The 144,179-nt window shown below is 37.2% G+C and overlaps 2 protein-coding genes and 1 long non-coding RNA gene across 8 annotated transcripts in view; 2 read left to right on the top strand and 1 right to left on the bottom strand.

Annotated features, from left to right (window-relative positions):
- The window catches only part of LOC308310340 (glutaminase kidney isoform, mitochondrial), a 36,722-nt gene extending 31,572 nt beyond the window's left edge, over positions 1-5,150 (bottom strand). For all 3 annotated transcript variants that reach the window (XR_013963487.1, XM_080756656.1, XM_080756657.1), the window contains exon 1: positions 4,637-5,150. Coding sequence is in view for 2 of the 3 variants with exons in the window: in XM_080756656.1 (XP_080612782.1) it covers positions 4,637-4,890 (254 nt within the window). In the remaining variant the exon portion in view is untranslated. The remainder of the gene's footprint in view (positions 1-4,636) is intronic.
- Positions 5,151-32,087: 26,937 nt separating this feature from the next.
- LOC308309441 (uncharacterized protein) lies at positions 32,088-82,685 on the top strand. Of its 4 annotated transcripts, XM_080755283.1 has the most exons (6): positions 32,088-32,207; positions 34,617-34,842; positions 35,622-35,713; positions 36,284-36,435; positions 43,690-43,822; positions 82,415-82,685. In XM_080755283.1, exons 2-4 carry the CDS (start codon positions 34,620-34,622, stop codon positions 36,290-36,292), a joined length of 324 nt encoding a protein of 107 aa, XP_080611409.1. In that variant the 5' UTR covers positions 32,088-32,207; positions 34,617-34,619; the 3' UTR covers positions 36,293-36,435; positions 43,690-43,822; positions 82,415-82,685. The 4 variants fall into 4 exon arrangements, with proteins under 4 accessions (XP_080611409.1, XP_080611410.1, XP_080611408.1 ...); XM_080755284.1 differs by lacking the exons at positions 43,690-43,822; positions 82,415-82,685 and adding an exon at positions 37,617-37,729; XM_080755282.1 differs by lacking the exons at positions 43,690-43,822; positions 82,415-82,685 and adding an exon at positions 37,614-37,726.
- Positions 54,425-54,990, top strand: LOC308309484. Its single transcript, XR_013963412.1, has 2 exons — positions 54,425-54,607; positions 54,777-54,990. It is a non-coding gene; the product is annotated as an uncharacterized lncRNA (long non-coding RNA).
- Positions 82,686-144,179: the final 61,494 nt, after the last annotated feature.

The following is a 144,179-nucleotide window of genomic DNA, read 5'->3' as shown; positions in this document are numbered from 1 at the left end:
TTCCCATTGCAGTCAGAACTACAGACTCACTCCCAATCTAAACTATATGGAATGAACTTCCCATTGCAGTCAGAACTACAGACTCACTCCCAATCTTCCGCCGTAGTCTGAAAACCCACCTTTTCAGACTCCATCATGGCCGTAGCACTTGCCCTAGCCCCTTATCTAGCACTTTATGTGGACTTATAGCATGTTACGACAGCACTAGAATTGCTTTGTACTTCATAGTACTTAATTATGTATAGTATAGTATAATATAATATGTATAATTTATATGTATAGTTTCATTATATAGATATTCCACTGTTACGTTCTTAGTTTACACGATAACTACTTTTTATACGTGATGTATTGACATGCTTTTTGTTCTTGCTTAATGTAAATCACTCTGGATTAAGAGCGTCTGATAAATGAATACATTGTAAATTGTAAGTGTGTGCACAGTGCACACACTCACACACTCACACACTCACACACTCACACTCACACACACACACACACACACAGACACACAGACACACAGACACACAGACACAGACACAGACACAGACACAGACACAGACACAGACACAGACACACACACACACACACACACACACACACACACACACAGACACAGACACAGACACACACACACACACACACACACACACACACACACACACACACACACACACACACACACACACACACACACACACACACACACTCACACACACACACACACACAGAGACACACACACACACACACACACACACACACAGACACAGACACAGACACACACACACACACACACACACACACACACACACACACACACACAACCCTTTACAGAAAGAAGAACGAGGCCAGAGTTTGCTTGTAATGGAGCAGACATGGCAACGGTGAGACGGGGTCACTCCGGGTCAGACAGGCTGGAATGACATTAGCCACGCCCCCTGGGAGCCTGACGGATTAATAAAATCAACATCACAGCGTAGAGACTTAACCCTCTATTCACAACCTGGAGCGTCTGGGACGTGTGGAGCGTTGTCCAGGGTGTTCTAGAGAAGGGAGAAGAGTCTGGGACGTGTGGAGCGTTGTCCAGGGTGTTTTAGAGAAGGGAGAAGAGTCTGGGACGTGTGGAGTGTTGTCCAGGGTGTTTTAGAGGAGGGAGAAGAGTCTGGGACGTGTGGAGCGTTGTCCAGGGTGTTTTAGAGAAGGGAGAAGAGTCTGGGACGTATGGAGCGTTGTCCAGGGTGTTTTAGAGAAGGGAGAAGAGTCTGGGACGTGTGGAGTGTTGTCCAGGGTGTTTTAGAGAAGGGAGAAGAGTCTGGGACGTGTGGAGCGTTGTCCAGGGTGTTTTAGAGAAGGGAGAAGAGTCTGGGACGTGTGGAGCGTTGTCCAGGGTGTTTTAGAGAAGGGAGAAGAGTCTGGGACGTGTGGAGCGTTGTCCAGGGTGTTTTAGAGAAGGGAGAAGAGTCTGGGACGTGTGGAGCGTTGTCTAGGGTGTTTTAGAGAAGGGAGAAGAGTCTGGGTCGTGTGGAGCATTGTCCAGGGTGTTTTAGAGAAGGGAGAAGAGTCTGGGACGTGTGGAGCGTTATTAGACTAGTTAGTTACACTAATAACTAATTAGGTTCAAAGTTCACTCAATCATTGTCCTCAGTTAACCTCTGAGCTTCATGACCGCACATTCTATTTCATTACTAGTCCTTATATGAACACCACGCACACACACACACACACACACACACACACGCACGCACACGTGCACTGCAACACAACCACGCATGCACATGCAGTAAGGGTGTAATTGTGGGGAAATGCAAATAAACAGCGTTCAGTTTGTTAATTTGACAACAGGGCTCTGTGAATTGTGATGCCCTGCATAACAGGATGGGACACAGAGACATTTCTATTGTTAGATTGTATTATTATTATTATTATTATTGTTGTTCTTCTTCTTCTTACTAAGAATTATTTTAAATTTGATGATGTATTTTACCTTCAGAAACAAGGCGTCTCTATTAGGCTATATGGCAGTCCCATTCTCTCCAAACTATGCAAATCTGTTCATGGAAAAATTTGAGGAAGACTTTGTATTATAATAATAATCCTTTGGCTTACATAAAATGTTGGTTTATATTATTTGTAAACGTTAAGCGTCATGACTTTGACCCATTTTGACCTGAGATCAGATTCTAAAAATGTCGTCTACATCCTGACAGTTTTCTGAAAAGGCTATGTTTCTATGTCAGTCGTTCTTCGATTTAAAAAAAATAACAGACCTACAAGCTCGTAGCTTGTAGATCTGCTATAGCTAAAGCATAACATAATGCTAACACCAAAAGAGGTTCCCGCCCAAAATGGGTTAAAAGACTGAATCTGAACCCGGCAGCAACACACAGTGGTTCTCACAGGGTTAAAACCTCATGTTTCTATGTCAGTGGTTCTCACAGGGTTAAAACCTCATGTTTCTATATCAGTGGTTCTCACAGGGTTAAAACCTCATGTTTCTATATCAGTGGTTCTCACAGGGTTAAAACCTCGTGTTTCTATATCAGTGGTTCTCACAGGGTTAAAACCTCGTGTTTCTATATCAGTGGTTCTCACAGGGTTAAAACCTCGTGTTTCTATATCAGTGGTTCTCACAGGGTTAAAACCTCATGTTTCTATATCAGTGGTTCTCAAACATTTTCATGTCAAGGACCCCAAAAAATATGTACTAAATTTGACTGAGGGACTGCCATTGGATTTTCGATTTTCTTTTTTTCATGTCATGTGAAAGCAGGGAATCATATCTTCAAATTGACATATTGGTTGTTCAGTTTGACCCACCAGTTTTGGAGATATGGCTTATAGAGTAATGTCTGGCAGAGAAACAGCGAGTTGAGAAAACAGGCTTCAAAGGTTCACTTCTGTGGACTCTAACATTACACCTAGCTACATGTTTAAGCATTTAGTTAATATTTACATGTCTTCTGTGGTCTCTAACATTACACCTATAGCTACATGTTTAAGCATTTATTTAATATTTACATGTCTTCTGTGGTCTCTAACGTTACACCTATAGCTACATGTTTAAGCATTTATTTCATATTTACATGAATTTACTGCCCCTAAAGATAGAACCTTAGTTGATTTAAACTAAGACTGGTTGCCCTGACAAAGAAAGAGCCTTAGTTGATTTAAACTAAGACTGGTTGCCCTGACAGAGAAAGAGCCTTAGTTGCATGCTTATTTATGCCTTTTATCCAACTGTGTTGCATATTTACATTGATACTTATTCAATAAATGCCCGAGTAGCAAAACTTGCTGTCTCCTGCTATCCACAACACACACACACACACACACACACACACACACACACACACACACACCTTTACATAGATTGTGCATTACATTCACCCACCGATGGTGGAGGAAACCATGCAAGGCACCAACCTGCACATCAGGAGCAATCAGGGGTTCAGAGTCTTGCTCAAGGACACTTCCACACTGACTCTGGGGGAGCCCACAGGGATCGAACCGGGAACCTTGCGGTTACCATCCGGCCACTCTAACGCTGAACCACTGCCCCCCCCCCCCCCCTTAGATCTCCATATATGGAGCTGACCTGTTCTGACATTCCATAATTATGTTGATCTGACTTCATCAAACCCTGTACTGTACATGCTCCTTATATGGCCAGTATACAGAATTAATTCCATGTTGATCTGACCCCCAATTTACGCTCTTAATCCAGAGCGATTTACAGTAAGCGAGAACAAAAGCATGGTGATAAATCATTATACATGAAGACTATAGTTATGGATGGCGGTGGATCAGCGGTAGAGTGGCCGGATGGTAACCGCAAGGTTCCCGGTTCGATCCCTGTGGGCTCCCCCAGAGTCGGTGTGGAAGTGTCCTTGAGCAAGACTCTGAACCCCTGATTGGTCCTGATGTGCAGGTTGGTGCAAGGCACATGAATGTGTGTGTGAACTGTGAATGTGTGTGTGAACTGTGAATGGGTGAATGTGTGTGTGAACTGTGAATGGGTGAATGTGTGTGTGAACTGTGAATGTGTGTGAACTGTGAATGTGTGAATGTGTGGGAACTAGTCTAGTTCCAAACCATTATAAAATCTACTGTATGACATGCATACATATTACCAGTAAGACGCGGGAAGCGAACGCAGCTGAGACCCTGCAGATCATGTCTGTCTGTCTGTGTGTCTGTCCCGCTGTTACTGTATATGTGGACCTGGCCCCTTTTGTGCCCATATATGGAGCTGAGTGATTTGTTTGTGATTGATGCAACACACTCCATATTTGGACGTACACTCCATATTTGGACGTATAGCGGGACAGACAGACAGACAGACACACACACACACACACACACACACACACACACACACACACACACACACACACACACACACACACACACATGATCTGCTAGGTCTCATAGTAAGTGCTCATTGCATTCGCAATGACACACACACACACACACACACACACACACACACACAGTCAGCCTGTTCGTGACTCAGAGTTGCTATACGTCACTCACAACCAAACCACGATAAGCCGATTAATCCACATCCTCATTAACAATAATAATAATAACAATAATAATAATAATAATAACAAAAACAATAACAACAATAATTACTTATCGCTACTGGCGTCGGTGGGGGCGGGGCTGGGGGTCGCGGCAGCATCAGAGTCTGTTTTAGTGCAATAAGAAGCAAAGGGGGTCCAAGCGGGGGCCCGCGGACCCCCCGGGGTCCACGCAGAGGCCCGCGGACCCCCCGGCAGCCTCCTGGCGACACATCCACATGGCGTTCTGCTGCTGCTGCTGTTGTGAGATCTGCTGTTATTAGAGCTGTAGACCCATCTGGCTGCTCTCAGCCTGAGGTGGAACATTGTTTACAGATCCAATGTCAGAGCTGTAGATCCTCCAGTTTGCTGTAGAATCCAAATCCAACCCGTTTGGTTTAAGATACGTTGAATTAAATGACACGAAATGAGATTAAATGTTTCCGGTGGGAAGTAACCCGAGCCTTATAAGGAGCTTGTGTCTCTAACAGAGGAAACAGCGTCTGGTTGGAAATGAGTTTAAATTTAACTCAATGCTTTTCATTTCCCTCAGAGTCAAACCTTCAACAACACAGTCTGGCAACCGGCGGCGCTGTTGCCACATACTGAGACGGAAACAAGCGACCAGGTCTATGAAATGAAAACAAGCCACTCCACAATGTGAATACCGGTATTCATAATAGCAGAAATTACAGAAATAAGAACACAGCTCTGGTTTGGGGGTCCCTGGTATCTCTATGTTTCAGATGGGGGTCCCTGGTATCTCTATGTTTCAGATGGAAAAGAAGAAACAAGACCAAATAAACAACTACACTTTAGAAACAAGACCAAATAAACAACTACACTTTAGAAACAAGACCAAATAAACAACTACACTTTAGAAACAAGACCAAAAGACCTCAACCACAGATGCGACTTCACAGAAAAAACAAGCCCAAAGTCGCTTATAACGAGCAGACATGGCAACCCAGACCGGCGTCCCAACTATAAATACCACAGCCTCAGAGGCCCCGCCCACTGGTCGACGCACATTGGTCGATACGCCTTGGCTCCGCCCCCCCTCGGGGGTTCAGAGGGTTGACGAGAACAGCGCAGATCTACAAGCTCAGTGCGCGTCGCATGCACGACGCTCCTTGAGCTTGTATATCTACGCTGTACGGCGCAATGGAAACATGACGCTCAGTGACGTCATGACGACTATCTATTGGACGCCGCGTGTGTCCGTCAAATGACGCACGACTTCCATAAATAGAAGGAGAGAAGATATGAAACTATTATTATTATTATTATTATTATTATTAATGTGAACTGACTGACAGGTCCTTCTAAAAAAATAGAATAGTGTTCATTTTATTCTGTAATATTAATCAAAAAGTGAAACTTTTATATTGTAGATTATTGTGCATAAAGTGAACTATTTAAAATGTTTCATGAAAATAAAAAATAAAACCCTCCCAAAATATTAGATTTTTTAACGAGACCAAAAATGATTGTTTTAATCCAGAAATATCAAACATCTGAAAAGTATAATTCATGTATGAAGTCAATAAGACTTCTACTTTTTAACAAATAATGTCATGGAGTTGATCAGCCTTTATGTCACTGTTGAGGTATGGGCAGCGGTGGCCCTGGTTTGCGGAGCGGTCTTGATATCGGAAGGTCGCTAGTTCGTATCCCCGGACCGGCACGTTAAAATTACCACCGCTGAAGTGCCCTTGGACAAGGCATTGAACCCCTACCATGAAATGTTCTTTGAGCAGGGCCTGGCTGTAAACAAGTTATTGAGCTTAGTCCCCTGGGTAAACATATAGGCCTACCTTTCCTTTCCAGGTGTTCTGGAAGCCCAGGTTTGCTTTGATAACAGCCATAAATTAATTTGTCTTATGTCTCACACCTTCCTCTGGACAATACAACCTGATTCTCTGTGGGGTTCAGATCAGGTCAGTTGGCTGGTCAGTTAAGCACAGTACCATGGTCAGTACACCAGTTACTAGTAGTTTTAATACCATGGTCAGTACACCAGTTACTAGTAGTTTTAACACAGTAATACCATGGTCAGTACACCAGTTACTAGTAGTTTTAACACAGTAATACCATGGTCAGTACACCAGTTACTAGTAGTTTTAACACAGTAATACCATGGTCAGTACACCAGTTTAGTAGTTTTAACACAGTAATACCATGGTCAGTAGTAAATGTCTGTGTGTTTTTTATTAGTAATTGAATATTAGGACCACAATGGGAACACTGTTATCCTTTAGACCAAAGTCTCACTTTAAATCTGTGCTATATATATTTTTCATCTAATAAACTAACTAAAATAGCGAAATAACTATCTAATTTAAAATAATCCATTCATTAACATAATTTAATAATATTTACTTTCGCCCGGTACATTTATGAACCGTCGTATAACGGTGCAGAGCGCCGAAAATAGATCTACGAGCCCACAGGGCGTCGAGGACGCAACGCAACAATAACACTGCTTTAAATTGGGCTGTGATGCAAAATGTATTGAAAGTGGGTATTAACGCCATCTGGCGGTAACTTTAGTAATGTGCTGGAACATGGCTCCGTCTAATCGGCAAATTTAGAAAATTCCGGTTTGAGAGGGCTCCGTCTTATGAGCAAATTTAAAAGTTCCTGTTTGAGAGCTAGCAAATTTAAAACATCCGGTTGCTTTCAGAATAAAATTATGTTTGGCTCCGTCTTATCGGCAAATTTAGGACTTCCGGTTTGAGAGGGCTCCGTCTAATGAGCAAATTTAAAATTTCCTGTTTGAGAGCTAGCAAATTTAAGACATCCGGTTGCCTTCAGAATAAAATTATGTTTGGCTCCGTCTAATCGGCAAATTTAGGACTTCCGGTTTGAGAGGACTCCGTCTAATGAGCAAATTTAAAATTTCCTGTTTGAGAGCTAGCAAATTTAAGACATCCGGTTGCCTTCAGAATAAAATTATGTTTGGCTCCGTCTAATCGGCAAATTTAGGACTTCCGGTTTGAGAGGGCTCCGTCTAATTAGCAAATTTAAAATTTCCTGTTTGAGAGCTAGCAAATTTAAGACATCCGGTTGCCTTCAGAATAAAGTTAGGGTTATTTAATTAGACAGGGCCTAGCTACGCGCTAGCCGCTAGCTAACCAGCTAGCTGTGTGTCTTCATGACCTAAAAACGACACTTTATTTGTTGTAAAACTTTCTTTTTTTGAATCGACAGTTTGTGTTAAATAATCTTCAATTTTTTAGAACAACAATGAAACACTTAAACACGTATTAATATAATATCCATGAAGATAGCATAAAGCTAACGATAGCTAAAGCTAACTTAAGCTTTAGTTGATCTTTTAAATGTCCTCCTTAGTATAAATATAATATTAATAATTAATATATACTCTAAGATGTCGTCACTGTTTTGTTGTTCTATTCTTAGAGTATAAAAGTAATATTATTTATCGTAATTATTAATGTCCTCACTATATTATTTACTGCTATTATTTTAATGTTTAATTCCTGCTTTCTTTTCTTCATTAATTTCTCTGTAAAGCACTTTGAGCTGCATTTCATTTCATGAAAGGTGCTACAAATAAATAAATAGTTTTATTATTATTATTTTATTAACGCACACTGCGCATGCTCAGTTCCGCTCGCACGACAACAGCCGAGTGACGTAGTTCGGAACTTCGGCTGTTCCCGGCGGTCTGTTGGACACTGTTGGACGGAGAAGTATAACTGTAGCTCTGTCAGAAACACTGTTGGACGGAGAAGTATAATTGTAGCTGTCAGTATAATTCAACCTATGAATTCAACCGCCAGATGGCGCTTTTACCCACTTTTCACTGCATTTTGCATCACAGTGCAGCTCAAAGCTCAGAGTGTGAAGGTCATGATGAACCACGGGCCGGCGAAACTGAGCCGTTATAGCAGATCTAAAAGCCCACAACAAGTCTCACCCACGGCGCCTTGTGGGCTTGTAGATCTGCTGTTTCTGAACGCGACGACACCGTCACGACGGCGCATAAATGTACCTGTAGAAAGTTCAACTAGCTATTATTAAATGTAACGTTTTACTTCATATTAATGAGCATGTTGTGTTAGTTATAATTAATACTACTAGTAATAGTACTACTACTAGTAATAATACTACTAATAATAATAGATAGATCTTTATTCTTCAATGAAACAACGAAATTCAGTTTAGAGCTTCACCTTCACCACTGGCATCAAATAAATATCCATACTGTAATAATAATAATAATAATAATACTACTAGTAATACTAGTAATACTACTACTACTACTGTTGTCCTGTATTGTTTGTATGTTTAAACCACTACTTTTGCTGTAACCTATAATTGCCCTTCTGAGACATTAAAATACCTTGAACCTTGAATTACTACTACTACTACTTCTAATAATAATAATAATAATTAATAATAAAGTCTGTGGTGATGTGAGGCGATAGTGGTTCTCAACCAGTGGTCCGGGGACCACCAGCGGTCCTTGAAGTGATTCCAGGTGGTCTTGATGGTGGTCTTGATGGTGGTCGCTAAATGATGGAGTTATAGCTGGTAACCAAATTGACCCTTATTATTTATATTACACTCTTCGGAGCTTCGGTTTCATGTTACAAACATCTGCATTACTTAATTTACAAGAATTCCAACTCAATAATTAGAGAATGTAGAAGATATACATGTTTGTTGGGGCTAAATTAAGCAAATGGTGAATGAATAAATAAATACAGGTGAAGTAAACATTGAAGATGCGTTGCTACAAGCAGAATCTGCTGGAGCTGACCTTTGACCAGGTCAAAGGTCAGCGACTGGCATCATAATATCAATATGGTAATAATCACACCTGTGTGAAGTGAGGGGCGCTCTTATCATCCTACATCGAGGAGGGAATCCGGTACAGCTACGATTAGGTGATGCAATGATGATGTTGTAAACGGTGACAAAACAAATACTGTTAAACACCCACAATAAAACTAGGAATAAGCATGCCGACTATACAAAATCTATATACTATAATAACTATACTATACTATAATAAAACTAGGAATAAGCATGCAGACTATACTAAATCTATATACTATAATAACTATACTATAATAAAACTAGGAATAAGCATGCCGACTATACTAAATATATATACTATAATAACTATACTATACTATAATAAAACTAGGAATAAGCATGCCGACTATACTAAATCTATATACTATAATAACTATACTATAATAAAACTATGAATAAGCATGCCGACTATACTAAATATATATACTATAATAACTATACTATACTATAATAAAACTAGGAATAAGCATGCAGACTATACTAAATCTATATACTATAATAACTATACTATAATAAAACTATGAATAAGCATGCCGACTATACTAAATCTATATACTATAATAACTATACTATACTATAATAAAACTAGGAATAAGCATGCCGACTATACTAAATATATATACTATAATAACTATACTATACTATAATAAAACTAGGAATAAGCATGCAGACTATACTAAATCTATATACTATAATAACTATACTATACTATAATAAAACTAGGAATAAGCATGCAGACTATACTAAATCCAATAAAACTAGGAATAAGCATGCCGACTATACTAAATCTATATACTATAATAACTATACTATACTAAATCCAATAAAACTAGGAATAAGCATGCCGACTATACTAAATCCCAAACACAGCCTACCACCCGTGACCATCCCACCTGCTATAATGGCACAGCTGGGCCAAATGTACACCGTTATGAGGAACTACTATTACCGGTAAGTTAAATCATTAAAACAGCTGATTTGCACAAACAATAAACAAAACAAATAACCAAAATAATAGGGACAAAAACAGCAGAGGTAAAGAGCTCCTCCTAATAAAACAAAAGGACAATATTAATAACCAATACTTATTACAATTTAAAACATACAAATACAATAGGCAGCTCTTTACCTCAAATTAAGAGGGCCACACTAGGCCATGACGTCATGCTCTGGTCCATAAACGCCACATGACACCGAACCGGAGCCGAAGGGCGCCACATGCAGTCGGCATACGAGGCCATGACTCGAGGCGCCATGCCACTGAACCATCAGCAGCTAATGGCAGACAAGGCCTTAAGCCTACGACATGTGGGGGGGAGAAGCAGCCTATCCCAGACAAGGCCTTAAGCCTACGACATGTGGGGGGGAGAAGCAGCCTATCCCAGACAAGGCCTTAAGCCTACGACATGTGGGGGGGAGAAGCAGCCTATCCCAGACAAGGCCTTAAGCCTACGACATGTGGGGGGGGGAGAAGCAGCCTATCCCAGACAAGGCCTTAAGCCTACGACATGTGGGGGGGAGAAGCAGCCTATCCCAGACAAGGCCTTAAGCCTACGACATGTGGGGGGGAAGAAGCAGCCTATCCCAGGGAGTCTGGGATTCCCACTGTCAATGCCTGCCCTGCAAGGTTAAGGAACATTCATATTTTGCTCAAAACATACATTTATCAAAACACATGAAACCGTGCATACTGCATACCATCAATGAGTCTCTTGTTGCACCTAGACCCAACACACCACCAGGCAACCACAACAAGCCAGCCAGCTACTCTGATGGCCAGGTGTGGTTTATTCAGTTAGCAGCAGGGTGGCACAGCTGTCCTGAAAATGGGTGATTGGGGACTCACATCACATGTCTAGGAAAGCTCAACTCACTACATAAGCAGTATGTTATATGTTGGAGCTATTCACTATTTTGTATTTCACATTTATTTGTTGGATTTGTTTGGTAGAATTATTATATGCATTATTATTCCAGTTTATTTGTGTTCCAGTTAAAGGCTTTTGTTTTGAAGGTATTGGGCAATTGGATGTGCACAGGTGAATTGATTTAACTGTCATCAGACAGGCACTCATTTAGATTTCAGTTTGGCACTGGGAAGGTGCACAAGTTTTTACCAGGGTGACAGGGTCAAAGCAAACTAGCAAAGCAGTTATTTCCATCATGTTTGCCATACTTGTCTGTGAAGGAAATGGAATATAATATCACCAACCTGCAAGAGCTGTTTCGACATAGACTCATTTATCCCTGCGTAAGATCCACTATACCCGGTGCCTCAGTGGCCCTTTGAGTTTTATTGTTGTTGACAAATAGCCACTACATAAAGTAAAAACTTGCCCTTATTGAAGTGGACATTTTATTGTTTGGATTTTGCACTGGATTTTAAAGACACGTCAGAGAATGGAGGAGCAGCGACTTAATGGACGCACAAAACTACCCAGAAACATTGGTATGTGAAAATAATATACACTCAGTCGGCTTTATTGGAAAAAAGCTTAACTATTTGAGTGGCTGAGTTTGTTGTTTCACTACCGCAGAGCAGATCGTGAGTTGGATTTTGATGCATGTTTGATTGTGCAATTAGAGACATTCATTCATAAATCTCCGATCTTAAAGGTTGTGTGAAGTTCAGACTACAGTAAACCAGACAATATAGTGTGTTGAGAAAAAGAAACAATGTCACAGATACATTTAAAAGACAATGTTGAGACTCGAAGTGTGGTTTCTGATGATATCAGGCCAGAGGACAGTGTTTCAAACATTTCATGTCCAAAGGAGAATCAAACCAGAACACACTCTTGTGTATCCAAAGCATGCAAGGATAAAGGCAGAGGCTGATAAAGCAGCACTCTTAAGAGCGCATTCATGCGTTAAAAAGGAAACATCAGTTGGAAGCAAAGGAGGAGGAATTAAGAAAGGAAAAGGAACAGTTTGCTCTAGAGACTGAGCTAGCTGCAACCAATGCTAAAATCAATGTTCTGGAACTCTATTCAAGATGTGGATCCAAAAGAGCGGATGGAATGAACTCATAGTAAAAAATAATCCAACTTGCGTAATTTTTTAACCAACCACTTCATAAATAGTGGACCAACACTGTAGTAGTTAATTTCTACCCAACTAGATGTGTCGTTTATTTTAACCCAACCATATAATTAAACATTTAATCCAAATATTGGGTCAAATTAATTAAAGCCCTGGGTGAATTCTACCCTATGAATTGTGTAAAATACTATGCACATATTGGGTAAAATCAATTACAGCCCTGGGTGAAATCTACCCTATGAATTGTGTAAAATACTATGCACATTTAATCCACATATTGGGTCAAATTAATTAAAGCCCTGGGTGAATTCTACCCTATGAATTGTGTAAAATACCATGTAAATGTACATTATATTTTAACCCAAATGCTGGGTAAATCATATATTATCAATATTCAGATTCAGTTACAGTTGTTTAAGATTACACCCTTTAAAATGCATCCTATATTTGGTCATGCAAAAAAATAACACTTAAAACAATGCTGGAAATGTAGGAAAAAATATTTCTTTTAGTATCAATAAGGTGCTTCAGTAATAGGTAGCTTTTTCAATATGCTTCAAGCATAACAGTGTCTAAACAGTGCAAAAACCTCACCTTCAGCATAATTTGCTCATTCCAAATATACAGTGCAATCTGTTTGAACAACACTGTATTTTGCGTGTCTTAAGTACCAGGTCTTATTCCCTAGGCGTGGTCAATGCCATTTGGCTATTCTGAGTGGCCAAAGAGCATTGACCACGCCTCCAGGTCTTTAGTTTACTCAAGTTAGGGAATAAGACCTGGTACTTAAGACACGCAAAATACAGCCCTTAAAGTGCTATAACATGATGTATAAAATGAACACTTAGAACAGTGCAATAATGTCACCTTCAGCACAAATACACACCCAACTCACCAGATCCTCCACATCAACAGCTTCCCCTGCCCATCCACCTGGGCAGCGAGAGAGGACATCCAAAACATTACATCGCTCAATTAGACATTACATAAACGTCCAAGTCTATTTGTTGAGCGATGAACGCAAAAAAGTCACGGGTTTGGATTCCTGTCCTGCTATTCCATAGACAGCATTTTGAAGGAATTCCCAAACAGGGAAACAGTGTTTTGTTCCAACGCCTCCCCAGCCAGAATGACGAACGCCTGGGATGACTTTCGAACGTCGTTACCCAGCGACAGGACATAGGGGTACTCTGTTGATGCCCTTGCTTGCTGGACGTACTCCACCGTGTTTGTTCCAACCTGAGCAAGAAATAAACAAAAGGCATATATACATCAACCAAAGTAAGATTGTCGACATACAAAGATGTTGATAAATTCATTTTCGGAATAATTCTATAACAAGCAGCCAGGCTCTGCACCACCGTTTTCCCATCTAGACCAAAAATATCTGATCTACCAGCTCACAATGTCAGAAATGTCCCAGTTTGATCCCGGGCTAGCCAAACGGTTGGGTCGAAGTGTCCCTGAGCAAGACTCTGAACCAACCCCTAATTACTCCCGATGAGCAGGTAGGTGCCTTGCATGGCTTCCTCCTAGCAGATGTGCTATTGTTGGTCAATGCGCCCCCCCCCCCCCCCCCCCCAGAATATGGCTGCTGGGTTCAAGTGGTTAAATGAGTAACATTTCCTTTAGAAATGCAGAGGGACTTACAGGCTGATGGTCTATAAACGCCAACTTGGACTCCTGGTTGGTGTGCCGAATGGTTTTCTTGTTATGTTTATAGACGGTTGGTGGAAGCAGTGCTGGTAACTGGGACAGGGCACGTTCCCCAAAACATCTGTAGGAACACAATTTTATATGCATCAATATGTGGAATGGCACATGAATGATTGTCATTTAGTAGCAAAAACAAACACCTGCTAAATGTAAATTTGCATTGTCTGCTGTATAATATAACGATATAGTACCAGGTGTTAATCCATCCAACATGTAGAGGAGCTTCCCTTCTCTTCTGGCCAGGTCCAAGATTTTCTCTGCATAAACAGGCAGCCAGGTCTCAAAAAGTTTGGGTGCAGCCTCTCCATGCAGGATCTCAAAGTCCTGTGCAAAGAGATGAGGCACATTTTAATTTTGACAGTGGCCAGAAGACGTGGCCGGAACAGGGTTTTTCTGTACATTGGGCATATAAAGTCGTCCAGTACTCTTGTGTCCAAATAACTTTAGCATCAATCCCTTTACAAAATGTGAATTACTCACAAAGCCACTTCTTGAGTCATCTTTCAAGCAGGGAAATGCCTGAATCAAATTACTGGCCATTGCCTGTTTGGTCTCGGAGGCAAGGCTGTAAACACAGGAGAAAGAAAAACTAAATTACCAGCAGAGTCAAACTAGATAGTACTGCTAAAACATGTCACGCACTCCAGTATAATGGCTGTAGCATTTTCTGGAGCTAATAGGGATCATAACAAAAAACACTAAACATGGGACTGAGATGTAGTGGAGTATAAACTGTATAAAGTATCTTGTAATTAAGTACAGTAATGTAAAACTCAGTAATATTTGCATCCTTACTGACGTGCAGACAACAGAGCATGTTACTCCATAGAGACATGAGTAATATTATTATATAGTAGTATTATTATTATTATTATTATTATAATATAGTATTATATCCTTACTGACGTGCAGACAACAGAGCATGTTACTCCATAGAGACATGAGTAATATTATTATTATTATATAGTAGTATTATTATTATTATATAGTATTATATCCTTACTGACCTGCAGACAACAGAGCATGTTACTCCATAGAGACATGAGTATTATTATTATTATTATTATTATTATATCCTTACTGACCTGCAGACAACAGAGCATGTTACTCCATAGAGACATGAGTATTATTATTATTATATAGTATTATATTCTTACTGACCTGCAGACAACAGAGCATGTTACTCCATAGAGACATGAGTATTATTATTATTATTATATAGCATTAGATCCTTACTGACCTGCAGACAACAGAGCATGTTACTCCATAGAGACATGAGTATTATTATTATTAATATTATTATTATTATATAGCATTAGATCCTTACTGACCTGCAGACAACAGAGCATGTCTGGCCATGTTGTGATTCCTTGTTTCACTGACTGGACAGAGCTTAAGAGTATGAATATTATACTCTAAGGGACAAACAGAGAAATCACTGTAATTCTTATTATTCTCACGTCTCAAACTCACTGAGTAACAAAGTTAACAGACTACACTACTAACTCACTGAGTAAAAAACATCCGCAGATGTCGTACAGATATCTATAATTTAACTATAGCAACAAACACTAAACTAGTAAAACATTGGGCTGTGATTTTTGTGGAGGACGCCATGATTGTATAGTCCGTTTCAGAATTAAGTCCGGCTGGAAACAAGTTACGATGGTTGTTACAATACAACGTTCCGGATGTTGCGGTCTATGGGTTAGGCCTACTAAGTCTACTAATACTAGTAGACTCGCTGGGCTTCAAGGGGTTGATTTCATAGAAAGAACCATGTTTGTAAAAAAAAAATAATGACTGTATGAAACTTCACCACTCACTGCCTTAAAACTATAAAAATGAATCACACATTCCTGTTATATGAATAGAGTTGTGCTTTTGTGTTTTTGTCGTGAATGCTTGCATTTTCACAGATGGCGCACACACACATGGCTTGTAATTAGATTTGTAAAGGGAGTGTATTGAATATATAAATATAATTAGATTTGTAAAGGGAGTGTATTAAATATATAAATATAATTCATTTGTAAAGGGAGTGTATTGAATATATAAATATAATTATATTTGTAAAGTGAGTGTATTAAATATATAAATATAATTAGATCTGTAAAGGGAGTGTATTAAATATATAAATATAATTATATTTGTTCTGCCCTAGCCGCAATTTGCAACTCTAGATTTTTTTACAATTGGCTGAATCTAGAGTTGCAATAACCTCCATCGACTTCCTATGCATGGTTTTGGTTTTGCATTGGTTTGTGACCTCCTGGTCTTAAATTACGTTAAACTCACCAACATTGCAGCTGTAGTCCAAGCTTGAATTATCCTCTTTCGATCTGGTGTCGCTTGTTTATCATAAAAGTCCCCGTAAAAAAAGTTATGAGCTACTTTCTGTCCAAAATATTCCACAACTATTATTCCGAGCCGCCATCTTGGATTTTTTCAACGTGCCATAAAACAAGACGTGAGGGGGAGCGCTTGTTTAATAGAATCTTACCTGCGCAGGTAAGACACCCAAAGAAGAGGCCGACACCCTAGGGAGGGAGGGACACTATTAAACAAGCGCTCCCCCTCACGTCTTGTTTTATGGCACGTTGAAAAAATCCAAGATGGCGGCTCGGAATAATAGTTGTGGAATATTTTGGACAGAAAGTAGCTCATAACTTTTTTTACGGGGACTTTTATGATAAACAAGCGACACCAGATCGAAAGAGGATAATTCAAGCTTGGACTACAGCTGCAATGTTGGTGAGTTTAACGTAATTTAAGACCAGGAGGTCACAAACCAATGCAAAACCAAAACCATGCATAGGAAGTCGATGGAGGTTATTGCAACTCTAGATTCAGCCAATTGTAAAAAAATCTAGAGTTGCAAATTGCGGCTAGTTCTGCCCTAGCAATTGCGTCCTAGCAAGGCTTAGACAGACAGATAACAAAATGAAGGTCCAGTCAACCGTTTTCCTCAAAGTATGGCTTTACTGGGAGGTTCTTCATAAAATTGTAAAACTGTAACACATAAACAGAAAATATACATATATCACTGAACAGCGTAAGGCAGGATAATTTTACCATAATAAAATATAGTGTGAAGTGGGAATAATGTAAATACTGTAAATACATTATATTTCCAAGAGTCCAGAAGGACATCCATATAGGTAATCATTACCAGCAGCAATGATAAAATAAAGAGTAACTGTGAGATATGGCAACATAACAACAAGAAATCTCTTCAGTAAAACTAATATTTTACACTCTGAAACAATCCACATTTGCACTGTGTATCACACTCACGAATAAATCTGCTCCAAGGTTGGGACGCAGAAAACAACTCTGGGACCTTGTACACACTGCTTACATTCAACGTGACTCAGAAATAATGGCGGACAGACAGGAAGAGAACGCAACTCTCTAGTACAGCGTCTGTGAGGTATAGTGACAGACGAGACTGCCATCTATTGACAGGATTTGGTACCGCAGTTAAAACGTCAATGTATTCAATAATGCTTGAACGCCTCCACAAAGATTGTTACAACAAAACACCAAGATCATTTAAAACATAATACATATATTGGCTTTTCTCCTTTTTTGGAGACAGAACACTCCCCGCTTGGTATAATTAATATTATACCACTATTAGTTATTCTATCCATTTGAAGTTGCAGAGACTGTAGGCCAAACGTGTGCTTGATCTGCGAGGGAGGACGTTCCTGCTCTGTCTATAACATGTGTCTGTGAGATGTGAGGGGATCGGCTGTTCTGATGGCGATGGCCTGGAGGGCCGGATGGAGTAGATGGAATCCATTGCTGACCCAGTGACTGGACCATTAGATAGCTGGAGTGTGGATGGCGTCGCTGGTGAGATGATGAAACTTGTGTAGGCTTGGGTTGGAGAGGAGCTGTGTTTGGTTGTGGATGGTCTTGTTGTACGTTGGCATTCAGGACCATGGGGCCAACGGACGAGTGATGGGTCTTCAGGAGGGTAGGCAGAAATGTGGTCTGGATAAGGTGTGGCTGAGTGAAATGTCCTGAAGGCGTGTTAAAGTGTTTTGGGAGTGTTTGCTGTAGGGTGACCTCCAGGCTGTCTGAATCAGTGCCGGAGATTCTTAAGCTCTCTGTATGACTGGAGACAGGCACATACTGCTGGGATGGTGCACTGAGTTGCTCTTTAACGGGAACACTGGTAGTGCATGGAGCGAGGATTGGATCACGGTCACTGGGAAGCACACTGGTCTTGTATACGTTAATGTCAGTTTGCTGGTGGGCTCTGTCGAAACAAATCTCTCCCACGATTACCCAGCCCAAGTCTAGGCGCTGGGCATATGGTGTATTGTCAGGCCCATTGTATTGATCTCGCACCTTGTGCACACTAAGAATATCCCTTCCAAGGAGGAGTAGGATTGGAGCACTGGGATCTGCAGGTGGAATCTTGTTGGTTACTGGAGCGAGATGAGGATAGTGCTGTGTAATATCTGGTGTGGGAATCTCGGATCGATCATCTGGCATGGTGTTACACTCTATTAGAGTGGGGAGGGCTACCCTTCTTTTCCTATCAAGTGATTCCACTATGAAGTTGCTTGCCTTTCTCCCAGTTGCCTCTACTGTGCCGGAGCATGTCCTCAGAGTGTAGGGAGATTGGTTGCCACGGATACCAAACAGTTCAAAGAACTGTGACTTTGCTAGTGACCTGTTGCTTTGTTCATCAAGCACTGCATAAACTTTCTTTGCCCTATCTGGATGGCTTGCAGGATAAACCCTCACAAGGCAGACCTTAGCACATGATCTGGGCTTGGGAGCATCACCACATATTTGTGTGCATCTGGATGTGATGTCAGGAGATGACAGGCTTTCTGACTCCCCGCTGTGAACTTGCTCAGTCACAGAAGTTTCAGCTAACCATGGGGAAGGTCCTGGGTGTAATGCAGCGATATGAGTAGTACTATCACACTCCCTGCATTTAAGAGTAACATTACAATACTTAGCGATGTGACTGTATGATGCACAGCAGCGGAAACAGATGTTGTTTTCTCTCAGGTAGGCCTTCCTATCATCTATGTGTTTGTCTCTGAAAGCACGGCACTTTGACAAGGGGTGTGGCAGGTTGTGAATGGGGCATTGTTTATCCGGTTCTGGAATGTCAGGCTGTGTTGGTGTGGAGGCTTCCACCTCTGTTCTTCTTACAGCGATGGTTTCCCTGTTGTGTAAATGGACAGTCTTCTCCATTTTCTCATAGCTCATGCTGAATGCAAAGCTGGGGTCGTTTCTCATCTTTGCTTGTGTGCAGACAAAGGTCACAAAGAAGCTGAAGGGTGGGAATGACACACGGTGGTTTGCCTTGTACTGGTAGCCTTGTGTGATCCACCTTTCCTGCAGGCTATAAGGGAGCTTTTGAACTATGGGTTTAATTCCACGTGCCGTGTCCAGGTATGCCAGCCCATTTAAATATCCACCTGACTTTGCTGACTCCACTTCCATGAGTAAATCTCCTAACTCTCTCAGCTTACGGGCATCTTTGTTGGAGATTTGGGGAAAGTCTTCCAGACCTTTTAAAAGAGCATCCTCAATGACTTCAGGGCTCCCATAGGAATCTTCTAGGCGCTGCCATATCATGTTCACACCTGCTGTTTGGTTGTGTATGTGAACTGACCTGATGCGTTTTGCCTGTGCAGACGATTCTGGGCCAAGCCATTTTGTAAGTAGGTCGAGTTCTTCACTGGCCGTCAAGTCAACATCCCTTGTAATATTTTTGAAGGACGTTTTCCACGACCAGTAATTCTCTGGGCGGTCGTCGAATTTTGAGAGGCCGGAACTCACCATCTCCTTACGGACCAAGTATCTGGCTAAGTCAGATGTTTGTGATGCCACAGGAGCATGATAACCCTCAAAGGCATTCTGAGAGATGGGGGGAGAGGGTGTATGTGGATTCTCTGGGTTACTCAGGGGGTCTGATGTCTCTTCCTTGATGTACACCGGCTCCCCCCTGGTATTTGTAGTATTGTGAAGAAGGGGTTGGCTTGAGGTTTGACGGGTGTTTCCTTGAACTGGAGATGGCTCCTGAATGCGAAGTTCTGCAAATTGTTGCTCTTGTCTTGTGTTTGCATGCATGTAGGATGGAGAGTTGGATGCTGCCTCCTGTGGTGGTGGGTTTGCGAATTGATGTTGATCATACAGATGTAATGAATGTTTTTTCACATACTCACTGGTGCGTTGAGCTCTATTTTCAGTTAGCATCATCAGTGCCTGTGCCAACTCCTCATGACTTCCTCCTTCCTGTGCAGCTGCTGCTTCATATATTTCTGCCTCTGTAGAAGCTGCTGCAGCCTCCTTCTGCTGGTTCAACATGTAGAGGTCGGCTTCCAACACTGCAGTACGACGAGCAGTTTCTGCATTTATCAAGGCCTGCTGTTTCATCATGGCGGCTTCTTCTGCTACATACAAACATTTTACTCTGGCCGCCTCTGCTTTAGCCCTCGCTCTCACGGCAACACTGCCAGCTGAGGATGTTGTTGAGGACCTGTCTGATTTAGCTGATGATCTAATGCTGCCAGTCTCTATTGCTTCCATGTCCATGATCTTGTATGTATGAAGTAGTGTACAGAAGCCCAAACTTCTTTTCTCTGTCTTCACCCGCTGTGCAAGTATTCTTTTACTGTTCTGCCCTAGCAATTGCGTCCTAGCAAGGCTTAGACAGACAGATAACAAAATGAAGGTCCAGTCAACCGTTTTCCTCAAAGTATGGCTTTACTGGGAGGTTCTTCATAAAATTGTAAAACTGTAACGCATAAACAGAAAATATACATATATCACTGAACAGCGTAAGGCAGGATAATTTTACCATAATAAAATATAGTGTGAAGTGGGAATAATGTAAATACTGTAAATACATTATATTTCCAAGAGTCCAGAAGGACATCCATATAGGTAATCATTACCAGCAGCAATGATAAAATAAAGAGTAACTGTGAGATATGGCAACATAACAACAAGAAATCTCTTCAGTAAAACTAATATTTTACACTCTGAAACAATCCACATTTGCACTGTGTATCACACTCACGAATAAATCTGCTCCAAGGTTGGGACGCAGAAAACAACTCTGGGACCTTGTACACACTGCTTACATTCAACGTGACTCAGAAATAATGGCGGACAGACAGGAAGAGAACGCAACTCTCTAGTACAGCGTCTGTGAGGTATAGTGACAGACGAGACTGCCATCTATTGACAGGATTTGGTACCGCAGTTAAAACGTCAATGTATTCAATAATGCTTGAACGCCTCCACAAAGATTGTTACAACAAAACACCAAGATCATTTAAAACATAATACATATATTGGCTTTTCTCCTTTTTTGGAGACAGAACAATATTTGTAAAGGGAGTGTATTAAATATATAAATATAATTATATTTGTAAAGGGAGTGTATTGAATATATAAATATAATTATATTTGTAAAGGGAGTGTATTAAATATATAAATATAATTAGATCTGTAAAGGGAGTGTATTAAATATATAAATATAATTATATTTGTAAAGGGAGTGTATTAAATATATAAATATAATTAGATCTGTAAAGGGAGTGTATTAAATATATAAATATAATTATATTTGTAAAGGGAGTGTATTAAATATATAAATATAATTATATTTGTAAAGGGAGTGTATTGAATATATAAATATAATTATATTTGTAAAGGGAGTGTATTAAATATATAAATATAATTAGATCTGTAAAGGGAGTGTATTAAATATATAAATATAATTATATTTGTAAAGGGAGTGTATTAAATATATAAATATAATTAGATCTGTAAAGGGAGTGTATTAAATATATAAATATAATTCATTTGTAAAGGGAGTGTATTAAATATATAAATATAATTCATTTGTAAAGGGAGTGCATTAAGCTATTTACGCCATGAAGTGTGGCTGGGCTTTTGAATTTGGATTGCTTGTGCATAAACGAATGAGAGTTTTGACCACTCAATGTTACTGGTTGCCTACTGATGAATGCGTGCAGGCTGGAGCTGATGAGAAGGACGGTAGGTCAGTGTGGTTCACAATCTCTTTCATGTCAAGGACCCCCAAATTGACACTAATTAGCCCCGCGGACCCCCATTTGAAAAGACATGCCAGGGACCCCCATAATAAAAAATATTTCTTCGGCTCCTGCAATGGTTCTCAACCCGTTTAATTTCAAGGACCCCCAGTTTTAGTCTACGGACGCCCGTTTAATGACATTTCTATCTCTGGGACCCCCGATTTAATGATCTTCTTTGATTTTGTAAAATCAATGTTAATTTAACTCTGTGTACAAATGAACCATTTGGTTCCATTTGTACGCTCTCAGAGTTACAGACCCATAAGGTCCATTTGGTTCCATTCCTTCCTTTCACCTTGCTTCCTTCCTTCCTTCCTTGCTTCCTTGCTTCCTTCCTTCCTCCCTCCCCTCTCCTACCTCCTCTCCTCTCTTTCTCCCTCCCCTCACCTATCTGCTCTCCTCTCTTTCTCCCTCCCCTCACCTATCTGCTCTCCTCTCTTTCTCCCTCCCCTCACCTATCTGCTCTCCTCTCTCCCTCCCTCCCCTCTCCTGCTCTCCTCTCTTTCTCCCTCCCCTCACCTATCTGCTCTCCTCTCTTTCTCCCTCCCCTCACCTATCTGCTCTCCTCTCTCCCTCCCTCCCCTCTCCTACCTGCTCTCCTCTCTTTATCCCTCCCCTCACCTATCTGCTCTCCTCTCTTTATCCCTCCCCTCACCTATCTGCTCTCCTCTCTCCCTCCCTCCCCTCTCCTACCTGCTCTCCTCTCTTTCTCCCTCCCCTCACCTATCTGCTCTCCTCTCTTTATCCCTCCCCTCTCCTACCTGCTCTCCTCTCTTTCTCCCTCCCCTCACCTATCTGCTCTCCTCTCTTTCTCCCTCCCCTCACCTATCTGCTCTCCTCTCTTTCTCCCTCCCCTTTCCTACCTGCTCTCCTCTCTTTCTCCCTCCTTCCTTGCTTCCTTCATTCCTTCCTTACACACACACACACACACACACACACACACACACACACACACACACACACACACACACACACACACACACACACACACACACACACACACACACACTGTATTGCACATGTAAATAGAGCTGCTAAACAAATCGGAGGTGTTTTTGTAGCTATTTAAATAATATTGAGGAAAAAATACTGCTATTTCCTCCAACAAATTTGTCTCAAAACAGCTACTTATACCGATGTAATCTCTGACTCTGTACCAACAGAGTCTCTGTCCAACAGTATGTTACCCAGAGTTTATTTTCTCAAGGCAATAAATCTCCTTTGAATTGAATGGGGTACACGTGTGTGTGTGTGTGTGTGTGTGTGTGTGTGTGTGTGTGTGTGTGTGTGTGTGTGTGTGTGTGTGTGTGTGTGTGTGTGTGTGTGTGTGTGTGTGTGTGTGTGTGTGTGTGTGTGTGCGTGTGCGTGCGTGTGCGTGCGTGTGTGTTGTGTACACGCAGGTCTGTTGTAATGCACTGGGATGTAACTAATTATTTTAAGTATTTTAAAAATCACTAATTACTAGGGATGCACCGAAAGGGACTTTCTTGGCCGAAACCGATTACCGAATATAAGAAACAGTTGGCCGAAAACCGAATACCGAATAACCGAAAAGATTTAATATTGTATATATTTTTGCCTACCATTGCCGTCATTGCCGTACCTTAAAGCTACCTGATTTATGGTTATGGCAAAACTTAACTTCAATAATAATCACTGTTATGGGTCCATAAAACATTTATTCAGCTCATTTGAATGCATTAATTGCATACACTATTCGGTGATATATTTTCTGCCTATTCGGGCCGAAACCGAATAGGCCGAAAATGCTTTTTTAGCCATTTTCTGCCGAATATTTTCTGCGGCCGAATATTCGGTGCATCACTACTAATTACATAACAATTTTGTCCTTTCCTTTGTTGAGTTTTGTGTTTTTATATTATAGCACTATTTGGGAATCATATTTGAAGGAAATAATTAGTATCTGCTAATATACTTACTTAATGTACCTGATTTTATTAGGCACCACTCCAAGTTCCTGCCATACCTGGAGAACTTGTATAAACGTCGGGAGAGTTGGTCACTCAGCTACAGACAGAGCTTGCCAACACGTGGTAATAATACCAACAATTTTGTGGAGGCAGCAATGCACGTCATGAAAGACATCTTCTTCAAGCGGACTGTTGCCTTCAACCTCCCACAGCTCTTTGACCTACTGACCTCCAACCTGGAGTTGTACTACAACGCTCCATTGACCAGTGTTGCTCTTGGACAGCCGACAGCTGTCCAGCCATCACGGCGCCGCCCAGATATAAAATACTTTGACGTTCGTCAGGTAATATCTTTTCCATAATGTGTCCTTTTTGTAATGGTTGGGTTTCATTACATATTCTGTTTTGGAGGATCCTGATGTAAACAAGTCTTTTTCTGATTTTATCCTCGTATCAGCTTTTGCATTGACCTGTACCTTCGTTGAACTGTAGCCATTCTACAAACTGTGAATAACATAATCAATCATTTTCTAATACCTTTTACAGATCAGTGACAGATGTTTTGAGGTGAGCATGGCTACAGTGTGGGCAAAAAACCAAGGATGGCGATGCACCACAAATTAGCTGATTCTGTAGGAAGAAATTGCTCACACCCAAACAAATAACCATTCAGTGCAGTAATTATAGACCCGAGACCATATTCTACAAATGTCTTATTTCTATATCAGTGGTACTATTTTTTGACCACGGTCACATATTAACTGTATTAGTAGAGGGACCCCCACATGGTAACTCATTTCTCTACGGTTTCGGACGTGGGGTGGTCTCTAATGTTTTAATAGGAAAATATTTTGTAAAGAATTGCTGCTTAACCCACTTTGAGAACCACTGTCATAAGGTGTACGTTTTAAATAGATCTACAAGCTCATAGTGCTATTTTCAACAGCTTAAGGTTGCCTGAAGAAGGTCAGTAGACAAATAAATACATTGATTGTGCGCAGATCTGAGTGTGAGGAGCTTCCCTTTATTTCTTTCTCATGTTCCTTTGTGGCTCCAGCGCCTCTCTTACGTTTTTTCAGCTTAAGGTTAAAATAAAGTGTTTAAAAGCTTAAGTGACACATGCCCTCCTCCCGTGGCTCCCAGTTGCTACGACAAAGAAATATGAATAGGGATAAGAGGTTTTCCTTTTCTTTTACATTTCATCATAATTTATTTAATTTGTAGTAGGCATAAAGTTATTCTTTCATTTTGATATTGCAAAACAATGTTGCCTATACACCAGATAAAAATAAGAATCAAATTGAATCAAGGAAAATAGAAAAATACACTTATTTGTTTTCACCACCAATGCTGCTGGCTTACTGGTACTGGTACAGTATACTTGATATATGCTTTGAGAAATTAGCAAACAAAATGTAATATTGAAAGACCAGAAAAATCACAAATACTTAAAGTTTGAATATTAGTATATATTTGTGTGTGCGTGTGTGACGATATTTATACTTTAGGTCCAATTTTATCCATTAGAGCAGGCGATAGTGTATAATTAATAAGCTGTTTAAGTAGCGAAATTAATACTACAGGCGAAAGATTAATAGTACGGTGTTGAATTAATAAGCTGTGTTGAATTAATAAACTGTTTAGGGCTGCGAAATTGCTAGTACAGGTACAGTTCTACAGGTAAGTACAGGCGAAATCTCTCAGGTTGAAATACTCCTGTTTCTGGGTAGACGGTGACACGCTGATGCGAGCCTTGGGGGCGTGTGGTGATTGACAGGGGGGCGTCGCCATCATGTAATCAAATTTATATACATAAAACACATCAATCAAGTTTATATAAATAATAAAACACATCAGGTAACCAAGTTTATATAAATTAAATAACAACTAGTTTAATTCACATCCATTAGTAGTTATAATTGAAATAAACAACTATAGTTTAATTGACAACCATTCATTATTATGTATGAATGAATGAACCATTGTAAATCGCTTTGAGCACATGGAAAAGCGGTATAAAAAAAATGCAATTCATTATTAATAGTTATAAATGAAATAAACAACTATAGTTTAATTCACATCAATTCATTATTAATAGTTATAAATTAAATAACGACTAGTTTAATTCACATCCATTCATTATTAATAGTTATAAATGAAATAAACAACTATAGTTTAATTCACATCAATTCATTATTAATAGTTATACATTAAATAACGACTAGTTTAATTCACATCCATTCATTATTAATAGTTATAAATTAAATAACGACTAGTTTAATTCACATCCATTCAATAATGGTAGTTAAATAACTACCTTCATTTAAAGTAAACAATTAGGTGAATTCTTAGCATATATTTTATTTAACCAATAAATATAAAAACACATTGAGAATAAAGTTTATTTTATTGTTAAAAGGTTAGTGTGAACTGGCCATTCGAGTACATTTATTTAGGCTCCATATTGTTCCTAAAACATGCAGTGGTTCCCAAACTTGTCCATGTCAAGGAACCCCAAATTGACACTAATTAGCCCGCGGACCCCCATTTGAATAGATATGCTAGGGACCCCCATTTTAATAGATATGCTAGGGACCCCCATAAGAGAAGATTGTGACAGCTCTAGCAGTGATTAATTTCAATGACTCCCATTTAATGGCATTTCTATCTCTGGGACCCCCAATTTATATTGTAAAATCAAATAATCAATGTTAATTTAACACTGAGAGTGTAGAAAATATAAATGGAACCAAATGGACCCATTTGGTTCCATAACGGGTCCATTTGGTTCCATCTGTCCACAGAGTTACAGACCCATAAGGGTCCATTTGGTTCCACACAGCACAGATACAGCAGAATGTAGTCTCTGATGCTACCTGGTGGTAACAACAGACAACTGCAGTATGCGGCAGCGTGTATTTCATCCGTACGACGGTGACGCGCGTCGAAAACAGCCGATGTTTAGGGTTCGTACTTCGGCTGTTTTCGCCGACTGCGCAGCCGCAGTGCCGAGTCACAGAAGACTAGCTAGCCAGCTAGCCGCTAGCCGCTAGCTAGTAGCTGTGTGTCTTCATGACGTAAAAACGACACTTTATTTGTTGTAAAACTTTCTTTATTTGAATCGACAGTTTGTGTTAAATAATCTTCTATTTTTTAGAACAACAATAAAACACTTAGACACGTATTAATACCCATGAAGATAGCATAAAGCTATCGATAGCTAAAGCTAACCTATTGTTGTGGGCTCGCTACAGCGAGCACACACTAGTTATTGCCAGCCTATATTTATTCTTTATTTATTCCGCCGCTTTTTTTTGGCACCCTACTACTTCCACATACTTTATGCTAGAAATTTAGTTCAAACTTCAAACTGTTCAGCTCTTTGCAGTGATGGGTGCTTGTATTTTTATTTTTACAAAGTTTTATACTTTTTATACTTTTTAACTTTTTAACTTTTTTTAACATCCTTTATAATGAGAGTCGATGGAAGAAAGGTCCCATTTTTCACAGTTAACTTTTTTGAGCTCTTATTACTCCGTCATACTTTCACTTTGAAACTTCATTCAAACTTTATAATGTTCATCTATCTTTGAACTTTCATTGGTGAAAAAGTTGTTTTGAAAAAGTTTATACTTTTTAAAATATTTAACTTTATTTATAGTTTTTTCCTGCCATTGACTTTGTATGGGATTTATCTCTAAATCAACCTCACTTTTGCAGCCTCATTACTCTGGCATACTTTGTTGTAGAAACGTGATTTAAACTTTAGAACGCTCACACGACTCTGGACTCTGGACGGTTCAAACCGTATTCGAATACGTTGAACGGTTTTTCCGAAATCGCAGTTCAATCGCAGGCCGTTTCGCATAATTAGTGCCATTTTAGAGTGCGGGCCTTTTTGACTAGAGTGTGGAGACTGAAATTCTTTCCTTGAAAATTTACCAAACAAATTGTCGTCCCGGCCAAAGTATTCATTTTACACGCATGTTCTTTTGTCATTTTGTAGCCACACATGTCCTCTTTCACACAATGTGACCACCAAAGCACAGAGACATACAGAATGTGAACTACGGCCTTTTAAGTGACACAAAAACAGTCAATCTGCTCATTGACCTCCATTGTATAATTCTTACGAGGAAATTATCGCGCTGACAATTCTTAACTCGCTCTTATAACCACATTTTCAATCGTACCAACACCACAATCGCACATGGTGTACCTCAATATCTCAGGCCACTCACAGCGAAAAAAATATTTGCATTCGACTTTTACTTTTTGCGATAGAGCAATTTGTTCGGGGCATAGTTTTCCCCCCTTCAGAACCATTGTAATCTCCCAGTCATAGTACTGGCATAGAACTTGGAAGTCTTTTACTTCCACAGCTGAGACATATAAGGGCTTAATTACAGGGCTGACATTAAAGTTACAAGATCTCAATGAGTTGCTCTGCGATACCTTGTGAGCTTGTAGGTCTGCTATTTGTGCAATTGGCTGGCCTTTACACAGCTCTCGCAAGAGCACGCACGCACACACGCACACACACACCCTGTCTTCCTATTGGCTGGCCTTTACACAGCTCTCGCAAGTGCACGCACGCACGCACGCACGCAAAAAAATGAAAAAAAGTATTTTTTCCAAAAAAAGTATTTTTTCCAAAAAAAGTATTTTTTTGAAAAAAAAGTATTTTTTTGAAAAAAAGTATTATTTTGAAAAAAAGTATTATTTTGAAAAAAAAGTAATTTTTTGAAAAAAAAGTAATTTTTTGAAAAAAAAGTAATTTTTTGAAAAAAATGAAAACTTAAAAAAAAAAAAACTTTAACCTCTTTTTTTTTTTTTACTTAAAAGAAAAAACTTGATTTTTTTTAATAAAGATTTTTTTTTTTTCATTTAAAGAAAAACTTTTATAAACACTTCTACAGCTTCCACATACTTTATTCCGCTTTATGCAGTTATTTATGCTTAAACTATAGTTTTTCCAAATGTTCATACTTTTTAAAACTTTTACTTCAGCTTTAATACATTTTCTACTTTTGTTTACAATATGCTACAGTCCCGAAATTTTGATTATGGATTTAGACCACCAATGGGAACACTATTACTCCGGTCCCCGAGTTTCAAACTTGACACGGCAAAAACTTTATACATTGCAATGTATGCGAGCCCACGCAGTTTCTACAGGAACTGCCTTTCTAGTTATTAATGTCCTCACTCTATTATTTTCTGCTATTATTTTAATGTTTTATTCCTGCTTTTCTTTTCTTTTTTTCGCCAACTTTGAGCTGCATTTCATTTCATGAAAGGTGCTACAAATAAATAAATACATTTTATTATTATTATTATTATTTCGTTTTATTAACGCACAGTGCGCATGCTCAGTTCCGAGCGGCCGAGCAGCGTAGATCGGCTGTTTCCGGAGTTGCGGTTGTATTTTGAAAGGAAAGCGGAAACACGTCGGACTTTTGACGAATTAACTTGACACGTCGCAGTAACTTTTATTTTGTAAACCTTTCACCGGAAGTGGGTGGAAGAGCACGCGCCTTTGACAACATTGTTGTGAAACACTTGGACGGAGAGTCGTAACGAGAGGCTGCACATCCGGTCAGTACCGGATACGGACACCAGCCCGTTCGTGGTGCATGTGTGTGTGCAGCGAAAGGACCGGATGCGGTAGGCGGGTTCTAGAAAGGATGTGAGCACCGAGCAGCCAATAGGAACCCAGCATTTATACAGCTTATCTCTGGGTGCGTTCGGTTCTCACACACTGAGCGGAACTGCCCATACTAACTAACAGGCGCTGCGCTCCTGGACGGTCCCGGCGGTCATTTCCGAACACTCTCCATTGGATTGTCAATAAAGTTTTGTATGACAAAACAAGTGACGTCACAGGTGTCATGGCGGCCGACAGTTGGAGTTTGTTTTATGCTCTAGCTTTTGGAGTTTCTCTGTTGAAATGTCTGTTTCTGAACGCATAGTGAGTCTAATATTATTATTATAATGTTTCATGTTTATAAATAGTTGTTGTTTATAATAGTCTTTTTATACAGCAAGGCAAGGCAAATGGCTTCTTGGTTAGAGTTGGTGACAATGTTATCACACGTAAAGATGAAATTACCTACCGGTTCCATCCTGGAGGCAAATCTTTCCGGTGATAAAATCGCCACCAACGTAATCAAAAAAGTCAACCAAAGAACAAGATTCCTTTACAGGATCTCCTCACTGGTCAACAAAAACACCTTGAAGACCTTAACAGGAGCCCTCGTACAAGGTTTCTTTGAATATGCATGCACCTCCTGGTACCACAGCACCTCAAAGGCCCTTAAAACAAGGCTCCAGACCTCCCAAAACAAACTGGTCAGGCTCCTACTTGGCCTCACCCCCCGAACCCACATCACCCCTGCCCACTTTGACAGGCTGGAATGGCTTAGGGTCGACGACAGAGTGGTCCTGTCTACTCTGTTCACGAGACCCGCGGGAATATAAATATAATATATAATATACAGGAATGTACATGAATGAACGGAAATGTGTACGAAGAGGTGTTAATCAAGTAATTATACTTGATTCTCAAGTGAGGACGCTGGCGTCGACTGTTCGCCGCTTCACCTCCCAATGAATGAAATGAATACATTGTAAAGAAAGAGCTTTGAGCACTTGTAAAAGCACTATAAAAATGCAATTCATTCATTATATTACTACTTTACAGAGTAATGAGTAGTGTAAGGTTTTACTCTGTCAAAACAGTAATGTTATACCTGTTACTTTGTAAAGAAAAAATAGCACATAGGCTATTACATATTAGTCAGGATTTGTTGACTACCGTTTGAAAACATTTAATTTAAAAGTTCAAGAGAGATTGCTGCTTTATTTTCTGGCTGACGTGACTCTTCTTCTTCTTATTATTCAAAACTATTGGATTCAGTTCTAAAAGTATCTGATGTGTTGTTGGGCCAACTGGCCACAAGGCGGCACTGTTGTACTGCTGACCAGTAGAGGTGGCGTCTATGAAGGAATACATGTATTTGATTCTAGTAGTTTGGTAACTTCATTCGTCACCGTGTGTCTACTTGTTATTATTTATAACATAATGATATAATTATAATGATATAAATACATTATGTATCAAATTATGATACATAATGTTTATAAATGAATGTATATATTTATAATATTTATTCTAGTAGTTTGGTAACTTGGTAACTGTGTGTGTGTGTGTGTGTGTGTGTGTGTGTGTGTGTGTGTGTGTGTGTGTGTGTGTGCGTCTGTGTGTGCGCGTGTGTGCGTGTGCGCGTGTGTGTGTCAGTCACTCCACAGACTTCGAGGTCCACAGGAACTGGTTAGCGATCACTCACAGCCTCCCTGTGTCCAGATGGTACCACGAGGTCTGTAGTTCAATTCCTATTCCCTTAACGAGGTCTGTAGTTCAATTCCTATTCCCTTAACGAGGTCTGTAGTTCAATTCCTATTCCCTTAACGAGGTCTGTAGTTCAATTCCTATTCCCTTAACGAGGTTTGTAGTTCAATTCCTATTATACCATGATTCCTATCATTAGTATAATAGGAATTGAAAGAGTTCCAAATGGACGATGCTTTTAAACTCCACAAGCAGATGACCATTAGATCTAAGCACTAAGTGGTGCTCAGATCTATAGTTTCTTTTATCACTTTCACAAATTAAATCAGTTTTATCTTAAGGATTTAAAGTGAGCTTGTAGATCTGCTATTGTTTCAGCTTTTTGGCGTATGGTTAAAATGGCAAAAACTACATTCATATAATGTGTGTGTGTGTGTGTGTGTGTGCGTGCGTGTCTCAGAACCAATCAGAATGGACCTTGGACTACCCCCCGCTGTTTGCGTGGTTCGAGCTGTCTCAGCTGGCTCAGTATGCTGACTCCAACATGCTCCTAGTGTCCAACCTGGAGTACTGCAGCCCTGCTACACTGCTGTTCCAAAGACTGAGTGTCATCTGTACTGATGTACTCTTTATGTACTCTGTTAGAGAGTGAGTATAAATACTATAATACTATTACTACTGATGTACTCTTTATGTACTCTGTTAGAGAGTGAGTATAAATACTATAATACTATTACTACTGATGTACTCTTTATGTACTCTGTTAGAGAGTGAGTATAAATACTATAATACTATTACAGAGCTTCCGTTGCTCCAGACTGTATGACGGAAGCATTTATATTTTACTCATGATCAGAGCTTCCGTTGCTCCAGACTGTATGACGGAAGCATTTATATTTTACTCATGATCAGAGCTTCCGTTGCTCCAGACTGTATGACGGAAGCATTTATATTTTACTCATGATCAGAGCTTCCGTTGCTCCAGACTGTATGACGGAAGCATTTATATTTTACTCATGATCAGAGCTTCCGTTGCTCCAGACTGTACGACGGAAGCATTTATATTTTACTCATGATCAGAGCTTCCGTTGCTCCAGACTGTATGACGGAAGCATTTATATTTTACTCATGATCAGAGCTTCCGTTGCTCCAGACTGTATGACGGAAGCATTTATATTTTACTCATGATCAGAGCTTCCGTTGCTCCAGACTGTATGACGGAAGCATTTATATTAGACTCATGATCAGAGCTTCCGTTGCTCCAGACTGTACGACGGAAGCATTTATATTTTACTCATGATCAGAGCTTCCGTTGCTCCAGACTGTATGACGGAAGCATTTATATTAGACTCATGATCAGAGCTTCCGTTGCTCCAGACTGTACGACGGAAGCATTTATATTTTACTCATGATCAGAGCTTCCGTTGCTCCAGACTGTACGACGGAAGCATTTATATTTTACTCATGATCAGAGCTTCCGTTGCTCCAGACTGTATGACGGAAGCATTTATATTAGACTCATGATCAGAGCTTCCGTTGCTCCAGACTGTACGACGGAAGCATTTATATTTTACTCATGATCAGAGCTTCCGTTGCTCCAGACTGTACGACGGAAGCATTTATATTTTACTCATGATCAGAGCTTCCGTTGCTCCAGACTGTACGACGGAAGCATTTATATTTTACTCATGATCAGAGCTTCCGTTGCTCCAGACTGTATGACGAAAGCATTTATATTAGACTCATGATCAGAGCTTCCGTTGCTCCAGACTGTACGACGGAAGCATTTATATTTTACTCATGATCAGAGCTTCCGTTGCTCCAGACTGTACGACGGAAGCATTTATATTTTACTCATGATCAGAGCTTCCGTTGCTCCAGACTGTACGACGGAAGCATTTATATTTTACTCATGATCAGAGCTTCCGTTGCTCCAGACTGTACGACGGAAGCATTTATATTTTACTCATGATCAGAGCTTCCGTTGCTCCAGACTGTATGACGGAAGCATTTATATTAGACTCATGATCAGAGCTTCCGTTGCTCCAGACTGTACGACGGAAGCATTTATATTTTACTCATGATCAGAGCTTCCGTTGCTCCAGACTGTACAACGGTAATACAAACGGGGAATTCTGCGTTCCTTGGTAAATTTTAACATTTTCCATTTTATGTACCTGTGGGTGTCAGTGTGCAGAAACACTTTGATGTTACCAATCCTTCCCCTGTGAGTAGAAAATGAAGACATGCACAGTATACGCATCCTCCTTGTACCTCTCTCTCTCTCTCTCTCTCTCTCTCTCTCTAGTCAGCGAAAGTTACCAATCTGCAAAATATGACTAATAGCTTTCTTCACAAATATCACCTCTCAATTTGTTCCAACCGAACCTTGTGACAGCTGCTGAAAGTTGGGGGTACCATTAACAACCTATATGCAGGCAAAATGTTCTCATTTTTAATCTGCTTTAGTTTAAGTAGCATGTGACGGGTCAAACTAGGGGTTTTCTCCTTGGGCTAAAACGTTTTGTTTTTTTAAGATATTTTTTGCGGCTTACGCCTTTTATTGGTTTTTGAAGGGACAGACAGTAGGCTGACAGGAAACGGGAGAGAGATGGGGGGATGACATGCAGTAAAGGCCGTGTCGGGCTCGGGAGTCGAACCCGCGGCACACTGCGACTGGATTACTAGTCGGGTGCCCAAACGGTTACGCCACCGCCTGGGCCGGCTAAAACGTCTTTGTGCAAAACAGAATCATGAAAAACCCCTATAGTTTGACACGTCACATGCTACTTAAAGCAAAATGGAAATGAGTAAATTTGCATATAGGTTCAGGTTGTTAATGGTACTTGGAACTAGAACTTTCAGCACCTGTCGCAAAGTTTCCCAAGGGAGTTGGGTTGGAACAAATTGAGAGGTGATAGTAGACACCTTTTATGAACATATTTTGTGAAGAAAGCTATTGGTCTAAGCATTTATTTTGCAGGTTGGTCACACATTTGGCTTACTTTCCCTAACTACTCTCTCTCCACTCTCCTTCCCTCCCTCCCTCTCCTCCAGGTGATGACCTCCTTCTCCCTCTCTCGGCTGCCTGGTGCTTCACCCCTGCTCGGGTCAGAGTTCAGCTGTGACGTCACCAACGGGGAGGTGGCTCCCGGTGCGTCGCTGCGGGTGACGGTCACTTACGCCCCGCTGGCCGCAGACGCAGTCTCTGTCGACTACCTGTCCCTGACCTATCCCGGATCGCTCAGCAAAGCCCTGCTCAAACTCACCGGGAAATGTATAGGTAGGTATACAGGTGCACTATGAATCGTTTTAGGGCGAGAAGAAGCGAACAGGCAGTGGGTGAGGGCACATTTTCATAATTGTTCAAACTTCTTATACTTCTTAGACTTTCAGAAATGCCAAAAATATGAGATTTATAAGCTCACAACATGTTGTGATGTGATGTCTTGTGAGCTTGTGTTAGCAAGACACCATTGTACGTCTAAGTATAAAGTAGGGATTTAGTGGTTAACCGTTTTGCTTTTGGAAAGCTCTCGTTAATGGCAGTGGTGGAAAGTAACTACATACATTTACTTAAAGATGGAGTGCCACAATTTTTGTATTTTTCCAGTTTTCCATGTGTCTATGAGGTGACAGTACTTCATTAGACACCCTGGAGTTGTTTTTATGTGCAATGGTGTATTAACTTTGTATGGCACCGTCGTTTTTCACCAGAAGCAGAGACGTGTGTTTTCATTTTTTCAACCAGTCTAACGTTCATTAGAAGGCCAATATCAGTCACCAGAAGCAGAGACGTGTGTGAAGTTACAATTGGTTTATATAGGAAGGTAAAGTTAATATCAAATATCTAAATATTGAATCAAGCAACTTACAAACCATCTGGGGTGAAACACAGAAGTCAGATGTTAAAATGACAGCAGGGGGAAAAAAAAACTTTAATATTGGACACCTCTTTATAATAATTTCTGTCTGTCTGTTTCTTTCTTACACGTGTGTGCGTGCGTGCGTGCGTGTGTGCGTGCGTGTGTGCGTGCGTGCGTGCGTGTGTGTGTGTGACAGTCTACACCGTCTTTGCGCTCCTAGAATACTTGGTCGTTGGATCCAACATGGCGTTCCACCTCACTGCAGCCTTGGACTTCAGCAACCAGGAAGTACTGGTGGCCACGCCCCCTGAGGACAAGAGATACTGACCTCACACACACACACATTTGAATTATTTTATTTGGTCCACAAAAAAAAGGAAAAATGCATAGGACATAAACATTATGGGTGCAGTTATTATGTTACAATCACAAGCCTATGACACGTGTTTGGAATCATACTGCTAACATAAATGATGTTCCTCGGTTTCCTGTCAATCAAAATCATGCCTAACATTAACCTCAGTAAAAAAATACAAGAACCGCTGAGAGTGAGATTTTAGAAATGTTAGCCCCTCTAACATTCTCTGCACGTCTGTGTGTGTGTGTGTGTGTGTTTGTGTGTGTGTGTGTGTGTGCGTGTGCGTGTGCGTGCGTGTGTGCACACGCGCATTATGTATACAGCAAACATTTCCTCTCATTTTTTTAAGATTCGTTTTTTGGCTTTTGTGCCTTTGTTGATAGTTACAAGCGACGAGCTGACGCGACAATAAGAGCCTATTATGTGGCATTATGTGGCATGTGCCTGGACTAGGCCAGCATTGACTGTTTCCTGGTGTATTGTGACTGTAATCTTGACAGGTTTCCTGAAGACCAAAGATGAGTCAGTGTGAGGAGAGAGAGGAGGAGGGAGCTGACAAACATCACATCCACAGAGCAGAGCCTCCATCTGTGTCTATGAAGAGTCATGAACCTCCTGACTTCAGTAATGAACCTGGACCTCCAGATACAACGTATGTGAATCCTCCTATACAATTCAAGGTTCAATGTTGTACTTTATTCTTCCATCTTGTGTACACTACATGTACATAAGAGTGAAACTTGGCTTCCTTCAGACAATGCAGCAGCATTATATACACCAGCGGTTCCCAAACTTTTTCACGTCAAGGACCCCCAAAAAATATATGCCAGGGACCCCCCATAAGAGAAGATTTGTACGGCTCTAGCGGTGATTCTCAACCCGTTTAATTTCAAGGACCCCCAGTTTCACATGCATTAGTCTACATATCCCCATTTAATGGCATTTCTATCTCTGGGACCCCCAATTTATATTGTAAAATCAATGCTAATTTAACTCTGAGAGTGTACAAATGGAACCAAATGGACCCTAACGGGTCTCTGAGTTACAGTCCCATAAGGGTCCAGTTGGTTCATAACTATCATCTAGCTGGGTCCCCCCTGGAACTCCCTCAAGTACCCCTGGAGGTCCCCGGACCCCACTTTGGGAACCACTGATATACACAACACTATAATACAACTTTGTGATCTCATGCTAAGTTACATGAATGACAAAAACAAGACATAACATCTAATAATGTTGTATGAATCCTGTTCAAAGTTAATCTACAGATTGTAAGTTACTGTGTGTGCAGTTTGTGAATGAAGTGGTACAAATCAGTGTGGTGTTCAGTAGACAGGCTGGCTGCTTGTGTGCATGTATAGTATGTGAACAGTAATATGTACAGTATGTGATTGTGTACAGTATATGCAACAAGCCATGTTTAAACTATCCCCGGTTATTGTATTGTATATTTAGTAAGTATTGTACAGTGACAACTAAAGTCTCTGTAATGCTTATGTTGTACTATTGTCTATTACTATAAAACTAAAATAAAGGGATTTAAGATCAATCTATATGGCTCTGCCTCCTACTGACTGCCTAGTCCTAATCTGGTGTACTTGTGCCCCCTCTTGGCCAGGCCCTGTAACTACAGTATTTTACATGCATAGTAAAACTACAACAAAACAATTTATATAATGTTTTTTGCAATTTTAGTTTTCTTTTTGCTGCAATGTTGTGAGAGGAAACTAAAAGATGTTACCCTTGTATAAATAAAATGAAATGTAACAATAATACAAATAAAAAAAAGAATTGACAATGTCATTAACACAAACTATGTTATGATTCCAGAAGTCTGTACCACAGAGCAGAGTCTCCAACACCCAGCTACATGTCTATGAAGAGACGCGTCTAAAGGACTTTCTCCTGACTTCAGTAATGAACCTGGACCTCCACACACACAGTATGTGAATCCTACTGTACAATATACACACTATAACCACTAACCAGGGCTGCACACAACTTTTTTGGTCTAGTAGCCTACTCAGAGGAGCACCTGGAGGAGTTACTGGTGCTCTTAAAATGCGGCGACCCGTCTCGCCGGATGGATAAAAGAGGGATGCATGAATAACTTATAGCAAAGCGATATTTATTGGATAAGTGGGGACTGGGGAGTCAATGGAGAGTATTGCAACTAAACTCTAGATTCATCCCATTATTTAAAAAAATCTAGAGTTGCAAATTGCAGCTATAGGTCCATGTGTATTCCAGCCCTATATCATGCATATTCTAATACAAACTTCTTAATACTTCCTAAGGATAATATGAGCATCAAAGCAATATTTAGATTTCTTTTTTTTAATTATTTAATAGCTCACAACGTGTTGCGGAGGCGACACGTTGTGAGCTTGCAGATCGGCTATTTGTTTAACATATGACACGTCGTACGGCGAAGCATACGTCAGGCTTCCCTGACTGAGGCAATGTACACAGTCAACACAGAGTCAGACAGTCAGACAGACACACATTGCTCCTCGGTGCAAAATAAACAGTGTACACTACCCGACTTTACGATAATAAGGGACAGTATGTCGGGGCACGCTGTTGTCATGTTGATAAGCTTCATATTGTGCAGCAGCAGTGCCAGTCCGTGAGAAACGGCATCGCACACTTGCTCCAGCATCTGGAAAACAAGCAGTGAGCAGCATGGAATCCTCCCTCGTTTGACTAAGGACACGCTGTGATTAGCCACAATGGCCAGTGCACTTGTGCAAGACGTGCTGTGATTAGCCAGTAGTAGCTACGGTACTTTGAGTGGCAGTCAGTGCGAAATGCTCTCTGTGTGGCCCCAGCTGTAAGCTGTTGGTGCAGAAGCGCTTCCCGGCGCATTATGAATTTTGACGGCGCATGCACACTGGCGCACCGCTTATGTGCAGCCCTGACTATAACACTATACAATATACACACTATGGTCCTCTCCTCATTCACAAAGGAGAAATACGCCACAGTGTAACTGATGCGTAAATAGATGCGTAATATGATATCGTATTTATCCGTCCGATCAAGCTGCGATTTGCTCCTGTGATATTCAGGGAACCTGCATGGTGTAATCACTTCAATTGCGGATCGCTGAGTGTATCCTTTCCGCATTTTTCCCAAGCGATTCGCCTGGTTAGTTGGAACATCCATGCCCATTCAACACAATATAAGGCAACAGGAAATATCGAAATACGTCATCATAGCCTGCACAGAGGATTCCAAACTTTAAATTTTATACAACAGCCGCGATGAGCAGTTCATTTTGACAGGAGGGTCTCTGCACGGACAGATCTTCAAGTAAACAGCGCAAGTTGTATATAATTATAAACTAAACTTGCCAACTTGGCACGCATTGCTTCACTCCTTGTTAAATGTCAGAACATTAATAAGTTAACTGATGTTACAGTTACTTTCACATAATGAGAAAGAAGTTAATTTGTACTGTTCACCACACGACCAAATGCTATATTACAACTCGGCAATGATAAAAGCCCTTACTGATGACTGCACTGCAGGGTTATAAAAATATGAAAGAACAATTGCACACTCGCCTGCAGAAGTAAAATAGATATCAGAGCTGCATTGATTCATGCAGGGAATAGATTAATATCATCTCACTGTCATCTGTCTAAATGCCATGTGGAGAATGGATTTGTTCTGATCATGGACACGTAGGTAGGCATATAGCTATTTAAATGTTCAACCATATACGGCGGGTAGCCTATATCCTCTTTGTGCAGGTTAATTGCATGATGTCGTCATATTAAAATGATTTGCGGGACATTTGTCACCAAACATGATTGATCTCATGATGAGATCAATGTAGTAGCCTACAGCCTACACAGCTACAGTTGCCCATATTATAATTAATTAAGGTGATCTGGCTTAAAACTATAGACTGGCCGAATTGCACTGATGCCATAATGTGGACTTCTATTTTTTTATAGGGCTAATTAGCCCTAGTGATTGCTGTCTGTCTGTCAGACCGGCATGTCTGTGAACCCAGGGCTCGAAATTAACTTTTCTTGGTAGCACCAGTGCTCCCAAATTAAAAAGTTAGTAGCACTAGCAAAAAATTAGGAGCACCTACCCAAAAAGTAAGGAGCACAGACAATATATATAACGCAATACATTGTATTAATAAAAGAGTATAACGCAGTATACCAATTAACACTTGTAAACATCTCCATGTCAGTGCATTAGTCACGTGCATACCTAACTGTGGCATTAAGACATTGCATTTCTGAGCACTGAGCACTGCAGAGTTCATCACATGCCGGGTTAAGGTTTAACAATAAAATATGAAACTTATTTATTCAGACCATGGAGAAATGTATTCAGTCCACCATGAACATTTTCCCTTCCCTTTTTTGCTATACAGCTTGTCCCCACAGGTCTCAATATTTGCTATTGAGAATGAAAGAAATTAGATCAAATGTGACGTATGATGATATATAATGATATATATAATGATAGGAGCACCTCACTTCCCACTTAATTTTTATTGAAGGAAGAACAGACAGACAAAAACTCAACTAACAAGAAAAAAAAGACAAAAAGTAAAAGAAAAAGGCTGCATTTTTCATATTACAATAAACATTCAATGAAATTCTATTGCAATATCGCTAGGCTGAGAGAAGAGATTCCACTTTTCCCATTTTTTATAGAATTTATCCTCTTGTAGTCTAAGTATGAATGTTAGTTTTTCCATAGAATGCAGTTCCTCAATAATGTCCATCCATTGATCTTTCGTTGGTGGGTCCTGTTGGTACCAGCGTCGTGTGATTGCTTTTTTACTTGATGCTAAGAGGATCTTGATTCAATATTTATCATGTGTTAGAAACTCTTCAGGGATATTTCCCAATAGTAGAAAAGAAACAGACAGAGGTATCTCAAAACACAGAATGGTCTCCAAAGTGGAGTGAATATCCTGCCAGTATTTCTGAATTTTAGGACAAGACCAGAAAATATGAGCGTGGCCCGCTTCCTTGTGGCCACATTGTCTCCAGCAAGGCTGTTCTGTTTTCAGTTGTCTTGATTTAATTTTTGGAGTAATAAAAAATCTCATTAAGTTCTTCCAACAGAATTCTCTCCACATTCTTGAGTTGGTGGATGTAATTTGTGTTTTGCACATGTTTGCCCATTCTTCTGATGTGATGGTAATCTCCAACTCTTTTTCCCAATTAGTTTTAATGTACTCTGTGGAGTTAGACCTAGCTGAAACCAGGGCATTATATATACTGGACACTACTCTTTTGGACTCCTGCTTATATGCCTGAATAAAAACCTGTATGAGATCGTTTGAGGCCACCGGCTCGGATGCTTTCACCTCCCCCATGAAGTACTCTCGTATTTGGAGGTATCTAAAAAAGTCCTTGTTATCTATGCACATACACATATTTTTCAATTGTTCAAAGTTCAATAACACATTGCCTTTCATGGCAGTACTGTAAGAGGAAAAACCATACCGAGCCCATCGGGTGTGATTTTTAACTCATGCATTGTCCTGGGGCCAGGATTTACAATGTGGTCTCCTGACTCTCAGTCCCTCTCCCATCCATCTCTTCACGGACACCGAAGCATCAAAGCTCTCCTGAGGAGGACCCTCTACAATTGCTCGATTCAACAGACCCATTCAGGATTCTAAAAACGCCTTCTCAATCCTGACCTAAGATTTAAGTGTTTAGAGAGGCACTTGTCTTTATCTCCTTGGGCAAATCATTCCATTGCACCGTTTGTACTACATGGAATACAAGCTACTGTTATGCTAATTACATGCACAAAAGTAATAGTAGTATTATTCACTGTCTCTGTTGTTTATGTATTGTTATTTCTGTCTGTATGATTCCAGAAGTGTCTACCACAGAGCAGAGTCTCCAACTCCCAGCCTTCTGTCTGTGAAGAGTGACTGGTCTAAACCAGGAAATCCTCCTTACTTCAGTAACGAACCTGGACCTCCTGATTCACAGTATGTCAACCCTCCTATAAATATATACAACTGCACTATAACACTGTAACACTATACAATATACACTATAACACTATACAATATACACTATAACATATTGTGGGGTGTCGCTAGGCAACCAGCCGCCAGGTGAGCGTCATGGCCCAGACAGCCAGTGGGGAGGAGGCAGAACACAGCCGAGGAGAACACGCCTCCTCTGCCTCGTCATCGACCAGACATACTACCCAGCCCACCTATTGGCTCAAGGCCAAGTGCACGCTTGTAGTGCCGAAATTATTTCGGCTCGTCAGAAATGTTTCAGTAGCACCGAATAGCCGACTTTAGGACGGTACCCGCCCCCCCGAACCTCAAATGACGTCACATTGTAGGCTCTACAGCGCCGAACCGAATTATATTCGGCTCTAAAATAGGAGTATGAATCGGCCCTAAGAGTGTCTGCTAAATGCCTAAATTGTAAATTGTAAAATGTGATGATTATTATAGAATCTAAGACCGTGATTCACATAATCAGGTATTATTACTTAGGCAACAATTCAAATATATACAGCATACGATAAAGAAATTATTTTAAAAAATGGCTGATGGGGAAGTCCTCGTTCATTCCCTTTGGGGACATTGTATTTAAAGTGTAAATCCAAAAGGATTCACGTTGTAGCAACAATCTATTCAGATCCCCTCCTCGCCTGCATGGGGCATTTCACATGTTCAACCCATAGACTGTAAAAGATATGGACAAAGCGTTCCCCGGGTCTAACATGGACGTAAAATGAAGCCAGTAATTCCTTGCACTGTAAGTCGCCATCTTTCTAGATCCGTTTGGGCCCAGCTGGCCCATTGGCTGGCCCAGACAACGAGGCGGGACTTCCCCCCCCTTCTTCTCCGTTGGTTTTTATTTTGACTCGAGTGGGAGGGGACTCCCGATCATAGACTGTAACGGTAGCCACGCCCCTCAGAACATATGCAACTTTATGGTAATTTATTTTTGCGAACGCAGTGAGCACTTACTATGAGACCTAGCAGATCATGTCTGTCTGTCTGTCTGTCTGTCTATCTGTCTGTGTGTGTGTGTGTGTGTCTGTCCCGCTATCCAAATATGGAGTGTGTTGCAATCACTCAGCTCCATATATGGGCACAAAAGGGGCCAGGTCCACTCAGCTCCATATATGGGCACAAAAGGGGCCAGGTCCACATATACAGTAACAGACAGACAGACAGACAGACAGACAGACATGATCTGCAGGGTCTCAGCTGCGTTTGCTTCCCGCGTTTGCGCGTCTTACTGGTATAAATGGGACCATCATTTTCCAAAAAGAATATTATGACATTAGAAATTAGACTTTAAACTAGTGACTGGAAGCAGAAAGTATTCATGACCATGTTTATTAAGGTAATACAGTCTAGGTGAAGTTGGGCCCAAATACATGGACTTCTATGGGGCTATGGGTTCTTTTGGGTCCAGTGACAGTGCCACAACAGGCCCATTATATGAACTTTCAGGAAATCCCGATTTCCTCAGTGGCTTCACAAAATATCTGTCTGACTGCCCCCCTGGTTCAACCCCCTGATATCTCAGAGTGGCCACTGTGTGTTTAGAGGACAGAAACTGCATTGCAACCAAAGGGGCTTTTTAGGATCTTGGTTGCTGGATGCTGCTTCTATGCTCGAACATGTGCGTCTTTAGCGCCCTGTTGGTCTTGCCAACATATCCTAGTCCAACATGGGCATTTGAGCAAGTATATCACATTTTTGGTTGTGCATGTTATGGTGCCCTTGATGTCAAAGTTTTTACCCGTGAGTGGGTGTGTAAAAGTGTGGCTCTTAGTGGTGAAGTTGCATTGTGCGCACCTGCCGCATTTATAATTGCCATCCTATGTAGGACAGCGCCACCTAGAGGGTGTAGTAACACCCTGTCTCCTCTAGGACAGCACCACGGTGGAGGACGTGGAGACCCTCATCAAGGACACCGACTACAACGGCTTCCCGGTCGTCGTGTCCCGCGAGTCTGAGAGGCTCATCGGATTCGTGCAGCGCAGAGACCTCACCCTGGCTATCAGTAAGACCTCCCCCTATTGGCTATCAGTAAGACCTCACCCTGGCTATCAGTAAGTGTAAATAACCATTTAAGAGCTATCTTGAGTGTGAAGTGTTGTTTTCCATAAGTGGCCCTACAGTTACTCATCCTGGCCAGAGGAGGGAGCTGTCGCCTTTTGGGACAATCTAGCCTTTGGACCTTCAACATTAGCTGGACCCTGGCCTACTTTTATTCTTTTCTCTTTCTTTGAGGTCTTGAAACTGTTCAAAGTGTACATTTAAAGCAGTTAAACCTTGGTGTAATACTTGTTTGTTAAAGGGTATACAATACAGTAATGAGCTGACCCAGGGGGTCCCGAGAGGGGCTAACAAGTGTAATGCTTTATTGCGAACGCAGTGAGCACTTACTATGAGACCTAGCAGATCATGTCTGTCTGTGTGTCTGTCTGTCGCGCTATCCAAATATGGAGTGTGTTGCATCAGCAATCACTCAGCTCCATATATGGGCACAAAAGGGGCCAGGTCCACTCAGCTCCATATATGGGCACAAAAGGGGCCAGGTCCACATATACAGTAACAGCGGGACCGACACACAGACAGGCAGACATGATCTCCAGGGTCTCAGCTGCGTTCGCTTCCCGCGTTTGCGCGTCTTACTGGTGGTGTCGTCCACTCACAGTTAACAGTATTTGTATTGAGTTGTACTTTAAATGTACTGGAATTCTGCAAACAGTTAATAAATACTATTGCTGAATCAATCAAAAAGATTTACACACACACTCACACTGATTGATTGATTAATTGAAGTATTTATTAACAGTTTGCAGAATTACAGTACATTTCAAGTACAACTCAATACAAAGACTGTTAACTGTGAGTGGACGACCCAGTTAAGCATTACACTTGTTTACAACAGGGTCCACATTGTTCAATTCATCAAAACATTTAGAGACATACAAATAGACACTTCTATGTAGCTCACACACACACACACACACACACACACACACACACACACACACACACACACACACACACACACACACACACACACACACACACACACACACACACACACACAGAGAGAGACCGTTCCATTAAGGTCAGTTTACACCTCATTCACACACAGAGAGAGAGAGATATTCACACAGAGAGAGAGACCATTCCATTCAGGTCAGTTTACAATTCAGGCATTTAGCAGACGCTCTTAATCCAGAGCGATTTACATTAAGCAAGAACAAAAAAGCATGGGAATACATCACATAAAAACATTTATCATGAAACATGCGTAACCTAAGAAAGTAACAGTGGAATATCTATATAATTAAACTATACATATAAACTATACATATATATACTATACTATGCTATACATATGTACTATGACGTGCTATGACTACATACAGTGCAATTATAGTGCTGTCTTCATAACATGCTATAAGTCTGTATCAAATGCTATCTAAGGGGGTAGGGTAAGTGCTATGGGCCATGATGGAGTCTGAAAAGGTGGGTTTACCTCAAAATACCAACAATGAGTAGTAGCCTATTAATGATTATACAGACTATATATATATATATATATATATATATGCGTTACCTCAGTCTGAGCAAGTAGGCCATTTTATTTATATACCACCTTTCACACATTCAAACAAAGTACAGTACAGCTCATTTAAAGCCCAGACTATATCAGGCTATCTATCAAGCCTAGTTGATAGACTAGCAGCAATTTGCAACTCTAGATTTTTTTATAATGGGATGAATCTAGATGAAATAAAGTATGGATGCCACAACTGGACCAGGATGGAAAGACCAAGGGTTTGCGTTCTAAGCACAATGACGTGTTTTTAAAAATTGGTGTATGTACAGTATGTGCCATTTAACATTCCATTTTCCAATTTCTTCGGCTTGTTGCCATATATGAATGGAATGAGATATGAGAGGACCACATTTTTGTTGGCAGTATTTACTCAATGTGCCACTGAACAGAACTTCATTCAATTTGTAGGGTGTGACTATACTGCGTTCCATCAGAAGCCATGGGATATTCTCTTCTTGGGAAAACCATTTCTCAAGTGAGCGGATGGCAAAGGAGATTTGATATAATTCTAAATTGGGCAATTCAAATCCACCTTGTTGTTTACTTTGGTAAATAATTGTATTTTTCAGCCTTGGTCGTTCCCCCTTCCAAATTAATTTTGTAACCAGGCCTTGTATCTGACTTTTGTTTTAATCTTGATGAGTATGGCGTACAGCTCATGAAAATCTAAAAATCCTATTTCAAAATATTAGAATATTTACGAGACCACTAAAAAAGTATATTTATGTATGCAGTCAATACTTGATCTGGGCTACTTTTGAACAAACCATTTCATCAATGGGGCGTGGCATGGAGGTGACCAGCCTGTGGCACTGTTGAGGTGTTATGGAAGCCCAGGTTTGCTTTGATAACAGCCGTAAGTTAATTTGTATTGTTCAGTCTCATGTCTCACACCTTCCTCTTGACAATACAACCTAGAATCTCTGTGGGGTTCTGGTCAGGCCAGTTGGCTGGTCAGTTAAGCACAGTAATACCATGGTCAGTACACCAGTTACTAGTAGTTTTCAATATAAAAATATATTTCAATCCAAATACAGCAAAAATAGCAGATCTACAAGCTCAAAACGTGTCGCAGTGTGACATGTTTTGAGCTTGTAGATCTGCTATCTTGGCTACTACAACAGTATATGCAGTGTGGCCCTCTCGAGTGAGTGTGGCCCTGTCCATATCCAAAGTTGCCCACCCCTGATTTAGAAGACATGTTGTAGAATCTGCTCTCTGCTCTCAATGAGGTTAATGTGTCTCATCATCACGTCTGTTTGCTGCTCTTCCAGATATCGCCGTGCAGTTCCACCATAAATCTGCCCCCATATGCAAGCTACAGAAGAAGTATGCAGCGCATGTCGCCAGGTTAGTGCATGTATAGATCTACACGTTGTGTTCTATTCATTCCATGGTGCAGGTTAGTGGATGTATAGATCTACACGTTGTGTTCTATTCATTCCATGGTGCAGGTTAGTGGATGTATAGATCTACACGTTGTGTTCTATTCATTCCATGGTGCAGGTTAGTGGATGTATAGATCTACACCAGGGGTAACCAACCGGGGGTTCGCGATCTACCGGTAGCTCGCGGGAACGTTTCCAGTCGATCGCGAAGTGTCAGACAGACCCATTGGAATAATGTCAGTGCCGCTCGTCACATGCAAATTAATTTTGAGCAGAGCGCTGTGGCTCTGAGTTTGAGAATAGACCCCATCGTCCAAGGGTGTGTGTGCGACTGTGCGTGTGTGGTGGGGGGGGTGGTATCTTAGCAACACTGAATGATCTGTCCCATTGGTCGTGTGCTCGTATCATCAGCCAATGGCTGCAGCTCTGAGCTTCCCAGACCCAGGTTCACATCAACTATTCTACACTACGTCATGCCGTAAAGAGAACTGACAGGTCAGCCACAGGGCTGCTACCATATTAGCAGCTGTGAGCGCTCTTCTCTTCTCGTGAAGAAAGCAGGACAGAGTTGTCAAATAAATCCCGCCGTCATTCATACTGTATTTATTCTCCGACCCGACATTAAAATACGGAACAACGTGCCTCCCGTATCAGTTCATTACGGGGCTCGTGACAGGCTGCAGACACAGAGTTGGGACTACTAGCCGATAGCGCCGCTGCTCCTTCAGTTTTCGTTGTTCGTTGTTATAATATTTTTTATTATTGGGATTTGATCATTGATGCAAATTCTAAACATATGGATGCAGCTGCAGAAGTTGTGTTGCTTAAAGGAATGCATAGTTGCGTTCTCCTCAACTGCTGCGCAGCAACAACAAAAATATAAAAATGAGAAAAATATACTGAATATACCAGTCTGCAATGCAAACTAATAGGCGAGTGCACTCCAGGGCATATGCAAAGGGAAAGAATTACTTCTGTCCGTGACAATAATCAATGCTACAGTTTGAATTCTGTACACATGCACACATAGAGCAAAAAATATGATAAATATGAAATATGAAAACTTGTTGAAGTACAACACATGAGTCAAGTAGCTGCTTTTGTATCAAACCCTTTCCTCTTTACTGAGCCTACTGTCATTGAACTGCTGTCCGATAAAATGCAGGATGTGTTTGCATTAACTTCAGATATTTAAATGGAGATTATTGGATTAGTAAGTGACTGTCACCTGCAGGTCAGAGCTAAAGAGAAGGAATTTTGGTCTCTTGTGAGCAGAGAAGTATCCCCTGATTGCATGCCTACTTTGGTTCCATGTACTTATGTGAAATGGCCTTTTCACAAATGAAAATAATAAAATCCAAGTTTAGAACTCGTATGACTGACTCACATCTTAATGACACCCTCAGACTGGCAATCACTAAATATGAACCAGATTTCAAAACGCTTGCAGATAAAGTGCAGTCACAGCAGTCTCATTAAAGGTGGGCTGACCCTGAGAGTATGTCACCATATCTGTGCAAATATATATGGTCATATTATGCCTATGTCATTTGAACATCTGCCAATGTGAATATTCATTGAAATGAGAAACAAAATATTTCTAATAGCCTACTAATTATTTCTAATTTGTCTTAATATTATTTGACATTGATAATATAACTTACTATAAGTATTTATTCTAATTTAAGCTTTAGTCTTTGTGTGGATGTGTGCACATGCATTGAGCCTGTCAGAAATAGCAAAAAAACAAGTGTTTTTTCTAACACGTTTTAGTGGTAGATCTTGGCTTACAATTGGGAATAAAATGGGCTCTTGGGCTTGAAAAGGTTGGTTACCACTGCTCCAGATCATTGATCCAACAACAAAAAAGCGAGTAGGCCTTCATTTCTTCCTCCACTGCCCATCCCTCTATTATCTCACCGCACGATGAGAGCGCTGTGAATGGCGCTACGGCCGGTACTGTGTGCAACCAACTTAACTGTGGATTTGAATATGTTCCATTCCGCCAATGGCTCCGAGCACTTTCCAATAATATGTGCCACGGCCGTCTAAAGTGCCTCAGGAGGCCGAAGGGGATCCATTACATCCATGAAGTGATATAGGGGGGTCTGGATGTATTTAGTTTGGCAGCCCACTATGCATTACATCCATAAAGTGATAGGGAGGGGGGTCTGGGTGTATTTAGCTTGGCAGTCCCATACGCAGCCTGCCATGTTCACTGAGCCTATGTGTCAGTTCATTGTGGGACTACTAATAACCGCTACGCTTGTGCCCTTTAGCGTCTGTGATGTGCATGCGTTTTGTGAATGGTTGCTTTTCAGAGTGGGCCTATATATACACAGTATATATATATATATATATATATATATATACACTGCAAAAACAATGATCTTAGCAAGAATTGCCAACTTATATCTAGCCATGCTAGATTATTGATCTTGTTTTAATAATGATATACTAAACAAGAGAAAAATGTATAAGATGACTAATCTTGTTTTTAGATTATATTTCTTTTTTCTCTTACTAAGTTATTACATCTTCAATCAAATAATTGTACATGTACATCAAGCTAAAATTACTATCTGAGACAAGATTGCAGCCACAGTGTGACTTTTAAGACAATTTGTAGTAGTAAGTACTTATTTTAAGACTACCAAATAACTGCTTTCACATTACATTTTGAAATGTTTCCAAACATCACATGTAAGGCCTTTTCAGAAGGGCAGCGACTGACGTGCCTATAGTGATACATTTTCAATGAGAGGCACAGCCCTGTGAAATTGTCACATTCATGCTCATTTCGTGCACACGCCTGCATAGACCGGCCTGGATTGTGTTGAGCTTTATTTTGATTTTGATGCTACGCGTCCCTTGCCCCTCATGAGCAGACTTGGAGTTGATCCAGGTGACAACGCCATACATTGGGGGTCCTTGACATGAAACATTTTGAGAACCAATGATATAAGCACCACGTGCTATACTAGAACAAATCATATTTACAAAAGAATAGCATGCATGACAAAGAAAGCATGACAATCTTTTTTTTTAACAATATGCATTTTTATTTTTTTGACAAACAGACAATACAACAAAACACAATACAATACAATTACTTAAAATGAAAAACAAACAAAAAACAAAACGATAACATACAGATGACAATCATTTTAACCCCTTCATCCATATACATGTTGGCTATTAACCCATTTTGGGGCGGGAACCCCTTTTGGTGTTAGCATTACCTTATGCTTTAGCTATTGAAAAATAGCAGATCTGCTATTTTTGAAAAATCGAAGAACAACTGACATAGAAACATTGCTTTTTCAGAAACCTGTCAGGATGTAGAAGACATTTCTAGAATCTGATCTCAGGTCAAAATGGGTTAATACATGGCAGACAAAGCTCACACTGGGAGCTTGTCTTTAACAACCAGTCCTATTAGCATTAATTATTTCAACACAAATCTTCTCACAAATCCTCTTCAGATGGGGAGGGGGGTCCGCAGCCAAATCATTTTGGGGGACCATGGCATGATGATGTTTGAATACTACTGAATTCTAAGGAATTTAGTCAGGCTCATGTCGTAATGGGTTAATTACACCATGCAGCTCATAATGAGTGGCATGTAATTAACCCATTTTATATATTCCACTATATAAATAAAATAAGATTTCATTTAAATTAGCACTTTATGAAAATCAGAAATGACAAAAACAGACGAAAGTAAATAAATAGAGTTCATAGTTATAATATTTATATAATATATTTGTATTGTATCTTTGTATTGTTTCACTTAATGTTACGCTCCCATGTCCTCCCCCCCCCCCCTCACTCACACACACACACACACACACACACACACACACACACACACACACACACACACACACACACACACACACACACATTAAGACATGTGAATCCCTTGGCTCCTTCAAAACTGCTCTCAAAGGGCACCTACGGATGGCTGCAATTCGAAACTGGCCTCTGTAAAAGCTGAATTTTTATCTGGATTGTACTATGTTTTTGTATGGACGTGGTGTTGGGTGCCTGCACATATGCACACATGGCATCAACGCATGGTGTTGTGTGCAGGCGCCCTACACTCTGTCTTTGTACTATGGATTGCACTATGTTTTTGTATGGACGTGGTGTTGGGTGCCTGCACACATGGCATCAACGCATGGTGTTGTGTGCAGGCGCCCTACACTCTGTCTTTCGTTTTCTTTTATCCCCCTGTTCCCCTCACTGTATATATATTTTTTTCCCTTTTCGCTTCCTATATGATGAATTCCTGTTCTGTTCTTTAACTACATAGAAGTGTCTATTTGTTTGTCTCTAAAGGTTTTGATGAATTGAACAATGTGGACCCTGTTGTAAACAAGTGTAAGGCTTAATTGGGTCGTCCACTCACAGTTAACAGTCTTTGTATTGAGTTTGTGCTTAAAATGTACTGTAATTCTGCAAACTGTTAATAAAGATTTCAATCAATCAATCAAACATAACCCAACACTGCTGGGCTTGTGACGTAAGCACGTACAGACGTTCTCTTAAGACAGACGCCGACGGCCATTGTGTGAGAGTGAGATGCGCGCGCCGCGCGGTTGTGCTTGTTGAAACAGGTAAGATTTAAACATTTATTTTATTAAAGCAGTTATAGTAGCCTACGAGTCACGGCAATGCTCTTCATATCAGCTTATTATTGCCTAAATGTAAGGGTATTTTTTATTTAGCAAATGCCTCGTACGGTGAAAATGCCTTTAGCTTTGCATCTTCGCTGCTGCTAGCTACCGTGGGCGAGGTGCATGTTAGCAGTTAGCGGCTAACATGTGCTATAGCATGTACCTCGCCCACAGGCATAACTGTCGCTTAGCTTCTTCAACGCTAGGCCCAGAGCTTTTAGCTCCGATGCTTAAGAAGTCCAAATAGCTTTAACGAGGCCCGGCCGTTCTAGCTCCGGTACCGCTACTCCAAGTCGAGGCTCAGAGGCCTCCATTAGCTCTGCTCTTTAGCCGCCGGGGCTATTTCAGCCCCGCAAAAACTGCAGCAACCTGGTGTCGGGGATGAACGGACAGACTGACACCACGTTGTGCTTAAGTTAACCAGAAATGGAACGGGGGCTCGTTTTTATTACAATTTACAATTTAGGCATTTAGCAAACGCTCTTAATCCAGAGCGATTTACATTAAGCAAGAACAAAAGCATGGGAATAAAAGCATTTATCATGAAACATGCGTAAGCTAAGAAAGTAACAGTGGAATATCTATATAATGAAACTATACATATATAAACTATACATATATACTACTATGCTATACATATGTGCTATGGCGTGCTATGACTATATACAATGCAATTCTAGTGCTGTGTCTCTAGTGCTAAGACTAATCACTAATGTATGTAATTGTAATTTGGTCATTTCGGCTTTATTTGAATTTATGTTTTTAACTGCAAATCAGTTGTTAATGTTCACTGCACATTTTAATGATTGCATTACGTTAGGCATGTCAGTGGCCATGTCAGTGGCCATATAAGCCGTAAGATGGCATTACTGGCCATAACAGCCATGGTGATGCACATCAGGAGCAGGTGTTTTTGACAGCACACTTTGTTTTAGTGTTGGTCTAGTTTTAGTCTACTAAATCTACAGTTTATTTTGTTGACAAATATATTTTGGTGCGCCATGAATCCCATGATGGTGTTTTAATGCCAAACAGCTTGCGCAACCAAACATAAAATGACTTACTTTTAATGCTACTGGATCCCTTATCCACTAGTCCCTCTAACATTTTAGTCTAGTTTATTTTTGACGAAATTGTCAATATATTTACTCTTAATTTTAGTCACCATAGTCTTATAGCTTATAGTATTATATAGATTATACACTAGTATTATACAATATATTAATATAGTATTATATAGATCATACCACTAGTATTATACAATATATTAATATAGTATTATATAGATCATACCACTAGTATTATACAATATATTGAAGCTGAAGACCCTCACCCTCGAGGTGAAGGACGAGGTGTCCACGGAGGACGCCGCGGCCACCCTTTTACTGTAAAGATAACCTATCTTCTGGCCCTCCTCCACCCCCAGGGACGGTATGAAGAAGGTGACGCAGCACGTGAAGGAGGAGGTGTCCACCAGGAGGTGTCCTGACGCTGCGGCCATGCTGTAAAGATAACCTATATTGCGTTAATGATAATTTTCTGTAGAATTGACTGTTGACATAATATTGATTTATATTATAATTATTTTTATTTCAGTAAAAAACAAAGAGCCGCTTTGGCCATGGCCAAACACCGGGCGAAGGTGACCTCCGAGGAGGTCAGGAGGAAGGACAGAGAGAGGTCAGAAATACTGTAATATATACTGTATTATCCTGTCACATAGTGGATGAGAGATGCCATTGGTTCTCAAGCGCCTCTAGGCTTGCTGACGATGGATCAGTTTTCATAGCACTAATTTGACGGAGATTATCAATCTCCGTCTCGGGCACATGACCGCGCACTTGAACTTGACGGTGATTTACGTCACAGGCTTTAAACTATTGTGTTAGAAGAATAGTATGTTCACAAAACCATATTTATTGAAATTGGAAAATGTATATAATATGCTTTATACTTTTAGATGGAGGTACCAAGACCCTCAACCTTTTCTTCCCTGTTTTGACCGAGAGAGGTCAGAAATACCCCCCCCCCCCCCCCCGGGGACCCACACGGGCCAGGCCTCTGGTCAGCCAACCAGGCCTGGCCTGGGTCCCCCCCCTTTCCTAACCACTAGACCATCAAGGATTGGCCGTACTGCAGCTACAAGACGCCTCTTCGCTACACCCGGCAGACCCTACGCACCTCGGGACCAATCCGGTACCGAACCGAACATGCTCGAGTACCGGGTACCGATTACAATAATTCAATTTCGGTTCACTTGAACTTGACGGTGAGTTACGTCGCAGGCTTTAAACTATTGTGTTAGAAGAATAGTATGTTCACAAAACCATATTTATTGAAATTGGAAAATGTATATAATATGCTTTATACTTTTAGATGGATCCCCAATCCCCAATCGATTCTGTGGGTGGCATGGCCGTTCTTAGTTGGTGGAGTGATTTGTCTGGTTGATTCCGATAACAAACGAGACTCCGGCTTGTTAACTAGTTTCGCGGCCCCGTGTGGTCGGCGACTAACTTCTTAGAAGAATTTCTTAATAGTTTTTCTTCTGTGTTTTGCACGTTTATAGGTGACGTGATGTCCGAGGACAAGAGGTACCTGCCCAGTGCCCCCGGTGCCCCCATCCTCCGCGTCCCACCACGCGTCCATCCCCCCGTACCAACGGGACCCGTCGGGTTTCCCACGCCACAAACGTAAGGCCTGTAAAGATAACCTATATATATTATCAATCTCCGTCTCGGGCACATGACCGCGCACTTGAACTTGACGGTGATTTACGTCACAGGCTTTAAACTATTGTGTTAGAAGAATAGTATGTTCACAAAACTATATTTATTGGGGATTATCAAATTGGAAAATGTATATGCTTTATACTTTTAGGTATCATAAAAGAAAGATCTTTTTAACTTTACTTGTGTACTCTGTCTTCCCCAGGCATCCCCCCCCGGGGACCCACACGGGCCAGGCCTCTGGTCAGCCAACCAGGCCTGGCCTGGGTCCCCCCCCCCCCCTTCCTAACCACTAGACCATCAAGGATTGGCCGTACTGCAGCTACAAGACGCCTCTTCGCTACACCCGGCAGACCCTACGAACCTCGGGACCAATCCGGTACCGAACCGAACATGCTCGAGTACCGGGTACCAATTACAATAATTCAATTTCGGTTCTCTCTATCGGTTCCTTACAAATAAAGTTTTATTATTATTATTGTGCGGTAAAGAGAACCTATATTGCGTTAATGATAATTTTCTGTAGAATTGACTGTTGACATAATATTGATTTATATTATAATTATTTTTATTTCAGAGACAAAAGAGCTGCGGCTGCCGTGAAGAAATTCCGGAAGAAGATTAAAAATGAACATGTACTCCAGGAGGCGCACAGGAGGAAGGACAGAGGGAGTCCAGAAATACTGTAATATATACTGTCTACATTAAGCTCTTGTCACATCCACGTAAAAGTATTGTATGATGATTTTTTTCACATTTTTAATTACAAGTAAACTTGTATACTGTTTAAACGACCTGTTCTTTTTTGCCGTATTTCAGAGAAATTATTAAAACCGAAAGGTATGGTGGTGACTTTGTGTTGGAGTCTGTTAGACCCTATTCTTTTCACCAATCTTTTATGATCAATATATCTACATTTTTTCAGACGATGATTTATTTTTTGCTTCATTACATCTGACGCTAAATGTTATTATTATCATACTGCTGTTATAGTGTATACTGAACATGTCACACCAACATTATGCCTCAGATAGAAATAAAAGTCTCAATATTCAATTTCATTCTCAATCTTATTCGTTGTACTGTCATTTGACCTGCAGTAGATTTAGATTAACTGTTTCAGAGGTTGTTCACACTTGTTCTCACACGCAAATTGTATTTTTAGACCACACTTGGTAGGTATTGATAAACTGGACCACTAGAGAACATAACATTTGTGCCAGAAAAAAACCAGATTGTATCGTTCTGGATATTATTATTAAATGGTATGCATGAAGGTCTATGATTGGAACATGATTACACACATTAATATGCTCATATGCTTTTCATTAAGCTTTATTCTACATGTCCACATAATACACCAGATAATTCACATTCAGAGAGACATTCATTGCGTGTGCTTGTTATTTTAGTCCATTAGTAGTATTACTACTTCAAGCAACGGAAAAAGTCTCAGGGTGGACACTTAAACAAGGCTACTTAGCTGGTTTTAGTGTACAGGTTCAGTTTTGTACATTTTTGTATGCAGATGGCCCACTCAGCATAACACACATAAATGCAGATAGCTCTATACACACTTTAACTGTCATTGTCTCCCAAGTATTCCCCAATTTACACATTCTTGTATCTAGAATCTAGATGGGTTGTTGACCAGTCATTAAATGTACTAATTAGTAATGGTGACTTTTTGTTGGAGTTTTACCCTCATTGCATCACTATCTACATTATATATTTCTGCTTCATTACATCTGACCCTACATGTTTTATTATTGTGATACTGTTATTGCTTTTGTGGAACACGTCACACCAACATAATGCTGCTAATTTAACCTGCAGATTTGCTGTATCCTATATTTAGTATTATGATGTATTTGAGCTTTGTGAATTAATCATTTAACCGATCTACAATTTCAGAATGCATTGTGATATGATCTGTTGTCAGCTTTAAGATCGTCTATAACAGAATAATTGTGTACATTTGTGAAAATTGTGGAATAATCTTGAAAAAGAAATCCACAGTTAAATCAAAGCAATTGTCTTGACATTAAATATTGTAGATACACTTGTCTATACAAAACATGAACAATATATGTGTAGCCCAGTGGCATATGTTCCTGTAGTTCTATGTAAATCCACCAGGTGGCACTGTCACTTTAGGAGTGCCATGTTCTGGGGGTCAAGGGTTACACTGAAAAACGTCTTGGATAATAAGAAGCAACCTGTGTTTGTGGGGTTTCTTTGAGAAGATCTTGATGGTAAAACTGCAATACTTTCTTTGTATATTTTCAGAAACACATTCTTGATGCAGTATAGTATGAGTGTATTTCCAGATGATTAAGAATACATGTTGTTGATGGTTGCAGATTGTAAACAAGAGGTGAAAGCTGAACTAGTAACTCAACTTGGTTCTGTGTCTTTGTACTGTCTGTAAGTACTGCTTCTTTGTATTTCTAATTCTACATTAAGTAAATTATAAGGTTGATCTCACTATAGAGGTTGCTGATAATGTTGTGAATGTAATGTGTTTCTCAGTGGAAAGGGGAAAGCTTGGGAGACCAGTGTTTGCTCAGTGTGTGAGTTGGCCGTTCCTCGACTAAGAACCAAAAAGAACTGAACCGGTTCCCATTGGGAACCAACCAACCGGTGGAAAAAGGGCCAGTGAGTCTGTCAGTCAGTCAGGCTGCATCAGCATAGGAGCTGCCCAGATTAATCAGTTTGTATGGGCTCTCAGAGCCTGCTGTGTCAGTCTTTCACCACTTGAGGGCAGAAAAGGCTCAACCAGACACATCTCTCCTCACTAATGTAATGTGGAACACTTGGCTGTGGTCGTGATCTCTCCTCGTGGCGTTTAGTTCCTCAGTTCCGTCTCTCTGTTGTGTTTCCGCATCATCTGTTCTCTGCTGTCAAAAGCACTACATCAAGGCTCTTACTGTAGCCTCTCAGTGGCAGGTAGGTTTATGTAAAAAATGATGCTTTTCTGGCAAGCGGCAACATTGGCTTCTGCCTTCTCCACCCAGTTGAGTTGCACATGCATGCAGGTTGCAACCTTTCAGAATGTTTGCACATCTCTTCGAAAAGAAGAGATGTGCAAACAACATATCATTATATATCTCAAAATATGTGAGTCATATATTTACGAATCAGAGTGGAAAATGAGATTATGATTTGTGTTTTGTTTTGATTTAAATAATCAAGTGGCTTAGTTGTGTGAGTTTGTTTTGTATTTTTTATTTTGGTGATTATATTGCTTAGATGTTGTGTTGTGTGTTGCATGTTTTATATATACCTTCGAAATTGATTGTATGCTAGCCTAAGATTTAGACTCTTTAATCGATTCTGACATTTGATTGAAAATGACAGAATCAATTAAATGAAAACATCTACGAGAGTCTATCTTATAGGCTAGGATGAATGCAATTGTGCGCACCTTTAGTCTGGGGAGTGGCAGTGTGGCAGCTTTAAAAATTAGACACATAGTCAGTAGTACACCATAGGAAAGCCAACACCCGCCCCCTTTGCATAAGTTTATTTGCATAGATATTTGTGTGCAGACTCCGCAAATGAACCACACAGGTTCTCTCAAACGTTGTTTTATCCAGTCATTCTTGTGTTCGCGCTCCTGCTTGGTTCCAATCCACACACACATTCCGGGTCGGCAGCGTGACATTTTGGCCACGGACACCCATTTAAAACTTAGACTACTGTGTGTGCACAGTACGTGGCCCCTGGAAGGGCCGTGGCCCCTAGAAGGGCCCAACATGTTTCGTCATGAAGCTACATGAAGCTATATGAGCGTTTACTAAATACCCCCTCCCTTCCAAAGACAGTGAAACAACACAGAGTGTCACTGATTGCTCTCAGGGCAGTCAGTCTCTTTCCCCCTTTCTGAAACCAGTCCCTTGACTTGAAGTGCTCTCGGGAGGTGTTCCCTCGTCAGGAATAAGTGCCCCTCCAGCTGAATCAAGTTCACTTGATTAGGGTGCTGGGTATAAAAAATCCTTTTGGAACGCACTCGCCCTCCTTGTGCAGAAACAGGAAACAGACACCATTCGTTGCCGTGGTTACCATCATGCCATTGTAATTTAGTTTGTACAGTTATATATTGCATTGCATCGTGTATTTGGTTGTGTGACATTAATACGGACATTTAAAAGGTAGACAGCGTGACTGTCAAAAAGGACATCTCATATAAATCCATGGTGTTTATAAATCATTGTGTTTAAAAGGTGTTTTGTTACAGTTTTTCACAGTGTCTTACACTGGGTAAATACATTAAATTAAGAGCCCTTGTGAACATCCCTTGGATCGTATTCTGCATCAGATTGTTTACACGACGCAAATGCAATTTATTTGTGGTGGTGGTGTTTTCCATTCGGACACAGAGAGCAGGGCAGCTGCAACAAGACGTGCGACAGTGCGACACGTTTTGAGCTTGTAGATCAGCTATTTTATCTATATTTGAATTGAAATCCTGAATATTCTTTTGCTATTATTGAATTGGAATCCTGAAAAGTAACCTTTTGTATTTAATTTCAAATGCATTTAGTTATGTTAAATGTATTAACTAAATACAAATACATTGGACATATAAAAGTAATTAAAGCGGGGTATGTTTGCATGTTTGGAATATCGTTAACAGCTGATATCAATACTATATCAGTGAGGGAGTTGTCTAGCTATGTGAGACTACTGTTAGACTGTTACCTGTGTGCTCATGTGGGAGCATAGAGAGAAACAAATCCTATTCCGATTAGTTCAGTGGTATGGAGAAGCGTTGAAACGTAAGCCTGGGTGCTTCTGTGCAAAACGTATCGTCTCATTTACTGGAAAACTGTAGAGGCGGTGCTTTATTGGAGACGGATTTCACACATGAGCAACCTTACAATAAGACAGTTTACAAACACACATGGGACTCCAACACACACAAACTGAAACAGACACACATGGCATACTTCATGCTCACAGACAGACACATGCACGCACATGATACACGCGCACATGTACACACGCACACACACACACACACACACACACACACACACTACTGTAATGTTGCACATGGTCCATTTTAATCTCTTCACGTTAGTGAGTAATTCTTGTAGGGAGCGTGCCTCTGCTGTCTCTGCTGTGGGGAGACAGCAGTGCTCCCTGTATAATGTATATATATGGCTACAGGAAGGCAAACCCATGAGGCTTATGAATGCTACCACCTATAGCCCATGTGTTTTCTAGAGGTACTACTGTATATGACTATGGGATACTCAGATATAGCCTGTGTTTCTAGAGCAGAGGTGCCCACACTTTTTGGACCTGAGAGCTACTTTCAAAATGACCAGCTCAACAAGACCTAATGACCAAAATAATTATTATCCCATTGCTGGAAATAGTTACATAAGACATGCACTTGAAACTGGAAATAGAGAGGAGACATGAAATTGGTAGGTTTTTAGCTCACAGGCCCTTTTTTATCAATCAATCAAGTCACCTTAATTCAAGTGATAGATATATTTTAGGGGCATGCCATGTGGTCTACCTGCACAGCCTTTGTGATCTTATGGGCACCCCTGTTCTAGAGTTACTAGTATGACGATGGGATACTCTACGCTGCCTGTGGGAGTTTCACTTTGGTTGGTAATTATATTATAACCCATTCTGACCTGATGCCGTTTCTGCACCTCAGTAAGTGAATCGTTCTCTTTGGATCAGATAGTAATCTCAGCCAAGCCGCCGGCTTCTCGGTTAATTAATTAAAGTGGGTGAAAAATTATTATCATTAGAAAAGGACACAATTACCTATACCTGGAGGCAAACCTTACCTGTGTCTCATGTGGTGAATGCTGGAGACCCTGAAGCCAACCCTGCAGAAAGTCTCTAGACGGGTGCTACACCAGAATGCTGCGTGCAGTACTTAACATGTATGAGGGATTACCAAGGACACTGCCAAAGGCATCAAGAACTGCCAGCCAGCAAACTGGTGCTCTGGGAACCAACACACGGGCATCGATCACGTCTAACATATATTAGCTGTACTCAAGAGCGATGCAGGAGTGCAAAGTACCAACGAACTGGCCAGATGTACGGAGAACCGGGATGACTGGAAACGACGATGGAGGGCTCGTCTGAGGACGACCTAGAGAGAGAGATGTACTGTAGCCAGACAACTGTTCCCACAATCTCTGAACGCGAGACTAATGAAATGGCTACCAATGTAATCAAAAAGGTCAACCAAAGAACAAGATTCCTATACAGGATCTCCTCCTTGGTCAGCAAAAATACTTTGAAGACCTCATGCAGGTTCCCTGGACTATGCATGGACCTCCTGGTACCACCGCACCTCAAATGCCCTCCAGAAATCCCCAAAACAAACTGGTCAGGCTACTCCCAGAACCCACCTCACCCCCGCTCATTTTGATGGGTTGGAATGGCTTAGAGTTGACGACAGAGTACAGGAACTTGCAATGGGCCTTGTCTTCACGATTCGCTACACTATAAGATACCCATGTGTGTGTGTGTGTGTGTGTGTGTATATATATATATATATATATATATATATATATACATACATACATACACACATACGCTCTTTTTGAATAGCCACGGTATAAAATAATGGTTAAAGTGGTTAAAAACTAAAATGGCACAGCTCTGCTTTCCCAGTTTTAACGGGGTTTTAAATCTCCTCTCAAAACACCAGCCCTTTTATGTAATGTTCTGTTCTGTTTAGTTTCTTATTCAGGTTTTTCTTTCTTTCATATTAAAGATATGACATGAATGGCATCTGTGGTCTTTCAGACTCCATCTGTCCACAACAGCAGGGGGTTCTGGACTCGGTCCCAGCTGGCCGGGTTCTGTTGCCTCCTGTCCAACCCGGACGATGTGGATGTGGAATATTGATTGATATTTGAGGCTTAATCAGGAGTTGTAGTACAGTAGCTACAGGGTAATCTGGGATTCTAGGAGGTGGACATTGCTCTTGTCTTTATGTATAGTAAATTGTCTTGTTCTTTGTGTTATGTCTAATGTGTGTATATGTGTTCTGCATACTTGGCTGCTGGTTCGCAAGACACATTTCAGTGTGAACTGACAAAGTACTATATCATATAATTTACTTGCCTATACCCATAAAAAGTGACCCAAAATGGGTCGTGGGCCCCATGTTTGGGAAGGCTGGCAGAAGTCAAGTTAAAAGGGAAACTTCACCCCTTTTGCAACTATTTAATGAGGTTTGGGAGACAAGAGACACTTTCCTGGGGGTTTTTTGCAACACATTTTCACGATATTTCAAAAATAGCAGATCTACATTATGTTATGCTAAAGCATAACATAATGCTAACACCAAAAGGGGTTCCCGCCCAAAATGGGTTAAAATAAGATCTGGTTGCAAAAGGGGTGTAGTGTCCCTTTTAGGAGTGATTGTGTTTCTATACTGTACATTTGACCTCAGCCGTCCTCTTGAAACAGGGATACAGCCGTCCTCTTGAATTTGCATCTGAGGACCGACGTTGGATTACCATAACCATTACGCAACTCCACTTGACTGGAGGACGCTGAAGAGCTCCTCCTTAGACACATGAGGATTGTTACAGTACTACCCCCGTAAACGTTTTCCATCTGATAGATAGATAGATCTTTATTTGTCATTGCAACGTGTACAGTACAACGAAATTAAAAGTGCCAACCAATCAGTGCATCATATCACAAAAAACAACATACTGTACAAGCTAAAACAAAACACACATGACTTCTTGTTATTGCACAACCCCAGCAGCACTAATGCACAAACATGTCATTTCAGCTGTCCCTGCACCTGTGAAGCACCGGATCAGCCGTTTTAGGCTTGAGGCGCGTTGGTAGACTCCCTTTGTATGTAATTTCAGATGTTCTCGCACAACAAACCCTTATTGCACTTAAGACAGCAGAGAAAACTAAAATGTGTCGCAGCAACAGATCATTTTTTAGCAGCGTTGAGTGCAACTATACCGCTGTGGGATAGAAGCTGTTACTGAATCTGTTGGTCTTGGACTTGATCACTCTGTAGCGTACGTCTGCCTGATGGCAACAGTTCAAACAGTGAGTGAGCGGGGTGGGCAGTGTCTTTCATAATGTTCAGAGTTTATTTTATTTTATGACGCTTTCCCCTTGACACTGTATGTACGTACAGAGGAAGTACAATTATCCTGCTGTGATGGAGAGGTACAGATGAGCTAGACGTGTAGGTGTTGCCCTCGTGATGCCCTCATACTGTATGACTCCATCATCCTCCTCCTCCTTCTGTCTTTCAACAACAGAACTGTAGCTCTATATAAATTCACCAAAAGCCTTATTATTATTTCAGTGTCGGTGAAAGGAACGGCCCTGCAGAGAGCTGCAGAGAGCAGGCTCACACATGGGGGGTGTGTGGGGCAGAGAGCAGGCTCACACATGGGGGGTGTGTGGGGCAGAAAGCAGGCTCACACATGGGGGGTGTGTGGGGCAGAGAGCAGGCTCACACATGGGGGGTGTGTGGGGCAGAGAGCAGGCTCACACATGGGGGGTGTGTGGGGCAGAGAGCAGGCTCACACATGGGGGGTGTGTGGGGCAGAAAGCAGGCTCACACATGGGGGGTGTGTGGGGCAGAGAGCAGGCTCACACATGGGGGGTGTGTGGGGCAGAAAGCAGGCTCACACATGGGGGGTGTGTGGGGCAGAGAGCAGGCTCACACATGGGGGGTGTGTGGGGCAGAGAGCAGGCTCACACATGGGACCCTGTGGGGCAGAGAGCAGGCTCACACATGGGGGGTGTGTGGGAGTGGGACGGACATTGACTTTTACCGAAAGCGACGACGTCGTCTAGGTCTAGGAAGTCAGTGGGAGATAATGATCGATTGCCAATTTGCATCATAATGGCTGCTGAGTGTTCTTGCTCTCAGCTGCATGGTGGTGACTACTAACTGCAGGGCTTCTGGTTAGATAAATCCACAGCATTATTTCAGCTTTCTGTTTCTGGCTATGATTGGTTTGTATAGTTTATGAGAGTATACCAACCCTCCGTATAATTCCTTCTGCATTAATCCAGTTTGGACTGATGTCGATTTAAAAAAAGGCTTCTACTGTAAATCCTAATAGTTTTCTGAAAACCCCATGTTTCTATGTCAGTTGTGCTCAACCTTTTCCATGTCAAGGGACCCCCAGAATTATCTCTATTGGGCCACGGACCCCCCCCCATCTCAAAATATGTTGTTCCAGGGACCCCCCCAGAAGCCAATATTTTAATTAAAAATGTTCGCTCTGAAAGAATATAGGCTATATTCAAAGATTTGCACCACATTTTCATGACTTTTCAAAAAATAGCAGACCTACAAGATCTACAAGCTTGTAGATCTTCTATTTTTCAATAGCTAAAGTGTAATGTATAACGCTTAAAACACCAAAAGGGGTTCCCGTATGTGTTAATAATAGTAATCAGATCCACAGAGAGCGCAGAAAACAGGCCTCAGTAATATCCTCAGGCTGACGGCTTTGTACTGTACTGTACTGTACTGTATAGGCCTACACACTCCAGCGCATGCTGATGTGCTGCTGGGTTAAAGGACAGACCACATTAACGTTAAAGTTAAACATGACCCAGGGTTGGCACTGACTGACCGCTGCCTGGATGACATCACCACTAGAGGCCATAGTCTTGTGAGACGGGTGAGGATAAGTAGCCAGACTTTTGGAACGTGACCGATGGACAGATTCTTGAGCCCGATGTCGATCCTGATTTTGGAGAGGGATATTATCCCATTCTGGCCGGGCACCCATTTTGGTGTCGGCATCATGTTATGCTTTAGCTATTGAAAAATAGCAGATCTACAAGCTCATAGCGCGCCACCGAGTGGCGCGCTACGAGCTTGTAGGTCTGCTATTTTTGAAAAATCGAAGAACGACTTGACATTTTTTAGAATCTGATCTCAGGTCAGAATGGGTTCATCAGACCAGTGTGTGTCCAGTGGAAACCTCGTATGAATCTGATCTCAGGTCAGAATGGGTTAAAGCGTGCCTATTATACCAATGTTTTGACTGATATTTTGCCCAAAACATAAAATACATAAAACATAAAAAATAAAAAAACAACAATGCACTCAATGCCTCCAGGTGCTAGTTTTTAAGTGACGGCCAAGCTACACCAGGCAATTTTGCGCCCTTGCGTATGCGTTTACTGCGCACGTACAACAGTGCGTTTGGATAGGACCAATATAATGTCAATGATACCAGGCTACACCAGACGCACGGATACCGCGGGCCATCCTACGCGTGCTCTAAAAATAGGATCGGTTCTAATTTTTTTACGTGCGTACGATGCCCCCATGCGCGCGTATCTTTATATCCTCCCGGAAGGTCCCGCACAAACCTGCCGCACGCCACAGATCTGGTGTAGCCGGGGCATTTGGCTTACGCACGCACGGTCCGCGCGTTTACTCTCCGTGCGTTTAGAGTAAACGCGCAAGAAAAGCCTGGTATAGCTTGGCCGTAAGCAGATGTTATTATAGCTCCCTGAGATCTGGTTTAGTGCCCGGGCCGGGGGGGATGTTTGTTAACTGTCGCGATGAATGCCGCTGTAAACTCCCTCAGCAAATATAACGTGGCTGAATTGTTATTGTTAAGTTCTTTAGCTGTCTCAGTCAGAAGAACAAACGGCTGCTATAACCTAACCAGGGAAAAGTTTGTGCACAAACCGTTGTTCAATATACCTCAGGTTTAATTTCCCCCGACAGCTGATTTCCGATGATTTGCACGGAAGCGTAACTAACGACCGATGAAGCTGAAAAGCAGAGATCCGGAATATTGTTATTTTCTACTTAGCCAAGTTTATCCGTCGAGGAGAAAAACAAAACGGTCTCATCTATCTCCCCGATGGACACACAGATTCAGTCGGATTATCCCATTTTGGGCGGGAACCCCTTTTGATGTTTTAAACATTGTTATAATTTAGCTATTGAAAAATGGCAGATCTACAAGCTCATAGCGCACCACCGAGTGGCGCGCTACGAGCTTGTAGGTCTGCTATTTTTGAAAAACCGTGGAAATGAGGCACAAATCTTTGAATACATATTCTTTCAGGCTGAACGTTTTAAACTCAAACCTGTGCTTCTGGGGAAGGTCTCTGGAACAACATATTTTCAGATGGGGGTCGGCGGCATATTACATATAATTGTTGGGGTCCTTGACATGAAATATTGAGAACCACTGATATGGAAACATGAGTTTTTTTTTAAATTTCGACGTCAGGCCTAGATGGATTATATGCAGTTAACGATGTCTGCTTCTCCCTTTTTAAAACGGCTCACCAGAGATAGCTTCATTTGTTCTGTGGTTTTTATGACTGTAAGATATACTCTCGCCAGCTTTTTCATTACCTCTCTCTCTCTCTCTCCAAAAGCTCCTGCTGTGTCCAATCTACCGTCTCTGTGTTATTGTTTTTGCAGGTCTAGATATTAATTACATGGTCGGTAGGATTAAATGTACCATGTAATCTTATTTCCTTCTTCCTGTCACCACCGCAAGATAATATGAATATTTATACCACCATATCAGCTTGTGTTGAGTTGATAATTTAAAGGACCACTTCACCACTTTTCAACCTAGCTTCATATAATAATCATGAATAAATGGCGCAATTTCTTTTCCTACTCTGTCTGTGTCTCATAGGAGGGCTGTGGGCAGTTCAGAAACCGTCTTCCAGTGACATCATCGATGGGGAATCCAAGCTAATAGAAACTGCAGGCTTTCTAGTCCTGAAAAGTTGCAACGCGAAAATGGAAGCCATCGTTCTCACGGTAATGAAAATCTAAACATTTTTTATTTAAAAATGTATCTGCCTAATGATGATGTCACTGGAAGACAGTTTCTAAACTGCCCACAGCCCTCCTATGAGACACAGACTGAGTAGGAAAAAAATCGTGCCATTTTATCATGATTATTAGTAAGGACCTATTATATGAAGATAGGTTGAAAAGTGGTCCTTTTAATAATTAACATCAACATAAACTCCACATGTCTCCAGATAAACCTGAGGGTCTCCCAAAAGGAACGTGGTTTAATTAACGATGATAATAAATTCTTAATAATAATAATTCTTTAATACCAAAGTCCTTTCCAAGACCCCCGAGGATCCCTGTAGATGTGGATCTATTGTACCACAGCAAAACATCTTTATGACTGTAGATGTGGATCTACCACAGCAAAACATCTTTATGACTGTAGATGTGGATCTACCACAGCAAAACATCTTTATGACTGTAGATGTGGATCTACCACAGCAAAACATCTTTATGACTGTAGATGTGGATCTACCACAGCAAAACATCTTTATGACTGTAGATGTGGATCTACTGTACCACAGCAAAACATCTTTATGACTGTAGATGAATGAATGAATGAATGAATTTTCTTTGTATAGCACCTTTCCAAACATATAGTTACAAAGTCCTTTACAGACGGGTTATAAAACAGTAATCATAAAAACATAAAAACAACAAAACATCAAGACATCAGATATAATAAAGCATGAAGAAAATAACGGGTCAATAAAACAATAAAAAACAATAGTAGGAAAAACACTTGGCATACAGATGTGGATCTACCACAGCAAAACATCTTTATGACTGTAGATGTGTGACTCGCACTTTTGAAGCACTTAATAATCCCACTCATGGCTTATAGTAACTGCATCGAAAAATCGAAAATTTTAATTTCAAGAAAAGTATATCGAAATGAAAATAGCAATATAATATATATATATATTATAATATATAATATAATAGTTCTTCTTTCTTCTTTTGTTGTTGTGACTGAGCTGTTGTTGCAAGGAGAAGTCTGAGAGAAAATAAGGATAAAAGAGCATGATGTGAATGATATTCAAACTTTATCAAGGGGAACCAACCTGCACTTCTCTGATTTTTGGTTGGACCTGAAAAGGGCTATAGTCCAATAGACAGACTGATGGGTGGGCTGGCTGGCTGGCTGGCTGGCTGGCTGGCTGGCTGGCTGACTGGCTGACTGGCTGGCTGGCTGGCTGGCTGGCTGGCTGACTGGCTGGCTGACTGGCTGACTGGCTGGCTGGCTGGCTGGCTGACTGACTGGCTGGCTGGCTGGCTGGCTGACTGACTGACTGACTGACTGACAGCACTCACTCAGTGACTCACAAAGTTATAGCATTTGTACTCTGACATTTGGCCTACAGTAATAACAGGCTTGTCAATCACAGAGCAATTATTGGCAATTATTGGCAGTTGTCAGTTGTTAGTTGTCAGACTGCTTTCACTTTATATCATGAAATATCAATATCATGGTCTGCAACTGCAACGCTACATTGCCTACTTTAACATTACAAATACATTGCAGACGTCTATAGAGCTCAATTGGGTAAAATACAGTACACTGGGTCAGAAGAATTGGACGTATAGGCTTAAATTAATATGTGATACAGATAAACCTGTACATATACAGAATAAGCACATCCGTTACAAGGTCTGTGAATTAGGTATAACAATGAGTCAACATGATTAATTAATAAACTGATTCCCTCTGTACTTTACAATGACAACTTTGGACTAGAACAACATAGTCTTCAAGTGACACTGGATACAATAATGTGCAGAACTTTTACTCTATTAAACACTTTACTTCAATCGTAAACTTATGCTCTGGCTTTCTACTTTATTTTCTAGTTAAATGTATGCTCTGTCTGTCAACACATTATAAATCAGCCTATGGCTGCTGCTCTCAGCCATACTCTCAATATTGCTTCTTTAATCTTTCAATGCAAACAGTTGGTCGCACTACTGCATTTTTGTGGAGGCCTGCTTGGAGACATTATGATGATGACTAACTACAGTTACTTAAGTCGAGACCCGTTTGGGTGGCCCTGACTCATACTGTACGCAATATGTTCGGTGGCATTTAAGGTAAAAATAAATATGGTGACATATGCGTTGGTGGTGCAGACTCCAGAGTTCAACTGACTAATAATTATGTGAACATCATTTAGTCATTATAGCTGCCAGTACTGTAAAAGAGTGTTAATATAACGGAGTACCGGTAGTTCACCCCAAAACATATTTAGTGTCAATTATACACCCTTCCTATAAGCCAATAATTTGATAACCAGCGGAGACACAAAGGTCTCCATTTTCGTCACCGCTAAACCCCTTATCCCTAAACTTCTTTGCCTGTTTGTTTTTTTTTACTATTTTGCAAAACATTTTTTAATAGTTATAATGGCCAGTCTACAAGCTCACAACGTGTCAATGTAGATCGGCTATAGTTGAACTATTGAAAAAATGTTTTTACAAATAGTAAAAAAAAGAAAGGCAAAGAAGTTTAGGGATAAGGGGTTTAGCGGTGGACGAAAGAGCCCAAAGACTCTATAGAGCCCCCTTTCAGAGGGCACCGAATTCCCCATTAATTTATCCATAGAGGTTTTATAAAGTATATATTTTTTAAGACCTTTAAGCCTCGGAAACAAAGCGGCTCCCGACAAATCATGACAATAAACAAAACGTTTTGGCAAAATATAATAAGTATAACACTTTGTTTTCCCAGCCCGTCCCTATATAAATATATATATATGACTCCTCACAACACCGGTTGCAAGCACATAATAATAATAATAATAATGGATTTTTATTTATAATGCACTTTACATTCCTCGGGATCTCAAAGTGCCATTAGGCAAAAATATGAGGCAATAGGTAAAATGGGAAAAAAGGGAATAAAGTCAGTGGGTTTGGGGGAAGGCCTTATTAACCCATTCTGACCGGGCACCCATTTTGGTGTTCAGCATCATGTTATGCTTTAGCTATTGAAAAACAGCAGATCTACAAGCTCATAGCGCGCCACCGAGTGGCGCGCTATGAGCTTGTAGGTCTGCTATTTTTTGAAAAATCGAAGAACGACTGACATTTTTTAGAATCTGATCTCAGGTCTAAATGGGTTCATCAGATCAGTGTGTGTCCAGTGGAAACCTCGTACGAATCTGATCTCAGGTCAGAATGGGTTAAAAGTCCTCTCTTGAAGCAGTCCATTGACTGTATGGCGCTCTCAGCTGTGCAGGGAGAGCATTCCACAGTTCATTTATTTATTTATTTATTTATTTGACAGGGACAAAGCTCATTAATCAACATGTCAGTTTTCACATCAATGTAAATGGGCCAGAGTTAGCCGAAGCTAAATTTCATCTGTAGTCCCTGCAGGGCAGGCTCTTAAAAAATGAATGAATGATAAAAAAGAAGAACAAAGTGTAGTGTGCCTGCACACAACACCATGCGTTGATGCCATGTGTGCATATGTGCAAGCACCCAACACTACGTCCATCAGGGGCAGCTGTGCAGAAGGCCCTGGCTGTCACCCCATGGTGCGCAGGTTGGCCGTGACGGGGTATGTGTTAGAAGACTACCGTGCAAATGGAACATATCCTCCTAGAATTTATAGAGAATATAATGATGCTCTCCCACGTTGTGTCCGACACACTGTTTTAACGGCCCTCCCGTATCGGTTACATGCTTTATTATTGTTGTGATTTATGGTCACGTTCTCGGACAGTGACATGACAGCTGCGCTCAAGCTAGGATGTCACTGACACGGTGGTTGTCAGGCAGGAATATAAGGTCTTCTGGTATGAGAGAGAGACTAGAGACTACAAATTACTCAAAGTCTACAGCCTCTGTAGACATTTTTAAAGCTCAGCTCAAGACCCACTTCTACAACATTGCTTTTAATTGATCTTTTATTTTTATTTTTTTGTTATTCATGTCCTCACTGTATTGCATTACTGCTTGTTCTTAATGTTGTTGCATTGCTTTTCTTTTCTTTCTCCATTGCTCTGTAAAGCACTTTGAGCTGCATTTCATGTCATGAAAGGTGCTATACAAATAAAGTTTTATTATTATTACTGTAGTAGATATGTATACTCCTGGTAAAAACTCAAATATCACTCAATTACAAAGTCAAAGTTGAGTTTAAAAGTACTTGAGGACTTGCTTGTAAGGTTACTCAAAAGAAAAGAAAATTTCTTCTTAATTATCAATCAACGCATTGCTGTATCAAAATTGAGACTTTTCGGCAGGAAAAGATTTTCCTGAAATCTTCAAACTAGTGAATGAAAATAACTGCTACTCAAGCTCACCACGCTTCACATTAGGGCGTCCAAAGTATCTTAAATTACAAATACTCAAGTAAAGTACTTATACTTAAAAATGTACTCAAGTTTGCACTTACTGTCCACCACAGACTATACTGGCAAAGATGTGGGGGTTTTCTTGACAATTAACCCCTTTTGGTGTTAGCATTATGTTATGCTTTAACTATTTATTGAAAAATATCTACAAGCTCATAGCGCGCCACCGAGTGGCGACTGACATAGAAACATAGCTTTTTCAGAAAACTATCAGGATGTAGAAGACATTTTTAGAAGGTCAAAATGTGTTTTAAGGCTGACTGAGATAATCCTAGCTGATTGAAATAACATTGTCTTGTCCTTATTGTCCAGCTCTATGCGTCAACAGATCAGCCTATTTGAGAGGCATATCCCAGTCCGTTGCCTTTCCAGAGGAAAGGACTGCTTGAATACCTGTTGCATTTTAGCACATATATAAAAGGCTCTTCAGTTCTCTGAGCCCATGGGATTGTCTTACTTGCACTGGCAAAACGTTCTGAGGATGTTCTGTGCCTGCATTCTTGATGCCATGAGATGTCCAGTGTTTTCTTTCATGCTCATTTGTCAGGATCAGGGGATAGATGAAGGTGACACACAGTCACACACAGCACATACTGTAGAGCAGGTCGTCCAATGATTCATGGGTCGGCGGTTCGAATCCCGGCTCCTCCTCCTCCTGTCTACATGTCAAAGTGTCCTTGGGCAAGAAGACACTGAACCCCCAAATTGCTCCCGATGTGCTGGTTGGTATACCTTGCAAGGCTTCCGCCGCAATCGGTGTATGAATGTGTGTGTGAATCTATATGAAAAGCGCCAATCAGCTTTACAGCTTGTAGCAGATCTACAAGCTCATAGCGCGCCACCGAGTGGCGATCTATGAGCTTGCAGGTCTGCTATTTTTGAAAAATCGTGAAAATTTGGCAACAGATCTTTTAATATTCTTTCAGAGTGAACGTTTTTAACTAAAATCTTTGCTTCTGGGAGGGTCCCTGCAAACTACATATTTTCCGATGGGGGTCGGCGGCCAATTACAAATATTTCTGGGAGTCCTTGACAATCATGGAACTGTTTGAGAACCACTTACATAGAAACATTTATCATAAAACTGTCAGGATTTAGAAGAATCAATCCTCAGGTCTAAATAAGTTAATTTCCTCAAGAAGTCAATTTTCAACATCTTCAAGGTTTCAAGGTTCTTTATCATTTGTCTGCCGAGGAAGAATTGTGTCTTTAGACAAAGGGCCCTTCATGCAAGGCAGCGTAGCCCTTAATGTCCATGTCAACACAGTGTCTTTAGACAAAGGGCCCTTCATGCAAGGCAGTGTAGCCCTTAATGTCCATGTCAACACAGTGTCTTTAGACAAAGGGCCCTTCATGCAAGGCAGCGTAGCCCTTAATGTCCATGTCAACACAGTGTCTTTAGACAAAGGGCCCTTCATGCAAGGCAGCGTAGCCCTTAATGTCCATGTCAACACAGTGTCTTTAGACAAAGGGCCCTTCATGCAAGGCAGCGTAGCCCTTAATGTCCATGTCAACACAGTGTCTTTAGACAAAGGGCCCTTCATGCAAGGCAGCGTAGCCCTTAATGTCCATGTCAACACAGTGTCTTTAGACAAAGGGCCCTTCATGCAAGGCAGCGTAGCCCTTAATGTCCATGTCAACACAGTGCAGCGCCAAAAAACCTTGCTTGCTACTCAAGTTCTTTTGACCTAAAATAAATGCAGTGGCATTTTATTTTCAGCAGCCGTCAGCACGACGAGTCACCATCTAACTGTGGCCCGCTATTCTATGCTCCTTCATCAGGGATGTCAGCTCCTCTGAAGGTGATGTCAGCTCCTCTGAAGGTGTCCGGGCTGTTTGTGGAAGATGCTCGGCCCTGTTCTCTCTATACTGCATTTCATGGGTTTCTGGCTCCATCTCAAAGAGCAGAGCCTATTTATGACAAAAAATGTCTACAGGCAGCCTCTGTAGACATTTTTAAAGCACAGCTCAAGACCCACTTCTACAACATTGCTTTTAATTTATTGATCTTTTATTTTTTGTTATTCATGTCCTCACTGTATTGCATTACTGCTCTTGTGTTTTTTTTAATGTTCATGCCTTGCTTTTCTTTTTTCTCCATTGCTCTGCACTTTGAGCTGCATTTCATGTCATGAAAGGTGCTGTACAAATACATCTTTATTTTATTTATTATTTAACCCATTTAGACCTGAGGACGATTCTACAAATGCCTTCTAAATCCTGACATTCATTCATATTTCATAAGATTTGCGCCACATTTTCACGATCTTTCAAAAATATAGCAGACCTACAAGTTAGTGCAGCGCTATGAGCTTGTAGATCTGCTATTTTCCAACAGCTAAAGCATAACATAATAATGCTTAAAACACCAAAAGGGGTTCCCGCCAAAAATGTGTTAAAAACTTTATACAAAGTAATAAATCACAACAAAGAATAGGCCTGGTAATTTATCATGAACATAAAGAGAAAGTGATCAGAGAAAACCTTTTTTTATTAATTTATTTTATTTTTATCCCACGATTTTGTAACCCATTTTTCACCCCTGTGTCAATCATCTAATGTGATCCTGGGCTCTACACACCCTCCACCAACCTAGTCCCCATATATGGGGGACAAGGGGAGACCAACCTAGTCCCCATATATGGGGGACAAGGGGAGAGCAACCTAGTCCCCATATATGGGGGACAAGGGGAGAGCAACGGACTTGAACTCATGCTTCCTTCATGCCTGAGTTTCCAAGTGTCTCCTTTATACCTGACAGGGGGGAGTTTCCCTGGTTGGACGTATAGCGCGTGGAAGGAACACGTTATTCCAACCAGTTCCTTTCCCCTCCATCAGGCGCCCCGGCTGGCCAGGGGGAGGCAGTTAACCTTTTTTTTTATTGGGTGAAGTTCTCCGGGTGAAGTTCTCCGGGCCGACTCCATTAGTGGGTGGAATGTATTTTCTCCCCGAAACCTCTCGTGAAATCCATGTTTGGCACGGCCCCAAACCCTTGACCCCCCACGAAATGACCAGGTTTTACAAGCCAACGTTAACTAAATGCCTTAGGGGTGAACGTGGGAACGGCCGAAAGCTGCCAAGGCCACGCATGTGACAAAAAGAAAGCTGCCGGCGAAGAGTTTGGGTCTCATTGATTATTCTGATGGTGAGAGAGGAAGGAAGAGAACCCTTAAAGTGCTTCATAATTGGATAATTAGAAACCTGATCAAACCTCCACACTCTCTGGTTGGATTCATTATAGCCTACACAGGCCTTTGCCAGCCAGTATAAAAAAGGAGCCGTTTTGCCTGGTGAGTTTTGGCTTCACCTGATTTTAATATACAACTGTCAATGATTCCTTGAGTGTAGATTTGAGCTCTGGTCCATCATTCATAGCCCTAATGCAATTGCTGCCATTGGACTATGTTGTCTTCCTGACCTCGCAGGAAATGCAGACCAGCCTCTGATCCTCTGTTATTGTTAAATAAATATAAAGAACTTTTTACTCACCAATACAAACTTTTAGTTATACGTGTGGTGGGGGGGGGGGGGGGGGGGCTCAGAGTGCGTCCACTAAGAAAAGTATAGGCTTTCTAATAACAGCCTTTGTATTGGTGAGTATAGGTTAAAAGTCAGTGTAATTCTGGCCAGCCCCATTGTCTGTGCTGTGTGTTGTTGACTTAATGCAGATCACTTGAAGGCCAGTCACAGTTCGACACCAGGTGGTTAAACCCACTCTCTACCATCTCCCCCTCACCCCTGGCACCTTCCCCTATAAGTGAAGATGTATCTGGTAATAATCAAACATATAACTGTTTTGCAGAGATACAGATCATTGCAATGGCTCCCTTCAGCCGAAGTGCAGTTACAGAGTCTTTTAAGCATCATGGATGAGCAGGTTTCAGAGAGCAAGGGAGGAGCCAAGATTACTCAAACAAATCCGACAGGAGCTCAGGAGAGCCCCCCCCCCCCCCCCCCCCCCCCTGTCAGGTGAAAAGAAGCAGCTTGGACTCCTCATTCATGGAAGGAGGCATGAGGTCAGTCTGCATGCTGCCCCTGGGCCCGGGCAGAGCTAGAGATGTGTGTGGGGGAGTTGACAGGGTCGGGTCGCAGCGTAACGGACCCCTGGACCCCTGCGGTGTCGCGTGTGAACTGGTGACAGACGGCTAACGTTGCTGCTAGCGCTAACCATGTGTCCGCTAACGTTGCTGCTAGCGCTAACCATGTGTCCGGCATAATGATGGATTCTGTCACATGCTATGTCTATACTATCCCATTCTGACCTGAGATCAGATTCATACGAGGTTTCCACTGGACACACACTGGTCTGATTAACCCATTCTGACCTGAGATCAGATTCTAAAAATGTCAGTCGTTCTTCGTTCTTCACTCGGTGGCGCGCTATGAGCTTGTAGATCTGCTATTTTTCAATAGCTAAAGCATAACATGATGCCAACACCAAAATGGGTGCCCGGTCAGAATGGGCTATATAGTCAATGGTGGAAAGTATTTGTACTTGAGTATCTACAATTTCCAATACTATACGTAGTTCTACTCCACTATGTCTCTGATCCAAATATTGTACTTTTACTCCATTGTACATTCGTGTGAAAACTTTAGTTTGTTACTTTGTAGATTTTGATTATTACAAAACATTAACCACACCAGCCCGATATACTGTACATTGCGGCCATTTGAAAATAGCAGATCTACAAGCTCACAATGCTGCATGCACGCACACACACACACACACGCACGCACGCACGCGCATGCGCCACACACACCCACACACAGCAGCAATGTAATGGTGACATCAGACATCAGTGTGATGAAGAATTGAAGATCCTGAAAGTCATTTTAACCGATTATAACCGCCTCCAATATTATTAATGACTTAGTATTTTGACTTGAGCCAATGAGCCTACAGTACCATCTCAAAATGATGACTTACTGTAAAGCCTAGTATCTCAACATAATGAGAAAAACCTTCTACAAAAGAATGACTTTTACCAGCTAAAGATAATAACCTAGCAGTTTGACCTACGTATATATCTCAAATTAATGACTATTTCAAAAATGTTACAGTTGATGAAGTTTCTCATTATTCTGAGATACTGTCATTTCGAGCAAGTCATTATTTTGAGATATATTCCTACTAACTCATAGTTTTGTGTTTCTTTTTTAATTCAACATTTTCTCTCCACACATACTGTATATATGGTCCAACCATGGGTTCTAAAAGTCCATTATGAAAGCAATGAGGTTTCACAATTAACATTTAAGCTATACTAATTATTACGTTTCTCATAGCATGGCATGGATGCACCTGGGACGTATCCTCAGTGATGTATCCTGAGGTCAACGGGGTTTCGGGTCTCTCAACATCACACCCCTCACTCAGGCGACCCAGCCGGGAGTGATCAAGTCCCGACTTCCGTCCCAGTAGCGTATACCCTCAATCAGTCCCACTAGGGACAAACCAGGGGCACACAATCCGTTGGAACTACTCCAGAACTACTCTGCCAGGGCTGGGAGGTACGCTTCTGGCACATGGAGGGACTAGGCTCTGTGGGTTGTCTCCTGTCCGGGCCCCTCTTACGTCTCACCAGGTCCACTCCTGCTCTCACCAGGAGTAGAGAGAGGACCTGTGCGTTGCACCAGAGTCCCAGCACCAGACAGTTCATCCAGGAGTGGTGGGCAATGGTTCCGCAGGGTCATGGTGCTGCGGTTCCGCTTGCTGCTTGCATGGCCCTCCCAAAGGCCTCACCGAGGGTTTGTTGGGCTTCCTCCTCACGGAGGACACAGGCTGGGAGCGCTAACCCACACTGCTCACCTCCTCACGGAGGACACAGGCTGGGGCGCTAACCCACACTGCTCACCTCCTCACTCACGGAGGACACAGGCTGGGGGCGCTAACCCACACTTCTCACCTCCTCACTCACGGAGGACACAGGATGGGGCGCTAACCCATACTGCTCACCCGGGTGCCGTCTACATTCCGGCTGTCACCCGTCTCTCCGGTGGTCACCAGACTATACCTGGTTGTCACATAATAGTCTATTCCTATGAGTCTCATCATTATATTTCCCAACACACTGGCGGAAATGCTCTCCCACCCCCCACTCAAGCCAGAATGTAGAGTGACAATCATAGGTGTGGTATGTGGTCTGGTAAAAAAAAGTGGGGGTATCTGGCTGGGGCGTGGACGGCCTGGCTGTCTTGGGTTTCAGGCTTCAAGGATGATGATAACGACACAGACACAGCTGCTAGGGTGGAATTTATAGGAGGAGGAGGAGGCTCTGAGCTGTTCAGTTGCAGGGTAGACCTCAGTGCTTCATGTAGAAATATCCATCAGGAGGAGTGAAGATATACCAGCCTACAGTACATGCTGACAGATTGGCACAGATATTATTTCACTACGGCAGATCCTGACCAAATTCTGTGGAGCTAAAACATGGGACTGTACAATGAAAAGGGGTAATAAATAATAATGGATTATTACCTTTTGTGGTGTAAACTATACTGTATATGTTATACTGTACGTCTTCTGGTTGTGATTGTGTGCCTTAATTGGAAATTTGGAATGTGTTCCTAAACCTTTGTGTTACTGTTAAAATGTCAAGGAACAAACACCATGGGGGAAAATGCATTTTCTTTAAGCCAATGTAATTTGGTTCATATACTGTACTAATGCATGAGGTGCATTAGTATAATTGTTATTACACTAATCAATATACAATTTTTGCTGCTCTCAATTCTATTATACAAGCTCAGACAAATGTTGTTTTTCTCCCAAATTGAGATAATGAACATTTACAAGGAAACACTACATCAATATTCTTCAATTATTCATAACACAGAATTAAGACAAACAATGTTTGTACAGTACTCATGTTGTACATTACAAGCTAAGTAATGAAGTTTAAGGCCTAACGTACGTTAATGTACAGTGCTCATTTACAGTATACATTTGTATACTTGAAGTTTGTAGGAAATGTAACCGAATTATTTGGCTATAACGTAGATTTGTACAAACTCTTGAGTTAAAGTAGCACCCCATCAGTGTTATAGGCAGTAAGATATTACCATAATAGTATTGCTTTCCCCGGTAACTACATATAGTGTAACTTATTACAATCAGTTTTTGAGCTAGATGGATATATATTACACCTATGATTTATTATACTCCCTAATAGGAGGCTGTTAAAATGCTAAATAAGAGCTGATTTACAACCCATCAACAGGTTGTGACGTGACACGTTGTTACTTTGTAGATTAGTTTTTTTCTGAAGTATACCTTGCCCTCTCGTGAAATGACGTATAAAGGTGAGGTGGGTTTGCAACAAAAGTACTAATAATATAACTTGTAATGTAACTAGTTACTTTTGACAGTGGCGTCAACTCCGTGGGTTCAGAGGCGCAAATGAACCCACTGGCATTTTGGCAAAATATATCAATATGCAGTTCATAGCTAGGAGAAACACTTTCCTCGTACTTAAAATGGTACGTCAATAAGCGACCGCCACAAAGCGACTGCTTTACTGTTTATCATTGTATCATGTTGAAATGTTGCTGAAACAATTTAATGTGTTCTTCGTTGTGAACTGAAACACTGTTCATTAACAAACTGTACGTTTTTTTTCCACCGCTGGGGGGGGGGGGGGTGGCTGGGGGCGTGGCTGCATCTACCCACTGCCGTTATAAGAACCTTCCGCCACTGACTTTTGATACCAAGTGTATACTGTGTAACTCCTCCTGAGTGACTTATTGGCCAACAACACACCGGCACAATAAAAGTATCCTTCACGTCACAGCCCGTGATGTAGGAGTCCAATCACTTCTCTCCTCACCTCCCGTGATGTGTGTTTTTCAGGGAGGAGGTCGGAGAGCCTCAGACTCAACACATGCACATCAAAGAGGGAGGAGGAGGAGGAGGAGGAGGGGCTGATGGCCGCCGTGGTGCGTCAACTCAGACAGGCGGACAGCTCAGCAAACCGGCCCCCAAAGACATCCCCCGTGATATGATGTTCATAGGTCAGCGTCACGTCACATCACGTCATACTCTTAACCCATTCTGACCTGAGATCAGATTCATACGAGGTTTCCACTGGACACACACTGGGTCTGATTAACCCATTCTGACCTGAGATCAGATTCTAAAAATGTCAGTCGTTCTTCGATTTTTCAAAAATAGCAGACCTACAAGCTCGTAGCGCGCCACTCGGTGGCGCACTATGAGCTTGTAGATCTGCTATTTTTAAATAGCTAAAGCATAACGTAATGCTAACACCAAAAGGGGTTCCCGCGCAAAATGGGTTAATATGGCATTGCTTTATACTGTTTGAATAATACACTGTATAATGTGCAATTATGCATGGGAGGCACATGTCTGAAATCATTCCATCATTTCCTATACTCCTTGCTTTAAATTAATAAAGTGGCCAGGGTAGTGCCTGCGTTTGGATTCTGTATTTTTGAGTGTCTTAAGTACCAGGTCTTATTCCCTAACGTGAGTAAACTAAAGACCTGGAGGCGTGATCATCAATGCCATTTGGCTATTCTGATCAGTGGCCAAAGAGCATTGATCATCACGCCTCCAGGTCTTTAGTTTACTCAAGTTATAGGGAATAAGACCTGGTACTTAAGACATGCAAAATACAGCCCATATAGAATGTTACGGTACAACCAGTAAGACGCCCGAGGGCGAGAAGATACGTCGCCCCCTAAAGGACGAGGTCGCGTTGCACGCAACCACCTGGGTGACATCACACTGCTGGGCGAGTGCTGGCGCTTTGGCATGTGGGGGGGGGGGAGGTCAGTCAGATCAACAAATGGAATGAATTCTGTACGGGCCATGATTATAATATGGACCGTGTCTTGAGCATGCATTATAGATTTGATGTGGTCAGATCAACATATTATGGATCAGGTCAGCTCCATAAAATACAAATGTAATTGATATAAATATTTGTTTAAAATCTCTATGGGGAAAAAAATGAATGGCAGATTTTCCAGTGGGTCTAGAAAACCACGCCCACCGCTATGCCCTATATCCTACCCCAACCTCCCAAAGATCAGAGTGGCCGTGTGCGTGTGTGCGTGTGTGCGTGTGTGTGTGTGTGTGTGTGCGTGCGTGAGCACACACAGTGTCCACATACGTAGATGCCAAGGAGGGACGACACGTCCATAAATGTAAACCTTCTCTCTCTGGTATTTTTAGAGGACATGAGATCATACTGTCCCTGCAGGAAGGGGGAGGGTCACTCACTCTGTGGGCGAGTGAATCACGTGAATACTGTAGATGTTAAACATTTATTGGGCACATTCGCGGCGGTACAGTACGTGTCACCACCTAAATCACGCGTGGTTTGGCTGTCTTGTCACCTAAATCACGTGTGGTTTGGCTGTCACCTATAAATCACGCGTGGTTTGGGCTGAACTGGAGGTTGCTCAAGGTGTCATCTCCTCTGGGTGTCAAGGTGTCGATCTGGCACCTTGACAAGAGAAACACTGTATCTCTGACTATCTATGGAGGTGACAACATACTGTACTGTACTGTACTGTACGGTAGCTGTGCCCTGGTTTACTTCACTGTCTGTCCATGTGGCTTTTCCCACTATTATTATTATTATTATAGGCAATACTGATGATGATATCACTTATAAAAGAAATCTCATTGTGTAAGAAATGTTTGTGAAAGCATCCCTACGATAGCCTATATTGTCAAAGTGTCACTTTTTCGTTGTCACCTTATAGAAAGGTCACAGATCCAGACTTCGAGTCACATTTTTTTATTTTTTTATCCCACGATTTTGTAACTCATTTTTCACCCCTGTGTCAATCATCTAATGCAGGGGTAACCAACCGGGGGTTCGCGAGCTACCGGTAGCTCGCGGGAACGTTTCCAGTCGATCGCGTCAGACCCATTGGAATAATGTCAGTGCCGCTCGTCACATGCAAATTAATTTTGAGCAGAGCGCTGTGGCTCTGAGTTTGAGAATAGACCCCATCGTCCAAGGGTGTGTGTGTGCGTGTGTGGTGGGGAGGTGGTATCTTAGCAACACTGAATGATCTGTCCCATTGGTCGTGTGCTCGTATCATGAGCCAATGGCTGCAGCTCTGAGCTTCCCAGACCCAGGTTCACATCTCATGCTGTAAAGAGAACTGACAGGTCAGCCACAGGGCTGCTACCATATTAGCAGCTGTGAGCGCTCTTCTCTTCTCGTGAAGAAAGCAGGACAGAGTTGTCAAATAAATCCCGCCGTCATTCATACTGTATTTATTCTCCGACCCGACATTAAAATACGGAACAACGTGCGTCCCGCGTATCAGTTCATTACGGGGCTCGTGACAGGCTGCAGACACTTGAGGTGGGACTACTAGCCGATAGCGCCGCTGCTCCTTCAGTTTTCGTTGTTCGTTGTTATAATGTTTTTTATTATTGGGATTTGATCATTGATGCAAATTCTAAACATATGGATGCAGCTGCAGAAGTTGTGTTGCTTAAAGGAATGCATAGTTGCGTTCTCCTCAACTGCTGCGCAGCAACAACAAAAATATAAAAATGAGAAACATATACTGAATATACCAGTCTGCAATGCAAACTAATAGGCGAGTGCACTCCAGGGCATATGCAAAGGGAAAGAATGACTTCTGTCCGTGACAATAATCAATGCTACAGTTTGAATTCTGTACACATGCACACATAGAGCAAAAAATATGATAAATATGAAATATGAAAAGTTGTTGAAGTACAACGCATGAGTCAAGTAGCTGCTTTTGTATCAAACCCTTTCCTCTTTACTGAGCCTACTGTCATTGAACTGCTGTCCGATAAAATGCAGGATGTGTTTGCATTAACTTCAGATATTTAAATGGAGATTATTGGATTAGTAAGTGACTGTCACCTGCAGGTCAGAGCTAAAGAGAAGGAATTTTGGTCTCTTGTGAGCAGAGAAGTATCCCCTGATTGTGTCGTGTGCACTGAAGCTACATGCCTACTTTGGTTCCACGTACTTATGTGAAATGGCCTTTTCACAAATTAAAATAATAAAATCCAAGTTTAGAACTCGTATGACTGACTCACATCTTAATGACACCCTCAGACTGGCAATCACTAAATATGAACCAGATTTCAAAACGCTTGCAGATAAAGTGCAGTCACAGCAGTCTCATTAAAGGTGGGCTGACCCTGAGAGTATGTCACCATATCTGTGCAAATATATATGGTCAAGTTATGCCTATGTCATTTGAACATCTGCCAATGTGAATATTCATTGAAATGAGAAACAAAATATTTCTAATACTAATTATTTCTAATTTGTCTTAATATTATTTGACATTGATAATATAACTTACTATAAGTATTTATTCTAATTTAAGCTTTAGTCTTTGTGTGGATGTGTGCACATGCATTGAGCCTGTCAGAAATAGCAAAAAAACAAGTGTTTTTTCTAACACGTTTTAGTGGTAGATCTTGGCTTACAATTGGGAATAAAATGGGCTCTTGGGCTTGAAAAGGTTGGTTACCACTGATCTACACGTTGTGTTCTATTCATTCACACACAGACACACAGACATCAAAGGGGGCTTCAGCCCCTGCCCTTTTACCCGTCTGTAAAACAACTGCCCTCTCCAGACCACGAATGCAGCGTTTGCTACATGGTGGAAGAAATGCAAAATGCCCTCCTCTCCTTTCCATGCCATTCCAGAAGGCCGCAGTCTCGTGAACTTACGTCTCCTGAACTTAAACACAGCATTTTGCGTTGAACAAATTTGTTTAGAAATCCATGTCGTTATACCGCATCTCCACTAGCTAAAGATTGCTGGGTTGCGCCCCGAAAATATCTAATCTACAAGCTCTCAACGTGACACGTTGTGAGCTACCTGGTTGGTTGGTTGGTTAGTAGCATATTCTTGTCTCAAAGATTAAGCCATGCATGTCTAAGTACAAACAGTGAAACTGCGACATGAGTCCATATTTATCATTACCAATGTTATCGGTCGGTCAATAGCTTTCTGTTTGTTTCTCTATCACAGTTACTGACATGTGGATGAAACAGCAGACGCAGGACATCGACTCTGCTTTGGACCCGGAGAGCAAAGACCGCTCGTCTGAGAAACTGCAGCCGCCGTCTGTGTCCGTGAGCCATCACCAACACCACTGAGGGGAGGAGATTGTGTTTTCAGCCAGGTTGGCATTTAATGCTCCTCCCACCTCCGGTGAACTCTCACATTTCTGACATTGAGGCACAAGAACACTTTGGTCACTTTTATTTTTTTTATATAAAGTATATTTATTGTTTTTTCACTTGGGTGACTTTGTGAGTGTGTGTTGGTGTTTCTCGCTTATCAAATCAAGGAGACAACAAGAGAAACAAGACTACAGATATGTAGTAATGCCCCATTTAGACTGCAGTCACAGCCAGTCAAATATTTTCCCCCGACCGTTCACACTGCATCTGCAATGAGATTTGAATCAGACTTGAAACCACCTCTGAATGTGGCTCAAGTCGCATTTGTAAAAATCGGATTCCAGTCTGGATGTGGCACGGATCTGATTCAGATTCTTTTTTTTTCTTCTCAAAAACGTTTGAAGCGCAATTAATAATTTGTTAATAATAGTAATAATAATAATAATAAAACTTTATTTGTATAGCACCTTTCATGACATGAAATGCAGCTCAAAGTGCTTTACAGAGCAATGGAGAAAAAAAAAGAAAAGCAAGGCAAAGACATTAAAAAACAAGCAGTAATGCAATACAGTGAGGACATGAATAACAAAAAATAAAAGATCAATTAAAAGCAATGTTGTAGAAGTGGGTCTTGAGCTGTGCTTTAAAAATGTCTACAGAGGCTTCCTGAAGAAGGCACAGTGGGAGCTTGTTCTATGCCGTCGACCCGTAGAAGCAAAAAGCTGCTTCCCCGTATTTTTAGAGGTTTGGGCTGTGTCATGATAACTCCAAGTGTTGGTGAGATTCATACCTCCAAATATAGTTGCTCTGTGGATTTATTTTTAAATTCACGTCTCCCCAAGAATCTCCTTTAGTTCACTTTAGTATGTGTGCCAAAAGTGTGCCTTTGAGCCCTGCTTTACAGTGAAACTCAACAGGGAGACTATCTTACGTCATACATATATATTCTTTTTAATCTATGGAGCAACTATTGGACAACAGACACGAATATGTGTAGTTACATTGTGGCATGGAAACCACACAGCTCAAAGCTCCACCACTAAACATAATATGTCTTTGCACTTTAAGTAATCTGGTGTGGTGAGTTATTATGAATAATAGTCAGGTTTTCTTTTTCTTTCTTTTCAGTTAACCCATTTAGGCCTGACGTCGAAGTTAAAAAAATGTCTGAAATACCTCATGTTTCTCTATCAGTGGTGCTCAATATTTCATGTCGAGGACCCCCAGAATGATGTGTATTTGGCCGCCGACCCCCATCTGAAAATATGTTGTTCCAGAGACCTCCCCAGAAGCAAATGTATGAGTTAAAAATGTTCCCTCTGAAAGAATATATATTCAAAGATTTGCACCACATTTTCACGATATTAAAAAAATAGCAGACCTACAAGCTCGTAGCGCTGCACTCGGTGCTGTGCTATGAGCTTGTAGATCTGCTATTTTTCAACGGCTAAAGCATAACATAATGCTTAAAACACCAAAGGGGTTCCCGCCCAAAATGGGTTAAATATTGGTCCGGGTTGCGTGGTCCGGCTTTTATTTGCTACCTGGCACATTCTTATTAATAAAAATAAATATTTTATTGTTTAATTAAAGAATATAACATTATTTAATACAACTATAATACATTTCAACATTTTATTACTAAATGATATAATATTATTTAGGGTTAGGGTTTATATAATTGTATAACACTATAACAATAATATAAGTTTGTGGTCCGTCTTTTTGATTGATTGAAATATTTATTAACAGTTTGCAGAATTACAGTACATTTTAAGCACAAACTCAATACAAAGACTGTTGACTGTGAGTGGACGACACCATGAAGCATTACACTTGTTTACATCAGGGTCTAGTTACTAGTATGTACCTATAGCCTAGGGTTACAGTAACGATAGTAAATGTTTGGATTTAAATACGTTCTAAAACATAATTATTTATTTTATATAATTGTATATAACATTAATAACAATAATATAAGTTTTGCATTGTGTGCACAATTTCACAGCAATCACAAGATGTGTTCATGATTTACAGATTTTTGTTTGAAACTGAGCACTCCTGCGAACTTTGGAAGCCAATCTTAGCCAATCAGGATGGAGTCTGAGAAATCTGAAAGACACGTTTCGTTGAATGGCTCTAGAGAGACTGTGTACCAATTTGCGTGATGTTTGGACCAAATTTGCAGTTGTACTGTCCAAAAACTTGTTTTGCACAAAGCGGTCTCCTGGTGGCGCTATAACAGGCCGTTCTGGAAATTTTGGGCCAGAGGTTCATCGTTGGCATCCAGGGAGTGTGTGTGCAAAATTTGGCATCGTCCAGGTTAACGGTGCCGGAGATTAGCTCCCCATGCCTTTAGAAACTACAGACAAAACGATTTCCCCTCATTTTACATCTCAATTTACAATATATATGCAAAATAAAGGCTTTGCTGCCATCTGGTGGTGATAACCGCATACGGCACATTGTAGATTAACCATCCACAAAGCTTGATTTTAAAGCAATAATAAACTTAAACTATAATCTAATGGCGTTTCTACTGAGAGACACTAACTGTTATAATGTTTATAGTTGTATACGTTGCTAAACATCATCAATAATCAGTACTGTAGCTGTTGAAAGGTTTTATACGTTATTAAAAGCAGGAATGTCTGTTGTTTACATCGAGTTATAAATAAAGGTTGTTTAGCGCTGAAGTGACCAGATTCTGGTTGAGGTTTCCGGTGTGTAACATTGAAATCCAGTGACCTATCGAACTCTGTGACTGCTAGCCTCCTAGCTAGCTTTTCAAATGATGTAAAAACTAAACGGTACTACATTTGATGTAAAAACTGTTCTTTATTTCAACACATCAAACTATTAGTAGCCTAATTAATTACACAATGAATGGACTGTCCTTTAAAACAACGATAACCCTTAATAATAGCTATAAAGATAAGACAATAATGAATAACTTAAGCTAATGCTCATTGACATAGCGTCCCGTCCCGTGGTGTAGTTTTTAGAGGCTCAGATTGTAGTTCTTCTAGCGTCCAGTGGTGTTTTGGAACATGTCGTTTTTAGAGGGTCAGAATGTAGTTCTTCTAGCGTCCATTGGTGTTTAATAACTCTATGGTGCGTAATTGCGTATGCATGCATGCTTCTCCCTCCAAGAAATGTAGTTCTTCCATCCACCCACATATGGTGTTTGGGAAATGTAGTGTTTGAATGTAGTTCTATGGTCCATCCACATGTTCATATGGGAAATGTAGTCCTGAAATGTAGTTCTTCCATCCACCCTCATATGGTGTATGGGAAATGTAGTGTTTGAATGTAGTTCTATGGTCCATCCACATGTTCTACAGATCTAATTGGTCAATCCACATGTTTTACAGTTCTATTGGTATTCATATGGGAAATGTAGTCCTGAAATGTAGTTCTTCCATCCACCCACATATGGGCTGCGTCCGAAATCATTCCCTATGCCCCATATAGTGCACTACTTTGAGGTTCCGCCATTTTGTTATAGTGTCCGAATATGTAGTGAGCATTTTTGCACCCTAACGTAGTGGACTGAAGTATCCCACAATGCACCGGGAATTGTAGGGAGCATCCGATGGTCACTACAAAAACACAGCGAAGCAAATCTGCCCCATAATGCATTGCGCAAGCTCGCTCTTGAGCGCACATGCACGCGTTTGCGCACGTGCGCTGCTTCTGCATGCATGCGCTCATTGCGCTCCAACTCAGAAGAGGCAGAAGTTGAACCAGCGAAAGAAATCAACACAAATGTACTTTTTAAACTTTCGTTTTCCCCTCTTTTCTTCCCTGGCGGATCTCGAAGCTACAGATCTCGAGACAAATGATCTGTGCATTTATTTGAAATTGTTTTATTTTATTTATAATAAATCTACTCGTTTGCAATAGTATTACTAATCTGATTCATTGTATCACCCAGGCCCAGCGCATGACGTTAGGAGAGCAATCAGTTGCTTGCTGTAGAATATATTTGTGAGATTCTTTATCACAAACGTAGGCTAAATACATGCATGTGAGACACATATTAATTGTGTCCGAACATATGTTTTATTAATATTCATTCATTCCTGCCATGAATATGCTATCTAACATTATTTCATTGAATTGCGATAAATGCATTAAAACTTCATTGTGTAGGCAGTCATTTATTGGACTGCTGTTTCTGTTAACACCAAACGTCCGTATTGTGAGCAGAGCTTGTAGATCGGCTACTTTTGGTAATTCTTTACCAAAAGTACCCAAGTAAAAGTATACAAGCTCACAACACGGACGTTGCGCGTTGCTTAGATCGGCGATTTTTGCCGTATCCCCCCCGCCCCAGGATTAGCGGGGGTTCATGTGGTTAAGATTAAATCATGCTGCTGATATTTTCATATATTGTCAAGGTTGTGCACTGTTTTCCCATAACAATGGGCCTATGATTATTATCAATAAATTAATATTAGACTATATCCATTATCCTAAATAACCTTTTTATCATAGATATTTAGGCCTAAATGCCTGCAAACATATTTTCATTAACCTATTTAAAAATAACTTTACGAACTGTCCTTGCAGGGAGGTGACAGCCAGACTTATTTGATACAGTCTGTTCCTAGCGGAAATTCAGCAGCAGCGTTTTGATTGGTTTCTTGTAGTCAGTTGATTCTTCATATCCAAATGAGTGAAACGGCCGGGATGATTTGTTTATTTTTCAAACAGTTCTTTATGAGGCGATCTGAAAAAACCTAATGGGGATTTCATGCAAATAAAAAGTACATGAACCCGCGGAACTACAGCGCCCTCTATCGATATTGACGTCAGAGTCGGTGCTCCCCATACAGGGAGTATTGTCCGAAATCATCACTATAGAGTCCACTAGAATCTGGATCCCTGTATGGGGGATAGGGAGTAGGGAACAACCCTAGCAATTCGGACGCAGCCATGGTGTTTGGGAAATGTAGTGTTTGAATGTAGTTCTATGGTCCATCCACATGTTCATATGGGAAATGTAGTCCTGAAATGTAGTTCTTCCATCCACCCACAGGGTGTATGGGAAATGTAGTGTTTGAATGTAGTTCTATGGTCCATCCACATGTTTTACAGATCTAATTGGTCAATCCACATGTTTTACAGATCTATTGGTATTCATATGGGAAATGTAGTCCTGAAATGTAGTTCTCCCATCCACCCACATATGGTGTTTGGGAAATGTAGTGTTTGAATGTAGTTCTATGGTCCATCCACATGTTTTACAGATCTAATTGGTCAATCCACATGTTTTACAGATCTATTGGTATTCATATGGGAAATGTAGTCCTGAAATGTAGTTCTTCCATCCACCCACATATGGTGTTTGGGAAATGTAGTCTTTGAATGTAGTTCTATGGTCCATCCACATGTTCATATGGGAAATGTAGTCCTGAAATGTAGTTCTTCCATCCAATGGTGTATGGGAAATGTAGTGTTTGAATGTAGTTCTATGGTCCATCCACATGTTCATATGGGAAATGTAGTCCTGAAATGTAGTTCTTCCATCCACCCACAGGGTGTATGGGAAATGTAGTGTTTGAATGTAGTTCTATGGTCCATCCACATGTCCCATTGGCGGGAGGGACGCCGGATGCGTCCCATAGTTGGGAGGGACGCCGGATGGCGTCCCATAGTTTGGAGGGACGCTGATGACGTCCCATAGTTGGGAGGGACGCCATCCGGCGTCCCATAGTTGGGAGGGACGCCGATGACGTCCCATAGTTGGGAGGGACGTCGGGTGGTGTCCCATAGTTGGGAGGGACGCTGATGACGTCCCATAGTTGGGAGGGACGCCGATGACGTCCCATAGTTGGGAGGGACGCCATCCGACGTCCCATAGTTGGGAGGGACGCCATCCGGCGTCCCATAGTTGGAAAAGACGCCGTACGGCGTCCCATAGTTGGGAGGGACGCCGATGACGTCCCATAGTTGGGAGGGACGCCGGATGGTGTCCCATAGTTGGGAGGGACGCCGATGACGTCCCATAGTTGGGAGGGACGCCGATGACGTCCCATAGTTGGGAGGGACGCCGGACGGTGTCCCATAGTTGGGAGGGACGCCGGACGGTGTTCCATAGTTGGAAGGGACGCCGGACGGCGTCCCATAGTTGGGAGGGACGCCGATGACGTCCCATAGTTGGGAGGGACGCCGGATGGTGTCCCATAGTTAGGAGGGACGCCATCCGGCGTCCCATAGTTGGGAGGGACGCCATCCGGCGTCCCATAGTTGGGAGGGACGCTGATGACGTCCCATAGTTGGGAGGGACGCCGATGACGTCCCATAGTTGGGAGGGACGCCATCCGGCGTCCCATGGTTGGGAGGGACGCCGATGACGTCCCATAGTTGGGAGGGACGCCATCCGGCGTCCCATGGTTGGGAGGGACGCCGATGACGTCCCATAGTTGGGAGGGACGCCGGATGGTGTCCCATAGTTGGGAGGGACGCCGATGACGTCCCATAGTTGGGAGGGATGCCGGATGGTGTCCCATAGTTGGGAGGGACGCCGGACGGTGTCCCATAGTTGGGAGGGACGCCGGACGGCGTCCCATAGTTGGGAGGGACGCCGATGACGTCCCATAGTTGGGAGGGATGCCGGATGGTGTCCCATAGTTGGGAGGGACGCCATCCGGCGTCCCATAGTTGGGAGGGACGCCGATGACGTCCCATTGTTGGGAGGGACGCCGGATGGTGTCCCATAGTTGGGAGGGACGCCGATGACGTCCCATAGTTGGGAGGGACGCCGGATGCGTCCCATAGTTGGGAGGGACGCCGGATGCGTCCCATAGTTGGGAGGGACGCCGATGACGTCCCATAGTTGGGAGGGACGCCATCCGGCGTCCCATAGTTGGGAGGGACGCCGATGACGTCCCATAGTTGGGAGGGACGCCGGATGGTGTCCCATAGTTGGGAGGGACGCCGAATGGTGTCCCATAGTTGGGAGGGACGCCAATGACGTCCCATAGTTGGGAGGGACGCCGATGACGTCCCATAGTTGGGAGGGACGCCGGACGGTGTCCCATAGTTGGGAGGGACGCCGGACGGTGTCCCATAGTTGGAAGGGACGCCGGACGGCGTCCCATAGTTGGGAGGGACGCCGATGACGTCCCATAGTTGGGAGGGACGCCGGATGGTGTCCCATAGTTAGGAGGGACGCCATCCGGCGTCCCATAGTTGGGAGGGACGCCGATGACGTCCCATTGTTGGGAGGGACGCCGGATGGTGTCCCATAGTTGGGAGGGACGCCGATGACGTCCCATAGTTGGGAGGGACGCCGGATGCGTCCCATAGTTGGGAGGGACGCCGGATGCGTCCCATAGTTGGGAGGGACGCCGATGACGTCCCATAGTTGGGAGGGACGCCATCCGGCGTCCCATAGTTGGGAGGGACGCTGATGACGTCCCATAGTTGGGAGGGACGCCGATGACGTCCCATAGTTGGGAGGGACGCCGGACGGCGTCCCATAGTTGGGAGGGACGCCGATGACGTCCCATAGTTGGGAGGGACGCCGGATGGTGTCCCATAGTTGGGAGGGATGCCATCCGGCGTCCCATGGTTGGGAGGGACGCCGATGACGTCCCATAGTTGGGAGGGACGCCATCCGGCGTCCCATAGTTGGGAGGGACGCCGATGACGTCCCATAGTTGGGAGGGACGCCGGATGGTGTCCCATAGTTGGGAGGGACGCCGAATGGTGTCCCATAGTTGGGAGGGACGCCAATGACGTCCCATAGTTGGGAGGGACGCCGATGACGTCCCATAGTTGGGAGGGACGCCGGACGGTGTCCCATAGTTGGGAGGGACGCCGGACGGTGTCCCATAGTTGGAAGGGACGCCGGACGGCGTCCCATAGTTGGGAGGGACGCCGATGACGTCCCATAGTTGGGAGGGACGCCGGATGGTGTCCCATAGTTAGGAGGGACGCCATCCGGCGTCCCATAGTTGGGAGGGACGCCGATGACGTCCCATTGTTGGGAGGGACGCCGGATGGTGTCCCATAGTTGGGAGGGACGCCGATGACGTCCCATAGTTGGGAGGGACGCCGGATGCGTCCCATAGTTGGGAGGGACGCCGGATGCGTCCCATAGTTGGGAGGGACGCCGATGACGTCCCATAGTTGGGAGGGACGCCATCCGGCGTCCCATAGTTGGGAGGGACGCTGATGACGTCCCATAGTTGGGAGGGACGCCGATGACGTCCCATAGTTGGGAGGGACGCCGGACGGCGTCCCATAGTTGGGAGGGACGCCGATGACGTCCCATAGTTGGGAGGGACGCCGGATGGTGTCCCATAGTTGGGAGGGACGCCATCCGGCGTCCCATGGTTGGGAGGGACGCCGATGACGTCCCATAGTTGGGAGGGACGCCGGATGGTGTCCCATAGTTGGGAGGGACGCCGATGACGTCCCATAGTTGAGAGGGACGCCGATGACGTCCCATAGTTGGGAGGGACGCCGGACGGTGTCCCATAGTTGGGAGGGACGCCGGACGGTGTCCCATAGTTGGGAGGGACGCCGGACGGCGTCCCATAGTTGGGAGGGACGCCGATGACGTCCCATAGTTGGGAGGGACGCCGGATGGTGTCCCATAGTTGGGAGGGACGCCATCCGGCGTCCCATAGTTGGGAGGGACGCCGATGACGTCCCATTGTTGGGAGGGACGCCGGATGGTGTCCCATAGTTGGGAGGGACGCCGATGACGTCCCATAGTTGGGAGGGACGCCGGATGCGTCCCATAGTTGGGAGGGACGCCGATGACGTCCCATAGTTGGGAGGGACGCCATCCGGCGTCCCATAGTTGGGAGGGACGCCGATGACGTCCCATAGTTGCGAGGGACGCCGGATGCGTCCCATAGTTGGGAGGGACGCCGATGACGTCCCAAATTTGGGAGGGACGCCGTCCGGCGTCCCATAGTTGGGAGGGACGCCGGATGACGTCCCATAGTTGGGAGGGACGCCGGATGCGTCCCATAGTTGGGAGGGACGCCGATGACGTCCCATAGTTGTATAAAAAAATACAAAGAGCCATTAAATAACAAACTAAATTCAAAACCTTTTAAGCATTCATAACACAGGCTATATTCAAGATTGCAAACATAAACTGGCCTACTTAGAGGGTGAATGTCAGAGACTTGCTTAAACAACTCGGGTTATGTCTTCTGCTTTGTTCCTTTTTGTTCTTGAGCTCTCCCATCTTCTTTTCTTTCTCTTTCTTGAGCTTTGCCATCTTTTCTTTCTCTTTCTTTGGCTCTGCCATTTCCCTTCTTTCTCTCCTTTGAGCTTTTAGCTGCCATCTTCATGATCACAGTCAGGGACATGTTGTTGCTCCGTTCCTTAGGGGCGGACATGGCCTCGACGACCTGCTCAGCGATGCTGGGGCTGGTCTTCTTTGGTCGTGGAGCTGCTGCCTTCATGTCCGGGGCTGGAGAGAAGGATGGTGGCTTTTGTATGAGTGGCTCTTCCACCACTCTGCTCAGCTTGGGCCTCTCACCAACAGCTGATTCTTCAGCTGAGCTGCTGATCATATCATCTTGTAGACCTGCCTGCATTTCCTGTGTTCCCTGCAGAGCCTCATCACCATTGTCACACTCATGAGCACCAACAGAGACCCCAATAATATGAAATATGACATCACAGTCATCGGAATACTCAATATCATATGTGACATCACCATCATGGCACTTTTGACACCGATTGTTTGGAAAATACTTGTGCATGAGATAGTCATGAATTGTTTTCAAAGTGACTACTGGAGGTTCATCATCCAACCAGTAATCCATGTTCAAATTAACAAAGAGTCAGTTAAATGTGCTCGTTGTTACCAATACTGGGTTTCCTCTGTATTGGTGGCCGTGCGCCGCTGAAACACACCCACTTTGTTGGTCGGTGAGGATGATCTCCGACTGGCAAGCGGTTCCGTCCGGCCCTGAAGATCTGCTGCTGTGGCCGTGTGGCGACAGTGCTGCCGATGTCCCCGGTGCACCCCTATAGCTCCGTGTTGCAATCGATCACCACCACCTCACAGCAACTTGTAGAGACGATCGCTCGCAGCTGCTGCCATCTCTGCAGATCCGTCCGGTTCTCACCAAACGCACACACACACACGCCCTGTCTGTGTGTACTGTGTACTGTGTGCCCCACTGGATAAACACTGACCACGGCGCTGACGGTGGTCAGCGCAAAATATGTTCCTTGTTCTGTGTCTTTGCGGCTCGGTCCAGTACCGACCCGATCTCGGCTGGCCTGCTGAAGTGATGACGTCCCCGGTGGCACCCCTGTAGCTCCGGGTGGCAATCAATCGCTTGCTTCAGGTAACAGCAGCAGTCAGCAGAACTTGTTTGTAGAGCAGTGGACGATCAGTCCGCTCCACGCCAACACACAGTCACGCACGCCTTGTCCGTGCGTGTCCAATGTCCTCAAAACAACCCAGCTCGTTTGACTTGCTTCCTATAAACAAGTGTAGAACTAAGGCAGTTTTCAGACCTAATGTAGCGCCCAAATCCTAAATTTGTGGCACTACTGGTTGCCGACAGTGGGGTTGTAGTTAAGACGTGTGCTCCAGGAAGTGATGTCCAAACATGTGCGTAGAGTTGGTATAATGAGGATTTATTATCTGTTTCTGCAGGCCTAGTCACTACAGCATACATATAAATAAATGCAATAAACGTAAATGATACAAACAGCCTCCTAAACACAGTCTGAAAACTGTTTGCCTCTTGTCAGCAACACCTGCTGCTTGATTGAGATCAGATTAAATACCCTTCCAACCTTCACATTGACCACACCCCTCAGTGGACATCATTGGCCACAGTTAGGTGACTCAAATGGCGCTTACACTAAGTATTTACAGTTGGAGGTACAGTATTTTTAATAATCTCTGTCTCCACTGCATGTCTTTGGGACATCAGTTAATATGCAATACATTCATAAATACATATCCTGATATAATAATACATAATTAGACTACATATCCTATCAATAAAAGACTCTTAACTTAAGACTTAACTTATTGAACTATTTCCCAGTTTCCCAGAACATTCTGATAATAATCATATTTGGAACATACATGACATTTCCAAAATAGATATTGATTAATAACAGGTTAATTAATCAACTTAATGATTTACAATCATTTTTTCATAATCATTTAAATGTTTAATTTGTTTATAGGATGATCTGTTGCAGGTCTGGAAGGTCACACAGTAGGCTACATTAAACAATGGACAGTACCCCAGACCAACAGTGGGGGGCAGCAACACGCCAGCTCACTGACAGTTGGCACCGTAGGTTGTCACTTAGAATGCAAAGAAAACAAAACGTTTATCTATCTATCTATCTATCTATCTATCTACTGTCTGTTTCATCTCTTTATAAAACACCTTTGAATTGAACAAGGTGTGCCCTCTTGTAAACAAGTGTAATGCTTTATGGAGTATAAAATGTAACTTCACATTTATGTTGAACCCTTTCATGTATAATTACTCTTCAAAAAACCTCTTTAAAAACCTCTTTAAAAAACACGTTATTTTATACACGGAAATCCATGGTACATTATTCATTCTTTTTGAGTTTTTATGTATTCTTTCTTGTTTTTACAGTCAATGTGTGTTATATGGTTTAGGTCAATCTGATCCAACATTTAAATAAACAGTTATACTAAAAGGTACCGTTTAGACTGTGCATGTTTATGATCTATACTATAGATTCTAAATCTTTAAACAAAAAATATTTTAATACGGTGTTCCTGCCGACAGGAACTCAGAACAGTGTGTGTGCTTCCACCCGGACGAGAGAGAGAGACGGACAGAGTTCCTCACCGTACCTGTCTGTCCGGGTGGAAACAGTAAACAAACAAGGCAAAGTGGATGAGATTCACAGTGGATGAGATTCACAGAAAGTCTCTTAAAAGTTATTAGAATAAACAGCTTATCCTCCATGGAGAAAACCTTTCTTCATAATCTTTAAACGGTATGAACGAGCCTGTGTCTGTGTGACTAAAGAGAATAACGGACAGATTCTCTCGTTGTGAAAACGGGAGGAATTTATTTATTTCATACGGAGTTTGTTTGTTTAGTAAGCTAAGCTAACGCTGAGCTAGCTTCAAGTACACACGTTGCAGGAGGCGTTTCTACCAGAACAAGACGGTATGTTTATGTTTATACTATATACAATAACTAATATATAATATATACACTAAGAATGTGTGTTTTCTACCAGTAGAAGGTAGTTTTTCCACTGTTTCTTTTCCCTTTTCCCCTCCTTTATGATGAATTCCTGTTCTGTTCTTTGTCTATATAGAAGTGTCTAGTACGTCTCTAAATGTTTGATGAATTGAACAAGGTGGACCCTGTGGTAAACAAGTGTAATGCTTAATTGGGTCGTCCACTCACAGTTAACAGTCTTTGTATTGAGTTGTGCTTGAAATGTACTAGAATTCTGCAAACTGTTTCAATCAATCAATCAACCAACCAATACAATAAGAATGTAACAGTGTGTCATGCTTTGTTTATATATTGTCCTGAAAGAAAATGAGGCATTCCAGTATTATTAGTGAACCTGACAAAATAAAACAATGTTTTCATTATTATTAGTAGAAGTAGTAGGGAGCCATCTCTGATCCATTCATTAGAGCTATGGATGAGAGCTAGTAGGCAGCCATCTCTGGTCCAGAGATCTAATGAAGGCACACAGCATATCATTTCCACAACCTAATAACATTGTCTCAAAATGCAATTGGAGGCAAAAGGATCACATTAACAGAGATGTAAATAGGTTTTCAATGTAATGAGTCCCGGGATTCAGGGATGGTCTTTTAGAAATGAGTCCCACTTCAACGACATTGAGTTTGCTTTTTATGTGAAAATGATAACAAGCTAAATAAGCCACTGGCTTGAATCAGCCTCGCTGCGATTTGCAACTCTAGATGTTTTTATAATGGGATGAATCTAGAGTTGCAATACCCTCCATTGACTCCCCATTTATCCAAATTGCGTTGTGTGTTGAACTCGCCAACATTGCAGCTGTAGGGCAACCTTGAATGATACTTTTTCAATCGGCAAAGCGTTTGTTTCATAAAAATCCACTGTAGACATGTTATGAGCTACTTTCTGTCAAGACATTCTGTGCAGGTGATTCTTTTTCAAAGTGTTTGAGTTTGGAAGCACTCGTCGAAGTCACTGAATGGCCCTGCGTACCACCTGAATGTCCACATAATGCAGGAGGCAGCAGCACGACCCGTTAATAAAAATGAGTGCCTCCAAACTCCAGCACTTAGAAAAATAATCACATGCACAGGATTTCTTGACAGAAAGTATCTCATAACATTTCTAGGGTGGATTATGAAATAAACGCTTTGCAGATTGAAAGAGGATAAGTTGAGCTTTCCCTACAGCTGCGATATTGGTGAGTTTAACGTCGTTTATTACAAGCAGATCACAAACGCAATTTGGATAAATGGAGGGTATTGCAACTCTAGATTCATCCCATTATAAAAACATAATGGTCAAATTAATACATTTTATGACCAAAATAAAAATTTAAAGAGAGCAAATCTTCTATTAGAGAGAGAATTACATTAAGATTTTCCACACCATATTGAAGACTGCAAAAGATATTGAGGTGAAAAAGGGCCTTGCGTTGTATTAACCCATTTTCGGAGGGAACCCCTTTTTGGTGTTTTGACCCATTCTGACCTGAGGTTTCCACTGGACAGTGGACACTGGTCTGATGAACCCATTCTGACCTGAGATCAGATTCTAAAAAATGTCAGTCGTTCTTTGATTTTTTCAAAAATAGCATACCTACAAGCTCGTAGCGCGCCACTCGGTGGCGCGCTATGAGCTTGTAGATCTGCTATTTTTCAATAGCTAAAGCATGACATGATGCTAACACCAAAACGGGTTCCCGTTCAGAATGGGTTAAGCATTATGTTATGCTTTAGCTGTTGAAAAATAGCAGATCTACAAGCTCATGGTGCGGCACTCGGTGTCGCGCTCTGAGCTTGTAGATCTGCTATTTTTTTTTAACTGAAAATGTGGCGCAAATCTTTGAATATATATATATATTCTTTCAGAACGTTATTAACTCCAATCTTTGCTTCTGAGAGGTCCCTGGAACTACATATTTTCAGACGGGGGTCGGCGGCCAATTACAGATATGTTTTGGGGTCCTTGACATTAAAATGTTTGATCACCACTGATATATAAACATGGGTTTTTCAGAATACAGTCAGGATTTAGGAGACATTTGTAGAATCTTTTTTCAGGTCTAAATGGGTTAACTATAATTGCATATTCAGGAAGTGCTCTGTGAAAAGATATGTCGCCCAATTGACAAGTCATTACCTTAGAGTATAATACTCTAAGGTCATTACCACAATCAGTTACTCCTTCCTTAGTCACTGTAAGGGCCGATTCATACTCCTATTTTAGAGCCGAATAGAAGTCGGTTCGGCGCTGTAGAGCCTACAATGTGACGTCATTTGAGGTTCGGGGGGGCGGGTACCGTCCTAAAGTCGGCTCTTCGGTGCTACTGAAAATTTCTGACAAAACCGCGCCGAAACCGCAGTAAAATAGGAGTATGAATCGGCCCTTAGTGTCTCCCTCAGAGTCTTTATAATTATTCCCGAACTTTGGTATTTTAATTGTTTCTTTCTAGACTCTGTGGAGTCCAGACTGCAGATGATCTGTCCAGACTCATCCAGACCCGTTTCAATGAACCAGATGGACTGTCCAGACTCATCCAGACCCGTTTCAGTGAACCAGGAGGAAACGGAAGAGCAGCCAGTTGACAGTCAAATGATTGTGCTTCAACTGTGTGGAACAAGACACAATTACACGTGATATGGAGGTGTGATTGATTGATTGAAAATGGTAAATTTCATTATATTTCACAGTATGTAGAATGGGTACATTTCATTATATTTCACAGTATGTAGAATGGATACATTTCATTATATTTCACAGTATGTAGAATGGTTAAATTTCATTATATTTCACAGTATGTAGAATGGTAGCCCTGAAAACATGACTCTCGTATTCATACGAGAGTCATGCAGTAACTGCACCCTGTTTTGCGATCGCTACATTTACACGACATCCGTATATATAAACATTCGGATTACAAATAAAGTACTCACTTTTTATCCCACGGGTGTTAGTTAGTTGCTGCTCCAGCGATTAGATTTGCTGCATCCCGCGTTGTTTAATAAAAAGCATTTTTTATCCGAGCTGTTATTTTGCCATTGGCTTTCAACTACGTGCCCCTATCGGTCGGGAGGAGGGTGGCACTCGGTGTGTTCGATATAGGTACGCTGACCGCCCTGCCAATACAGACTAATAGGCGAGTGCGCTCCCGGTGTGCAACTGTGGATTTCCCAAACGAACCCCGTTTGAAAAAAGTAGCCGGGGCGCTCGGATAAAAATGCTTTTTATTAAACAACGAGGGATGCAGCAGTGCTAATTTCGGGCGCAGCAACTAACTAACACCCGTGGGATAAAAAGTGAGTACTTTATATTTGCAATCCGAATGTTTATATATACGGATTTCGTGTAAATGTAGCGATCGCAAAAAACAGGGTGCAGTTACTGCATGACTGTCATGATAATCATCATGGCAGTCATGTTTTCAGGGCTAGTAGAATGGGTACATTTCATTATATTCCACAGTTTGTAGAATGGGTACATTTCATTGTATTTCACAGTATGTAGAATGGATACATTTCATCATATTTCACAGTATGTAGAATGGATACATTTCATCATATTTCACAGTATGTAGAATGGGTACATTTAATTATATTTCACAGTATGTAGAATGGGTACATTTCATTATATTTCACAGTATGTAGAATGGGTACATTAAACATTTCATTATATTTCAAAGTATGTAGAATGGTTACATTTCATTATATTTCACAGTATGTAGAATGGGTACATTTCATTGTATTTCACAGTATAGAATGGGTACATTTCATTGTATTTCACAGTATGTAGAATGTGTACATTTCATTATATTACAGACACACTGTAATAAACTAGTCAGTATTTCACACTGACACACTGTAATAAATCTGGGACAGTATTTCTTCTTGTTGACCAAAGGCTCTCTTCCCATCATCTTGGACTTTGATACATCTGATCTAAACATCTGACAATCTGACATTCAGTTTGGGATTTTAGGGAGTGAGGATCATTCACCCTTACTTGTGGAGTTGTGAACATAAATTGTAGCTTGGGGATGCAATTTGCAATCTGAAATTAAATGAAAGTGATAATTCTACCCTAACCAGGCATAATGTTCTATTCTTACCTCGCCATGGTCACGCTAAAGTCTCTCTAGAAGCATTAATATTCCAAAACGAGAGGCTTGTTGAAGTCAGAAATTAATGAAGACAACTCCTAGATTAGGAGATGCGAGTGATTCTTTCTGAGCCGTAAACAAGGAAGTGAACTGCAGCGCAAATCAGCAAGGAGTAGTGTTGCAGGAGGAGAGGCCATCCATATATAATTTATTTGGTTTTATATCAAGAAAAAAGACCTGAAGAGGTTAGGGTTAATCCAATAAATGCATTTAATTCCTTCATTTCAGAGTCCAGACTGCAGATGAACTCTCCAGACTCTTCCAGAGACGTTTCTATTAAGGTGGAACCAGAAGACCAGCCACAACTCAGTACGTACTGTCACTACAGATAATGTTGATGAAACGATAATATCTCGAGATTATGTAAGGGATAATGTCTGGCTAGGTGGTCGTTGTAGGGAGATAATTAACCTCCTTTATGTAAGGGATAATGTCTGGCTAGGTGGTCGTTGTAGGGAGATAATTAACCTCCTTTATGTAAGGGATAATGTCTGGCTAGGTGGTCGTTGTAGGGAGATAATTAACCTCCTTTATGTAAGGGATAATGTCTGGCTAGGTGGTCGTTGTAGGGAGATAATTAACCTCCTTTATGTAAGGGATAATGTCTGGCTAGGTGGTCGTTGTAGGGAGATAATTAACCTCCTTTATGTAAGGGATAATGTCTGGCTAGGTGGTCGTTGTAGGGAGATAATTAACCTCCTTGATGAATTACGCACAATGAATTAGGCTTAAAATATAACGGGGATATAGCTGCAGAAGATAGAGAGGAGCGCATATTGGATTGGTCTTTTATTTAACAATTAAACAGCGCCTGAAACAGGCTTTACCTCTCCATCAAATAAAAATATATATAATCCAAACTCCTCTGTCAATTGTAAACGAACGGTAACATGAATGAACTCTTCTATTTCTGACACTTGTCATAAATAAAATCAACCACGGTTGATTTGATTGAGCATACAGTTAATGTGACTGTGAGTGTGCGTATGGGAAACAATATATACACTTCACAGATTATAGATCACTTGGAATTATAACAATCTGTTGAGTGAACGTGACGGGTTTTTCTCTAGTCTCGGCTCATCGACGAAAACTCACACGTCTTCGTCATGTTTTTAGTAGGGATGTCCCGATACACTTCTTTCGCTTCCGATCCGATCCCGATACCTCAATTTATGTGTTAGCCGACACCGATACAGAATACCGCTACCAGTGTCGTGATTTCATGTTGTGTTTGTAGCTATCTAGCTATATATCTGGTGTTGTGACAGCAGACTCCTCACTCAAATGCGCACTTGCAGTTTGGGCAACTCCAAAGCAAACTCCACATGATGCCCCAACATTTTATTCACCTGCCATAGTGTCAACCAACCCATTACCCCTGTGTCGGATCTGTGGTTAGACTGGCATAGTGTCAACCCATTACCCCTGTGTCGGATCGGTGGTTAGACTGGCATAGTGTCGACCCATTACCCCTGTGTCGGATCGGTGGTTAGACTGGCATAGTGTCGACCCATTACCCCTGTGTCGGATCGGTGGTTAGACTGGCATAGTGTCGACCCATTACCCCTGTGTCGGATCGGTGGTTAGACTGGCATAGTGTCGACCCATTACCCCTGTGTCGGATCTGTGGTTAGACTGGCATAGTGTCAACCCATTACCCCTGTGTCGGATCTGTGGTTAGACTGGCATAGTGTCAACCCATTACCCCTGTGTCGGATCTGTGGTTAGACTGGCATAGTGTCAACCCATTACCCCTGTGTCGGATCGGTGGTTAGACTGGCATAGTGTCAACCCATTACCCCTGTGTCGGATCTGTGGTTAGACTGGCATAGTGTCGACCCTAACCCAGCATTGGCAGTCACAAAAGCAGCAGAGAAAATTAAAGCAGAAGCACAGCCAGTCAAACTGAAACTGTCAACAATGACCGACAGGGGGTCAGTGGTCAAAGGCCAAAAAGTGACTGGTCTAAGAGTTAGCGGTTACCTTTCACAAGAAAATATTGATCTGCCACCTGCATACACTCAGGAGTGCATACCGAGGGAGAAAAATAGTATTCCCACCCGGAAAACAGCAGAGCGCTGGACTCGCCTTCTCAGATCTCATAGATCTGCTATTTTTCAATAGCTAAAGCATGACATGATGCTAACACCAAAACGGGTTCCCGTTCAGAATGGGTTAAGCATTATGTTATGCTTTAGCTGTTGAAAAATAGCAGATCTACAAGCTCATGGTGCGGCACTCGGTGTCACGCTCTGAGCTTGTAGATCTGCTATTTTTTTTAAACTGAAAATGTGGCGCAAATCTTTGAATATATTCTTTCAGAACGTTATTAACTCCAATCTTTGCTTCTGAGAGGTCCCTGGAACTACATATTTTCAGACGGGGGTCGGCGGCCAATTACAGATATGTTTTGGGGTCCTTGACATTAAAATGTTTGATCACCACTGATATATAAACATGGGTTTTTCAGAATACAGTCAGGATTTAGGAGACATTTGTAGAATCTTTTTTCAGGTCTAAATGGGTTAACTATAATTGCATATTCAGGAAGTGCTCTGTGAAAAGATATGTCGCCCAATTGACAAGTCATTACCTTAGAGTATAATACTCTAAGGTCATTACCACAATCAGTTACTCCTTCCTTAGTCACTGTAAGGGCCGATTCATACTCCTATTTTAGAGCCGAATAGAAGTCGGTTCGGCGCTGTAGAGCCTACAACGTGACGTCATTTGAGGTTCGGGGGGGCGGGTACTGTCCTAAAGTCGTCTCTTCGGTGCTACTGAAAATTTCTGACAAAACCGCGCCGAAACCGCGGTAAAATAGGAGTATGAATCGGCCCTTAGTGTCTCCCTCAGAGTCTTTATAATTATTCCCGAACTTTGGTATTTTAATTGTTTCTTTCTAGACTCTGTGGAGTCCAGACTGCAGATGATCTGTCCAGACTCATCCAGACCCGTTTCAGTGAACCAGGAGGAAACGGAAGAGCAGCCAGTTGACAGTCAAATGATTGTGCTTCAACTGTGTGGAACAAGACACAATTACACGTGATATGGAGGTGAGATTGATTGATTGAAAATGGTAAATTTCATTATATTTCACAGTATGTAGAATGGATACATTTCATTATATTTCACAGTATGTAGAATGGATACATTTCATTATATTTCACAGTATGTAGAATGGTTACATTTCATTATATTTCACAGTATGTAGAATGGGTACATTTCATTATATTCCACAGTTTGTAGAATGGGTACATTTCATTGTATTTCACAGTATGTAGAATGGATACATTTCATCATATTTCACAGTATGTAGAATGGGTACATTTAATTATATTTCACAGTATGTAGAATGGGTACATTTCATTATATTTCACAGTATGTAGAATGGATACATTTCATCATATTTCACAGTATGTAGAATGGGTACATTTAATTATATTTCACAGTATGTAGAATGGGTACATTTCATTATATTTCACAGTATGTAGAATGGGTACATTTCATTATATTTCACAGTATGTAGAATGGTTACATTTCATTATATTTCACAGTATGTAGAATGGGTACATTTCATTGTATTTCACAGTATAGAATGGGTACATTTAATTGTATTTCACAGTATGTAGAATGGCTACATTTCATTATTATTATTAGTAACATGAATGAACTCTTCTATTTCTGACACTTGTCAGAAATAAAATCAACCACGGTTGATTTGATTGAGCATAAAGTTAATGTGACTGTGAGTGTGCGTATGGGAAACAATATATAAACTTCACAGATTATAGATCACTTGGAATTATAACAATCTGTTGAGTGAACGTGACAGGTTTTTCTCTAGTCTCGTCTCATCGACGAAAACTCACACACGTCTTCGTCATGTTTTTAGTAGGGATGTCCCGATACACTTCTTTCGCTTCCGATCCGATCCCGATACCTCAATTTATGTGTTAGCCGACACCGATACAGAATACCGCTACCAGTGTCGTGATTTCATGTTGTGTTTGTAGCTATCTAGCTATATATCTGGTGTTGTGTTTACAGCAGACTCCTCACTCAAATGCGCACTTGCAGTTTGGGCAACTCCAAAGCAAACTCCACATGATGCCCCAATATTTTATTCACCTGCCATAGTGTCAACCAACCCATTACCCCTGTGTCGGATCTGTGGTTAGACTGGCATAGTGTCAACCCCTTACCCCTGTGTCGGATCGGTGGTTAGACTGGCATAGTGTCAACCCCTTACCCCTGTGTCGGATCGGTGGTTAGACTGGCATAGTGTCGACCCATTACCCCTGTGTCGGATCGGTGGTTAGACTGGCATAGTGTCGACCCATTACCCCTGTGTCGGATCTGTGGTTAGACTGGCATAGTGTCAACCCCTTACCCCTGTGTCGGATCGGTGGTTAGACTGGCATAGTGTCAACCCCTTACCCCTGTGTCGGATCGGTGGTTAGACTGGCATAGTGTCGACCCATTACCCCTGTGTCGGATCGGTGGTTAGACTGGCATAGTGTCGACCCATTACCCCTGTGTCGGATCGGTGGTTAGACTGGCATAGTGTCGACCCATTACCCCTGTGTCGGATCTGTGGTTAGACTGGCATAGTGTCGACCCATTACCCCTGTGTCGGATCTGTGGTTAGACTGGCATAGTTTCAACCCATTACCCCTGTGTCGGATCTGTGGTTAGACTGGCATAGTGTCAACCCATTACCCCTGTGTCGGATCTGTGGTTAGACTGGCATAGTGTCAACCCATTACCCCTGTGTCGGATCTGTGGTTAGACTGGCATAGTACTGTCAACCCATTACCCCTGTGTCGGATCTGTGGTTAGACTGGCATAGTACTGTCAACCCATTACCCCTGTGTCGGATCTGTGGTTAGACTGGCATAGTGTCGACCCTAACCCAGCATTGGCAGTCACAAAAGCAGCAGAGAAAATTAAAGCAGAAGCACAGCCAGTCAAACTGAAACTGTCAACAATGACCGACAGGGGGTCAGTGGTCAAAGGCCAAAAAGTGACTGGTCTAAGAGTTAGCGGTTACCTTTCACAAGAAAATATTGATCTGCCACCTGCATACACTCAGGAGTGCATACCGAGGGAGAAAAATAGTATTCCCACCCGGAAAACAGCAGAGCGCTGGACTCTCCTTCTCAGATCTCATAGATGTGCTATTTTTCAATAGCTAAAGCATGACATGATGCTAACACCAAAACGGGTTCCCATTTAGAATGGGTTAAGCATTATGTTATGCTTTAGCTGTTGAAAAATAGCAGATCTACAAGCTCATGGTGCTGCACTCGGTGTCGCGCTCTGAGCTTGTAGATCTGCTATTTTTTTTTAACTGAAAATGTGGCGCAAATCTTTGAATTTATATATATTCTTTCAGAACGTTATTAACTCCAATCTTTGCTTCTGAGAGGTCCCTGGAACTACATATTTTCAGACGGGGGTCGGCGGCCAATTACAGATATGTTTTGGGGTCCTTGACATTAAAATGTTTGATCACCACTGATATATAAACATGGGTTTTTCAGAATACAGTCAGGATTTAGGAGACATTTGTAGAATCTTTTTTCAGGTCTAAATGGGTTAACTATAATTGCATATTCAGGAAGTGCTCTGTGAAAAGATATGTCGCCCAATTGACAAGTCATTACCTTAGAGTATAATACTCTAAGGTCATTACCACAATCAGTTACTCCTTCCTTAGTCACTGTAAGGGCCGATTCATACTCCTATTTTAGAGCCGAATAGAAGTCGGTTCGGCGCTGTAGAGCCTACAACGTGACGTCATTTGAGGTTCGGGGGGGCGGGTACCGTCCTAAAGTCGTCTCTTCGGTGCTACTGAAAATTTCTGACAAAACCGCGCCGAAACCGCGGTAAAATAGGAGTATGAATCGGCCCTTAGTGTCTCCCTCAGAGTCTTTATAATTATTCCCGAACTTTGGTATTTTAATTGTTTCTTTCTAGACTCTGTGGAGTCCAGACTGCAGATGATCTGTCCAGACTCATCCAGACACGTTTCAATGAACCAGATGGACTGTCCAGACTCATCCAGACCCGTTTCAGTGAACCAGGAGGAAACGGAAGAGCAGCCAGTTGACAGTCAAATGATTGTGCTTCAACTGTGTGGAACAAGGCACAATTACACGTGATATGGAGGTGAGATTGATTGATTTAAAATGGTAAATTTCATTATATTTCACAGTATGTAGAATGGATACATTTCATTATATTTCACAGTATGTAGAATGGATACATTTCATTATATTTCACAGTATGTAGAATGGTTACATTTCATTATATTTCACAGTATGTAGAATGGGTACATTTCATTATATTCCACAGTTTGTAGAATGGGTACATTTCATTGTATTTCACAGTATGTAGAATGGATACATTTCATCATATTTCACAGTATGTAGAATGGGTACATTTAATTATATTTCACAGTATGTAGAATGGGTACATTTCATTATATTTCACAGTATGTAGAATGGATACATTTCATCATATTTCACAGTATGTAGAATGGGTACATTTAATTATATTTCACAGTATGTAGAATGGGTACATTTCATTATATTTCACAGTATGTAGAATGGGTACATTTCATTATATTTCACAGTATGTAGAATGGTTACATTTCATTATATTTCACAGTATGTAGAATGGGTACATTTCATTGTATTTCACAGTATAGAATGGGTACATTTAATTGTATTTCACAGTATGTAGAATGGCTACATTTCATTATTATTATTAGTAACATGAATGAATTCTTCTATTTCTGACACTTGTCAGAAATAAAATCAACCACGGTTGATTTGATTGAGCATAAAGTTAATGTGACTGTGAGTGTGCGTATGGGAAACAATATATAAACTTCACAGATTATAGATCACTTGGAATTATAACAATCTGTTGAGTGAACGTGACGGGTTTTTCTCTAGTCTCGTCTCATCGACGAAAACTCACACACGTCTTCGTCATGTTTTTAGTAGGGATGTCCCGATACACTTCTTTCGCTTCCGATCCGATCCCGATACCTCAATTTATGTGTTAGCCGACACCGATACAGAATACCGCTACCAGTGTCGTGATTTCATGTTGTGTTTGTAGCTATCTGGCTATATATCTGGTGTTGTGTTTACAGCAGACTCCTCACTCAAATGCGCACTTGCAGTTTGGGCAACTCCAAAGCAAACTCCACATGATGCCCCAACATTTTATTCACCTGCCATAGTGTCAACCAACCCATTACCCCTGTGTCGGATCTGTGGTTAGACTGGCATAGTGTCAACCCCTTACCCCTGTGTCGGATCGGTGGTTAGACTGGCATAGTGTCAACCCCTTACCCCTGTGTCGGATCGGTGGTTAGACTGGCATAGTGTCGACCCATTACCCCTGTGTCGGATCGGTGGTTAGACTGGCATAGTGTCGAACCATTACCCCTGTGTCGGATCGGTGGTTAGACTGGCATAGTGTCGACCCATTACCCCTGTGTCGGATCGGTGGTTAGACTGGCATAGTGTCGACCCATTACCCCTGTGTCGGATCTGTGGTTAGACTGGCATAGTGTCGACCCATTACCCCTGTGTCGGATCTGTGGTTAGACTGGCATAGTGTCCACCCATTACCCCTGTGTCGGATCTGTGGTTAGACTGGCATAGTGTCAACCCATTACCCCTGTGTCGGATCTGTGGTTAGACTGGCATAGTGTCAACCCATTACCCCTGTGTCGGATCTGTGGTTAGACTGGCATAGTGTCAACCCATTACCCCTGTGTCGGATCTGTGGTTAGACTGGCATAGTGTCGACCCATTACCCCTGTGTCGGATCTGTGGTTAGACTGGCATAGTGTCAACCCATTACCCCTGTGTCGGATCTGTGGTTAGACTGGCATAGTGTCAACCCATTACCCCTGTGTCGGATCTGTGGTTAGACTGGCATAGTACTGTCAACCCATTACCCCTGTGTCGGATCTGTGGTTAGACTGGCATAGTGTCGACCCTAACCCAGCATTGGCAGTCACAAAAGCAGCAGAGAAAATTAAAGCAGAAGCACAGCCAGTCAAACTGAAACTGTCAACAATGACCGACAGGGGGTCAGTGGTCAAAGGCCAAAAAGTGACTGGTCTAAGAGTTAGCGGTTACCTTTCACAAGAAAATATTGATCTGCCACCTGCATACACTCAGGAGTGCATACCGAGGGAGAAAAATAGTATTCCCACCCGGAAAACAGCAGAGCGCTGGACTCGCCTTCTCAGATCTCATAGATGTGCTATTTTTCAATAGCTAAAGCATGACATGATGCTAACACCAAAACGGGTTCCCATTCAGAATGGGTTAAGCATTATGTTATGCTTTAGCTGTTGAAAAATAGCAGATCTACAAGCTCATGGTGCTGCACTCGGTGTCGCGCTCTGAGCTTGTAGATCTGCTATTTTTTTTTAACTGAAAATGTGGCGCAAATCTTTGAATTTATATATATTCTTTCAGAACGTTATTAACTCCAATCTTTGCTTCTGAGAGGTCCCTGGAACTACATATTTTCAGACGGGGGTCGGCGGCCAATTACAGATATGTTTTGGGGTCCTTGACATTAAAATGTTTGATCACCACTGATATATAAACATGGGTTTTTCAGAATACAGTCAGGATTTAGGAGACATTTGTAGAATCTTTTTTCAGGTCTAAATGGGTTAACTATAATTGCATATTCAGGAAGTGCTCTGTGAAAAGATATGTCGCCCAATTGACAAGTCATTACCTTAGAGTATAATACTCTAAGGTCATTACCACAATCAGTTACTCCTTCCTTAGTCACTGTAAGGGCCGATTCATACTCCTATTTTAGAGCCGAATAGAAGTCGGTTCGGCGCTGTAGAACCTACAATGTGACGTCATTTGAGGTTCGGGGGGGCGGGTACCGTCCTAAAGTCGGCTCTTCGGTGCTACTGAAAATTTCTGACAAAACCGCGCCGAAACCGCAGTAAAATAGGAGTATGAATCGGCCCTTAGTGTCTCCCTCAGAGTCTTTATAATTATTCCCGAACTTTGGTATTTTAATTGTTTCTTTCTAGACTCTGTGGAGTCCAGACTGCAGATGATCTGTCCAGACTCATCCAGACCCGTTTCAATGAACCAGATGGACTGTCCAGACTCATCCAGACCCGTTTCAGTGAACCAGGAGGAAACGGAAGAGCAGCCAGTTGACAGTCAAATGATTGTGCTTCAACTGTGTGGAACAAGACACAATTACACGTGATATGGAGGTGTGATTGATTGATTGAAAATGGTAAATTTCATTATATTTCATAGTATGTAGAATGGATACATTTCATTATATTTCACAGTATGTAGAATGGATACATTTCATTATATTTCACAGTATGTAGAATGGTTACATTTCATTATATTTCACAGTATGTAGAATGGGTACATTTCATTATATTCCACAGTTTGTAGAATGGGTACATTTCATTGTATTTCACAGTATGTAGAATGGATACATTTCATCATATTTCACAGTATGTAGAATGGGTACATTTAATTATATTTCACAGTATGTAGAATGGGTACATTTCATTATATTTCACAGTATGTAGAATGGATACATTTCATCATATTTCACAGTATGTAGAATGGGTACATTTAATTATATTTCACAGTATGTAGAATGGGTACATTTCATTATATTTCACAGTATGTAGAATGGGTACATTTCACAGTATGTAGAATGGTTACATTTCATTATATTTCACAGTATGTAGAATGGGTACATTTCATTGTATTTCACAGTATATAATGGGTACATTTAATTGTATTTCACAGTATGTAGAATGGGTACATTTCATTATATTACAGACACACTGTAATAAACTGGTCAGTATTTCACACTGACACACTGTAATAAATCTGGGACAGTATTTCTTCTTGTTGACCAAAGGCTCTCTTCCCATCATCTTGGACTTTGATACATCTGAACTAAACATCTGACAATCTGACATTCAGTTTGGGATTTTAGGGAGTGAGGATCATTCATCCTTACTTGTGGAGTTGTGAACATAAGTTGTAGCTTGGGGATGCAATTTGCAATCTGAAATTAAATGAAAGTGATAATTCTACCCTAACCAGGCATAATGTTCTATTCTTACCTCGCCATGGTCACGCTAAAGTCTCTCTAGAAGCATTAATATTCCAAACGAGAGGCTTGTTGAAGTCAGAAATTAATGAAGACAACTCCTAGATTAGGAGATGCGAGTGATTCTTTCTGAGCCGTAAACAAGGAAGTGAACTGCAGCGCAAATCAGCAAGGAGTAGTGTTGCAGGAGGAGAGGCCATCCATATATAATTTATTTGGTTTTATATCAAGAAAAAAGACCTGAAGAGGTTAGGGTTAACCCAATAAATGCATTTAATTCCTTCATTTCAGAGTCCAGACTGCAGATGAACTCTCCAGACTCTTCCAGAGACGTTTCTATTAAGGTGGAACCAGAAGACCAGCCACAACTCAGTACGTACTGTCACTACAGATAATATTGATGAAACGATAATATCTCGAGATTATGTAAGGGATAATGTCTGGCTAGGTGGTCGTTGTAGGGAGATAATTAACCTCCTTTATGTAAGGGATAATGTCTGGCTAGGTGGTCGTTGTAGGGAGATAATTAACCTCCTTTATGTAAGGGATAATGTCTGGCTAGGTGGTCGTTGTAGGGAGATAATTAACCTCCTTGATGAATTACGCACAATGAATTAGGCTTAAAATATAACAGCGATATAGCTGCAGAAGATAGAGAGGAGCGCATGTTGGATTGGTCTTTTATTTAACAATTAAAGAGCGCCTGAAACTGGCTTTACCTCTCCATCAAATAAAAATATATATAATCCAAACTCCTCTGTCAATTGTAAACGAACGGTAACATGAATGAACTCTTCCAGCCTGACACTTCTACTACTAACCCGTCAGAAATAAAATCAACCACGGTTGATTTGATTGAGCATAAAGTTAATGTGAGTGTGCGTATGGGAAACAATATATAAACTTTACAGATTATAGATCACTTGGAATTTAGGGCTGACCCAAAAAAATTGATTAATCGACGTTCAATCGATACGCACGGGAATCGATTTTTAAATTTTGAATCGAATAGTCATTTAAAAAAAAGCGGCCGCTTTTGGTCCGCGAGCCATGCTTGCGCCTCGCAGCACCTCGCAACGCCTCCTCTTTCCCCGTGTTAACAACAAGGAAGTCAAGTGCAGCTGCAGTCCCAGGAGCCAGGAAAAATAAATCGAAAGTGTGGTTGCATTTTAAAATACTCTATTTGAATAAAGGTTGTAGGCTACACGAGAGTGAAAATGACCGCTGGGAAAATCCCTAATTGAGAGTGTAGGCAAGCGCACCACAGCTCAGTGGACATTAAATATAGGCTACCATGTTTGATAAGTCATATAAAAACATTACTTACACCCAAATGAAAATATAAACTTCACAGATTATAGATCACTTGGAATTATAACAATCTGTTGAGTATTGCCTGAATAATGCCACTATAAAATCCCAACTTTTATCGTTGCGCCATTGCGCTGAGAACCTTGTGGAGCCTGGCGGTGTACATTATACTTGTGCGCGCACCGGAAATTCAAAGATCTGCAATCTCATGCGCTGCGTTGTGCATATTGGCTGAGAGTATAATGGCACGAATGAAACTAGGCCTATATTTTTTTATTTTGGCGATGCAGAGAATTGATTTTGCCGTTGCCAGCGATATCTTTTTTTTTTCTTGTCTGAAGACAGACCTGTTCCATCACTGTGAACTCCCATGCAGCAGAGCAGCTCCTACAGACCCAGACCAAAACACCTTTTCTCTTTGGCATTTAATTGCACTTGATGGTATTATTGTAATTATGTAGCCTATACTATTTGCCTGTGTTTTTTCTTTTAATTATGCTTTTTTTTGTGCGCCGATGGTGATGCTCCACTTGTTTCAGCCTGTGGGCCTACAGCACCTTGATCAGCTTTTATTGTTTTAAATGTGCTATATAAATAAAGTTCGATTTAGGTGCCTTGGCCATAGAAGTGTGAGGTCATCTCTGCACCGGGAACGGACAGTCCCCCTGGGAGCTGGACACACTGCAGGCCAAGACGCACACGCAGGTGTGTGTTTATCAGGCAGCCTTATCAATAATATCTCTCATTTTACAAGTGGGAAAAGTACTAAAATAACGAGTAAAAGTATCAATACCGGCCGCTATGTAGAAATACAAGTAAAAGTCCAGAATTCAAAATGTACTTGAGTAAAAAGTATGCACAATGTCCCAATTCACAAATCTTCAAAGGTTTTGAAAATAGCAGATCTGCAAGCTCTCTCTACTATTTTCAACTGGCTAAAATGTATAGGGCTGACGAGGTTATTATATGTTTTGTAATTAATCTACAAGGAAACATTTCTAATAATTGTAGTGGAGTAAAAAGTACAATATTTGACTCTGTGATGTAGTGGAGTAGAAGTAAAGGTATCGAAAATTGGAGATACTCCAGTAAAGTAAAGAATACCTCAAAATTGTACTTAACCCATTTTGGCCTGACGTCGAAATAAAAAAAATGTCTTCTAAATTCTGACAGTTTTCTGAAAAACCCATGTTTCTATGTCAGTCGTTCTCAAACATTTTAATGTCAAGGACCCCCACAAATATATGTAATTGGCCACCAACCCCCATCTGAAAATATGTTGTTCCAGGAACCCCTCAGAAGCGAATATTTGAGTTAAAAACGTTTGCTCTGAAAGAATATACATTAAAAGAATTGCACCGCATTTTCACGATTTCTCAAAAATAGATCTACAAGCTCATAGCACGGAACCACTTATGGGTGGACTAAAACCGCATTGCTTTTATTTTGAAGCCCATGTATTCTCACAGTGCACGCAATCTGCACGTCAACTTTGCACGTGAATTGCGTGTGATTGAGAACCTGTCTTCCTTCCTTCACCCCCCTCATATGCGAAAATGTCGGCTTTTTGGATTTATAGGTGACAACGTCGGTGAATGAAGCCCAGCTGAGCATGCAGCTCCACAACACGGTAGGCGCATGATTACCAAACTTCCTCGCAGGAGGACAAGTTAAATCCCATTATGCTTTATTGCTTTATTTAACCCGCTCTAACCCGCCTCGCCAATAAAGTTAACTTAAAAGATGCTGCATCGTAAGGCGGTGTTGCGCCCCAAATGTGTCATGCTTCTGAAGTTCAGAACGCTTGGGCGATGTGCCGTGAGCTTGTGGATGGTCTGTTTTCGGCACACGAGTCGACACCGTTGAACCACAAAGTAAATCTGGCAGAACGTGCACACATCAATGCCTGCCAGGCTGCCAAGTCTCAACAATATAATCACTGGTTGGGTGCTTCTGTTCTTTTGGTTGGCGCCACGACCAGCTGAAAATTATCATTATCATTCTAGATAGATGTCATTCCCGCTCCTGCACGCTCCCGTTGACTTTCATTCCCGTCCCGTCCCGATCACGGGATTAATAAAAATGTTACTCCCATCGCCAGACCTCCCAGTCCTGGCAGAGTGAGTAGTTCGGGAGCAGCGGACTGTGTGACCCTGTCTTTCCCTAATGGGACTGATCGAGGGTAGCTACTGGGACGTAAGTCGGGACTTGATCACCCCGGCTGGGTCACCTGAGTGATGTTGGGAGTAGGGTTGTCTACCGATAGCCGTTAGCCGTTAGCCGTTTATTAATTTGTTTACCGACAACACTAACGGCTAATGGTTCACCGATAAAAAAATATATTTTTTATTTTGAAGCGCCGAGAGCGGGCACCGCGGCCAAAGAACCAAACCCCTCTTTCCACCTTTACTGTCAGTGCAACCACGCATGTGCCGTGACTTACTTCCCCCAAAACAAAAACACCAAAACAACTGCATGTAGTGGACTGCATGGAAGCAGGAGGGAAAAAGAAAAAAAGACGAACACACACACACACACACAGCATTGCGCGCCCGCAGATCTGCCCTTCGTGCAACGAACGTTAACTTGGTTCCTTAAACGGCAGATCATATGGATCATAGAACGAACGTACCGGGTCCGGTATGCTGTTAGCTTGTTGCTAACGGGACCCCCCCCCCCCCCCTCTCTCTCTCTCTCTCTCTCTCTCTCTCTCTCTCAGACGTTCTCTCTCTCTCGCGCGTTAGAGAGACGCTCTCTCAACACGTCTTTCTTTCTTTCTTTCTTTCTCTCTCTCTCTCTCTCTCTCTCTCTCTCTCTCCCTAATCCTTCCTGATCGGTCCGCGATACATGTGTGATGTGTCCGTATAGAAGACTGTAGCCAACGCACTAGTGCACTGATTGACAGCAGGCCGCGTGTAAACGGTGTATTTGTCTATTTTTAATGCGCAAAACAGCGCTTTTCTTTTCTTAACGGCTAACGGTTAATTAGCCGGCAAGTCCTGGCGGTAACCGGTTAATACAATCTTTCCATTTGGCCATCCCTAGACCAGAAACCCCGATGACCTTGGGACACATCAATGAGCATACGTCCCAGGTGCATCCACGCCATGTTTTTTAGTTCATGCAGTATTGATGTTGGTACCATTAGGAGAGATAACAGGCAAATGTTGATCAAAATAATTATTCTACATTCTCTAATTGTGTAGACTTTCTGTAGAATTGTGTAAATTAACTGATGCAGATGTTTGACAATTTAACTCTTGAGAGCATCAAGTGAAACCAAATGGATCCGTACGGGTCCATTTGGTTTCATTTTATGGTCTTAAGAGTTAAATATCTAGTCCATTTTGTTAGCAACTATCCATCATTTAGCATGGAGACCACCTGGAACCCACCCAAGGACCACTGGTGGTCCCCGGACCACTGGTTGAAAACCACTGTTTTAGAGTAATTACTGTTTCTGTCTCACTCTAGTTATAATCTCACTAATAACTGTTAGTGTCTCTATCATGTAAAGGCTCAACTTATGTAACTAAAATAGCATTTTATGTAGACAATAGACATAGCACTATATTTATATGCATAGTTTCATTATATAGATATTTCACTGTTAGGTTCTTAGCTTGCTTATGGTGCTTATGGTTCATGATTACTATTTCGTCAGGGATATCCTGACACGGAACCTCCTCTCGGAGCTAAAGCATTAACTCGCCTATTAGTTTGTATTGTTGCTCATTTCAGAACGCGCCCATCATGTATGTGATGTATTACCATGTGTTGTTGTTGCTTACTGTGAATCGTTCTGGATTAAGAGCGTCTGATGAATGACTAAATTGTCTCTCTGGCTCCCTCCCCAGGTGGACCCCAGCTTTGCCTACGCCTACACTCTGCTCTGACACAAGTTTGTTTTGACGGAGGAGTTGGACAAAGCCTTATCCTGCTGCAGGAACGCTATTAGTCAACAGTAGACACTACAATGCCTGGTAATTATTATTATTATTAGAGTCCACATTAGACACTGTAGTATATTAAAATAACAACTGGGCCTGCACACAAAGGGTAAAAATAAAGATAACTATAGGGAATTTTGTACACTTAGCTGTACGGTATCTACAGTATGTCAGTATGCCTACTATCATGAAGTATAAACCTTACTAAATGTACAAAATTCCCTATAGTTATCTTTATTTTTACCCTTTGTGTGCAGGCCCAGTTGTTCAGGACCCCAAGTTTTGTATACTGTGCATCTTACATGCATACAGACAAACAGAAGCTACAGAATACTAAATATTCTACAACACTGTCCCCTAGTCAGTGCACTATATTGCACTGACAGCACCATTTGTTTAATTGTTTTGAAGGCAAGTTGAGGCTACAATAAAGATGCCTGTCAAAATTCCTGAACATGTTTTATTGTTCCACTACATTTCATAATGTTAGGAGGGAGTTGTGTTTTCTCTTACTGTGCGACAGAACAAAAAACCTTCTTTTAAATCGTTTTTTATATTATAATTTTTTTAAGTAAAGTAAAGTAAAGTAAAGTAGTTACTTTCATAATTTCATATAAAGTAAAGTAACAAATTACTTTTTTAGATAAGTAACTATAACTATAATTCCTTACTTTTTAAAAGTAACTTCCCCAACACTAGCGAGTTAATGCTTTAGCTCCGAGAGGAGGGTCCGACTCGGGATATCCCTGACCAGGTAGAAATGGAGTCGAGCCATACTTAAAACATCAGGTTTTCACCCCAAGGTCTCTATACAGAATGACCTGGCTTATTAATATTTATGGTGACAATCTCCCAGAACAGAGCCATGCCACCAAACATGAATGTTGAATATTGTAATTAAATTACTGTTTGCAAATTTAAATTGTATTAATGTTTTTAAATTGTTTTTAAATTGGTTTGTTCTTGTAGTGTGGTAATTTAACTCCAGGAAATGACTTTGTACTCCTTTAAAACTTTAGAAATCCAGTTTCTATTTTTGTATTGTCATTAAATGTTCTGATGCAAATGAACCTCAATGTAAACAAGTCTTTAATAATGCTTTTCTGGGTTTTATGTGTGTTGAACTGTGCTCTGTCTACAAACCTTCAGGCCAACACTTCCCTCTAGTGGTTACTCAGAGTAATGACAGCCTTACTTGTTTCACCAGGCAGAACAAATAATGTAATCCTTATAATAATTCAGCGATTCTCTGAATGTCTGAATGAATGTCACTGACAGCGAATTATCTCATTAACTGCACGAATCACTCCCACTTTTCACACAGGCATGGACCATAATCATATGGAGGTCTTAACGGAGCCCTTTTTCCCATTTGACACATTCATGATTAATAATGAATTTATTAGTGAATTAACCTCACACCTTAGCGACGCCTGCATCACAGGCCACCGTTCTCACCGTTACCCCACTGGCATGCTTCCTCTAGCTAGCGCTGCAACACAACAAATTGTGCCCTATACAATTTGGCGCCGCTGACTGTGTGTGTGCGTGTTGCATCCTTTGGTAGTCTTCTCCTGATAAACTACACGGTTTGCACACATCTCACCATGCACCGCGGCGACAGGTAGCTTGCTTTTGAAAGATGTTTGAAAATGTATGGAAATCTTTCAACATGGAAGCGGACAAGCGGTTAATGATTATGCAAAAATAACTGTGATCAGCTCAAATAATTGCGATTAGGCGATTATTGTAATAATTGTGACACGCCTGTGATTATGTAATAATTGCGACGGGCCTAGTCTCACCCTGATCTGTGTGTCTTCTTCAGACCTCCAGAGACGGAGACTCAGCGAGTGAATAAGACGGTGAGAGGTTGCTGTGAGGGCTGGGGAGGCCTGCACTGCTCTCAAGGTAAGGCCTGGGATCCAAACAGCCATGTCTCTGGCGTAGTATTGGCGTATGTTCCAGAGAGGACATTATTAGGCAACCTGGTGTATTTAGTTTAAAGACGTCATACTGTCAATGATAATCACTGCCATAAACAGTCACCCGTTTGTAAATGTATTTCTAACCATTCTGAAACAACATAAACTCTCAACATAAACAGCTGTTAGCTAGCCTACCATGAATGTTTTATTTTATTTCTTATTTTATTGTACATTCTGTGAGTTATACAGACCCATAAAGGTCCATTTGGTATTAGGGTTAGGGTTTGGCAAGTTGAAACCACCTACATAGTACATAGCAGCAAAGCATACAGTGTCACCCCTGTACTTAACCCTGTCTCTGTGTCTCCATCCACCTCAGGTGTGGGTATCCGTGGACAGTGTTTCTCCACATGGAGTTGCGAGGAGTTTCCTGGGGTCCACAACGCCTCTCTGATGGCCATGGAGCAGTGCTGTAGCAGCCTCTGGGGGCTCAGCTGGAGGAATGCCTCCGACCACACCTGCTTGTCCTGTACCTACACCCTGCTGCCTGGTCAGTGACTTCACACACAAGAGCCTGTTACTATATCTCCTCTGGCGGGATTCCCTCTGGGCCTAACAATACATGTTTGTTTTCCCCACGTGGAAAATATTGCGGCGGATCGACTACTTGAATTGGATAGCCTCAGATCATATTTGGATCAGTGGAAGTTAACCCCACCTCTATTTATACATTTGAATGTCAAGCTATTTCTCTGTGCACACTATTGGCTTAACGCCAAGAGTTGAAGTCAGAGGCTAGTACTCTATTCCAGTTGGATTTCTGGATTTCTGTAGCAAGATCTTTTTACGTGGCAGGGTCCTGTGGTCCTGTGCACAACCCTAGTGCCATTTTGGGAGGTGGGTGGAATTGGTTTGTTAGTCCTCCCCCCAAAACATATAGTCGACTCCTCCAGGCAATGGATTACAGACTGAGTCACACCACATGAGACCAGACAGGTTGTGGGTTGTGTACAAGCTAGAAGCTACCCAGGCACATCAAGCCCATCCAACTCCTGTTACCATGTATGTGGTGTTTTGCGTCAAACTGGTGCAAAATTCCCACTACTGGCAACGCAAGGTTCGAACGTCCTCAAACAAAGCGGGGTGAATGTGGCAGAGTATCTCAGCCTGAAGCCAGAAAGCTCAATATCTCCCCTGGACAAGGGTGTGTGTTCATATATACAGTACAACATCACACTCTGTGCATATACTGTAAATGCACCATGCAAGACTTTGCATGTACAGGACGCAATATGCAGCCTGTGCATATACTGTACATGCATCATGCATCACACACTGCATGCAACTTCACATGCTGTGTATATTATGCATAATTATAACACTCTCTTTGCATGTGTCAAAAGTGTGCAAAAGCCTTTTGGCGTTTTACTACAAATTTCCATGTTGTTTTGGAACTTTCCACAAGTATGTGTAGCGTTACAAAGCAAAGTGTTTAGCAAGACATGATAGCAGTCACTTAAATAATGGATCTACTACAGAGAGAACCAGTTGTTTAGAGTAGAGTAGAGTAGAGTAGTGTACTATATATACACTGGGAAATAACTCTAATAACTCCAAGCAAGACCCACTGTGTCTGACGTACATGCTAATCCAGAGCAAAGGGCCTGGGGTTGGGAAATGGACCGATGTGTCTAATAAAGAACTAGACAAATAATTGTTTTACTCTCTGTACCTGACTCTGCAAGCATCTGTCTCTGCTTCTCTTTGTGCCAGCTCCACCCCCCCCCCCCTCACTCACTCACCATTCGTTCTTATCCTGTGCACTCTTCCCTCCCTGTAAAAGCTTAATGTATTATATTTTTAGACCTCCTGTTGTCCCTTTTCTGCGCGTGATGAGGGTCTCCATGGTAGCAACAAGAACCCTGATGCTGATATCTCAATCTATTCGTGGCACACAAGACATTGATCATCATCACTTCCCTTCTTCTCTGTTGCCTCTCCAGACTCCCAGTCCAACCCCCTGGTGCGCGGGGGTCTCCTGGGCAGCTCCAGAGCTCCACAGGCGTCGGCCACCTGCATGAGCTGGGGAGGGGCCCACTATCGCTCCTTTGACAGGAAGCACTTCCACTTCCAGGGGAGCTGCACCTACCTGCTGGCCTCGTCCACGGACGGGACCTGGGCCGTCTATATCAGCACGGCCTGCGACGGCCGGGCAGAATGCAGCAAGGTAAAGGGCAGTGGATTGTTGTTGTGTTCAATGTCTAAACTTATATGTAAACGATCACTGAGATACAGAGGTTTGCATGAAAATTCATTCTAAGGTGAATGGTCAGTACTCATTCAAAGATGTTTATTCTGGAGCTTGCATACAGTAGCTAGCTAACCATTGTTCTGTCACTCTGCATTGCATTAGGTCATTATTCTGTGTATTGCCATTACATTAGGAGTTTCATTGTTCTGTCAATTAGGCTGCTGACAGCATTGCAATACAAATATCCGCTTACCTGTGTGTGTGTGTGTGTGTGTGTGTGTGTGTGTGTGTGCGCGCGTGTGTGTGTGTGTGTGCGTGTGTGTGTGTCCATCAGGCTCTCAGGATGATGCTGGGTCTAGACTTGGTCTCGGTCCGTCATCGTAACGTTACTCTCAACAACCTCCCTGTTCCTCATGGAGAGCCTCTCTTCCAAAATGGTACTTTTCACTCATCACAGAATCAAAACAAATAAATGGATGTTATGTTTGTGTCTGTGCCTGCGAGTCAATTGCATTGCCACCCACGACACAACAATCAATGTGCTTATAATGTCCTCGAAGTCACGCGTCCAGAGCAAAACTGAGACAACGTATAGCGTATAATGTGTCACATCTTGTGGTGTCTTGTTCCTCCATCCAGGAGTCAGTGTCTACTGGCTGGGGGACTTTGGCTTTGTGGAGTCTGGTCTGGGGGTCAGGGTGAAGTTCGACCTGGCTAACACCGTCTACCTGACGGTCACCGCTGAACACATGGCTGCCACCAGGGGGCTCTGTGGCGTCTATAACAACAACGCTGATGGTGAGACAGACACACAGACACACACACACAGTCACACACACAGGCCTGTTGGGTTCCTGCCCGGCCCGGCCCCAACAAGGGTCCGTAATTTATCAGCCCGAGCTCTACTCAAGGCCTGAAACCAAATAACTTTAATCTTTCTCTGATGTGCACTTTCACTGATGCACACAGCCGTGCAAATGTCCGATGCGCGTTCTCTCTATAGTTAGAGAAAATTAGCGAAATGTTTGGCAAATCGGCCATAGCCACTTGCCCAAATGTGCTGACCCCATCACATTTGTGATGACGGCTATGGCCATTTTTAGGTGAAGGAGTGTTTTTCTGTGCAAAACTAATGCTTGCAATGGATTCAGAATCATGAAAACCCCCTAGTTTGACATGTGACAATGTCATGCTACTTAAAGTATAATGAAATTTGGAAAGTTTTGCCTTATATTGGTTGTCAATGGTACAACATTCAGCAGCTGTCAGAAAGTTTCCCAAGGGAGTTGGGTTGGAACAAATTTATATGTGATTGTAGACACCTTTATGAACACATGTGTGAAGAAGGATTTGCTACACATTTGGCAAATTTTCCTGTATTACTAGTGTTCTCTGACACGTGCAAACACACACGGTATCTACTTGTTGTGGTTTTATAAACCATAATAACTACAATTACAAGTTACACTGACAAGAATGCCCGGTAGTAAGCCTACTTTATAATAACTATTCGTTGTAACTAGTCAATCATTCATAAACTATTAGTTAATCAGTTATTTGTTAATAGATAGTTAGATATGTATTACTATGCTTTATAGTTCATCAATCATTCATAAACTATTAGTTAATCAGTTATTTGTTAATAGATAGTTAGATATGTATTACTATGCTTTATAGTTCATCAATCATTCATAAACGGTTAGTAAATGAGTTATTATAATGACATGTTAACTTTACATTAAGGATTTATAACATATACATATTTATTAGACCATGAATAAGCATAAGAATAATATTAGTAAACTACTTACTATGACTTGTTGAGTATTTGTTAATAGTTTATATAATATACTATTATGATGTTATTGTAAAGTTGCAACTATTCCTCATTTACTCATGTTAGTAAATGAGGAAAGGTTAACCGTTTCATCATTGCCCCGTGGAAAACCTTCCTCATTGTTTCATGTTATCGTGCTTTGAAGCACACTTTTATGCTGTACTGTTAACATTTTCTGCGATCTACAGATGACTTCACCACAATGAGTGGAGTTGTGTCCCCGTATGCTGCCAGCTTTGGAAATTCATGGAGAGTACCTGACCAACAGGTACTGCACTGAACTCATTACACAATTCTTTCTGTGTGATGCACACAAGTCCAATTTGAGTCTTTGCTTTTATCCAGATAGCTGGTACTTAGCAATGGCTTTTGTCAATTGTGGCTGGCTTTGCAGTTGTATAGGGGCCGTGTCCACAGAAAGAGCTTTTTATTTTATTTAGTTTTTAGCTGTCAGAGGGCTTTCTCTTATGCATTTCCATTTCAAATAAGTGCTAGGAGCTCTCCTCATTCCAGCACCATGCCTCGTGTTTAAGTGTTTTTGGCATCCAATGTTCTTTGGCGGAGCTCTCATTAGAGTCAAAAAGTTTTGGATTGGAGTGCCCCTCATTAATGTCAACTTTTTCGACCGACCAATCGAAAGGAGAGGTGGAATTAACTGGGGGGTTAAAGCTTATTCATACATAACCACCGAAAACTACAACATGACGTCAAGCTGCGGTGATAAGCCACTCACGGCTTACCCCAGCACTTCTCTCTGTTTTTACTAACCTCACCTTGAAAAATGGAGTATGAATAGGCCTTTATAGGGTTTAAGAGGTTACAAAATGCTGCATAAAGCCAAAACACCTCCTATAGCATGGTTAAGTGAGTGTGTCTTGTTGTCGTCATCAGGTCTGTAACGATGCAGCTGAGCTGGGTCACAGCTGCGACATCACAGGAGACGTGGAGCTGCGCAGACAGGCCGAGGCCATGTGTCACCGGCTCCTGGAGGACCCCTTCAGACACTGCCACCCCCGGGTCAGTCAAAATATTTTCAAATAAATGTTTTCCCACAAATGGAATATCTCGATGCTGTACAGAAAACGATACAGAAAGCGGCAGTGGCTCAGGGGTATAGTGACCGGATGGAAACCGCAAGGTTCCCAGTTCGAACCCGGGCTCCCCCAGAGTTAGGGCGCTTTCACACCGGACATGTTTGGTTCGTTTAAAACGAACCATGGTCCGCTTACCCCTTTGGTTCGGTTGGTGTGAACATGCATCCGAACTCTGGTGCGGATCAAAGAAACGAACCATGGTCCGCTAAAAAAGGCCGGACTCGGTTCGCTTCCAAACGAACCACGGTGCGGTTCGTTACTGGTGTGAACGCATTCGGACTTTATAGAGGACCAAATACAGTACGATAGCCAAAATAGCTGTCGGGCGTCGGCAGTTGTGAGGCTGCAATCGCTGCATTAATAATTAGTTATAAAAGCATGTATTTTTTTACGGGGATCACTATTGATATGACAGCTGACAGTCTGGTTTTAATAGTAGACATACAGTATATGTCGAGGCGCAGTGCAAATGTAATGGCAGCGTACGAGGTTCACATGCGCAAAATGTACAAGTTATCGACATGGAATGATGTATATTATGGTACACGATGTAAGCTTGTAGATCTGTTTATTTTAAGCATGCGCCTCCGCCACGCAAAGTTATGACAAAGCATGCGATGCATGAGCCTTATGCGAGAGTTTCTCTTTCAACTCGTGTCCCCTCCTTTTTTCTGTGTGTGTGTGTGTGTGTGTGTGTGTGTGTGTGTGTGTGCGTGTGTGTGGGCTGCACACATGAGGGGGAGAGACCCATATATTTATATGGGAGAGACGCAGAGACAGAGAAATATTTAAAATCATCCATGTCGCGCAGGCCGCACGTATAGAGAAAAAGCCAATGTTAAATAAGCTATACACAGGTGGTCCCAAATGATTCATTGATTGCATCACTATAGCAAAAGACGTAAAACTAGGTCAACTCAATTAGCTGCAGCGGAGCTGTTCTGACTTGAAGCTCAATAACCTACTAACTGACCACCTTCAAGTTTAAACCATAAGATGACATGGAAATGCCCGCCGATTTGATGCGCAGAAATAACATATATCTAATCGGGTCAAGGTGCACACATGGAAGAAAAGTCCTTTTTATCGGGGATACCTTGTTGTGTAGGCTATAGGCTACTCCGTGAATTGTATGCATCAGCAGCAAGCACATTATTGTTCAAACACCTGCTCCTCTGTTGCTCTTGTTTGGCTAATAAAATAATTAATAAGGATGATGAATGCAATAGCAAGTTGTTGCTGTTAGCTTCTCTCTCTGTGTGACTGAAGGTTGCCCCCCTCATGTTCTTTTCCCCCTCACTATTTGGTTCGCTTAACATGTCCACGTGTCATTTGTTTACATATTTGGTACGCTTTACAAAGTCCAGTGTGAACACCAAACGGACCAAAATCAAAATGCTAATATTTGGTCCTTGGTCCTTGATACGGACCTTCTAAGCGAACTTTGGGTGTGAAAGCGCCCTTAGTGTCGAAGTGTCCTTGAGCAAGACCCTGAACCCCTAATTGCTCCCGATGTGCAGGTTGGTACCTTGCATGGTTTCCTCCGGCATCGGTGTGTGAATGTGTGTGCGAATGGGTGAATGTAATGCACAATCTCTGTAAAGTGCCTTGGATAAAGGCGCTATATAAATGCACCATTTACCATTTACATAAATAGATGCATAAATAGTACAGTAGTAGGACCTGCTGGATGTAAAAGTATGTACAAGTAGGATGAGCTCAAGAGATTTGGTGTAGAGGGGGAAAAAGGTCCAGACCAAGCATTGAGCCCTGGGGGATCCCTGTCCACTCCACTGTAATTATATAGGGTTTATTAATGCCTGCACAGGAAGTCCCGTGCTTGTATCAAGCTTCTTACAGTCTTGGACATTTAAAGCTGTCAAAAGGGTTATTATTTATTTGCTCTCGTGAACTTTATTGCCGTTATCGGGCGGTGAAATGAAATAAGTAGTTTCATATGTTGGGTTAATGAGTGATGAATGGAGATATCTCCCTCTCTCTCTGCGCTGTCATCCAATATTACCATTACCAGTGGCCTACATAGACAAATGCTTGTCCCTTCCTAGCTTTACCGTTGACCTTTCCTGCCACAGACAAAAGAACAACTACCGGTACATTATTAATCCCAAGTAATGGCCAATGTCATACATTATGCATTTCAATGTATAGGTGTATCTGCATACCTTTTGAGTCAGGTCAGGTGGTCTGCACAGAAAATGACCTGCAGCGCTTAGTGCAATCTGCCAACCGACTACGTCGGTCCGTATTTTGGGATCTCGCTGTCCCTCAATTCCCTCAGTGTTTGCCTTAAATGAGTGTTAGCTCTATCCATCTATGATTATTATTATTAGTAGTAGTGTTATAAGTAATTGTAGTAGTAGTAGTATTAGTAGGGCTGTCACGATTGCAAAGTTAAGCTGACAATTCATTGTGCGTTTTTTACATTGAACAATGGAACGTTACAATTTGTATTTCTGTTTGCTGTTTAGGCTTCGCAATCGTGCAGATATGAGAAATAACTTAAATATACAAAGAAATCACTGACCCATTTAATAGTTATTTTATAGCAGATCTACAAGCTTACAACACGTCACTTTCGTGACGTGTAAACAAAATAATTGCGATTAGACTATTATGTAATAATTGTAATAATGTAATACTTGTGCCTAAGAAGTAATAATATACTTAATAATATACTTAATAATATACTTTAATAATATAGTTTAATAATATACTTTAATAATATACTTTAATAATATACTTTAATAATATACTTTAATAATATAGTTTAATAATATACTTAATAATATAGTTTAATAAGATACTTTAATACTATCGTTTAATAATATACTTTAATAATATACTTTAATAATATACTTTAATAATATACTTTAATAATATAGTTTAATAATATACTTTAATACTATAGTTTAATAATATAGTTTAATAATATACTTTAATAATATACTTTAATAATATACTTAATATATATACTTTAATAATATACTTAATATATATACTTTAATAATATAGTTTAATAATATACTTTAATAATATACTTCAATAATATAGTTTAATAATATACTTAATAATATAGTTTAATAATATACTTTAATAATATACTTAATAATATAGTTTAATAATATACTTTAATAATATACTTGAATAATATACTTGAATAATATACTTTAATAATATACTTTAATAATATAGTTTAATAATATACTTAATAATATAGTTTAATAATATACTTTAATAATATACTTTAATAATATAGTTTAATAATATAGTTTAATAATAAAGTTTAATAATATAGTTTAATAATATAGTTTAATAATATACTTAATAATATACTTAATAATATAGTTTAATAATATACTTTAATAATATACTTGAATAATATACTTTAATAATATACTTTAATAATATACTTTAATAATATGTTTAATAATATAGTTTAATAATATAGTTTAATAAAATAGTTTAATAATATACTTTAATAATATACTTTAATAATATAGTTTAATAATATACTTTAATAATATACTTTAATAATATACTTTAATAATATAGTTTAATAATATACTTAATAATATACTTTAATAATATACTTTAATAATATAGTTTAATAATATACTTTAATAATATAGTTTAATAATATACTTAATAATATAGTTTAATAATATAGTTTAATAATATAGTTTAATAATATACTTTAATAATATACTTCAATAATATAGTTTAATAATATACTTAATAATATAGTTTAATAATATACTTTAATAATATACTTAATAATATAGTTTAATAATATACTTTAATAATATACTTTAATAATATACTTTAATAATATAGTTTAATAATATAGTTTAATAATATACTTTAATAATATAGTTTAATAATATAGTTTAATAATATACTTTAATAATGTACTTTAATACTATAGTTTAATACTATAGTTTAATACTATAGTTTAATAATATAGTTTAATAATATAGTTTAATAATATACTTTAATAATATACTTTAATAATATAGTTTAATAATATACTTTAATAATATACTTTAATAATATACTTAATAATATACTTTAATAATATAGTTTAATAATATACTTTAATAATATACTTTAATAATATAGTTTATTAATATACTTTATTAATATACTTTAATAATATACTTTAATAATATACTTAATAATATACTTTAATAATATACTTAATAATATACTTTAATAATATACTTTAATAATATACTTGAATAATATACTTGAATAATATAGTTTAATAATATAGTTTAATAATATACTTTAATAATATACTTTAATAATATACTTTAATAATATACTTTAATAATATAGTTTAATAATATACTTTAATAATATAGTTTAATAATATACTTTAATAATATACTTTAATAATATACTTCAATAATATAGTTTAATAATATACTTAATAATATAGTTTAATAATATACTTTAATAATATACTTAATAATATAGTTTAATAATATACTTTAATAATATACTTGAATAATATACTTGAATAATATACTTTAATAATATAGTTTAATAATATACTTTAATAATATACTTTAATAATATACTTGAATAATATACTTGAATAATATAGTTTAATAATATAGTTTAATAATATAGTTTAATAATATACTTTAATAATATAGTTTAATAATATAGTTTAATAATATAGTTTAATAATATACTTTAATAATATACTTTAATAATATACTTCAATAATATAGTTTAATAATATACTTAATAATATAGTTTAATAATATACTTTAATAATATACTTAATAATATAGTTTAATAATATACTTTAATAATATACTTTAATAATATACTTTAATAATATACTTTAATAATATAGTTTAATAATATAGTTTAATAATATACTTAATAATATAGTTTAATAATATAGTTTAATAATATAGTTTAATAATATACTTTAATAATATAGTTTAATAATATAGTTTAATAATATACTTTAATAATATACTTTAATAATATACTTTAATAATATACTTTAATAATATACTTTAATAATATACTTAATAATATACTTTAATAATATACTTTAATAATATAGTTTATTAATATACTTTATTAATATACTTTAATAATATAGTTTAATAATATACTTAATAATATAGTTTAATAATATACTTTAATAATATACTTAATAATATAGTTTAATAATATACTTTAATAATATACTTTAATACTATAGTTTAATAATATAGTTTAATAATATACTTTAATAATATACTTTAATAATATACTTTAATAATATAGTTTAATAATATACTTTAATAATATACTTTAATAATATAGTTTAATAATATAGTTTAATAATATACTTAATAATATAGTTTAATAAGATACTTTAATACTATCGTTTAATAATATACTTTAATAATATACTTTAATAATATACTTTAATAATATACTTTAATAATATACTTTAATAATATACTTAATAATATACTTAATAATATAGTTTAATAATATATTTTAATAATATACTTAATAATATACTTAATAATATAGTTTAATAATATAGTTTAATAATATAGTTTAATAATATACTTAATAATATAGTTTAATAATATACTTTAATAATATACTTAATAATATAGTTTAATAATATACTTTAATAATATACTTGAATAATATACTTGAATAATATACTTTAATAATATAGTTTAATAATATACTTAATAATATAGTTTAATAATATACTTTAATAATATACTTTAATAATATAGTTTAATAATATAGTTTAATAATAAAGTTTAATAATATAGTTTAATAATATAGTTTAATAATATAGTTTAATAATATACTTAATAATATACTTAATAATATAGTTTAATAATATACTTTAATAATATACTTGAATAATATAGTTTAATAATATACTTTAATAATATACTTTAATAATATACTTTAATAATATGTTTAATAATATAGTTTAATAATATAGTTTAATAAAATAGTTTAATAAAATAGTTTAATAATATACTTTAATAATATACTTTAATAATATAGTTTAATAATATACTTTAATAATATACTTTAATAATATACTTTAATAATATAGTTTAATAATATACTTAATAATATACTTTAATAATATACTTGAATAATATACTTTAATAATATACTTTAATAATATACTTTAATAATATACTTTAATAATATGTTTAATAATATAGTTTAATAATATAGTTTAATAAAATAGTTTAATAATATACTTTAATAATATAGTTTAATAATATACTTTAATAATATACTTTAATAATATACTTTAATAATATGTTTAATAATATAGTTTAATAATATAGTTTAATAAAATAGTTTAATAATATACTTTAATAATATACTTAATAATATAGTTTAATAATATAGTTTAATAATATAGTTTAATAATATACTTTAATAATATACTTTAATAATATACTTCAATAATATAGTTTAATAATATACTTAATAATATAGTTTAATAATATACTTTAATAATATACTTAATAATATAGTTTAATAATATACTTTAATAATATACTTTAATAATATACTTTAATAATATACTTTAATAATATAGTTTAATAATATAGTTTAATAATATACTTAATAATATAGTTTAATAATATAGTTTAATAATATAGTTTAATAATATACTTTAATAATATAGTTTAATAATATAGTTTAATAATATACTTTAATAATATACTTTAATAATATACTTTAATAATATACTTTAATAATATACTTTAATAATATACTTTAATAATATACTTAATAATATACTTTAATAATATACTTTAATAATATAGTTTATTAATATACTTTATTAATATACTTTAATAATATAGTTTAATAATATACTTAATAATATAGTTTAATAATATACTTAATAATATAGTTTAATAATATACTTTAATAATATACTTTAATACTATAGTTTAATAATATAGTTTAATAATATACTTTAATAATATACTTTAATAATATACTTTAATAATATAGTTTAATAATATACTTTAATAATATACTTTAATAATATAGTTTAATAATATAGTTTAATAATATACTTAATAATATAGTTTAATAAGATACTTTAATACTATCGTTTAATAATATACTTTAATAATATACTTTAATAATATACTTTAATAATATACTTTAATAATATACTTAATAATATACTTAATAATATAGTTTAATAATATATTTTAATAATATACTTAATAATATACTTAATAATATAGTTTAATAATATAGTTTAATAATATAGTTTAATAATATACTTAATAATATAGTTTAATAATATACTTTAATAATATACTTAATAATATAGTTTAATAATATACTTTAATAATATACTTGAATAATATACTTGAATAATATACTTTAATAATATAGTTTAATAATATACTTAATAATATAGTTTAATAATATACTTTAATAATATACTTTAATAATATAGTTTAATAATATAGTTTAATAATAAAGTTTAATAATATAGTTTAATAATATAGTTTAATAATATAGTTTAATAATATACTTAATAATATACTTAATAATATAGTTTAATAATATACTTTAATAATATACTTGAATAATATACTTTAATAATATACTTTAATAATATACTTTAATAATATACTTTAATAATATGTTTAATAATATAGTTTAATAATATAGTTTAATAAAATAGTTTAATAAAATAGTTTAATAATATACTTTAATAATATACTTTAATAATATAGTTTAATAATATACTTTAATAATATACTTTAATAATATACTTTAATAATATAGTTTAATAATATACTTAATAATATACTTTAATAATATACTTGAATAATATACTTTAATAATATACTTTAATAATATACTTTAATAATATACTTTAATAATATGTTTAATAATATAGTTTAATAATATAGTTTAATAAAATAGTTTAATAATATACTTTAATAATATAGTTTAATAATATACTTTAATAATATACTTTAATAATATACTTTAATAATATGTTTAATAATATAGTTTAATAATATAGTTTAATAAAATAGTTTAATAATATACTTTAATAATATACTTAATAATATAGTTTAATAATATAGTTTAATAATAAACTTAATAATATACTTAATAATATACTTTAATAATATACTTTAATAATATACTTTAATAATATACTTTAATATACTTAATAATATACTTTAATAATATAGTTTAATAATATACTTTAATAATATACTTTAATAATATAGTTTAATAATATACTTTAATAATATAGTTTAATAATATAGTTTAATAATATACTTAATAATATAGTTTAATAAGATACTTTAATACTATCGTTTAATAATATACTTTAATAATATACTTTAATAATATACTTTAATAATATACTTTAATAATATAGTTTAATAATATACTTTAATACTATAGTTTAATAATATAGTTTAATAATATAGTTTAATAATATACTTTAATAATATACTTAATATATATACTTTAATAATATACTTTAATAATATACTTAATATATATACTTTAATAATATAGTTTAATAATATACTTTAATAATATACTTCAATAATATAGTTTAATAATATACTTAATAATATAGTTTAATAATATACTTTAATAATATACTTAATAATATAGTTTAATAATATACTTTAATAATATACTTGAATAATATACTTGAATAATATACTTTAATAATATACTTTAATAATATAGTTTAATAATATACTTAATAATATAGTTTAATAATATACTTTAATAATATACTTTAATAATATAGTTTAATAATATAGTTTAATAATAAAGTTTAATAATATAGTTTAATAATATAGTTTAATAATATAGTTTAATAATATACTTAATAATATAGTTAATAATATACTTTAATAATATACTTTAATAATATACTTGAATAATATACTTTAATAATATACTTTAATAATATACTTTAATAATATACTTTAATAATATGTTTAATAATATAGTTTAATAATATAGTTTAATAAAATAGTTTAATAATATACTTTAATAATATACTTTAATAATATAGTTTAATAATATACTTTAATAATATACTTTAATAATATACTTTAATAATATAGTTTAATAATATACTTAATAATATACTTTAATAATATACTTTAATAATATAGTTTAATAATATACTTTAATAATATACTTTAATAATATAGTTTAATAATATACTTAATAATATACTTTAATAATATAGTTTAATAATATACTTTAATAATATACTTTAATAATATACTTCAATAATATAGTTTAATAATATACTTAATAATATAGTTTAATAATATACTTTAATAATATACTTAATAATATAGTTTAATAATATACTTTAATAATATACTTTAATAATATACTTTAATAATATAGTTTAATAATATAGTTTAATAATATACTTTAATAATATAGTTTAATAATATAGTTTAATAATATACTTTAATAATGTACTTTAATACTATAGTTTAATACTATAGTTTAATACTATAGTTTAATAATATAGTTTAATAATATACTTTAATAATATACTTTAATAATATAGTTTAATAATATAGTTTAATAATATACTTTAATAATATACTTTAATAATATACTTAATAATATACTTTAATAATATAGTTTAATAATATACTTTAATAATATACTTTAATAATATAGTTTATTAATATACTTTATTAATATACTTTAATAATATACTTTAATAATATACTTAATAATATACTTTAATAATATACTTAATAATATACTTTAATAATATACTTTAATAATATACTTGAATAATATACTTGAATAATATAGTTTAATAATATAGTTTAATAATATAGTTTAATAATATACTTTAATAATATACTTTAATAATATAGTTTAATAATATAGTTTAATAATATAGTTTAATAATATACTTTAATAATATACTTTAATAATATACTTTAATAATATACTTTAATAATATACTTCAATAATATAGTTTAATAATATACTTAATAATATAGTTTAATAATATACTTTAATAATATACTTAATAATATAGTTTAATAATATACTTTAATAATATACTTGAATAATATACTTGAATAATATACTTTAATAATATAGTTTAATAATATACTTTAATAATATACTTTAATAATATACTTGAATAATATACTTGAATAATATAGTTTAATAATATAGTTTAATAATATACTTTAATAATATACTTTAATAATATAGTTTAATAATATAGTTTAATAATATAGTTTAATAATATAGTTTAATAATATACTTTAATAATATACTTCAATAATATAGTTTAATAATATACTTAATAATATAGTTTAATAATATACTTTAATAATATACTTAATAATATAGTTTAATAATATAGTTTAATAATATACTTTAATAATATACTTTAATAATATACTTTAATAATATAGTTTAATAATATAGTTTAATAATATACTTAATAATATAGTTTAATAATATAGTTTAATAATATAGTTTAATAATATACTTTAATAATATAGTTTAATAATATAGTTTAATAATATACTTTAATAATATACTTTAATAATATACTTTAATAATATACTTTAATAATATAGTTTAATAATATAGTTTAATAATATACTTAATAATATACTTTAATAATATACTTTAATAATATAGTTTAATAATATAGTTTATTAATATACTTTATTAATATACTTTAATAATATAGTTTAATAATATACTTAATAATATAGTTTAATAATATACTTTAATAATATACTTAATAATATAGTTTAATAATATACTTTAATAATATACTTTAATACTATAGTTTAATAATATAGTTTAATAATATACTTTAATAATATACTTTAATAATATACTTTAATAATATAGTTTAATAATATACTTTAATAATATACTTTAATAATATAGTTTAATAATATAGTTTAATAATATACTTAATAATATACTTTAATAATATAGTTTAATAATATACTTTAATAATATAGTTTAATAATATAGTTTATTAATATACTTTATTAATATACTTTAATAATATACTTTAATAATATAGTTAATAATATACTTTAATAATATACTTTAATAATATACTTAATAATATACTTTAATAATATACTTTAATAATATACTTCAATAATATACTTCAATAATATACTTGAATAATATAGTTTAATAATATACTTGAATAATATACTTGAATAATATACTTTAATAATATAGTTTAATAATATAGTTTAATAATATACTTTAATAATATACTTTAATAATATAGTTTAATAATATAGTTTAATAATATACTTAATAATATACTTAATAATATACTTTAATAATATAGTTTAATAATATAGTTTAATAATATAGTTTAATAATATACTTTAATAATATACTTCAATAATATAGTTTAATAATATACTTAATAATATAGTTTAATAATATACTTTAATAATATACTTAATAATATAGTTTAATAATATAGTTTAATAATATACTTTAATAATATACTTGAATAATATACTTGAATAATATACTTGAATAATATAGTTTAATAATATACTTTAATAATATACTTAATAATATAGTTTAATAATATACTTTAATAATATACTTTAATAATATACTTTAATAATATACTTCAATAATATACTTCAATAATATAGTTTAATAATATACTTGAATAATATACTTTAATAATATACTTTAATAATATACTTTAATAATATACTTAATAATATACTTTAATAATATAGTTTAATAATATAGTTTAATAATATAGTTTAATAATATACTTAATAATATACTTTAATAATATAGTTTAATAATATAGTTTAATAATATACTTTAATAATATAGTTTAATAATATACTTAATAATATACTTCAATAATATAGTTTAATAATATACTTAATAATATAGTTTAATAATATACTTTAATAATATACTTAATAATATAGTTTAATAATATACTTTAATAATATACTTAATAATATACTTTAATAATATACTTAATAATATACTTTAATAATATACTTTAATAATATACTTAATAATATACTTTAATAATATAGTTTAATAATATACTTTAATAATATACTTCAATAATATAGTTTAATAATATACTTAATAATATAGTTTAATAATATACTTTAATAATATACTTAATAATATAGTTTAATAATATACTTTAATAATATACTTTAATAATATACTTGAATAATATACTTTAATAATATAGTTTAATAATATACTTTAATAATATGTTTAATAATATAGTTTAATAATATAGTTTAATAAAATACTTTAATAATATACTTTAATAATATACTTTAATAATATACTTTAATAATATACTTTAATAATATACTTAATAATATACTTTAATAATATAGTTTAATAATATACTTTAATAATATACTTTAATAATATAGTTTATTAATATACTTTATTAATATACTTTAATAATATACTTTAATAATATACTTAATAATATACTTTAATAATATACTTAATAATATACTTTAATAATATACTTTAATAATATACTTGAATAATATACTTGAATAATATAGTTTAATAATATACTTCAATAATATACTTCAATAATATACTTGAATAATATAGTTTAATAATATACTTTAATAATATACTTGAATAATATACTTTAATAATATACTTTAATAATATACTTTAATAATATACTTTAATAATATGTTTAATAATATAGTTTAATAATATAGTTTAATAAAATAGTTTAATAATATACTTTAATAATATAGTTTAATAATATACTTTAATAATATACTTTAATAATATACTTTAATAATATGTTTAATAATATAGTTTAATAATATAGTTTAATAAAATAGTTTAATAATATACTTTAATAATATACTTAATAATATAGTTTAATAATATAGTTTAATAATAAACTTAATAATATACTTAATAATATACTTTAATAATATACTTTAATAATATACTTTAATAATATACTTTAATATACTTAATAATATACTTTAATAATATACTTTAATAATATACTTTAATAATATAGTTTAATAATATACTTTAATAATATAGTTTAATAATATAGTTTAATAATATACTTAATAATATAGTTTAATAAGATACTTTAATACTATCGTTTAATAATATACTTTAATAATATACTTTAATAATATACTTTAATAATATACTTTAATAATATAGTTTAATAATATACTTTAATACTATAGTTTAATAATATAGTTTAATAATATAGTTTAATAATATACTTTAATAATATACTTAATATATATACTTTAATAATATACTTTAATAATATACTTAATATATATACTTTAATAATATAGTTTAATAATATACTTTAATAATATACTTCAATAATATAGTTTAATAATATACTTAATAATATAGTTTAATAATATACTTTAATAATATACTTAATAATATAGTTTAATAATATACTTTAATAATATACTTGAATAATATACTTGAATAATATACTTTAATAATATACTTTAATAATATAGTTTAATAATATACTTAATAATATAGTTTAATAATATACTTTAATAATATACTTTAATAATATAGTTTAATAATATAGTTTAATAATAAAGTTTAATAATATAGTTTAATAATATAGTTTAATAATATAGTTTAATAATATACTTAATAATATAGTTAATAATATACTTTAATAATATACTTTAATAATATACTTGAATAATATACTTTAATAATATACTTTAATAATATACTTTAATAATATACTTTAATAATATGTTTAATAATATAGTTTAATAATATAGTTTAATAAAATAGTTTAATAATATACTTTAATAATATACTTTAATAATATAGTTTAATAATATACTTTAATAATATACTTTAATAATATACTTTAATAATATAGTTTAATAATATACTTAATAATATACTTTAATAATATACTTTAATAATATAGTTTAATAATATACTTTAATAATATACTTTAATAATATAGTTTAATAATATACTTAATAATATACTTTAATAATATAGTTTAATAATATACTTTAATAATATACTTTAATAATATACTTCAATAATATAGTTTAATAATATACTTAATAATATAGTTTAATAATATACTTTAATAATATACTTAATAATATAGTTTAATAATATACTTTAATAATATACTTTAATAATATACTTTAATAATATAGTTTAATAATATAGTTTAATAATATACTTTAATAATATAGTTTAATAATATAGTTTAATAATATACTTTAATAATGTACTTTAATACTATAGTTTAATACTATAGTTTAATACTATAGTTTAATAATATAGTTTAATAATATACTTTAATAATATACTTTAATAATATAGTTTAATAATATAGTTTAATAATATACTTTAATAATATACTTTAATAATATACTTAATAATATACTTTAATAATATAGTTTAATAATATACTTTAATAATATACTTTAATAATATAGTTTATTAATATACTTTATTAATATACTTTAATAATATACTTTAATAATATACTTAATAATATACTTTAATAATATACTTAATAATATACTTTAATAATATACTTTAATAATATACTTGAATAATATACTTGAATAATATAGTTTAATAATATAGTTTAATAATATAGTTTAATAATATACTTTAATAATATACTTTAATAATATAGTTTAATAATATAGTTTAATAATATAGTTTAATAATATACTTTAATAATATACTTTAATAATATACTTTAATAATATACTTTAATAATATACTTCAATAATATAGTTTAATAATATACTTAATAATATAGTTTAATAATATACTTTAATAATATACTTAATAATATAGTTTAATAATATACTTTAATAATATACTTGAATAATATACTTGAATAATATACTTTAATAATATAGTTAATAATATACTTTAATAATATACTTTAATAATATACTTGAATAATATACTTGAATAATATAGTTTAATAATATAGTTTAATAATATACTTTAATAATATACTTTAATAATATAGTTTAATAATATAGTTTAATAATATAGTTTAATAATATAGTTTAATAATATACTTTAATAATATACTTCAATAATATAGTTTAATAATATACTTAATAATATAGTTTAATAATATACTTTAATAATATACTTAATAATATAGTTTAATAATATAGTTTAATAATATACTTTAATAATATACTTTAATAATATACTTTAATAATATAGTTTAATAATATAGTTTAATAATATACTTAATAATATAGTTTAATAATATAGTTTAATAATATAGTTTAATAATATACTTTAATAATATAGTTTAATAATATAGTTTAATAATATACTTTAATAATATACTTTAATAATATACTTTAATAATATACTTTAATAATATAGTTTAATAATATAGTTTAATAATATACTTAATAATATACTTTAATAATATACTTTAATAATATAGTTTAATAATATAGTTTATTAATATACTTTATTAATATACTTTAATAATATAGTTTAATAATATACTTAATAATATAGTTTAATAATATACTTTAATAATATACTTAATAATATAGTTTAATAATATACTTTAATAATATACTTTAATACTATAGTTTAATAATATAGTTTAATAATATACTTTAATAATATACTTTAATAATATACTTTAATAATATAGTTTAATAATATACTTTAATAATATACTTTAATAATATAGTTTAATAATATAGTTTAATAATATACTTAATAATATACTTTAATAATATAGTTTAATAATATACTTTAATAATATAGTTTAATAATATAGTTTATTAATATACTTTATTAATATACTTTAATAATATACTTTAATAATATAGTTAATAATATACTTTAATAATATACTTTAATAATATACTTAATAATATACTTTAATAATATACTTTAATAATATACTTCAATAATATACTTCAATAATATACTTGAATAATATAGTTTAATAATATACTTGAATAATATACTTGAATAATATACTTTAATAATATAGTTTAATAATATAGTTTAATAATATACTTTAATAATATACTTTAATAATATAGTTTAATAATATAGTTTAATAATATACTTAATAATATACTTAATAATATACTTTAATAATATAGTTTAATAATATAGTTTAATAATATAGTTTAATAATATACTTTAATAATATACTTCAATAATATAGTTTAATAATATACTTAATAATATAGTTTAATAATATACTTTAATAATATACTTAATAATATAGTTTAATAATATAGTTTAATAATATACTTTAATAATATACTTGAATAATATACTTGAATAATATACTTGAATAATATAGTTTAATAATATACTTTAATAATATACTTAATAATATAGTTTAATAATATACTTTAATAATATACTTTAATAATATACTTTAATAATATACTTCAATAATATACTTCAATAATATAGTTTAATAATATACTTGAATAATATACTTTAATAATATACTTTAATAATATACTTTAATAATATACTTAATAATATACTTTAATAATATAGTTTAATAATATAGTTTAATAATATAGTTTAATAATATACTTAATAATATACTTTAATAATATAGTTTAATAATATAGTTTAATAATATACTTTAATAATATAGTTTAATAATATACTTAATAATATACTTCAATAATATAGTTTAATAATATACTTAATAATATAGTTTAATAATATACTTTAATAATATACTTAATAATATAGTTTAATAATATACTTTAATAATATACTTAATAATATACTTTAATAATATACTTAATAATATACTTTAATAATATACTTTAATAATATACTTAATAATATACTTTAATAATATAGTTTAATAATATACTTTAATAATATACTTCAATAATATAGTTTAATAATATACTTAATAATATAGTTTAATAATATACTTTAATAATATACTTAATAATATAGTTTAATAATATACTTTAATAATATACTTTAATAATATACTTGAATAATATACTTTAATAATATAGTTTAATAATATACTTTAATAATATGTTTAATAATATAGTTTAATAATATAGTTTAATAAAATACTTTAATAATATACTTTAATAATATACTTTAATAATATACTTTAATAATATACTTTAATAATATACTTAATAATATACTTTAATAATATAGTTTAATAATATACTTTAATAATATACTTTAATAATATAGTTTATTAATATACTTTATTAATATACTTTAATAATATACTTTAATAATATACTTAATAATATACTTTAATAATATACTTAATAATATACTTTAATAATATACTTTAATAATATACTTGAATAATATACTTGAATAATATAGTTTAATAATATACTTCAATAATATACTTCAATAATATACTTGAATAATATAGTTTAATAATATACTTTAATAATATACTTCAATAATATAGTTTAATATTATACTTAATAATATAGTTTAATAATATACTTTAATAATATACTTGAATAATATACTTGAATAATATAGTTTAATAATATACTTCAATAATATACTTCAATAATATACTTGAATAATATAGTTTAATAATATACTTTAATAATATACTTCAATAATATAGTTTAATAATATACTTAATAATATAGTTTAATAATATACTTTAATAATATACTTAATAATATAGTTTAATAATATACTTTAATAATATACTTAATAATATACTTTAATAATATACTTAATAATATACTTTAATAATATACTTGAATAATATACTTTAATAATATAGTTTAATAATATACTTAATAATATAGTTTAATAATATAGTTTAATAATATAGTTTAATAATATAATTTAATAATATAGTTTAATAATATACTTTAATAATATACTTAATAATATACTTAATAATATAGTTTAATAATATACTTTAATAATATAGTTTAATAATATACTTTAATACTATAGTTTAATAATATACTTTAATAATATACTTTAATAATATACTTTAATAATATAGTTTAATAATATACTTAATAATATACTTTAATAATATACTTTAATAATATAGTTTAATAATATACTTTAATAATATACTTCAATAATATAGTTTAATAATATACTTAATAATATAGTTTAATAATATACTTTAATAATATACTTAATAATATAGTTTAATAATATACTTTAATAATATACTTTAATAATATACTTGAATAATATACTTTAATAATATACTTTAATAATATACTTAATAATATACTTTAATAATATACTTTAATAATATACTTTAATAATATAGTTTAATAATATACTTTAATAATATACTTCAATAATATAGTTTAATAATATACTTAATAATATAGTTTAATAATATACTTTAATAATATACTTAATAATATAGTTTAATAATATACTTTAATAATATACTTGAATAATATACTTGAATAATATACTTTAATAATATACTTTAATAATATACTTTAATAATATGTTTAATAATATAGTTTAATAATATAGTTTAATAAAATACTTTAATAATATACTTTAATAATATACTTTAATAATATACTTTAATAATATAGTTTAATAATATACTTTAATAATATACTTTAATAATATACTTCAATAATATAGTTTAATAATATACTTAATAATATAGTTTAATAATATACTTTAATAATATACTTAATAATATAGTTTAATAATATACTTTAATAATATACTTAATAATATACTTTAATAATATACTTAATAATATACTTTAATAATATACTTGAATAATATACTTTAATAATATAGTTTAATAATATACTTAATAATATAGTTTAATAATATAGTTTATTAATATAATTTAATAATATAGTTTAATAATATACTTTAATAATATACTTAATAATATACTTAATAATATAGTTTAATAATATACTTTAATAATATAGTTTAATAATATACTTTAATACTATAGTTTAATAATATACTTTAATAATATACTTTAATAATATACTTTAATAATATAGTTTAATAATATACTTAATAATATACTTTAATAATATACTTTAATAATATACTTTAATAATATACTTTAATACTATACTTCAATAATATAGTTTAATAATATACTTAATAATATAGTTTAATAATATACTTTAATAATATACTTAATAATATAGTTTAATAATATACTTTAATAATATACTTTAATAATATACTTGAATAATATACTTTAATAATATACTTTAATAATATACTTTAATAATATGTTTAATAATATAGTTTAATAATATAGTTTAATAAAATACTTTAATAATATACTTTAATAATATACTTTAATAATATACTTTAATAATATAGTTTAATAATATAGTTTAATAATATAGTTTAATAATATACTTCAATAATATAGTTTAATAATATACTTAATAATATAGTTTAATAATATACTTTAATAATATACTTAATAATATAGTTTAATAATATACTTTAATAATATACTTAATAATATACTTTAATAATATACTTAATAATATACTTTAATAATATACTTTAATAATATACTTTAATAATATACTTAATAATATAGTTTAATAATATAGTTTAATAATATACTTTAATAATATACTTTAATAATATACTTAATAATATACTTTAATAATATACTTTAATAATATACTTTAATAATATACTTTAATAATATACTTACTAATATACTTTAATAATATAGTTTAATAATATAGTTTAATAATATACTTTAATAATATAGTTTAATAATATAGTTTAATAATATACTTAATAATATACTTTAATAATATACTTTAATAATATACTTTAATAATATAGTTGAATAATGTGCTTTAATAATATACTTTAATAATATAGTTTAATAATATAGTTTAATAATATACTTAATAATATAGTTTAATAATATAGTTTAATAATAAACTTAATAATATACTTAATAATATACTTAATAATATAGTTTAATAATATACTTTAATAATATACTTTAATAATATACTTTAATAATATACTTAATAATATAGTTTAATAATATACTTTAATAATATACTTTAATAATATACTTTAATAATATACTTTAATAATATACTTAATAATATACTTTAATAATATACTTTAATAATATAGTTTAATAATATACTTTAATAATATACTTTAATAATATAGTTTAATAATATACTTTAATAATATAGTTTAATAATATAGTTTAATAATATACTTAATAATATACTTTAATACTATCGTTTAATAATATACTTTAATAATATACTTTAATAATATACTTTAATAATATAGTTTAATAATATACTTTAATAATATACTTTAATAATATACTTAATATATATACTTTAATAATATACTTTAATAATATACTTAATATATATACTTAAATAATATAGTTTAATAATATACTTTAATAATATACTTCAATAATATAGTTTAATAATATACTTAATAATATAGTTTAATAATATACTTTAATAATATACTTAATAATATAGTTTAATAATATAGTTTAATAATATACTTGAATAATATACTTGAATAATATACTTTAATAATATACTTTAATAATATAGTTTAATAATATACTTAATAATATAGTTTAATAATATACTTTAATAATATACTTTAATAATATACTTTAATAATATAGTTTAATAATAAAGTTTAATAATATAGTTTAATAATATAGTTTAATAATATAGTTTAATAATATACTTAATAATATAGTTTAATAATATAGTTTAATAATATACTTTAATAATATACTTAATAATATAGTTTAATAATATAGTTTAATAATATACTTTAATAATATACTTTAATAATATACTTTAATAATATACTTAATAATATACTTAATAATATAGTTTAATAATATACTTTAATAATATACTTAATAATATACTTTAATAATATACTTTAATAATATACTTTAATAATATAGTTTAATAATATACTTTAATAATATAGTTGAATAATATACTTTAATAATATACTTTAATAATATACTTTAATAATATAGTTGAATAATATACTTTAATAATATACTATAATAATATACTTAATAATATAGTTTAATAATATACTTAATAATATACTTTAATAATATAGTTTAATAATATAGTTTAATAATATACTTAATAATATAGTTTAATAATATAGTTTAATAATATAGTTTAATAATATACTTTAATAATATAGTTTAATAATAAAGTTTAATAATATACTTTAATAATATAGTTGAATAATATACTTTAATAATATAGTTTAATAATATAGTTTAATAATATACTTAATAATATAGTTTAATAATATAGTTTAATAATATAGTTTAATAATATACTTAATAATATACTTTAATAATATAGTTTAATAATATAGTTTAATAATATACTTTAATAATATACTTTAATAATATACTTTAATAATATACTTAATAATATACTTAATAATATACTTTAATAATATACTTTAATAATATACTTAATAATATACTTTAATAATATACTTTAATAATATACTTTAATAATATACTTAATAATATAGTTTAATAATATACTTTAATAATATACTTTAATAATATACTTGAATAATATACTTTAATAATATACTTTAATAATATACTTTAATAATATGTTTAATAATATAGTTTAATAATATAGTTTAATAAAATACTTTAATAATATACTTTAATAATATACTTTAATAATATACTTTAATAATATACTTTAATAATATAGTTTAATAATATACTTTAATAATATACTTCAATAATATAGTTTAATAATATACTTAATAATATAGTTTAATAATATACTTTAATAATATACTTAATAATATAGTTTAATAATATACTTTAATAATATACTTAATAATATACTTTAATAATATACTTAATAATATACTTTAATAATATACTTGAATAATATACTTTAATAATATAGTTTAATAATATACTTAATAATATAGTTTAATAATATAGTTTATTAATATAATTTAATAATATAGTTTAATAATATAGTTTAATAATATACTTTAATAATATACTTAATAATATACTTAATAATATAGTTTAATAATATACTTTAATAATATAGTTTAATAATATACTTTAATACTATAGTTTAATAATATACTTTAATAATATACTTTAATAATATAGTTTAATAATATAGTTTAATAATATACTTAATAATATACTTTAATAATATACTTTAATAATATAGTTTAATAATATACTTTAATAATATACTTTAATAATATACTTCAATAATATAGTTTAATAATATACTTAATAATATAGTTTAATAATATACTTTAATAATATACTTAATAATATAGTTTAATAATATAGTTTAATAATATACTTTAATAATATACTTGAATAATATACTTTAATAATATACTTTAATAATATACTTTAATAATATGTTTAATAATATAGTTTAATAATATAGTTTAATAAAATAGTTTAATAATATACTTTAATAATATACTTTAATAATATACTTTAATAATATACTTTAATAATATACTTTAATAATATAGTTT

This window comes from Protomyctophum bolini, assembly GCF_963924005.1.
Source record: "Protomyctophum bolini genome assembly, chromosome: 22".
NCBI classification, from domain to species: Eukaryota; Metazoa; Chordata; class Actinopteri; order Myctophiformes; family Myctophidae; genus Protomyctophum; species Protomyctophum bolini.
The sequence above is the reverse complement of the archived record's forward strand: the minus strand, read 5'-3'. Positions and strand labels throughout refer to the sequence as shown.

Excerpts from the sequence above, each read along its gene's own strand:
- LOC308309441 (XM_080755283.1), top strand. The coding sequence starts at position 34,620 with ATGACCTCCTTCTCCCTCTCTCGGCTGCCTGGTGCTTCACCCCTGCTC. Across the intron at positions 34,843-35,621 it reads ACTCACCGGGAAATGTATAG|TCTACACCGTCTTTGCGCTC; the intron begins GTAGGTATACAG and ends TGTGTGTGACAG.